At 44.5% G+C, this 144,179-nt stretch overlaps 1 protein-coding gene across 1 annotated transcript; it reads left to right on the top strand.

Annotated features, from left to right (window-relative positions):
- The first annotated feature begins 63,177 nt into the window (after positions 1-63,177).
- Positions 63,178-126,472, top strand: LRIG2 (leucine rich repeats and immunoglobulin like domains 2). Its single transcript, XM_044283489.1, has 19 exons — positions 63,178-63,494; positions 81,285-81,356; positions 83,998-84,072; positions 84,370-84,504; positions 89,064-89,207; positions 90,344-90,487; positions 91,687-91,830; positions 93,902-94,045; positions 96,990-97,070; positions 97,486-97,557; positions 104,047-104,115; positions 104,392-104,555; positions 106,272-106,592; positions 108,707-108,988; positions 111,328-111,777; positions 116,551-116,700; positions 118,188-118,337; positions 118,988-119,221; positions 120,985-126,472. Exons 1-19 carry the CDS (start codon positions 63,319-63,321, stop codon positions 121,218-121,220), a joined length of 3,243 nt encoding a protein of 1,080 aa, XP_044139424.1. The 5' UTR covers positions 63,178-63,318; the 3' UTR covers positions 121,221-126,472.
- The last annotated feature ends 17,707 nt before the right edge of the window (positions 126,473-144,179 follow it).

Here is a 144,179-nt window from a genome sequence, read left to right as displayed (position 1 = left end):
AATTCTCCCTTATGTCCTTCACCATTTTTTCATGTTTCCTGCACACTTTTGTTCATCTTAGGAGATCTGGACTGATTTAGCCTTTCTAGAAAAAATAAAAGTACTGTATTTAAAAAAAATAAACAACTCCCCTCCTTCGCTCTGGCCCCTCCTGGGCTTGCTGCAAAGGACATGCAATCTGATAACTAGTTTGAGGTCAGGTCAGGCATCTATGGTTCAGAACCATGATCAGGCAGAGGTCAGGTCAGGAAGCAAATGATCAAATCAGGAAAACAGACAGAAGTCAGGACATGTGCAGACAAACATAGACACATCACACATTTGCAGGACACTGGCAATCTATAAACTATCGCTCAGGCACATTTCCACTAGTATTGATTGTGAATATTCTATTCTAAATTTTTATTGCGAATATCAGCACTTCGAGAATTTGAGAAGATGTAGAATATAGTGCTATATATTTGTAATTGTGAATATTCTTGATATTGTTTTTTTTTTTTCATCAGTACCCTCCCTGCTTCTTGCTTGTGGGCCAATAAGAAGGCTGCAATATCTTTGTCAGAGCTTAGCAACATCCCTAGCAACCAAAAGGAAACTTGCATACCCCTTTACTATAAAAGAAACTCCCCAGCAGCAATTTTCTGCTGTTCTTTTGCAGTTCTGAGAGAGAGAGAGCAGTGACATTGCTGTGCTCTGTGCTTTCATCTGGATCCTATTCCTTATACAATTACATTAGATCGTTAGTTAGCTCATATATACAATAGTCAGTGTAGGTTAGATAGTGATATAGTGTAGCTGATAGGAATTACTGTTTCTCTGTACTTAGTGCACCAATCAGTAATATCTACTCAGACCTGATAAATTGTGAAGTTGCATGTATTGCGCAAAAAATATGCGCATCATTGGTGCCGATTTGCGCAGTCACAAAAATAATGACTGGAGATCATGAATTCTAGAATTCGCTAATTTATTGCGAATATTATGCAAAAATTCACAAAATATTGCAAAAACAAATATTGCTTATGCCGCTCATCACTAATTTCCACAGGGGATGGTGTGCTGTGAAGAGGCGAAGGCCTGAGTAGAGGGAAGTTAGCGGCTCTACTCTAGCAGTTAGTCCCAGCAGGAGGGAGGAGGGGAACAGTGGCAGGTCTGAGCCACCAGCATACCATAGTGTTGGAGTGGTTAGAAGATTCAGTGATCATACTTAGAGAGGAGCGAGTCGAAGTTGACAAAGTGGAATTCGATCCGAATTTCAGTAAAAATTTGATTTGCACCGAATAAGAATTTCCTCACACTTCGTAACGAATCACATTTTTTCCTAAAATGGCTGCTGCACGTGTTTGGACATGGAGCAATAAACTCTGGGAGCGAGTGATAACCCACAATGCCATGCATGCAGCCAATTAGCAGCCAGCCAGCCCTATGATGTCACAGCCCTATAAATAGCCTCAGCTATCTTGGATTCAGCCATTTTCCAATGTACTTTGTGCAGGGAGAGACGTCGACAGGCGCTAGGGACAGTGGTAGAAAAGACTTTAAAACTTTTATTTTGCTGTGTAGAAGTTAGGAAAGGATAGGGAGGAATCATTCCACAGTATTGAAACAGAACAGGGTTCAGTAGGGGTGTTTACAGCCTGGGTTATAGGAACAATACTATTACGCCTTGCTGCACTGACTGCGGATCCAAATTGCCATTATACAGCTCTGTAATTTCAGCAAATCGTTCTCGTTATTGGGTTGCACGTGATGTTTTATACAGCCATTAACAAGGTTTATTACAAGAAAATATATATTATTTGCTGTTCAGCGGTGCAGTTATGTTCCAAAGTCTTTTGTGGAGTGTATAATAAAAAAAAAAAAATAAGTAAGGCCCTATTTGCCGTTCAGCTGTGAAGTTATATGTTCTAAAGCCCTTTTTGGAGTGTATTAGTGGCAAAAAAATATTGATTATTTGCCGTTCAGCAGTGTAGTTAAATGTTCTAAAGCCTTTTGTAGAGTGTATAAGTGGAAAAAAGTAAGGACCCATTAGCCGTTCTGCGGTGCAGTTATATGTTCTAAAGCCCTTTTTGGCATGTATTAGGGGCAAAAGATTATATATTTGCCATTCAGTAGTGCAGTTATATGTTATAAAGCATTTTGTGGTGTGCATAAGTGAAAAAAATAAGGGCCTTTTTGCCATTCAGCGGTGCATTTATATGTTCTAAAGCCCTTTTTGGAGTGTATTAGTGCGGGAAAAAAGGGCTTATTAGCCGTTGTGTGAAGTTAGAAAATTACTGACTTTTTGGGGGTGTCTGTCAGACAGAGAAGTGCCAGGCCCTGCACAGGGGAGGGGCAGAGGCCTAAATGTTTTTGGCGCAGGCACAGGTCGCAGCAGAGTAAAGGGGCGTGGCTCAGGAGTCGCAGCGAGAGGCCCCCGGTGTCATCTAGCGGTCGTGTCTTAACCAGCAACCCAGCGGTTGTTAAATGGTTGACTCGTTCATCCACTTCATCCCAAGTGACATCAGACACCTCCAGCCAAGAGTTGGTGGGTTCGTCAGGCACAACCCTTAGTTGGCATGGCCCGGGAGCAAGCCATGTGACCTCACCTGTCCTCAACCTGCTTCTGTCCTTTTCTGTTCCCTCAGCCAGAGAAATATTATATGCTGTGGGCTCAGCTCCACTATACAGCGAGGACGAGCTACTAGAGGACAGTCAGCAGCTACTGGCCAGCCAAGATGTGAAGGAGACATCCGCCGCAAGTAGTGATGAGGAGCATGGTGTGGGAGCTAGTGTTGCGAGCGGCCAGGCTCCTGACCCAGAGACCTTTATGGAGGACATCAGTGACGTGCAGACAGTACTCGATGGTGATGATGTAGCTGATCGCACTTGGGAGCCATCAATAGAAGAGGGTGGCAGCTTGCCCATGAGGCAGTGGCAGAGTCAGCAAGTCGCTAGTGTGGCCGGGAGTGAGCAGGGTGGCAGCAGTGGTAGGTCAGGAGCCAAACTTGGCCAGGTGACGCCGCTTCAGCCTCCACGTTCTCACACTGTTGTTCCTGCGACAATGTCCGCCTCTGCCTCTTCATCCTCCACCGTGTCCTCAGCCTCCACTGCAGGAACAATTCACAGTGCCCCTCCAGCATACCACATGTACAGGGCACAGCGGTGTCACGCTGTTCTGCACCTCATTTGCCTGGGCGAACGGAGTCACACAGGGGAGGAACTGCTCCACGTCCTAAATCAAGAAATCGAATCCTGGCTTTCTCCCCGACAACTCAAAATCGGAACCATGGTGACTGACAACCGGAAGAACATGGTGTCAGCACTGCGTCAAGGAGGGCTGAGCCATGCGCCCTGCATGGCACACATGTTCAATCTGGTTGTCAAGCGGTTCCTGAAGTCTTCCACCCAACTGCAAGACATCCTAAAAATGGTCAGGAAACTTTCCATGCACTTCAGCCACTCGTATACTGCAAAGCACATCCTCCTTGAGCTGCAGCGGCAGAACGGCATCCCCCAACATAGGCTGATATGCAACGTTTCCACCCGTTGGAATTCCACCCTCCATGGACCGACTATATGAACAGAGAAAGTCCATAAACTATTTCTTGATCATCCAAGCGGACAGGAGTACTCCCCTGTGTAACTTCCTTCTAGGTCAGCAAGTGGCAGCTCATGTGTGACACCTGCCATTTGTTCAGGCCCTTTGTTCAGGCCTGTGGGGGCTGAACTGAGGAGGAAAAGGAGGAGGAGGACATTGGAGCACAAGCAATGTGTAGCGAAAGACAAAAATTACTCTTACCGGTAATTTGATTTTCCTTTAGCTTCCACATCGGCACCACCTGGAGGTTGGCCTGCCTTCTCAGGGACAGGAAACAATAATGAGATCAGCAAACAAAGGGCCCCCTCCCTCTTACCTGTCCAGTTATTAACCTAGGACTCAGAATAGAAATGAAACAAAACAATTTTAATAATAAGGTATAAACAAAAAACAATAGAGGTAATGCCACCTGATAAAGTTGCAAGAAAAAGTATGTGAACCCTTTGGAATGATATGGATTTCTGCACAAATTAGTCATAAAATGTGATTTGATCTTCATCTAAGTCACAACAACAGACAATCATAGTCTGCTTAAACTAATAACACACAAATAATTAAATGTTACCATGCTTTTATTGAACACACCATGTAAACATTCACAGTGCAGGTGGAAAAAGTATGTGAACCTTTGGATTTAATAACTGGTTGAACCTCCTTTGGCAGCAATTACTTTAACCAAATGTTTCCTGTAGTTGCAGATCAGACGTGCACAACGGTCAGGAGTAATTATCAACAACTTCTGTTGAGCTTCAGCTGGTGGACATGTGGCCTTAAGTTCTCCTGCAAAATGTCTTGATAAACTTGGGAATTCACATTTCCTTCAATTATAGCAATCCGTCCAGGCCCTGATGCAGCAAAACAGCCGCAAACCTTGATGCCCCCACCACCATACTTCACAGTTGAAACAAGGTTTTGATGTTGGTGTGCTGTTCCTCTTTTTCTCCACACATAGTCTTGTGTTTTTCTTCTAAACAACTCAAGTTTGGTTTCATCTGTCCACAGAATATTTTGCCAGTACTGCTGTGGAACATCTAGGTGCTCTTGTGCAAACTGTAAAAGTGCAGCAATGTTTTTTTTTTTTACAGCAGTGGCTTCCTCTGTGGTATCCTCCCTTGAAATCCATTCTTGTTTAGTGTTTTACGTATCGTAGATTCGCTAACAGGGATGTTAGTACAAACCGGATTCCCAAAAAGTTGGGACACTAAACAAATTGTGAATAAAAACTGAATGCAATGATGTGGAGATGGCAAATGTCAATATTTTATTTGTAATAGAACGTAGGTGACAGATTAAACGTTTAATCCGAGTAAATGTATCATTTTAAAGGAAAAATACGTTGATTCAAATTTTGACGGTGTCAACAAATCCCCAAAAAGTTGGGACAAGTAGCAATAAGAAGCTGGAAAAAGTAAATTTGAGCATAACGAAGAGCTGAAAGACCAATTAACACTAATAAGGTCAATTGGCAACATGATTGGGTATAAAAAGAGCTTCTCAGAGTGGCAGTGTCTCTCAGAAGCCAAGATGGGTAGAGGATCACCAATTCCCACAATGTTGCGCAGAAAGATAATGGAGCAATATCAGAAAGGTGTTACCCAGCGAAAAATTGCAAAGACTTTGCATCTATCATCATCAACTGTGCATAACATCATCCGAAGATTCAGAGAATCTGGAACAATCTCTGTGCGTAAGGGTCAAGGCCGTAAAACCATACTGGATGCCCGTGATCTCCGGGCCCTTAATCGACACTGCACCACAAACAGGAATGCTACTGTAAAGGAAAATCACAGAATGGGCTCAGGAATACTTCCAGAAACCATTGTCAGTGAACACAATCCACCGTGCCATCCGTCGTTGCCAGCTGAAACTCTACATTGCAAAGAAGAAGCCATTTCTAAGCAAGATCCACAAGCTCAGGCGTTTTCACTGGGCCAGGGATCATTTAAAATGGAGTGTGGCAAAATGGAAGACTGTTCTGTGGTCAGACGAGTCACGATTCAAAGTTATTTTTGGAAATTTGGGACGCCATGTCATCCGGACCAAAGAGGACAAGGACAACCCAAGTTGTTATCAACGCTCAGTTCAGAAGCCTGCATCTCTGATGGTATGGGGTTGCATGAGTGCGTGTGGCATGGGCAGCTTGCATGTCTGGAAAGGCACCATCAATGCAAAAAAATATATTCAGGTTCTAGAACAACATATGCTCCCATCCAAATGTCATCTCTTTCAGGGAAGACCCTGCATTTTTCAACAAGATAATGCCAGACCACATTCTGCATCAATCACAACATCATGGCTGCGTAGGAGAAGGATCCGGGTACTGAAATGGCCAGTCTGCAGTCCAGATCTTTCACCTATAGAGAACAATTGGCGCATCATAAAGAGGAAGGTGCAACAAAGAAGGCCCAAGACTATTGAACAGTTAGAGGCCTGTATTAGACAAGAACGGGAGAGCATTCCTATTTCTAAACTTGAGAAACTGGTCTCCTCGGTCCCCAGACGTCTGTTGAGTGTTGTAAGAAGAAAGGGAGATGCCACACAGTGGTGAAAATGGCCTTGTCCCAACTTTTTGGGGATTTGTTGACACCATGAAATTCTGATTCAACATATTTTTCCCTTAATATGGTACATTTTCTCAGTTTAAACTTTTGTTCCGTGATTTATGTTCTATTCTGAATAAAATATTAGAAGTTGGCACCTCCACATCATTGCATTCAGTTTTTATTCACGATTTGTATAGCGTCCCAACTTTTTTGGAATCCGGTTTGTATATGCCAGAGACTTTTATAAGTCTTTAGCTGACACTCTAGGATTCTTCTTCACCTCATTTAGCAGTCTGTGCTGTGATCTTGCAGTCATCTTTACAGGACAGTCACTCCTAGGGAGAGTAGCAGGAGTGCTGAACTTTCTCCATTTATAGACAATTTGTCTTACGTGGACTGATGAACAGCAAGGCTTTTGGAGATACTTTTATAACCCTTTCCAGCTTTATGCAAGTCAACAATTCTTAATCGTAGGTCTTCTGAGAGCTCTTTTGTGCGAGGCATCATTCACATCAGGCAATGCCTCTTGTGAAAAGCAAACCCAGAACTGTGTGGTTTTTTATATGGCAGAGCAGCTGTAACCAACACCTCCAATCTCATCTCATTGATTGGACTCCAGTTGGCTGACACCTCACTCCAATTAGCTATTGGAGATGTCATTAGTCTAGGGGTTCACATACTTTTTCCACCTACACTGTGAATGTTTACATGGTGTGTTCAATAAAAGCATGGTAACATTTATTTATTTGTGTGTTATTAGTTTAAGCAGACTGATTGTCTATTGTTGTGACTTAGATAAAGATCACATCACATTTTATGACCAATTTGTGCAGAAATCCATATCATTCCAAAGGGTTCACATACTTTTTCTTGCAACTGTATATAAAAAAACAAGGTTTTTCAAACTGAAAATCAACAATACGCCACAAAAACGGCTCATAATATATAACCCAAAAAATTTGAATATAAATACATATATATCTTTATATATACATATATAAATATATATTTTTTTGGGTGGGAATCCCTGTGCCGCTGTGGAGGCTAAAGGAAAATCTAAAAACCGGTAAGAGTAATTTTTGTCTTTTCCCCACGCCTCCACAACGGCACCACCTGGAGGAATAACATAGGAGACATGACTAGGGTGGGACCACCGCACATAGGACCCTGCGGCCAAAGGATAAGTCCCTATTGGTAGAAACGTCCAGCTTGTAATGTTTAAAGAAGGTACAAGGGTTGGACCATGTGGCTGCCTGACAAATATTTTCCAGTGAGGCTGAGGCGCCTTCAGCCCAGGATGCTGCAAATGCTCTGGTGGAGTGAGCTTTCTACGAAGGAGGCGGAGCAATTCCCGCAGTCTCCTAGGCTAAAATAATGCAGGCCTTGATCCATCTGGAGATGGAAGTTTTGGTAGTTGCTTTGCCTTGGTGAAGACCCAGATATTGTACGAGTAACTGGTTTGATTTTCTCAGATTATTGGTTGCCTCCAAATACTGCAGAACGCACCTTCTAACATCTAGGTTGTGGAACAACTTTTCCTTATCTGATGTCGCCTGGGAACAAAAAGAGGGAAGAGTGATTTCCTGCTGACAGTGGAACTTTCCTGCTGAACTTGGTAACCACCTTAGGAAGGAATTCAGGAGCATGTTTTAATATAATCCTATCCTCTAAAACAGTAAGATAGGGAGGTAGAATAGAGAGAGCCTGGATTTCTCCTATTCCCCTGGCAGTAGTGATAGCTAATAAAAATACTGTTATAAGTGTCAATGTTCTCAAGGAGATCTTTTCAATGGATTCAAAAGGCGGATTAATTAGTCTGGATAGGACCAGATTTAAGTCCCAAAGGAGGGACTGATGACCTAAGCCTAGGGCAAATTCTACTTGCTCCCTTAAGGAATCTTTTGACAACATTCAAATCTGATAGCTTTTTGTTCAAGAATGCGCTTTAGAGCTGCTACTTGGACTTAAGGTACTTACTGATAGACCTTTATCAAGTCCCGCTTGAAGGAAATCCAGGATTAGGGTCACCTCTGTTTTTTTTTGGAGGGATCCCATCTGCCGTCCCCAAACATAAAGAGGACTCCCAGGCTCTCAAGTAGATTTTGACGTGACTGATTTCCTACTCTGCAATAGAGTGGAGACTACCGCCTCTGAAATACCCTTTTCTCTCAGGATGCGCCTTTTCAGTTTCTAAGCTGTCAAGCGAAGCTGGGTGACTCTGGGATGTACCACTGGTCTCTGGAGAAGTAGATCCGGTCGGGGTGGGAGAATCCAAAATTCTTCTCTTGCAAGGTTTTTTAGTATAGGAAACCATGCTCTCCTGGGCCAGAATGGAGTAATTAGGATAAATTTGGGCTTTCTCTTCCAAGATCTTGGTAATGACCTTTGGTATCAGAGGAAATAACGGGAACGCATAAAGAAGTTCCTGAGGCCAGGATGTTGACAAGGCGTCCACTTTCAGGGGTCTGTCTAGAGGGGAGAGGGAGAAAAAGTCTGGACTTGCCTGTTTTTTCTTGTGGCAAATAGGTTGATCTTTAGAGTGCCCCACCTGGCACAAATCTGTCCAAAGATCTGATGATTCAGACTCAATTCTCCTAGCTTTAGTTGATCCCTGCTCAGGAAGTCCGCCACTTGATTTTCTCTTCCTCTTACGTGGGCTGCCGATAAAGAGCGTAGATTTTTCTCGGCCCAATTTAGGATCTTTCCCGTCACTGAAGATAGGGAGTGGCTTCTTGATCCTCCCGGTTTGTTCAGGTAGGCTACTGTGGTGGAATTGTCAGAGAGGATTTTTACATTTCTCAGATGGATAGAGAGAGAAAAGGCTTTTATGGCTTCCCAGACCGCACTTAGTTCCCTCATGTTTGACGCAGCTTGTTGTAGCTCTTCTCCATAGACCCTGCGTCACCTTCCCCTCTGTGTAGGCTTCCCAGCCCTGCTGACTGTCACCTGTTGTGATGACTACCTGGTCTGTCTGTCTCCATTTCACCCCCTGGAATAGATTTGACTGGTTTGTCCACCAGGATAAGGAATTCTTATTCTTTTGTTTAGGGATGTCTGATTTTTGTCCCAGTTCTTTAGAAGAAAAGCTTGAAGCATTCTTGAGTGGTGCTGGGCCCCCTTTACTGACGGGATTGTTGAAGTCATGAGTCCCCAGATTATCATCATATCCCTGAAGGAGTCAACCTTTTGTCGTTGGAAACTCCTGATGCTGGAAATTAAATTCTGTTGCTTCTGTTCTGGCAGAAAAGAGTCATAAGGCATGAGTCCAACAGAACTCCCCCAAAAAATAGTTTCTGTGAGGGGAGAAAACAACACTTCTGTTGGTTTATTAACCAACCCAGGTTGGCCAGGGTTATAAGGATTGTCTGGAAGTGATGCAGAAGAAGGTTCTCTGACGTGGCTGTGATTTAAAAAATCGTCCAGGTATGGAACGAATGAAATTCCTGCTAGATGAAAAAATGTTGCTACTTCCGTCATGATCTTGGTGAATAATCTTGGGGCTGAGCTGAGGCCAAACTTGGAATTGATAGTGGCATAGAGACCGTTGGAACCATACCATTGTCCTTAGAAACTTCTGGTCTTTCTTCTGAATTGGAATATGATAGTAGGCATCCGCCAGGTCTAATGTTATCATATAAAATCTTTGGGAAGTAGACTGACAACGGATTTTACAGTCTCCATTTTGAATTTCTTGTAAATATATTTGCTTAGGGTCTTCAAATTTATTATCGCCCTGAAAGTACCATTTGGTTTTCTCACCAGAAAGATGGGCGAATAGAATCCCTTTTTCTGTTCCTCTACTGGTTCTGGAATGATGGCTCTCTTTTCTAACAGGAGCAATATTTGTTGGTCCATTGCTTCCTGATTTCTTCCTTTTAGTCTGGAGTTTTCCATGTAATCGTCTGGGGGGGGAGATGTGTGAATTCCAGACTGTAGCCTTCTTTTATCACAGCTAGGAGGCCTGAATATTCTCCCAAGCTGAGTAAAAGTGATTGAGTCTTCCTCTACTGCTTCTCTGGCGTCATTGGGTAGTGGGGCGAGAAGACTTTTCGGGGTTAAATAGGAATCCTTTTCCCTTTCCTCTGGATATTTGCCAAGACGATCCGGATAATTTTTTCTTCTAATCAGGCCTACTACGTCTTTGGGGCCGAAAGGATAGTCTCTGGTGATAAAACTTTGATTCGGTGGGAAAGCCTTTTTTCCTATCTGATGCTTTCTCTAAAAAATCATCAAGCGCTGAGCCAAACACTCTATCCCCTTCGCAAGGCAAGGCACATAATTTATTTTTTGATGCTGTGTCCCCCGACCAGGTTCTCAACCAAATTGCTCTGCGTGAAGCATTAGACAGGGCGGCTGTTCTGGCTAAAAATTTTACTATATCCGCGGAAGCATCTGCCATAAAATTTGCGGCCTGTTTTAACATAGGGATTGAGGCTAGAATATCTTCTCTTAGAGTACCAAACTCGATGTGCTCCTCCAATTGACCTAACCACAAGGACAGGGTCCTGGCTGTGTACGTTGCCGAGATTCCGGGTCTCAAAACTGCGGTGGAGGATTCCCAAGTTTTTTTAAGCAGACTCTCGCATTTTTTATCCATGGGATCTTTGAGTAACCCCAGATCCTCAAAGGGTAATGCAGATTTCTTTGAAATTCTTGCCACTGGGGTGTCCACTCTAGGGATCTTGTCCCATGTGGCCGAATCTTCCTCCGAAAAAGGATATTTTCTCTTAAATATTTTTGATGCTGACTGTCTTCTGTCAAGTTCTTTCCACTCATTAAGAATTAAGACCCTTATACTGCTGTGGACTGGAAAAACCTGCTTGTTCCTGTCTCCCAAACATCTGATCTTGTACTGTAAGCGGATCTTTTGGTTCTTCTAAGTTAATGGAGGCTCAGATGGTTTTGAGTAAGGAATCTGTCTCTTCAATTGAACAAAGAGGTTTCCTATAAACTTCCTCAGAAATAGATGAGTCTGAGTCGGATATGATTTCTCCCTCGTCTATGTCCGAGTTCTGTTCCATAACAGAGGCACTTGATGTAGAGGGTCTAGACGGGATGGTAGAAAACTTTGCTTCTACAGGCGCCCCAACTTCCTCTTTAATCATGGTTCTCAGATTTTCAACCAGGGTAGGGGATTTTCAGAGACCACCTTGTCAAAACACTTCTGACATAGAGGCTTCTTATAGGAGCTAGAGAGTGCCTTTTTGCAGATGGCACATTTCTTTTTGAGGGATGGTTCCCTTTTTGAGACATCTCTCCCCTAGGAGACATAATCCAGAACAAAAAGTTATATATTTTTATTTTTTGGGGAACCACCACCAAAGAGAAGTGCCTGTAGTAACATAAAAAACACCAAAAGTGCCTTCAAAAGATATCCCAATAACACATAGGGAGGAGGATTACCAGCCTGCAGGGACATGCTTATTTCGCACAGTCAGCTGCCTGGGACGCCGGCAGCCCACACTGTTTTTTACTTCCTAGTCTGGCGTGTGACGTCACAGCCCCTCCCCCCGTGCGCCGTGCCGTGCCCACGTCTCAACTCTACATCAGTACGGCGCACGGGGAGTCTCGCGGGAGCGTTCCTGTTGCCCACAGATCCGCCATTCCGTACCCAGGATGCGGGAGGAAAAGCCCGGGGTGACCGGCACCTGCCGGATTTACACCAAGAGGAGGGAAGGACAGGCCTTACTGTGTCCCGCGACACCTCCCCCTGCAACGGCCCTCCGGCAGAGCCGGGACTACAAATCAAAAAAGCCGCACAAGCTGCTGATCCACGATCCCGACCTTCTGAGGGACAGGAAACAACTGGAGAGGCAAGAGGGAGGGGGCCCTTTATTTGCTGATCTCACTATTGTTTCCTGTTCCTGAGAAGGCGGGCCAACCTCCAGGTGGTGCCGTTGTGGAGATGTGGGGAAAATGGGTGGTTTTCCTACACAGGTGACAGAAGAGGAGGAGCAGGAGCAACCAGAGGAGCTACAGGGTGATAAAGATGACAAGGCAGAGGACCCAGACACACCGTGGCAGTATGCAGTGGAGATGGAGGCAGGGAGTCCCCCCAAGTCACTTGCACAAATGGCCTGATGCATGCTCACTTGTTGGCGTAGTGACAGCAGAATTGTCACCATTCGGCAGAGGGATGACTTCTGGCTCTCCGCCTTGTTGGACCCTCACCACCGGTCCAAAATGGGGGCATTTTTTACACCTGCTGAGAGGGAGGACAAACTGAACTACTATCGAGACATCCTATGTAGTCAGTTGGCTGCTGCCTATCTGCACCGTTGTCCATCCTCTCGCAGGTCTGACCGGGGGGGGGCCCTCTGCGCTCTTGTTCCTCTGCCATGGCTTCTGTGGCAGGGTGGGGGTAGGAGCAGTTCCAGCTTTATCAGGAGCAACTTGAGTCTAGAGTCGATGATGAGCAGCTTTCTTCACCCGCCTCGTGAAGAAACTACTCACCACCAGCAGCAGTTAGACTTGGAGCAGGACCTGAACCAGCAGGCATTGACATACTTGGACAGCACCCTGCCACCCCACATTGAAGATTCGCTGGACTACTGCGCAGCCAAACTGGATTTGTGGCAGAAACTGGCAGAGTTTGCTCTGGAAAAGCTGTCCTGCCCGGCCAGTAGTGTGGCATCAGAGTGGGTGTTTAGTGCGGCAGGGCCATAGTTACCTCAAGGAGAACTCGACTAGACACCCTAGATGTGGAGAGAGTGACCTTTGTCAAAATGAATCAGGCGTGAATGAGCCAGGATTTCCACCCACCAATGCCTGATGCATCAGACTAGATCATCCATGGTGCCACACCAACACTTTGACAAAAGAGACTGGTTTCTTCTGGCTACCTGCCTCAGCTACTATTCTGATGCTATCACCCGCCTGATTGTCACGGCTGAGGATGGGGAAAACCCTCAGCCGTGCGATGCCCGATGATGTAGTGGCTGCTCGGCCATGAGAACAGGATAGGGAGCAGGTCACCTCCTCAAGCATCCCTAACCTGACCCTAACTCCTACCTGCATGGGCTGACCTTTAAGGTAGGAGGACCCATGCGCAGGAACCTCGGAGCCCTGACTTACCCTCCGCAGATCCCTGAGCTAGGAGCTGGGTAAGACGACCTATGCCTCCAAGGTACGGAGGAGCAGGAGTCTCAATGGCCAAGCTGCTGGGAAAAAGGGGAACCGAAACAGACTAATAGAAATGGCAGGTGAACTAAGGAGTTGCACCAACCTGCCACAGCCTTGCTGACTGGATCCCTGAGCACACACAGAATCCAGAACCATTAGCTGCACAAACCAAACAAACAAAGGTCCCAACAGTACATCACATGGACATCACATACAACATGACATAAAACATAAAGTGACATTCTCTTTATGACCACAGGGGTGGCTCTCACTGGCAGATAGAAACACAAGAGGCTGCTCCAGCAAGCATGGCTGAAACAACCCACAGACCTGAGCAAACAGTGAGGCTTTATAGGCCAAGAAGCCACACCCCACAGTTGAACACACCCAGTGACACACACACACTGGGAAAGGAGTTAACCCTTCCAGCACCAGAGAAGGGAAACACACATTAAAAGGGGAAGTGCACACAATAAGGCTGCTTTCACACTAGCGTTCGTTGGTTCGCTCGTGAGCTCCGTTTGAAGGGGCTCACGAGCGTACCCGAATGCCTCCGTCCAGCCCTGATGCAGTCTGAATGGATGCGGATCCGCTCAGACTGCATCAGTCTGGCGGCGTTCAGCCTCCGCTCCGCTCGCCTCCGCACGGACAGGCGGACAGCTGAACGCTGCTTGCAGCGTTCGGGTGTCCGCCTGGCCGTGCGGAGGCGTGTGGATCCGTCCAGACTTACAATGTAAGTCAATGGGGACGGATCCGTTTGAAGATGCCACAATATGGCTCAATCTTCAAGCGGATCCGTCCCCCATTGACTTTACATTGAAAGTCTGGACGGATCCGTCCGAGGCTATTTTCACACTTAGCTTTTTTTTGCCATTTTAATGCAGACGGATCCGTTCTGAACGGAGCCTCCGTCTGCATTAATATGATCAGATCCGTTCAGAACGGATCCGATCGAACGCTAGTGTGAAAGTAGCCTAACAAAACCTAGTGCACACATACACACACACCTAACAGAAAGGTGCTAGGTGCAACCGCATGCACAGCATAGAAAGCTGCCACATACATAACGTTGCCAGCGGCAACCACAGGTGAGGCAAATACCACTGCCCTCACCTGTGATTGAAAACCAAACTAAACCGCTGACAACCGCATGCGGTTCAGGAGTCACGGTCATGGCCATGGCCGTGACACTGATGCCTCACATCTGATGCCAAGTGCTCCTTCTTTCACCCACCATCATCAGCTGGTATTTCCATCCACCTCCACACTATGTCACCTTGTCACTCTGTGGTCTCCTCATGCAGTCTAGGCCTAGAAGCTAGTGAGGGAGAGATGGTTACCTCCTAGCAATCCCTGAGTCTCTCCCTTACTCCTGACAGTATGTGCAAGCCCTGATGATAGACGAACACATACACTCGTACCTAGACCCTGCTAATACTGTAGCAAACCCTAGATTAGGGAACGGGGAATAAGACTGCTGGTACCTTCCACAGTGTAGGGGACAGAATCTCCCTGAGACCTAGACTGACACAAACAAACACAGAGCAAAAGCGGAACTTAGCTTGGGAATGGTGAGGAACAAGGGATCCGCAAACAACCAGCAGGAACTCCAGAAGTAAATATCAATCGCACGGTGAGAAGTCAGAGGCAGACTAAAATAGAGCCTCTAACCAGCAAACGAGCCGAACCTGTGGAGAGGTGGGATCCTGCCCACAACAACAAACTGAAAGGAAACCTCTAGAACCTGTCAGATAGACTCACGTGCAGCAAGTCTATCTTATCTCCTCAGATCTCTCACAGGTCCGGCAGTGACAGTTCCCCCCCTTCTACAGGTGACCTCCGGGCACCCAGGCCCGACCTTATCTGGGTGGGCCCTGTGAAAGGCCTTAAGAAGGCGACTGGCACTGAAATCAGTCGCTGGAAACCACATTCTTTCCTCTGGACCGTAACCTTTCCAATGTACGAGGTACTGAAGAGACCCCCCGAAGAACACATGAGTTAATCTGGAGTTTGAAATCTCCAGAATAATTACCATCCACCAAGATGGGAGGATGTGGCAAGGGAGATGGTTCAGCAGGTTCGACAGTTTTTCAACAATGACCTGTGGAACACATTTTGGATCTTCTAAGTCTGCCGAAGTTCGAGACGAAATACAACAGGATTAACAATGACAGAGATTTTGGAAGAACCAATAAATCTTGGGCCCAACTTCCAGAAGGGTACCTTCAACCTAATGTTCTTAGTGGACAACCACACCAAATCACACACACAGGTCCGGACCAGACATACGTTTCTTGTCAGCCATAAGTTTATATCTTTCACCCATTTTTTTCAAATTTGTTTAAATCTTCCACCAGATAGATGACAAAGAGGAAGAGAATCTTTTGTCTTCAGTTATACGAGAGGACTTCGTTTCCGAACAAGTACCAAACTGAGGGTGAAACCCATATGCACCAAAAAATTGTGACTTATCAGTGGACTCCTGTCTACGGTAATTTAAAGTAAACTTGGACAAAGACAAAAATGAAGACCACTCCTCCTGATTCTCGGAGACAAAACACCTCCAGGTTCTGGTAAGTGCGTTCAGTTTGTCTGTTCGACTGGGGATGGAAAGCCGAAGAGAAGAACAACTGAACTCCCAGACGAGAACAGAATGCCCTCCAGAACCTGGAAACAAATTGCATCCCCCTATCCGACACCACATCAGAGGGAATGCCATGTAATTTCACAATGTTATCAATAAAGACTTGTGCGAGAGTTTTGGCATTAGGCAAAGCTGATAAAGGTATAAAATGCGCCATCCTACTGAAACGATCCACGACCACCAAAATCACTGTCTTCCCAGAAGAACTAGGAAGATCAGTGATGAAGCCCATGGACAAATGCGTCCAAGGACGGGATGGGATGGACAAAGGAAGAAAAGATTCTGAAGGCCGAGTATGAGTCACCTTAGCACGTGCACAGGTCTCACAAGCTGCCACATAACCCTCTACACTTTTACGTAACCCTGGGCACTAGAATCTCCGGGAAATAAGATCCACCGTGGATCTACTCCCAGGGTGTCCCACAAGGACGGTGTCATGATGTTCATTGAATACTTTGCGCCGAAGCCCAGAAGGAACAAATAACCTTGAGCATCCAACACCTCAGCCTCAAGTTCAGGATACAGAGCCAACACCACCACTCCATCAGCCAAAATTGGAGAAGGATCCTCCGAATCTCTCCCCAAGGGAAGCAAATGTGAAAGAAATGCAGTCAACTCTCATTAATCTACTCCATAAAAGAACCAAGACATGGTGGAATAAGGCCTTTTTGGAGAGATACATACAGTTGGACATGATACCACGAGGTCTACGAATTTTGATATTGATGATGAAGGCTTTTTGTCTAGTTGGGAAGAAATATGCAAGGAATTAGCTAAGAAATTTATGAAGCTCCTGATTAATCATAACATCCAGACTTTAACATCATTGGATGTAGATATTGACAAGATTCAATTGACTCTCAAACAAGAGTGTAATAAGGAGTCCTTAGCAGCTTTTGATATGACACTCAAGAATAATTTTGAGAAGTCGGAGAACGAGATCCAAGAAGTAAAATCAAATAAATTTGCAAGGGATTGTGAGCATTTCCAGCAGAAACGAGTGTATAAATGGAGACGTAAAGATAATTATCCACAGAGGGTAATCCAGCTTTTCGTAATCGTACATCCTCGATGTTGTCTATATCATCAATCTTAGACAATCAGTAATTTACTGGCAGAATGACACGGTCTGGTTCAGTGCATAAAAGAAAGACACCTCCTGGCCACTCTCTGAGTGGAAAGAGGAGGACGTTACTTGAAAAGGGAGAGAATGGTTATCGAAATGATCTGAAGGTAATTAATTTATCTGAATACACTCTCTCATCAACAGATATATCTTTGCTAGAAAGGGGTCTAACCTTCTCACCATGTGCTGCTTTTGACTCTTTTACAGCAGTAAAAGACTTACACATTTTTGCTCGTTCACTTCTATTAAAGAGATGGGATCACCAGGGCCGGTTCTAGGTGAAATGGGGCCCTGGGGCGAAAAACAGTAAGGGCCCCCCCCCATGACACGATGACTTTTACAGAAGAAACTGTACATTGTGTGGCACAGTGTATGCTATATGTGTATAACATAAACATATTACATATGAAAACTTACAGTTACTTGGCTTGGCCCTTAGGGTCTCGGGCATCACTTCAGCACTTTGGCTGGGGGGGTTCGGCGGAGCTGATGTTGTGCTTTATCCTAATGATAAAGATTTCATAATTAGGATTTCAAGAAGGGGCAGAGAGGTAGCAGAGCAGGGAGAGGCTGGTGCTGCTACTAGGGGGCTCATACCATGGGGGAGTAATAAATCCCACCATAATGCCCCCCCCCCCCCAGTAGAAATAATTCTCCCTATAATGTGACAGTCCAAAAAATACCCCCTTGTAATGCCCCCAGTTGAGCTAATGTTCCCATAGTACCCCCATAATGTGCCAGTATAAAATACCCCTATATAGTGCCCCCAGTAAATGCTGCATAGTGCTCCTCTCCCTCCTTCCTCCTAGTGCCCCCATAATGTACCAGTATAAAATGCTCCTATATAGTGCCCCAGTAGATGCCCTCAGTGTCCCCCATAAATAATTTGCAAGCATAAAATACCCCTTCTTAGTGCCTCCCGTAGATGACCCCATAGTATCTCCCCCCTTCTCCATAGTACCCACCATAATGTGTCCCAGTATAAAATGCCACTGTACAGAGCCCCCCCCCCCCATATAACATACCACTTCTTTGTAGCCCCAGTAGATGCCCAAAAAGTGCCTACCAATAATGTGCCAGCAAGAAGTGCCCCCATAGTGCCACCTAATAATGTGCCACTAAAAAGTGCCCCCAATAATGTGCCAGTAGTAAGTGCCCTCATAGATGCCCCCAATAATGTGCCAGTAAAAAGTGCCCCCATAGTGCAACCTAATAATGTGCCAGTAAAAAGTGCCCCCAATGATGCCCCCCGGGCCTCAATCTCACATTTCTCCCCCTCCATGTCACGTCATCAGCCCCTTCGCGTCACATTATCCCCTCCCTCCATCATGGCAGCACACTTCCCACCCTCCACCCTCCCCCCCCCATGGCACATTTTTCCCACTCCATGGGTCAGTGGCACTTGGCAGTAGCACATCTCTCCTTCCCTCCCCCCCAAATGCACATTTCTCCAGTCCAACTGACTCCAAAGAGAACCAGGACGGGCTAGTACACTGGCACTACTGGGACGGGTGAGATGGTGCCTGGGATGGATCCTTTTAATCAACCAACCTACCAGACTGGGATGGATCCCGATCCAGTTTAATCAACCAACCAGTTACTGGTAGGTTGGTTGATTAAACTGGATCGGATCCATCCCAGGCACCATCTCACCCATACCAGTGCCAGTATACTAGCCCGCCCTGGTTCTGTTTGGACAGTTGGACTGGAGAAATGTGCATTTGGGGGGGGGGGGGGGGCAGTTACTGGTAGTACCAGACCAGTAACTTCCCCCTCCCCCACAATGCACATTTCTCCAGTCCAACTGACTCCAAACACAAACAGAACCAGGGCCGCAGGGCGGGCTAGTAGTACACTGGGACCGCTCGGACGGGTGAGATGGTGCCTGGGACTAAGTAAGTCAGTGAGTGGGAAACTGGGAATGGATGGATCATGGATCCGATCCAGTTTAATTAACAACAATATAACCAACCTACCAGACAGAGACAGTAACTGTAACTGGTCTGTGACTGACTGTGTTCTGTAGACTGTACACTTGGAACTTCAGTGGAACTTGGCTGGCTGCCTTCTGTGGGCCGCGGGCCTTCCCTGGCGCTGGCAGAGTCAGACTGGGCTGTGGCTGGCTGCCAATGGCGCTTGCTCCTTTTTCAAGACCAAGTTCTCTGCTCTGGGCGGGGAGGGGGAGGGCGGAGCCTGTGGCAACGTCAGCCAGACGTGCCTGCCTGTGCCGTGCATGCCGCTCCAGTCTCGAATCTCTTAAAGAGACAAGCAGCGCAGCGCAGGCAGACAGGCCGCTGGCGCCTGGTAGGGGGCCCCTCCACTCCAGTCCAGTTTTAATTACATTCCGCCGTCTCGAGACCGGACCACCCGGGACTCTTGCGGTGTGGGCTGCAGGGTTTTTATTAGCATTGTCTCAGACTGCAGACAGTGCAGCGCTGCCACTCACTCCCACAGACACACAGAATAGAATTATAGATAGTAGTTGCAGCTGGGCGGGTGCTGGGGGCCCCTAAGGAGTTGGGGGCCCGGGGGCAATTGCCCCCCTTGCCTCTATGGAAGTGCCGGCCCTGGGCATCACAATGAGGGTAATTTGGGAGATTTGACCACTCCAGAGGAACTACAAGCAGTCCAGATTTTGGAGGAATTGGAAGGAAAAGGTGAACAGCATATCCTAGAGGAAATCCCTGCATCTATCAAATGTAAGTGAAAAAAATGTCCCCCTTTATCACTTGCAGTGTCCCACTCACGTGACCATGGGCACCGCAAACGTATTTTAATTATGTATTATTGTCATGTGATATGCCTATATTTTGTATTTTATCTCCTGTCATATTCTCCATGTCACAATGTGATTCTACATGCAAATATCATTTACACAGGCCTAGTCAGGGTGCACTACACTTGTTTCTCCACAAGATGGAGCAGTGTCAGTGTGTATAAATAGCTTAGCTCAGCCCTAAGTTAGGCAGTTCAGTTGTTGGCTGGTTGAGGTCAATCCAAACCAGTTCAGATAAACTCAGGTCAATCCAAGTGAGAGTTCAGTTTAAAGCAGTTCTCTCATGAGCCTAAAAGAAAGCAACAGCAATGTAGCTGAATATCTGGAGGGAGGCCCCTTCCTAGCCTCTCTACTCTGTCCCTGTCGGCTCCATAGCCCAGAGTTAAGGCCTGCAAGTATTCTTCCTAGAGGTGAGCAATCCACTCCTATAGATCGCTCTTCCAGGGTGACCAATGTCTAAACTGTATGCAGCCGAGTATATAAGAAATTATCACGTTTATGCAAGACAAAGGATTAGCAAGATAGTAATTGCCTGGGGACTTATTAGGCACCTTTGTAGTAGGTGTAGGAGATAGCTTGAAGCATCTACACCTCCAGTTCAAATCCTGAGGACAGTTAGGCCAACTGTCAAACAACATTGATATAGAAGTTTCAGAATTCAGAAAAGCACCTTTAATCAAGGATTAGGATCAGGCCGGAGTTTTGAACAGTGTAAGACTTTCTTTATTACAAGCCTAGTCTGAGCAGTAGCTTTCTTATGTATTACTAGAGCCTGTACTTCATTGAGGATTTGCATTTCCCTTTCCCCATATGTAAGGGAGATTGTGCTTAATGCCGGATTGTATCAAGAGACTGTTTTAATGCATTGGATGTGTTGTTATCAAGAGTCAACTTCAACAAAGTTCCATTTTGAGTTCCATCCTGCTTGCTTCAGACTCAAGTCCCTCTATTAACATTATAGTAAATGGTTGTACCTCCATACAAAAGGTACTGGCGTCACAACTACAAGGGACCTTGCCACAGGCACATTAATACAGACCACCAAGGGCACCTCAAACCACCATCTGGCCAGTGTCCCTTACATCAGAGTGTGCACCAGAGAATCCTTGTGCCGTTCTCCTCCTTACTTATGCAAGCCTGCCCAGTGACGACATAACCGTGAGTAACCAGAACTGTATTTACCTCGGCCCACCTATTGCTCACACCGTGACCTCACACATAAATCCCCTGCAAGGTCTGGCATACCGCACACTATGTCCAGCAATTGACCTGTTTGTCAAGCTCGTATCTAAAGAGTTTGAAAACATGGCAATGTTTATTCCGAGGGACAATCTGTCTAGGGCTCAGCGTCAAAGTCTGAAACATCTTTCTAGACTTACTGATGCAGTATTTAAACCCTCCGATAAAGGGGGAAATATAGTAGTATGGCCCCACACTCTCTATGAACAAGAGGCCCATAGACAAGTGATAAAGAAGGAATGCTACAAGACATTAACTTACAATCCTCTGCATTCTTTTGAAGGTAGTCTAAATCAGATTTTAGACCAAGCTGTTGCTAATCAGGCGATATCCAAAGCTCTTCATGATGCCTTAATTGTCAAAGAACCCATGTATTCACCTTATACCTCTTACCGAAGATTCACAAAAATGCTAGAACACCCCCCAGCAGGCCCATTATTTTGGGTAGAGGAAGCCTGAATGAAACGGTAGGACGATACTTAGATTCTCAATTTAAGAATATGGTAGCTAATCTTCCCTCGTACATCAAGGATAACACCGATTTACTGCGGAAGATTGAGAGGATTCATCTTGGAGAGGATGTATTGATGGTAACCTGTGATGTTGAATCCCTTTATACGAGTATTAGACATCAGGATGGGATTCAGGTGGTCGACTTTTTTCTCATGCAAGAGAACCTAGATACTGACCGGAGGGGATTTTTGTTGGACCTTTTGTCTTTTGTTCTCATGCACAATTTTTTCACCTTCGGCGGGTCCTTTTACCTACAGCTCCAGGGGACCGCGATGGGGGAGCCTTGTGCGCCCTTATACGCTATTCTGTTCCTAGAGCTGTGGGAGAGGGACCTGTTACTTTCAGATCGGTGCATATCAATGGACCGCACCATTTTTTGGGCGCGGTACATCAACGATGTATTTATGATTTGGCAGGGAAACCCAATGGAGTTACATGGTTTCTTTGAGATATTGAATAAGAACTCAAAGAATATCAAATTGACATACATATTTGACAAGAACTCCATTGAGTTCTTGGACATCCAATTGGAAAGAGGTATGGATGGTTCAATTTTAACAAATGTGTTCAGGAAACCAACAGCTGTGAATAAGTACTTACATGCATCTTCATCCCACCCTCCACAGGTGATCAATTCCATTCCGACCGGACAATTGTTACGAGTTCGGAGAATATGTTCGACGGACCAGATGTTTGAACAACAGGCAAAAGATCTAAAAAGAGATTCACAAACCGTGGTTATAGCCAACGTTCGATCAAAAAAGCATACAGAAGAGCAAAGACATGTTCTCGTTATGACCTTCTATTTTTAGAGGCAAAGGTTGAGTGATGATAAGGCAAGGTTCATCGAGGGCTATCACTGCAGATGGTCCGAGATGAAGGATACTCTGAAAAAGTTTTGGCCGGTTCTCCTAACTGATCCCATTCTTGTGAAATGTTTGTCCTCCGGTCCATTAGTAACAGAAAGACAGTCTAAAAACCTAAGAGATCATCTTGTTCGTAGCTATTTTTTAAAACACATTCCACCAATTTTTCCAGGGGTGAGTAAACAAAGATGGGGTTTTCTCCCTTGTGGAAAATGCATTGCTTGTCCGAACATGGAGAAAGCCACTTCCTTTCATGATTTGACTCAAGAAAAACATTCCAAATCACACAGTTTAACATGTACAAGTACAGCGGTTATCTATTACGGGACATGTCCCTGCCCAAAAATTTATGTGGGCTTGACAACAAGGGAAATAAAAGTCAGGGTACGTGAACACGTGAGAGATATTATGTCAGCAACCAATGAGCGAGATCTGAATAATTTAAGACCTGTGGCCAGACACTTTAAATTACATCATGGTTGCAATCCTGTTTTTGAAGTTTCGGCCAATTGTGTTTTGAAGAATATGCGAGGTGGTGATATATCGAAAAGATTAGCACAGCTCGAATGCAAGTGGATTTGGAAATTGAACACTTTTTGTCCAAATGGTCTCAATGAATCCACCGGTTTTGTGTCATTTCTGTAGGCTCATGAGATGGTGACTGTTTCTGGATCTCCACATCCTTAAGGGCTTTGTTTTTAGTGTCTTAGTAACTGTATGGTTTCACTATCTGATTTTAAGAGTGTATGACAATTTTTTGTGGTCATCTATGGAGCTTCACGTGGTAAATATACACCATGAACAACATATGTAATGCATATATTGGGTAATCTGTGACTCCCGGGACCTGGGAGATGTTCTTGAGTGGGCGGCGATTTGTCTCATGGGATATAGTCAGAGTGTCAAGGATTTGGATGGGAGGCTGTGGTGACCTGGCCGATGTGTTATACAGTATCTGGTTGAAATCTCACAGTATAGGTCTGGTCATTATTTTGGTATAGCACATAGGGTAGTGGGGTAACCAAGTGGTAGGCATTTATATGGTCACATATTTAATAATGTGTGACACATGTACAGTACAGACCAAAAGTTTAGACACACCTTCTCATTCAAAGAGTTTTCTTTATTTTCATGACTATGAAAATTGTAGATTCACACTGAAGGCATCAAAACTATGAATTAACACATGTGGAAATATATACATAACAAAAAAGTGTGAAACAACTGAAAAGATGTCATATTCTAGGTTCTTCAAAGTATCCACCTTTTGCTTTGATTACTGCTTTGCCCACTCTTGGCATTCTCTTGATGTTTCAAGAGGTAGTCACCTGAAATGGTCTTCCAACAGTCTTGAAGGAGTTCCCAGAGATGCTTAGCACTTGTTGGACCTTTTGCCTTGACTCTGCGGTCCAGCTCACCCCAAACCTTCTCGATTGGGTTCAGGTTCGGTGACTGTGGAGGCCAGGTCATCTGGCGTAGCACCCCATCACTCTCCTTCATGGTCAAATAGCCCTTACACAGCCTGGAGGTGTGTTTGGGGTCATTATCATTGGAGGTGTATTTGGGGTCATAAACCGGATGGAATAGCATGCCGCTGCAAGATGCTGTGGTAGCCATGCTGGTTCAGTATGCCTTCAATTTTGAATAAATCCCCAACAGTGTCACCAGCAAAGCACCCCCACACCATCACACCTCCTCCTCCATGCTTCACGGAGGGAACCAGGCATGTAGAGTCCATCCGTTCACCTTTTCTGCGTCGCACAAAGACACGGTGGTTGTAACCAAAGATCTCAAATTTGGACTCATCAGACCAAAGCACAGATTTCCACTGGTTTAATGTCCATTCCTTGTGTTCTTTAGCCCAAAGAAGTCTCTTCTGCTTGTTGCCTATCCTTAGCAGTGGTTTCCTAACAGATATTCTACCATGAAGGCCTGATTCACACAGTCTCCTCTTAACAGTTATTCTAGAGATGTGTCTGCTGCTAGAACTCTGTGTGTCTCTAATCTGAGCTGCTGTTAACCTGCGATTTCTGAGGCTGGTGACTCGGATGAACTTATCCTCCGCAGCAGAGGTGACTCTTGATCTTCCTTTCCTGGGGCGGTCCACATGTGAGCCAGTTTCTTTGTAGCGCTTGATGGTTTTTGTGACTGCACTTGGGGACACTTTCAAAGTTTTCCCAATTTTTCGGACTGACTGACCTTCTTTTTTTAAAGTAATGATGGCCACTCGTTTTTTTCTTTACTTTTTAATGATGACTACAGTTTTTTTCTTGCCATAATACAAATTCTAACAGTCTATTCAGTAGGACTATCAGCTGTGTATCCACCTGACTTCTCTACAACGCAACTGATGGTCCCAACCCCATTTATAAGGCAAGAAATCCCACTTACTAAACCTGACAGGGCACACCTGTGAAGTGAAAACCATTTCAGGTGACTACCTCTTGAAGCTCATCAAGAGAATGCCAAGAGTGTGCAAAGCAGTAATCAAAGCAAAAAGTGGCTACTTTGAAGAACCTAGAATATGACATATTTGCAGTTGTTTCACACTTTTTTCTTATGTATATAATTCCACATGTGTTAATTCATAGTTTTGATGCCTTCAGTGTGAATCTACAATTTTCATAGTCATGAAAATAAAGAAAACTCTTTGAATGAGAAGGTGTGTCCAAACTTTTGGCCTGTACTGTACATGGCTACCTATACACTTGTTTTGATATATGTTTTTGGTGTATTTAGGTAATGTAGTAGTCCTTCACAATCAGTTTTTTCACAATCATGGTTTTATAATGAAGTGTCTTTATATTTGTGCTGGAATCATGTTTTTTATGAATTTTATATTATTTGTGTATTTTTGTATTTGTTTTTTATTTTTTATATTATTATTTGTGTATTTTTTTATTTGTTTTTTTATTTTTTATTTATCACACTACAAATAATTATTATTTTTTTATTCACAAATATAACCTGCATATTCTATATATTTTGCACATATGTATTTATATGGTATAATATACAATTTTTTTTATTTTAATTTGCAGTTTAGTGTGGATGATTTCATGAAATGTAAGTTTTCATCACCTGTATATTAGCTACACATTTGGTCTTTATATAAAAATAAATTATAATTTTTTATAATTTTTATAATTTTTTGCATTTGCATTGAATTCAATTACTGTATTCAATTATGTCTTTCTCTTGGGTGGCCACCCTTCTCTCTTTCCCTTCTTGTTCTTTCTTCTTATCTTGTTTTATTTTCATTTAATTTTTATTAGCATATTTATCTAATATCTAGTCCCCATTCTGTCCCATGATTCCAATAGCATTTACATAGAATGTGCGGCATTTTCAATGACTATCAGGACTGACATACGCAGTGTTTCAAAGTGATGGTAGAGGCACGGACTCTTAATACTATGTGACGCGATCCCGTGCTGACATCATCATCATGTCACCGCAGCCGCGGTCACATGGCATTACGTAGATCACATGACCTTTGAGCGCCACTCGACGCAACTGCGGCTCACTCCTAATTACACACAGATGCCACAGAGTAAGATAATCAATTTTGAAATGGTGATTGGCTGATCGGTATATTTATTCTGTGTCCCCCAGTGATGACGCCACCCCCAGACGAAGGTTCGCCGAAACGCATGTCGGGGTTGGCGCCATCCTGGAGGAGGCACAGCATGGGTAAACGTTCTAAGTCCTTTGATTGTGAATGAATTCGGGTTTGCACCTGCACTTTATGTAAATCATGTGTATACCGATGGGCGATTTGTGGACGTGTTATCCGCTGTGTTTGTCCTCCAGTTAATGTCGCCTTCTTTTCCCTGCATTTATGTATTTTAATCATGTTTGTGAGTTATATGTAATTATGTAATAAAATGATAATGGTTTATAAGCAGTCTGGCAATTATTTGTAGGTTTTTCTCTATTACCAACGTCATAATTTCTTTCAGCAAAAGAGTTTTTTAGAAAAGAAAGCACAAGGGAGCCATTTGCCAGGGGAGGTACCCTGCGACAAAACTGCTCTGACTCGCACTTCTGACGCGTCCACCTCCAATTACTGATCTGTCTTGTTTGCCAATCTATGGTAGGATTATGTCTGGTCAACCATAGTAAACCCAGCACTAGAGGAGCAGGCAGACCCTTCAGAACAAAACAAGAAATGGACTTAAAATGGAAATCACGCACCCTCAAATGAATATCATGCACCATATGAGTCAGACACTTTTGTGATAGGGGGGTGGAATCAATAGCAAAAACAGATATCACCTTGCTTAATGCGCTAGTTTTAAAAACATGATTCTGAACAAACTGATAATCCACAAGGTTCACCCCTGCCCTACCGTCAATAAATACTTCCAAATCAATATTTTTTGAGTCTAGCGCCACCATGGCAGGCAGGCAGGAGAAATCGGGTACTACAGGCAAACAACAAAAATACCTTCTCTGGTTCTCCACCCATACTGCCAAGCGTAAGAGAGCTAAACCCCTTAGTTACAACCCCTTTTTCACCCTGAGGTTTAGTATAAGGACATACATTAACAAAATGTCCTTCTTTACCACAAAAGAAACAAAGTCTTCTCAGGACCTTGAGTTTCCTATTATCCGGCCAAGAAGAGATCTGTCCCAATTGCATAGGTTCATCACCTGACACAAACTCTGATGTCTCTGAACCCCTAGGGACAGAAGAGGCAGTCTCTTCATATGATAATGCATCCCGAGTGAAGGCAACCTTGCGCCTCTCTCTCTCAAGCGTCTATCAATCCGAACGGCCAAGGACAGCGCCGTCTCCAACGAATCAGGGTTTTCGTGGAATGCCAGGGCATCTTTTAGTCTCACAGACAACCCTTGACAGAATTGACTACGGAGTGCTGGATCATTCCACTCCAAATCAATCGCCCATCTCCTAAATTCAGAGCAGTATGACTGCATAACGTTCTCCCTGGCTCAAGCTATGTAGCCAAAGACCTCGATCATCATAAATCAGGCCCAGGGCTCTGAAAAATTCATCCACCGATCGGAAGGATTGAGAGCCAATCAGTAGAGAAAAAGTCCATGACTGAGCATCACCTTTTAGCAGCGACATAATAATCCCCACTCTTTGATTTTCGTTCCCAAAAGAGAATGGACGCAGATGAAAATACAGTTTTCAAAATTCTCTGAACTGAACAAAATTATCACTCCCTCCAAAAAACCTATCTGGGGGGCAATTTTAGGTTCAAGGCTAACTTGGTTCCCACTGACCTAACCAGATGCCAGAGAACTCTGAAACTGAGCAACAGATTCACAGGAGGTCAGCTAACTCCAAAGATAATCCCTGCATGCGAACCACCAGTGCATCAACAGTCTCCATATCTGCACACAGCAAGGAAAATAATGACGGTGTTGGCAGTTGATAATCTCACGGGGTAATGTGGATAACAGGTACACCAGATAAACAGACAGCATAGGATAACAGTCTAGGCCTAGAAGCTAGTGAGGGAGAGATGGTTACCTCCTAGCAATCCCTGAGTCTCTCCCTGACTCCTGACAGTATATGCAAGACCCGATGGTCGACAAACACATACACTCGTACCTAGACCCTGCTAATACTGTAGCAAACCCTAGATTAGGGAACGGGGAATGAGACTGCTGGTACCTTCCACAGTGAAGGGGTCAGCATCTCCCAGAGACCTAGACTGACACAAACAACACAGAGCAAAAGTGGAACTTAGCTTGAGAAGAGTGAGGAACAAGGGATCCACAAACAACCAGCAGGAACTCTAGAAGGAAATATCAACTGCATGGTGAGAAGTCAGAGGCAGACTAAAATCTAACCAGCAAACGAGACAAACCTGTGGAGAGGTGGGATCCCGCCCACAACAAACTGAAAGGAAACACCTAGAACCTGTCAGATAGATTCACATGCAGCAAGTCTATCTGATCTCCTTAGATCTCTCACAGGGCCGGCAGTGACATTCTTCTGATCTGTCAGAAGGAAGGAAAAATGAGATGCACAACGGATCCTGTCTATGTAACAGCTGTAAGGCCTGCATGCCATGGTCCATATTTTGCATCAGAATTGGCTTATATATTGGTATCCAAAAGCAAGAGTGGGTACAAAACACAGAAGACATGAAAATATTCCATTCACGTGTCATCTCTGTTTTGGATCCATTCCTGTTTTGTGGGCATTAGCAATACTGATGGATTACTGACCAAATGCTGACCGATTGAAGGCGGATGCTCCACAGACAGGATCCATTTTTTGGGGGTTGTTGTTCTGATGGATAAGGGGGGGGGGGGCAAAATTATCAGTGACATCAACACAATCTTACTGCTGACACCCTCTCCACTCTGTCGGGGGGCTCTACTTGTATAAGCGTTTAATAGAACAGGTTCTGTAGACATCTATGTGGAATCAGCTGCCAACGGTGTAAAAGGAGTGCACTTCTTCTTGGCCCTAACATTGACTGTAAGGCTGAGTTCACACTTGAGTTATTTGGTCAGTTTTGGCCTCGTAATTGCCCAAATAAGTGAAGTGTGCAGTGATTCTAAGAGCGACGCCTGTCATCTACATGTAATACTGACTCACAGTATTGTTTCACTACCACAGCAGACTCCCTATGCGTGTTGCTGCAAGGCACAGTGTTCTACACCACTATAAAGGCTCTCTGCAGTCAGAAAATAGACTTTTTAATGCGATTTGCCACAAATAAATTTGGATCAAACCAAATTCGTCGAACTGGCCAAATCGAATTTTTGAGAAACTCGCTCATCTCTAGTCGTATCCATGTCTGACCAGGACTTGGTTAGGTGTGAAGGTTGTCTTAACCGTAACCCCTCATAAGCAGCAAAGTCTGATAAGCTGTAGATGCAGGTTACCTTTCTGAGTCCAGTGCTTGGAAGTGACTTTCACAGATATAGGTTAGTCTCTGGATTGTGAGGCCTAAGGAGAAGGAGCACATCAACTTGCTTCCTCCCTCCTCTCTCACTTGACTACTCTCCAAACTTCCCCTCACAGGAAGTAGGACCAACTCACTCCTGCCCAGAGGGGAGGAACGGGGTGGTTAACCCTGTCCCTGCCAACTACATACCAGGCCATAGGCCATGTTGAGTGCACATAACAGTATATAACATTACAAAAAAAAAACATTTGCAGAAACATCCTGTACTGGTATACTGCACAGTCTCTTCACTTGGCACATGTGATATGTACTGTATATTTTTATTCATCTCAAATACAGTATTTGTCTACTCTGAAATGTATCTTCTATATCATAATTATTCCTCTATTCCCAGAAATGTTGCAAAAATAAACCTGTCACTCTCAACTATTCTTCTTGTCCATTCTTCTTCTCTTTCCTACCGTGTGGTTTGAAAATAATTCTTTGAAAAAAAAAAAAAAAAAAAAAGAACTGTCTCATAGGCACCCATGACTGTTAATCCAACAAGAAAATCAAGAAAAAGGTGAAAAAGAACGACACTAAAAATTCCAAAAGAAAAAGAGAGAACATGGATGGCATGTTCACATGCTATGCATTGATTTATTGCTTTTCAGCACAACTCACATAGCTTCTCAGCATAATTAATTGTATACAATGCGATAATCTATATACAAGGCCATTTGATAGGTTTTGATCAAAATTCATAAGTGTTTTGTTATTTTTTTTTGTGCTGTCAGCGCTTTTCCCACTCGGTCTAAGTGTTTTTTTGCAGGAGTCTTAATAAACTCCTACAGGGAGTGCAGAATTATTAGGCAAGTTGTATTTTTGAGGATTAATTTTATTATTGAACAACAACCATGTTCTCAATGAACCCAAAAAACTCATTAATATCAAAGCTGAATATTTTTGGAAGTAGTTTTTAGTTTGTTTTTAGTTCTAGCTATTTTAGGGGGATATCTGTGTGTGCAGGTGACTATTACTGTGCATAATTATTAGGCAACTTAACAAAAAACAAATATACACCCATTTCAATTATTTATTTTTACCAGTGAAACCAATATAACATCTCAACATTCACAAATATGCATTTCTGACATTCAAAAACAAAACAAAAACAAATCAGTGACCAATATAGCCACCTTTCTTTGCAAGGACACTCAAAAGCCTGCCATCCATGGATTCTGTCAGTGTTTTGATCTGTTCACCATCAACATTGCGTGCAGCAGCAACCACAGCCTCCCAGACACTGTTCAGAGAGGTGTACTGTTTTCCCTCCTTGTAAATCTCACATTTGATGATGGACCACAGGTTCTCAATGGGGTTCAGATCAGGTGAACAAGGAGGCCATGTCATTAGATTTTCTTCTTTTATACCCCTTCTTGCCAGCTACGCTGTGGAGTACTTGGACGCGTGTGATGGAGCATTGTCCTGCATGAAAATCATGTTTTTCTTGAAGGATGCAGACTTCTTCCTGTACCACTGCTTGAAGAAGGTGTCTTCCAGAAACTGGCAGTAGGACTGGCAGTTGAGCTTGACTCCATCCTCAACCCGAAAAGGCCCCACAAGCTCATCTTTGATGATACCAGCCCAAACCAGTACTCCACCTCCACCTTGCTGGCGTCTGAGTCGGACTGGAGCTCTCTGCCCTTTACCAATCCAGCCACGGGCCCATCCATCTGGCCCATCAAGACTCACTCTCATTTCATCAGTCCATAAAACCTTAGAAAAATCAGTCTTGAGATATTTCTTGGCCCAGTCTTGACGTTTCAGCTTGTGTGTCTTGTTCAGTGGTGGTCGTCTTTCAGCCTTTCTTACCTTGGCCATGTTTCTGAGTATTGCACACCTTGTGCTTTTGGGCACTCCAGTGATGTTGCAGCTCTGAAATATGGCCAAACTGGTGGCAAGTGGCATCTTGGCAGCTGCACGCTTGACTTTTCTCAGTTCATGGGCAGTTATTTTGCGCCTTGGTTTTTCCACACGCTTCTTGCGACCCTGTTGACTATTTTAAATGAAACGCTTGATTGTTTGATGATCACGCTTCAGAAGCTTTGCAATTTTAAGAGTGCTGCATCCCTCTGCAAGATATCTCACTATTTTTGACTTTTCTGAGCCTGTCAAGTCCTTCTTTTGACCCATTTTGCCAAAGGAAAGGAAGTTGCCTAATAATTATGCACACCTGATATAGGGTGTTGATGTCATTAGACCACACCCCTTCTCATTACAGAGATGCACATCACCTAATATGCTTAATTGGTAGTAGGCTTTCGAGCCTATACAGCTTGGAGTAAGACAACATGCATAAAGAGGATGATGTGGTCAAAATACTCATTTGCCTAATAATTCTGCACTCCCTGTATGTGCTCTCTGATTAGGTTGTGAGACCATAATAGTCTGACCACAGGGATGCTGTTGGACTGCTGGGTCGTGCCTCCTGCAGGAAATGTTTGTGGCGGTGATGGTACCCATGTGGTGCTGTGCCAAATTAGAAGTAGAGACCCATTCGAAAGAGGCAACTTTGACGTAGTGAGTAGGCTTATGCATTTTGATCAAAATGTATACAAGTGGCCGTATATATATGCGCAATATATGTGCAATCCATGTTCTCTCTTTTTCCTTTGTAGTTAGAAAAAAGAAACACTTATGAGTTTTTCTCACCACATTATCCAAAATGGCAAATCAAATGTAATAATGATTCATGTATTCAGCAATAAGCAGTAGCAAACATGACATAACAGGGGACTGTCTGCAGTTTTGTCAGCACAAAACTGCTGACAGACATAGGTAGGGGCAGGGGATATGACATACATACACCCTGCTTTTAATAGTGGTGAGAAACTGAACTTTGAATCCCATGAGCATAGCTTCTGCAACTGCATCGGGGGTGAGTCTGCAGGCTCCAGTGCTTCATGCTCAGTGTACGAGTTACACCATAGCCTCTTTCTTCTTCTAGGACTTATTGTTGTAGTGCCCAACCAGCAGAAATCAATAGCCGTCAGGGGGAGTGGGCTGTGGTGTGGCTCATACACTGAACATGAAGAACTACAGTGTGGAGGCCCAACCCTGAAGCACTTGCAGAAGTAGTGCCCATGGGAAACAAAGTTCATTCTGTCAGCACTATGGTGATTAAAAACAGGAACAGAGATACATATGAATGTGTGTCATGTTTCCTGCCTTTACCCATGTCTGTCAGTCAGCATCAACAAAACTATTGACAGACTCCATTTAAAGAAGTCATATGGGAAGAAATAAAGGCTTATGGAGGAAGTTATCCTAAACCCCTAGCTGTCGTAGATTTCAGTCTTTTACGCCAGAAAACTGGTGTAAAGGAAGATAAATATGCCAGGGCTGCTGTCCCAAATCCCATCCTCGCTACACACCCTTTTCGGGAAAGTGGCGAGGACTGTAGAGAAATGCCACTTTTGGCAAAAAAAAAAATTATGCCAGAAAAATGGTGTGGGGGGAATGATAAATAGTTTTTTTTTCTTTCAGGTGCAGCACCACTCTTGTCCAAGGCATCTGGCTGTATAGCTCTGCCCTATTTTTTTCATCTTGTACAACCCCTTTAAATGCAATGAAAACTAAAGTTCCGACGTTAATGTAATCATAAAGCATAGTTTATATGCAAGTAAAGCTGCAGTCAATAAACTATTTATTTGTACGGTTCAGTAAGCGCCCAATCTTAAGAGGATAAGTCCACACAAAACCATTTACTCCCAACACATTCTTTAAGAAGCAACGTACTTTTTTTGGTTGGTAAAATAGAATCTAGTATCAGGGATTATTCTCCTATGCTTGTCAGTGCAGTATATCCATATACCACATAGCGCTTATCTCTTCTCCCAAATGTATCGCTAAAACCTGCTTATCGTTAGCTGCTGTGAATTGGAAATCTAAAATTAATGAGCTCCATATTCCTGACATGAGTCCCAATGGATTGTTGTCCATCTGGAGCTCACAATGCTCGTCTTCATTTTTTATTTTTTTTTGGTTCCTAATAATAAAACCAAAGCTTGCTGCAGGATCAGTATGTATCTGGATAGCTTTCCTGTTGGTTCTGTCTTGGATTAGATGAGGATCTTCACTCTTATAAACAGTGTAATCTTTATCATTTGACCTACTTTAAAAGCAGTTTCATTCCAATGTGTTTTAAAGCAAATGTGTTTGTTATTTTGGTTTCTAAAGGTATTTTTCAGAGTTCATTCAACATTTTATTTTATTTTATGCATTCTATAGACCTCTAAATAGATCTCAAAATAACTGTCTCTTAGGAACCCCAGCCACAGCATTGAGACCTTTGTGTCTGTAAATGACATGTCTGAGAAGACACTGGTTTGAGGCCTACCTCATAAGGTTATGAATGAGTCAGATGTACTTTCCTGCATTCCTAAAATGTAAAAATTAAAATTGTAGTTCATTAAAATAACTTTGTAAGGCCTCAAGTCTGACTTGTCTAGCCCCCAGTGATTAGCTATTATCTCCGGCAAGCCTCATCTGCTAAGCATTTCAAATGAATTTAATATTTAATGAGTGTATGGGCCATATCTGCCAGAGTTTGAGCTACCCTTACAAAGAGTCTTGGGGTCATTTATTAAACTGGTGTAAAGTAGAAGTGGCTTGATTGCCCATAGCAACCAATCAGATTCCACCTTTCATTTTTGACAGCTCCTTTAGAATTGTATTGGTTGCTATGGGCAACTAAGCCAGTTCTACTTTACATCAGTTTGATAAATGACCCCATTTGTCTGTTTTGGCTCATAAACTGAAGGTCCTGAGTGGGGGACTCTTCTCAATTATGTCCATATGACTTAAAGGGGTTGTTCAGGATTTTGATAGCGTATCCTCAGGATGGGCCATTAAAGGGGTTGTCCCACAAAGAAATATTCTACAGTTTTCAAATCAGCATCTGTATATGAATTATTTTGCAATTGTATGCAATTAAAAGTTTTGCAAAGCCAGTGTCACGGCTGTTTAAGGGTAACAAGAGTATACACAGTAAAAAGAGCTACTGACCGGACCCAAACTAGGGAAGAGAAAGGGTGACCCCTGTCAGACCCTCAACACTCTCCCTATGCTGCTAAAGCACATGCCCGGATCCAAATGGTGGAACGAGGCATGCCCGCGTACCTTAGACTGATGAGCCCTGTAACCCCTACAATAGTGGAAGGGGCACGGCCTCCGATGCCCTGCACAGAATATGGAGGGAACCGGGGCCACCTCAGATCCAGTCAGGAAATCACTAGGTACATAACAAAGTCTGCACACTTAGCTGATGGAGCTGCAGCCGTAGAGAAGACGGATCCAAGGACTGCTGGCAATATCCGGAGTGCTTGCAGCAGCAGAACACAGGTCCAGAGAACTAGTAGCTAAAGGAGTGAAGATACTCAAAGCAGAGCTACAACTGAAAAGAGAAATATAATCCACGCCCTGCAATAGGAGGAGGGGTGATTTAAAGGCAGAGAAATCAAACGCAGGAGAGACAGCTGGGAGTAAGACCTCATCACAGGGGCGGAGAAACAGAACAGTGAGAAAACCTCCAACCCTAAGTGACATCATCACAGGGGTGGAGACACAGAGCTTTGAGAACGTCTCAAAGCTCTGGTAGTGACAGTACCCCCCCTTCTACGGGTGGACTCCGGACACCCAGGACCCACCTTCCCAGGATGAGCCCTATGAAATGCCCTGATAAGGCGAGTGGCTTTAATGTCCGACATCGGAACCCACATCCTCTCCTCAGGACCATAACCCTTCCAATGAACGAGGTACTGAAGAGAACCGCGGACAATGCGAGAGTCCACAATTCTGGAAACCTCAAACTCCAGATTGCCATCAACCAAAATCGGAGGAGGAGGCAAAGAGGAGGGTACCGTGGGCTGGACATATGGTTTTAAGAGAGATCTGTGAAAAACATTATGTATCTTCCAAACCCGTGGAAGATCAAGGCGGAAGGCAACAGGATTGATGACTGACAAAATTTTATAAGGCCCAATAAACTTGGGGCCCAATTTCCAGGAGGGAACCTTCAGTTTAATATTTCTTGTAGACAACCACACCAGATCACCCACATTCAGGTCCGGACCAGGCACACGTCTCTTATCAGCCACACGCTTATACTTCTCACTCATCTTTCTGAGATTACTCTGAATCTTTTGCCAAATGGTAGACAAAGACGAGGAAAATCTCTCCTCCTCAGGTAAACCAGAAAGAGCCCCTCCCGAGAATGTCCCAAACTGCGGATGGAACCCATATGCACCAAAAAATGGTGACTTATCAGAAGATTCCTGACGACGGTTGTTCAAAGCAAACTCAGCAAGAGGGAGAAATGAACACCAATCCTCCTGGTTCTCTGCCACAAAACAGCGCAAATATGTCTCCAGATTCTGATTGAGGCGCTCAGTCTGACCATTCGACTGCGGGTGAAAAGCAGAAGAGAAGGACAGCCGAACCCCCAGGCGAGAACAGAAAGCCTTCCAGAACCTGGACACAAACTGCGTGCCTCTATCGGAAACAATCTCAGAGGGAATGCCGTGCAATTTAACAATATGATCGACAAAAGCTTGCGCCAACGTTTTAGCATTGGGTAAACCAGGGAAAGGAACGAAATGAGCCATCTTGCTAAAACGGTCCACGACCACCAGGATCACCGACTTCCCCGAGGAACGAGGAAGATCCGTGATAAAGTCCATGGACAGGTGTGTCCAAGGACGGGAAGGTATGGGTAACGGGAGAAGGGAACCTGAAGGTCGTGAACGAGGGACCTTAGCGCGAGCGCACGTCTCACAAGCCGCCACAAAACCCTCCACAGACTTACGAAGAGCCGGCCACCAAAATCTCCGAGCAATGAGATCTACCGTGGCTCTACTCCCGGGGTGACCAGCAAGAACTGTATCATGATGTTCCTTAAAGAGTTTGTGACGTAGCTCAGGAGGCACGAACAATTTCCCGGAGGGACAACGGGCAGGTGCCTCAGACTGGGCAGCCTGGACCTCGGCCTCCAAATCGGAATATAGAGCAGAAACAACTACCCCCTCCGCCAAAATGGGACCCGGGTCCTCAGAGTTTCCTCCTCCCGGAAAACAGCGAGAGAGAGCATCAGCCTTCACATTCTTGATCCCAGGGCGGAAAGTAACAACAAAATTAAATCTGGAGAAGAACAGAGACCATCTGGCCTGTCTCGGATTCATACGCCTGGCCGACTCCAGGTACGCCAGATTCTTATGGTCGGTAAAAACGGTGATAGGGTGCCTGGCCCCCTCCAACCAATGGCGCCATTCCTCGAAAGCCAACTTGATGGCCAACAACTCCCTATCTCCCACATCATAGTTTCTCTCTGCCGGGGAGAGTTTTCTAGAGAAAAAGGCACAAGGTCGCCATTTGGCAGGAGAGGGGCCCTGGGACAAAACTGCACCCACACCCACCTCGGAAGCATCCACCTCAACAATAAAAGGTAAGGAAACATCGGGATGCAGCAAGATGGGAGCAGACGCAAAACTCTCTTTAATCTTAGAAAAGGCTGCAAGCGCCTCCTCCGACCAAGAGGAAAAATCCATCCCCTTTTTTGTCATGTCAGTAAGGGGTTTGACAATAGAGGAATAATTCAAAATGAACTTTCTGTAGTAGTTAGCAAAACCCAGAAAGCGCATCAATGCCTTCTGATTTTCAGGAAGCTCCCACTCCAGCACAGCACGGACCTTCTCCGGATCCATGCGAAAACCAGAAGCAGAGAGGAGAAAACCCAGAAATTGAATCTCTGATACCATCAAAAGACATTTCTCCAGCTTGGCATACAGTTTATTTTCCCGCAGTATCTGCAGGACCTGAAAAAGATGATCCTGATGAGTCTGAACATCAGGGGAAAAAATCAAAATATCATCAAGATACACCAATACAAATTTCCCCATTAAATGATAGAAAATACTATTAACAAAATGCTGAAAGACGGCCGGAGCATTCATCAGGCCGAAAGGCATAACGAGATTCTCGAAATGCCCGTTAGGGGTATTAAAGGCCGTTTTCCATTCATCCCCCTCTCTGACCCTGACCAGGTTGTACGCGCCTCTCAGATCCAATTTGGAAAACACCTTGGCCCCAACAATTTGGTTGAAGAGGTCCAGGATCAGAGGAAGGGGATAGGGATCGCGAATCGTGATACGGTTCAGCTCCCTAAAATCTAAGCAAGGTCTCAGAGAGCCATCTTTTTTTTTAACAAAAAAAAAACCCGCGGCAACAGGCGACTTTGAGGGACGAATATGCCCCTTCTCGAGACTCTCAGAGATATAGGTTCGCATTGCGAGTCTCTCCGGTTGTGAGAGATTGTAGAGGCGTGCCTTTGGCAGCTTGGCGCCGGGAATGAGGTTAATGGGACAGTCAAACTCCCGGTGAGGAGGTAGCTCCTGAACACCGCTCTCGGAAAACACATCCGAGAAATCAGAGAGAAATGATGGCAGAGTTTTAGTAGACACCTCTGCAAGAGTGGCTGTGAGACAATTCTCTCTACAAAAGTCACTCCACTCATTTATTTGCCTTCCTTGCCAATCAATAGTGGGGTTATGTCTAGTGAGCCAGGGTAGCCCCAAAACTAGAGGAGAAGGCAATCTGTTAAGGACAAAACAAGATATCTCCTCCACATGAGTGTCACCTACAGCTAGCCGGATATTGTGAACAATGCCTTTCAGAGATCTCTGCGAGAGTGGGGCAGAGTCAATAGCAAAAACAGGTATATCCTTTTCTAATGTACAAACCTGAAACCCATGCAAAGCTACAAATTGAGTGTCAATAAGATTGACGGCCGCTCCACTATCGACAAAAATCTCACAAGGAATGACCTTGCTCTCTAGCGCCACCCTGGCAGACAGGAGAAAACGGGAACTGCAGGTCAGAGGAAAAGCATCAATTCCCACATCAACTTTGCCCAAAGTAGCAGATGAAGCAGAACTTGATGATCTACCTCTTGAGGTTTTTCTCTTATTATCGCTCTTAGTACAGTTCAGGAATCTCCTAGACGGACAAACATTTGCCAAATGACCTATGCCCCCACAACAAAAACACACCATATTCTGGGGACTAAATCCTCTTTTATCAGGGGCAAGTCGGCCTAGCTGCATGGGGTCCTCCTCAGAGGGGAGCGAGACAGGATGAGACCCCTGCATACTGAATGAGTCCGCACCATTGCCCCTAGACTGACAATGGCTGGACGGAGAGGTCTTGTTTCTTTCCCTTAGACGCCTGTCAAGGCGTACCGCCAATGACATGGCAGACTCTAAGGATGTTGGTCTCTCATGGAAAGCAAAGGCATCTTTCAAACCCTCTGAGAGACCATGACAGAACTGACTTCGGAGTGCAGCATCATTCCAGCCTGAATCAGCTGCCCATCTCCGAAATTCAGAACAATAAAGCTCCGCAGACAGTTTGTTCTGGCATAGAACACGTAAGTTCGATTCTGCCAGAGCAACACGATCCGGGTCATCATATATCTGCCCCAGGGCCACAAAAAAGCTCTCCACGGATCGCAGGGAAGGATCCCCTGATGGCAGCGAAAAAGCCCAAGTCTGAGCATTACCTCTGAGCAGGGAGATGACAATCCTCACCCTCTGTTCCTCATTACCAGAGGAGTGGGGACACAAACAAAAATGGAGTTTACATGCCTCTCTGAAGCGAACAAAATTCTCACTGCCCCCGGAGAACGTTTCCGGAAGTGAGACCTTTGGCTCGCAACAGACTCCATGAGCCGGAGCAGAGCCCAATGCTTGTAGCTGAGTCAGAGATTGACGGAGATCCGCTACTTCCAAAGAAAGACCCTGCATGCGGTCAACCAGGTCAGAAAGCGGATCCATGTCAACAAGGACGGTTTTGGTGGATTATAATGTCACGGCTGTTTAAGGGTAACAAGAGTATACACAGTAAAAAGAGCTACTGACCGGACCCAAACTAGGGAAGAGAAAGGGTGACCCCTGTCAGACCCTCAACACTCTCCCTATGCTGCTAAAGCACATGCCCGGATCCAAATGGTGGAACGAGGCATGCCCGCGTACCTTAGACTGATGAGCCCTGTAACCCCTACAATAGTGGAAGGGGCACGGCCTCCGATGCCCTGCACAGAATATGGAGGGAACCGGGGCCACCTCAGATCCAGTCAGGAAATCACTAGGTACATAACAAAGTCTGCACACTTAGCTGATGGAGCTGCAGCCGTAGAGAAGACGGATCCAAGGACTGCTGGCAATATCCGGAGTGCTTGCAGCAGCAGAACACAGGTCCAGAGAACTAGTAGCTAAAGGAGTGAAGATACTCAAGGCAGAGCTACAACTGAAAAGAGAAATATAATCCACGCCCTGCAATAGGAGGAGGGGTGATTTAAAGGCAGAGAAATCAAACGCAGGGGAGACAGCTGGGAGTAAGACCTCATCACAGGGGCGGAGAAACAGAACAGTGAGAAAACCTCCAACCCTAAGTGACATCATCACAGGGGTGGAGACACAGAGCTTTGAGAACGTCTCAAAGCTCTGGTAGTGACAGCCAGTGAGTTGTTCAATAAAATGTTCCTTTATAGCGCCACCTGCTGTTTTTTTTTCTTATTTCTTTGTCCTGCTCACTGAGATGGCCGCACATGCTCAGTTTCATCCTTCAACTGCCTCCTGCGTTATGATAGGGAGAGCATGGACACGCCCCTGAGATATAGCAGAAGAGACACTCCCCTTGAGCTGTCAGCTTGATATAAATCAAGCCAAAGACCTCTTTCTAGAAACGCACTCAAACCTGTACCAATCCACCAGAAACTGTGAGACAGAGATAGAAAAGGGCATTACCCTTTACATATGATCTAATGGATAGTATGGACCATGCATATTAGTGTCCCCCTCCTTGCCATGGGGAAGGCATATAGTCTGTCCATCCCTGGTCTACAGAGATCACCTGATAATTTGCAGACCCCTGTGAATACCTGCCCCTATCTCTACTATCGCTAATACTGCTGCTTTTATTTACAGTCCCTGCCCCAGGTTTCTTTGCAATAGGCTGAATTGGCTTATGTCGCAAATTTAGGTACGTTGCCCAGTTGCAGTCATCTTTTTGGAAGTCATTGTTCACACAATTATATGCCCTATAGTGGAGTACTTAAAGAGGCACCTACAACTAGGGTGGCCGGTTTTAGGCCGGACAGTCCAGTTTTCAGGCTCCCTGTCCTCCTTCCGGCGCCGGGCCTGGATGGACACCACCACGCGCTGCTGCAATACAAGTGAATGGGAGTGCACCACGCATGCGCGGCCCTTGCTCCCATTCATTTCTATGGGAGCTTAGCCATTTTCGGCGGCCCCATAAAAATGAGTGGCGGGCGAGTGGGACTCACACCTATCAGAAAATGGGGGCAAATCCTAGCGATATGCCCCCATTGTCTGTGATGGCAAAACACCTTTAAGTAAGAAGATGTCGTTAAAGGGGTATTTCAATCAAATACAATGGGGCATATCGCTAGGATATGCCCCCATTGTCTCATAGGTGCGGGTTCTACCTCTGGGACTCGCACCTACAAGGAGAACGAAGCAAGGAGAGCTGTGGCTGGAGGACCCCATCCACCACCAAGTGCTGCTCCCATACAAGTGAATAGGAGCGTAGACGTGGCCCCTGCTCCCATTCATTTCTATGGGGCTGACTGATATAGCCAAGCCAGCGCTTAGCTATTTTCGGTGGCCCCATAAAAATGAGTGGTGGGCGAGTGGGACCCACACCTATCAGGAAATGGGGACAAATCCTAGCGATATGCCCCTATTGTCTGTGATGGCAAACACCTTTAAGTTAGAAGATGGTGTTAAAGGGGTATTCCAATCACATACAATTGGGCCATCTTGGAAAATATGTCTACCACTACCCAGATTACGGAACAGCCAGCGGGAGATCTGTGAAAGTCCATAGCAATGTGCAGCCAGGGGACTTCAGGAATGGGTAACGGTAGTAGCAAGCCCGTGGGTTTGGTTTGGGAAGCCTTGTTGAGAGCACAGGAGGTACAGGCAGACACAAACTCCCGGACATCTTTGGGTAGGGTCAGCCACCAATAGTGACGGGACAGCAAATCAAGGGTCTTACGCACCCCAGGGTAACCAGCATACTTGAAGCAATGTCCCCCAAGAAAGAATTTTCCTTCTCTTGGCCTGCGTAATGAAGATCTTCCCCGGAGGAATATCTCTCACACAGACTGGCGCCACAGAAACCAGACAAAACGGTTCTATGATATGTTGTGGTTCTTCAATCTGACCCGCTGGGTCGAAAGAACGGGAAAGTGCATCAGCCTTTACATTTTTATCAGCCGGTCAAAAATGCAGAAGTAAATTGAATCTGGCAGAAAAGTACCCATCGAGCCTGACGTGGATTTAGACGCTGTGCAGACTGTAGATATGTCCGTCAGATTCTTGTGGTCAGTGTATATCACCACAGGATGCAGAGCCCCCTCCAGAAGGTATCTCCATTCTTCCAAGGCCATCTTGATAGCCAGCAGCTTTCTATCGCCCATGGAATAGTTTCATTCCGCAGAAGAGAAGAGCTTGGAGAAGAAACCACACGAGACAAATCTCCCCTTGGAGTTCTTCTGTAGCAGGACGTCACCTGCTCCAATAGAGGAAGCATCCACTTCAAGTAAGAACTGTTTGGAGGTATCTGGATGACGGAAAACAGAAGAAGCGGCAAAACATTCTTTGAGATGCAGGAAAGCAGACTCAGCTTCAGCTGTAAGGGAAGAGAAGTTTGGGATGAACTGTCTATAGAAGTTGGCAAACCCCAGGAACCTTTGAATGGCACAGAGACCTTGAGGACGAGGACAGATCAGGACGGCTGAGACCTTGTCGGGGTCCATTTGCAGACCAGAGCAGGAAACAATGTATCCCAGGAAGGGTAAGCTGGACTGCTCAAAGACACACTTTTCAAGCTTAGCGTACAGACCATTCTCCCTTAATTGCTGCAAAATCAGGCACACTTGCTTCTGGTGAGTGCTCAAGTCGGGGGAATAGATGAGAATATCATCGAGATACACCACTACACAGTTGTACAACAGGTCCCAGAAGATATCGTACAAATTCTTGAAAAACTGCAGGAGCATTGAATTGGCTGAACGGCATGACCAGGTACTCATAGTGGCCATCACGGGTATTGAACGCTGTCTTCCACTCGTCGCCTTCACGGATTCGAATCAGGTTCTACGCACCACGTAGATCTAACTTAAAAAAAATCTGGGCGCCTCAGATACGGTCGAACAGTTCAGAAATCAGAGGCAGAGGGTGCTTGTTCTTGACCGTGATCTTGTTTAGCCCACGTTAATCTATCCACGGACGGAGTGACCCGTCTTTCTTGGCCATGAAGAAGAAACCAGCTCCCACCGGAGAGGTAGACTTTCGGATAAATCCCCTCTTGAGGTTTTCCTTAACACACTCGGCCAAAGCCTGAGTCTCAGGCAGAGATAATAGATAAACCCTTCCGCGAGGTGGAGAAGTCCCAGGTAGAAGATCGATCGGTCAGTCATAAGACCGATGAGGTGGTAAAGTCTCAGCCCTCTTCTTACAGAAAACATCCTCATATGCCACATATTACGGAGGCAGACCTGACGAGGAGACGTTGGACGAACCACAGACAGACACTGAGGACCCCAGCGGAGAATATCCCCCGTATGCCAGTCTAAGACCGGAGAATGCTGCTGTAGCCAGGGCAATCCCAGAAGCACTGGGTCCGTTGAATCTGGCAGGACATAGAAAGATATTTCTTCAGAATGTAGCACCCCGACTTGGAGTTTAACAGGAGCAGTGATGAATTGAATAGGTCTGGGCAGGGGTTGTCCATTTACAATAGTTGCCACCAGAGGCTTCGCCAGACGAATAGTGGATAACTGGCACTGGGACACCAGGGCTTAACAAAATTTCCGGCTGAGCCGGAATCCAGGAAGGCAGGTACAAATATACTGGTTTTCCCAGAGGACAAGACTACAGGACAAGAAGTTTGGGAGAATTGTCTCTTACCTAGGGTCACTTCTCCCATAGAGCCTAGGCGCAGAGGTTTTCCACCTTCTGGGGACAGGTATGAACAACGTAACCCTTTCCGCCACAGTAGAGGGAAAGGTTTTCTGCTTGCTGCCGCTGTCGCTCCTGATCAGAGAGCTTCAGGTGTTCTACCTGCATAGGCTCTTCAGGCGGAACCGCAGGAGTCTGAACAGTCCTCTGGCAGACAGGTGCGAGTCTAGATGTCCGCCTCACCCTTGCGGCTTGAGAGAAACATTCTCGAAATCGCACGTCAATACGTGTGGCCAATGTGACCAAAGCGTCCGAGAGACAGGAAGGTCTGTTCCCATAAGTTCATCTTTAATACGGTCACTAAGACCCTCCCAGAATAAGGCTTGTTGGGCTTAATCATTCCAGGACAGTTCTGCGGACAGAGTACGGAACTGAATTGCGTATTGTCCCACTGTCATTGCGCCTTGACGCAGACGAAGGATCGCAGAGGCTGCAGACGAGGCACGACCTGGTTCCTCAAAACACTGTACGGAAGACAGTTAGGAAGGTCTGGAGGTTTGCAGTCTCAGGTCTGCTTCACTCCCATATAGGATTAGCCCAGGCTAGAGCTTCTCCAGAGAGCAGAGAGACTATGAAAGCTACTTTCGATCGGTCAGACTGGAACTTGTCTCCATATAGCTCAAAGTGGATCAAGCACTGATTCAGGTACCCTCTGAAGGCTTTTGGATCGCCACTGTAGCATGGAGGCAAAGGCAGCTGTACAGCAGTTATGCCATGGTGTATATACGATGGAACAGGATTTGCAAGAGTTGCTGGGACTTGTGGTACAGCACGAACAGGTGTAGATAGCGTGTCCAGACGGGGGGGAATATCATGTTCGGACACTGCAGCAGTCCGACACGATATCCGCCCGTCTGGTCACACTATATATCTTGGCGTTCGCTCTGGCGTTGTAGCTCTTGGTATAATTCTTGCACCACAGGCCTGGACTTGCTAGCGGGGTCCATGGCCTGAGCAAACTGTAACGCTCCAACGGGTGTGGACCCGCTGTGCCACTTACCGGTTTGGCTTTGGGCCAAACTTGGGAGCGGAATCTAAGTGTTCCCTTGGTCTTCACCCTTTATCCCGCTCCAGGATGCAAAAGCTGGTCTTAGCTGCAGGGGAGACACCAGGTCGCTACCGCAAGAATGGTCGAATGGTCCTGGCTAAGTGGCAGCAGAACGCCCCGATGCAAGGACTGGGGATACAGGCAGGTGGAGCGAGCGAGCTGTCGCTGGATGAAAGAAGTGCAGTAGCAGAGTCAGATGAAGCAGAGCTAGAGCTGTTAGAACAGTATTGCTAAATAGCTCAGGTGCAGCAGGTGTAACAAGCTGAACAGCAGACAGAGGGGTGGTCGACAATCCGAAACATACACTTTAGAGCAGCGAGGTACAGGAGGATCAGGCAGGATACAGACACAGGAACAACAAGCTAGAACCTTCGTTGTAGAAAACTACAATATTGCTCAGGCATCACAGGAAGGGGAAAGCACACTTATAAAAGGTGGTACCTGGCCGGGATTGGGGAGAAGGCGGAATCAGGGGCGTGCACGAACCCTTAAAGAAACAGGATGCGTGCGGCTCCTACAAGGTGCAACTGAAGCTGTTGCCGCCTGCGACAGTGCAGGAAAGGGGGTCCGGAGCCTGCAGCAGAGAGGAGGAGGAGCCTTGTGTCCAGTTCGACTGAGGTACATAGCAGGATGCGCTGCACGCTGGTGGCTGCCAACTGCCATTGTTACATTAACTTATCCTACCTTGTAACTTCTACTAGTTCTACCCATCTATAACACTGGTTTTGGCATGTTTTAAAACCACAAAATTAGGAAAATACACCATGTGGATAATCATAAACCCAAGCAGATCACTACTTTGTTATGAATTCTGAGTTGTTTATCTAAAATGTTAACATTGTGAAATTACAGGGCTTCCCATTCCATCTACAAAACGCAGAAGACCCAAAAGGGCTGTTATGAACATGGTGTGTGCGCTACGGTGGAAGTCGAGGAGGAGGAGGCCGGACCTTTACAGCCACCAGAATCCACCCACCCAGCTCCAGAAGAGAAGGAGGAGGAAGAGATGGTCTACACCCCCCACCAGAAGGTTAAATATGTGCACACATCAAAATAATTCGGTATACATAAGATGTTCACATGCATCACATGATCCCCACCACCCACCTTCAACTCAGGAGTAGGGATGAGCGAACCCGAACTGTATAGTTCGGGTTCGTACTGAATTTTGGGGTGTCCGTGACACGGACCCGAACCCGGACATTTTCGTAAAAGTCCGGGTTCGGGTTCGGTGTTTGTCGCTTTCTTGGCGCTTTTTGAAGGGCTGCAAAGCAGCCAATCAACAAGCGTCATACTACTTGCCCCAAGAGGCCGTCACAGCCATGCCTACTATTGGCATGGCTGTGATTGGCCAGAGCACCATGTGACCCAGCCTCTATTTAAGCTGGAGTCACGTAGCGCCGCACGTCACTCTGCTCTGATCAGTGTAGGGAGAGGTTGCAGCCGCGACAGTAGGGCGAGATTAGGCAGATTAACTCCTCCAAAGGACTTCATTCAGAGATCGATCTGCCGCTGTGGATGATTGAACTGCTGATATAGAATTGCTCACTGTTTTTAGGCTGCCCAGAGCGTTTTTCAGTCACTTTTTTCTGGGGTGATCGGCGGCCATTTTGTGTCTTGTGGTGTGCCAGCACAAGCTGCCACCAAGTGCATTTAACCCTCAATGGTGTGGTTGTTTTTTGGCTAAATCCTACATCAGGGTGAAGCTGTCACTCCAAGTGCATTTAACCAGCAATAGTCTGTTTATTTTTTGGCCATATACTACATCAGAGGCAAGCTGCGCCTGTCACCAAGTGCATTTAACCCTCAGTAGTGTGGTTGGTCAAGCTGTCACACCAAGTGCATTTAACCAGCAATAGTCTGTTTATTTTTTGGCCATATACTACATCAGGGGCAAGCTGCGCCTGTCACCAAGTGCATTTTACCCTCAGTAGTGTGATTGGCCAGAGCACCATGTGACCCAGCCTCTATTTAAGCTGGAGTCACATAGCGCCGCCCGTCACTCTGCTCTGATCAGCATAGGGTGAGGTTGCAGCCACGACAGTAGGGCGAGATTAGGCAGATTAACTCCTCCAAAGGACTTCATTCAGAGATCGATCTGCCGCTGTGGATGATTGAACTGCTGATATAGAATTGCTCACTGTTTTTAGGCTGCCCAGAGCGTTTTTCAGTCACTTTTTTCTGGGGTGATCGGCGGCCATTTTGTGTCTTGTGGTGTGCCAGCACAAGCTGCCACCAAGTGCATTTAACCCTCAATGGTGTGGTTGTTTTTTGGCTAAATCCTACATCAGGGTGAAGCTGTCACTCCAAGTGCATTTAACCAGCAATAGTCTGTTTATTTTTTGGCCATATACTACATCAGAGGCAAGCTGCGCCTGTCACCAAGTGCATTTAACCCTCAGTAGTGTGGTTGGTCAAGCTGTCACACCAAGTGCATTTAACCAGCAATAGTCTGTTTATTTTTTGGCCATATACTACATCAGGGGCAAGCTGCGCCTGTCACCAAGTGCATTTTACCCTCAGTAGTGTGGTTGGTCAAGCTGTCACACCAAGTGCATTTAACCATCAATAGTGTGGTTATTTTTTGGCCATATCCCAGTCTAATTCTGTCAGTAAACGTATACCTGTCACCCAGCGCCTAAATACTAGGCCTCAAGTTTATATCCAGCTAAATCAGTTGTTACTGGTGTGGCTGGTCAAGTTATTTAGTGTCCGTCAAAGGACAGTTTTTGTTCTGGGTTGAAATACAATTCCCAATTTAGCAATTTCTGCTGTATCAGAGCTATTTTAAATCTATCCCTAAAAGGGTATATCAGATTCAAGGTGCACATAGGGTCATCCTGAATAACTTCACACACACGCTACTGTGCATTTCCAAGTCTAATTCTGTCAGTAAACCTATACCTGTCACCCAGCGCCTAAATACTAGGCCTCAAATTTATATTCAGCTAAATCTGTGGTTACTGCTGTGCCTGTATTAGTGTAATACGGTACCTAAATAGATAGCCAGATAGTGTTAGGTGTCTGTAAAAAAAGTCCTGAATTTGAATTCAATACATTGGGCCAAATAATATTTTTGTTGTTGTGGTGAACGATAACAATGAGGAAAACATCTAGTAAGGGACGCGGACATGGTCGTGGTGGTGTTAGCGGACCCTCTGGTGCTGGGAGAGGACGTGGCCGTTCTGCCACAGCCACACGTCCTAGTGTACCAACTACCTCAGGTCCCAGTAGCCGCCATAATTTACAGCGATATTTGGTGGGGCCCAATGCCGTTCTAAGGATGGTAAGGCCTGAGCAGGTACAGGCATTAGTCAATTGGGTGGCCGACAGTGGATCCAGCACGTTCACATTATCTCCCACCCAGTCTTCTGCAGAAAGCGCACAGATGGCGCCTGAAAACCAAGCCCATCAGTCTGTCACATCACCCCCATGCATACCAGGGAAACTGTCTGAGCCTCAAGTTATGCAGCAGTCTCTTATGCTGTTTGAAGACTCCGCTGGCAGGGTTTCCCAAGGGCATCCACCCAGCCCTTCCCCAGCGGTGGAAGACATAGAATGCACTGACGCACAACCACTTATGTTTCCTGATGATGAGGACATGGGAATACCACCTCAGCATGTCTCTGATGATGACGAAACACAGGTGCCAACTGCTGCGTCTTTCTGCAGTGTGCAGACTGAACAGGAGGTCAGGGATCAAGACTGGGTGGAAGACAATGCAGGGGACGATGAGGTCCTAGACCCCACATGGAATGAAGGTCGTGCCACTGACTTTCACAGTTCGGAGGAAGAGGCAGTGGTGAGACCGAGCCAACAGCGTAGCAAAAGAGGGAGCAGTGGGCAAAAGCAGAACACCTGCCGCCAAGAGACTCCGCCTGCTACTGACCGCCACCATCTGGGACCGAGCACCCCAAAGGCAGCTTCAAGGAGTTCCCTGGCATGGCACTTCTTCAAACAATGTGCTGACGACAAGACCCGAGTGGTTTGCACGCTGTGCCATCAGAGCCTGAAGCGAGGCATTAACGTTCTGAACCTTAGCATGACCAGGCACCTGCATGACCAGGCACCTGCATGCAAAGCATGAACTGCAGTGGAGTAAACACCTTAAAACCAAGGAAGTCACTCAGGCTCCCCCTGCTACCTCTTCTGCTGCTGCCGCCTCGGCCTCTTCTGCTGCTGCCGCCTCTGCCTCCTCCTCTGCCTCTGGAGGAACGTTGGCACCTGCCGCCCAGCAAACAGGGGATGTACCACCAACACCACCGTCACCAAGCATCTCAACCATGTCACACGGCAGCGTTCAGCTCTCCATCTCACAAACATTTGCGAGAAAGCGTAAATTCCCACCTAACCACCCTCGATCCCTGGCCCTGAATGCCAGCATTTCTAAACTACTGGCCTATGAAATGCTGTCATTTAGGCTGGTGGACACAGACAGTTTCAAACAGCTCATGTCGCTTGCTGTCCCACAGTATGTTGTTCCCAGCCGGCACTACTTCTCCAAGAGAGCCGTGCCTTCCCTGCACAACCAAGTATCCGATAAAATCAAGTATGCACTGCGCAACGCCATCTGTGGCAAGGTCCACCTAACCACAGATACGTGGACCAGTAAGCACGGCCAGGGACGCTATATCTCCCTAACTGCACACTGGGTAAATGTAGTGGCAGCTGGGCCCCAGGCGGAGAGCTGTTTGGCGCACGTCCTTCCGCCGCCAAGGATCGCAGGGCAACATTCTTTGCCTCCTGTTGCCACCTCCTCCTACTCGGCTTCCTCCTCCTCTTCTTCCACCTGCTCATCCAGTCAGCCACACACCTTCAAGACCAACTTCAGCACAGCCCGGGGTAAACGTCAGCAGGCCATTCTGAAACTCATATGTTTGGGGGACAGGCCCCACACCGCACAGGATTTGTGGCGGGGTATAGAACAACAGACCGACGAGTGGTTGCTGCCGGTGAGCCTCAAGCCCGGCCTGGTGGTGTGCGATAATGGGCGAAATCTCGTTGCAGCTCTGGGACTAGCCGGATTGACGCACATCCCTTGCTTGGCGCATGTGCTGAATTTGGTGGTGCAGAACTTCATTCACAACTACCCCGACATGTCAGAGCTGCTGCATAAAGTGCGGGCTTCCGGCGTTCACATCCTGCTGCTGCTCGCCTGTCTGCGCTACAGCGTAACTTCGGCCTTCCCGCTCACCGCCTCATATGCGACGTGCCCACCAGGTGGAACTCCACCTTGCACATGCTGGACAGACTGTGCGAGCAGCAGCAGGCCATAGTGGAGTTTCAGCTGCAGCACGCACGGGTCAGTCGCACTACGGAACAGCACCACTTCACCACCAATGACTGGGCCTCCATGCGAGACCTGTGTGCCCTGTTGCGCTGTTTCGAGTACTCCACCAACATGGCCAGTGGCGATGACACCGTTATCAGCGTTACAATACCACTTCTATGTCTCCTTGAGAAAACACTTAGGGCGATGATGGAAGGGGAGGTGGCACAGGAGGAGGAGGAGGAGGAGGAGGAAGAGGGGTCATTTTTAGCACTTTCAGGCCAGTCTCTTCAAAGTGACTCAGAGGGAGGTTTTTTGCAACAGCAGAGGCTAGGTACAAATGTGGCCAGCCAGGGCCCACTACTGGAGGACGAGGAGGACGAGGATGAGGAGGAGGTGGAGGAGGATGAGGATGAAGCATGGTCACAGCGGGGTGGCACCCAACGCAGCTCGGGCCCATCACTGGTGCGTGGCTGGGGGGAAAGGCAGGCCGATGACGATACGCCTCCCACAGAGGACAGCTTGTCCTTACCCCTGGGCAGCCTGGCACACATGAGCGACTACATGCTGCAGTGCCTGCGCAACGACAGCAGAGTTGCCCACATTTTAACGTGTGCGGACTACTGGGTTGCCACCCTGCTGGATCCACGGTACAAAGACAATGTGCCCACCTTACTTCCTGCACTGGAGCGTGATAGGAAGATGCGCGAGTACAAGCGCACGTTGGTAGACGCGCTACTGAGAGCATTCCCAAATGTCACAGGGGAACAAGTGGAAGCCCAAGGCCAAGGCAGAGGAGGAGCAAGAGGTCGCCAAGGCAGCTGTGTCACGGCCAGCTCCTCTGAGGGCAGGGTTAGCATGGCAGAGATGTGGAAAAGTTTTGTCAACACGCCACAGCTAACACCTGATATGCAACGTGTTAGCAGGAGGCAACATTTCACTAACATGGTGGAACAGTACGTGTGCACACCCCTCCACGTACTGACTGATGGTTCGGCCCCATTCAACTTCTGGGTCTCTAAATTGTCCACGTGGCCAGAGCTAGCCTTTTATGCCTTGGAGGTGCTGGCCTGCCCGGCGGCCAGCGTTTTGTCTGAACGTGTATTCAGCACGGCAGGGGGCGTCATTACAGACAAACGCAGCCGCCTGTCTACAGCCAATGTGGACAAGCTGACGTTCATAAAAATGAACCAGGCATGGATCCCACAGGACCTGTCCATCCCTTGTGCAGATTAGACATTAACTACCTCCCCTTAACCATATATTATTGTACTCCAGGGCACTTCCTCATTCAATCCTATTTTTATTTTCATTTTACCATTATACTGCGAGGCTACCCAAAGTTGAATGAACCTCTCCTCTGTCTGGGTGCCAGGGCCTAAATATATGCCAATGGACTGTTCCAATGTTGGGTGACGTGAAGCCTGATTCTCTGCTATGACATGCAGACTGATTCTCTGCTGACATGAAGCCAGATTGTCTGTTACGGGACCTCTCTCCTCTGCCTGGGTGCTGGGCCTAAATATATGCCAATGGACTGTTGCAGTGGTGGCTGCCGTGAAGCCTGATTCTCTGCTATGACATGCAGACTGATTCTCTGCTGACATGAAGACAGATTCTCTGTTACGGGACCTCTCTCCTCTGCCTGGGTGCTGGGCCTAAATTTATGCCAATGGACTGTTGCAGTGGTGGCTGACGTGAAGCCTGATTCTCTGCTATGACATACAGACTAATTCTCTGCTGACATGAAGACAGATTCTCTGTTACGGGACCTCTCTCCTCTGCCTGGGTGCTGGGCCTAAATATATGACAATGGACTGTTGCACTGGTGGCTGACGTGAAGCCTGATTCTCTGCTATGACATGCAGACTGATTCTCTGCTGACATGAAGACAGATTCTCTGTTACGGGACCTCTCTCCTCTGCCTGGGTGCCTGGGCCTAAATATATGCCAATGGACTGTTCCAATGTTGGGTGACGTGAAGCCTGATTCTCTGCTATGACATGCAGACTGATTCTCTGCTGACATGAAGACAGATTCTCTGTTACGGGACCTCTCTCCTCTGCCTGGGTGCCGGGCCCTAAATATCTGAGAATGGACTGTTCCAGTGGTGGGTGACGTGAAGCCAGATTCTCTGCTATGGGACCTCTCTCCAATTGATATTGGTAAATTTTTATTTATATTTTTATTCATTTCCCTATCCACATTTGTTTGCAGGGGATTTACCTACATGTTGCTGCCTTTTGCAGCCCTCTAGCCCTTTCCTGGGCTGTTTTACAGCCTTTTTAGTGCCGAAAAGTTCGGGTCCCCATTGACTTCAATGGGGTTCGGGTTCGGGACGAAGTTCGGATCGGGTTCGGATCCCGAACCCGAACATTTCCAGGAAGTTCGGCCGAACTTCTCGAACCTTAACATCCAGGTGTCCGCTCAACTCTACTCAGGAGCTAAAATGTACATGTGTAAGACATCAAAACTATAGCAGACCTTATTTAACATGGCTGCCTGTTTAGTAGTGATGAGCGGCAGGGGTCATATTCGAATTTGTGATATTTCGCGAATATTTTTTTGAATATTCGTCGAAAATTCAAAAATTCACGATTTTTTTTCTCTCAAAAAATCGGCAAAGTAATGCTTGTGTAATATGCGAATTTTCGGAATTCGAATTTTTTAACTTACATCTATTAGACAAAGAAGATTATAGCACTATATTAGCTAAATTGCTAATATAGCGAATATTTGAAAAAACTAATATAGAGCAAAACTCGCAAACACTACTACTCCTAAAGTCAAGTATATTGCAGCCTTCTTATTGGCCCACAAGCTAGAAGCAGGGAGGGATCATGTGTACTGATTTAAAAAAAAAGAATATTCGAAATTACGAATATATATAACTATATATTCGAAATATTTGCGAATTTTCGAATTACCTATATTCGCGATAAAAATTCGAAATTCTAATATTCGTGATCAACACTACTGTTTAGCTGAACAGCCTTTGCACCCCGGTTAACAAGCGATTATGCCTGGGGCGCGGGGGTTTGTTGTTCCATAATAGTACGTCCACTCACTTTCCGCTGCGGTGTACCAGTAAATGGGCCGGTTAATTGCTTATAAGTGCCAACAATGAGGGAGTCAACATAATATCAATTACTAGAAAGGAACAAAAATGCACCCTTCCACCCGTTGTTTAGGTTCCGCATCCGAGCCGCAGTTTTTACAGCTTGGATGTGGACCCATTCAATTTCACGGGGCCGAAAAAGATGAGGTCTGCAATCCATGTGCTGTCCGCATTCGTAGCTCTGTTCCGACGTGCCTAGAAAAAAAATATATAACCCGTCCTATTCTTGTCCGTTTTGCGGACAAGAATATGCAGTTATACCAGTGGCTGTCCGGGCAGTTACGCAAATTCCATAACGCACCCGGACGCCTTACGTGTTTTGCAGATACACCATTCACGCGCCATGCAAAACACACAACGGTCATGTGCATTAAGCCTAAGGCCCCTTGCGCACGATCGTATGCGCGTATGAGCATGCCATATGTCCCGGAGCGGCATACATGGTGCGCACAGGAGCCACCCGCGAGACTATTGTCCTGCACTCATAAATACAGGACTAAAGTCCCACGGGGGCAGCCGATGCGGACAGTATCATAGTAACCTCTGATGCTGTGCGCTCCCGTACACACGATGTATGCTGCTCCGGGACATATGGCATGCTCATGGACCGTATGTCTCGGAGGCAAACGGTCGTGTGCAAGGGCCGTAACTGTGTAAAGTAGCTAAAAAATAATTAACTACCCCAAAAAATTAGATTAGACTGTATCCGAACTATCACTAATCCAAAAAACACTATAGTTACAATAAACATGTATAACTACTAAATTTAGATATCAACACTTCCGATTTACACACCTACTCCACACAATGCACTAATTGTCTGCTAAACTAAATTGCATTAATATTTTAAACATACAGTAATCAATAAATGCCATAAAAGGATGGCCAAGTTCCAGCAGTAGCACCAAAAAGATGTAAGGGATCTCCAGAAGCTGCTGTGGCGGGTTACAAAAAAGGTGCAGAAGATGGATCAGAGGAACCGTAAATTTATGAAGGAAATACAGGGAGTGCAGAATTATTAGGCAAGTTGTATTTTTGAGGATTAATTTTATTATTGAACAACAACCATGTTCTCAATGAACCCAAAAAACTCATTAATATCAAAGCTGAATATTTTTGGAAGTAGTTTTTAGTTTGTTTTTAGTTTTAGCTATTTTAGGGGGATATCTGTGTGTGCAGGTGACTATTACTGTACATAATTATTAGGCAACTTAACAAAAAACAAATATATACCCATTTCAATTATTTATTTTTACCAGTGAAACCAATATAACATCTCAACATTCACAAATATACATTTCTGACATTCAAAAACAAAACAAAAACAAATCAGTGACCAATATAGCCACCTTTCTTTGCAAGGACACTCAAAAGCCTGCCATCCATGGATTCTGTCAGTGTTTTGATCTGTTCACCATCAACATTGCGTGCAGCAGCAACCACAGCCTCCCAGACACTGTTCAGAGAGGTGTACTGTTTTCCCTCCTTGTAAATCTCACATTTGATGATGGACCACAGGTTCTCAATGGGGTTCAGATCAGGTGAACAAGGAGGCCATGTCATTAGATTTTCTTCTTTTATACCCTTTCTTGCCAGCCACGTTGTGGAGTACTTGGACGCGTGTGATGGAGCATTGTCCTGCATGAAAATCATGTTTTTCTTACCTTGCAGACTTCTTCCTGTACCACTGCTTGAAAAAGGTGTCTTCCAGAAACTGGCAGTAGGACTGGGAGTTGAGCTTGACTCCATCCTCAACCCAAAAAGGCCCCACAAGCTCATCTTTGATGATACCAGCCCAAACCAGTACTCCACCTCCACCTTGCTGGCGTCTGAGTTGGACTGGAGCTCTCTGCCCTTTACCAATCCAGCCATCTGGCCCATCAAGACTCACTCTCATTTCATCAGTCCATAAAACCTTAGAAAAATCAGTCTTGAGATATTTCTTGGCCCAGTCTTGACGTTTCAGCTTGTGTGTCTTGTTCAGTGGTGGTCGTCTTTCAGCCTTTCTTACCATGGCCATGTCTCTGAGTATTGCACACCTTGTGCTTTTGGGCACTCCAGTGATGTTGCAGCTCTGAAATATGGCCAAACTGGTGGCAAGTGGCATCTTGGCAGCTGCACGCTTGACTTTTCTCAGTTCATGGGCAGTTATTTTGCGCCTTGGTTTTTCCACACGCTTCTTGCGACCCTGTTGACTATTTTGAATGAAACGCTTGATTGTTCGATGATCACGCTTCAGAAGCTTTGCAATTTTAAGAGTGCTGCATCCCTCTGCAAGATATCTCACTATTTTTGACTTTTCTGAGCCTGTCAAGTCCTTCTTTTGACCCATTTTGCCAAAGGAAAGGAAGTTGCCTAATAATTATGCACACCTGATATAGGGTGTTGATGTCATTAGACCACACCCCTACTCATTACAGAGATGCACATCACCTAATATGCTTAATTGGTAGTAGGCTTTCGAGCCTATACAGCTTGGAGTAAGACAACATGCATAAAGAGGATGATGTGGTCAAAATACTCATTTGCCTAATAATTCTGCACGTAGTGTAGTAGATTTCCATGAGCAACTAAAAAAGTAGACCTAAAGGACGGTTATTGTTCAAATTTGGTTAATATTGTTCTGCCACAGACTCGATGTGCCTGATCTGGAGAATTATAGCAGCCGGAGGAATGTGGCGTGTCTAGCTAATTTAGTATTTTTGTTCTTGTGGTTTAAAAAAGAAAAATGTATTTAAACAAACATTTTACAATGTCAAATAGTGTATTTTTTTTGCATGTTAGCTCATTCCTGCTGCACACTTACAACATGCTGCTGTCAGAGGTGTCTTAGTTTATTTTTGGTGTTGCCCTCGTCTGGAGGGGGCCCATTCCTGCAAACACATTATTGCTGCACACTTCGAACCTGCTGCTGTCTGTCGTGCTGAGTTAGGCCGAGCTATGTATAGGCCTTATACTCGACACTTGCCATCTACCTGCTCCTGATGCTGAAGTCTGTCCTGACCCTGATGACTTCTGTGTTGGCCTTATACTCCACCATTACCAATACTTGCTGTTGTAGGTCCTGACACTGCTAAGTTATGTGTTGGCCTGTAGGGAGATCGTCTCTTTTCAGGGGGTCACACTCACAGATATCTTCGCAGACACGATTATAATATGCAAACTCTTGCTTTATTTCAAACACTTTAGCAAAGCACAGGTTAAGAAGTCGCAGCTTCAACTTATCACGTGTGACATCCACACAAAATAAGAAACCCTTGCCCGGCTAGGCTCTAACTAAACACATAAGTGTATCCCTGATTCAGCTAGAGAGCCCCGTTCACACATGGAACAAAAATGCAGCTTTCCTCAGCCATTCAGTCCAGCAACCTCCAGGCTGTGACCCTTCAATACCTTTTGGGGGATTGTGGCCCAGTAGTCCTCCCGACTCTGGCCTCATGATCCTTGTTTCACAGGCGTCACTGCGTCCCCCAAAGCTCAGGCTATCGCCTAACGTCGTGGCCCCTCAGCCCACCCGGCTGAGACCACTTACACAGAGCCTCACCAGGACTCTGCTTCACAAGACACACCCAAGATCCAGTAGCAGGATTAAATAGGATCCCTGGACATGAGCATGCCTCAAGTCCCGGACTGGAACCTGGGGAAACAACATCTCAATGTTCACATTGCCCCATGGCCTTATACTCCACCGTTACCAATACTTGCTGTTGTAGGTCCTGACACTGCTGAGTTATGTGTTGGCCTTATACTCCACCGTTACCAATATTTGCTGTTGTAGGTCCTGACACTGCTGAGTTATGTGTGGGCCATATACTACAGCGTTACCATGTACCTACTGCTGTCTGTTCTGCTGTCTGTCCTGATCCAGATTAGTTTGACCCTGGACTAAAGGGGCCTTACAACTAACTTAGGCCTCTTTCACACTTGCGTTGTCCGGATCCGGCGTGTACTCCACTTGCCGGAATTACATGCCGGATCCGGAAAACCGCAAGTGTACTGAAAGCATTTGAAGACGGATCCGTCTTCAAATGCTTTCAGTGTTACTATGGCAGCCAGGACGCTATTAAAGTCCTGGTTGCCATAGTAGTAGTGGGGAGCGGGGGAGCGGTATACTTACAGTCCGCGCGGCTCCCGGGGCGCTCCAGAGTGACGTCAGAGCGCCCCATGCGCATGGATGACGTGCCATGCGATCACGTCATCCATGCGCGTGGGGCGCCCTGACGTCACTCTGGAGCGCCCCGGGAGCCGCACGAATGGTAAGTATACTGCTCCCCCGCTACACTTTACCATGGCTGCCAGGACTTTAGCGTCCCGGCAGCCATGGTAACCACTCTAAAAAAGCTAAACGTCGGATCCGGCAATGCGCCGGAACGACGTTTAGCTTAAGGCCGGATCCGGATCAATGGCTTTTTAATGGGCATTAATTCCGGATCCGGCCTTGCGGCAAGTCTTCAGGATTTTTGGCCGGAGCAAAAAGCGCAGCATGCTGCGGTATTTTCTCCGGCCAAAAAACGTTCCGTTCCGGAACTGAAGACATCCTGATGCATCCTGAACGGATTTCACTCCATTCAGAATGCATTAGGATAATCCTGATCAGGATTCTTCCGGCATAGAGCCCCGACGACGGAACTCTATGCCGGAAGACAAGAACGCAAGTGTGAAAGAGCCCTTATAAAATTACACTGTAACATAACATTATAAAAAACGAAAGCACGCGTTATCAAACTGAAAAAAGGTATTTATTACCTACATAATAATAAAACACGCCTCTAGGGCAACTTATTGAGCTGAAAAAATAGCTTGTCCATTTTTTGTAGGCCGCGAAGGTGCTTTTGGTCCATGTCACGCACCTTCTTATTTAGTCGATGCTGCTGCTTTTTAATTTCAATCACGTCCTTCTTGTGGTCGGCTTTCATTAGTTCAATGTGCTTTATGCACTTGTTCACTACTGAAAAATATATATTTTTTTTTTCAATTACGGTAACTTACAAGACAATTAGTGCATTGTGTGGAGTATGTGTTTAAACACTGCTGATTTACATCTAAATTCAATAATCTTTACGTTAATTATATTTTGGTTTGCGTAGTGATAGTTCGGATAGAGTATAATGTTATTTCTTTGGTTAGTTAATAGTTTTTCGGTAGTTTTTAGTTTTCTATTACACTAGTTTCTGTTGCCCCCTCATTGTTGCCACTTTTAACCACTTCACGGCCGGCCAGTATGAGTAGGCCTCAGCGGGAAGTGACTTGACGCAGATGAACAGTCTATTACGGACCAACAGACACCCTGCCCCCAGGTATAAACGTTTGTGAACCGTGGTGCAAATGCTGCTCAGCTAAACAGGCAGCCATCTTAACTAAGGGCTGCTATTTTTCAAATTCCTTACATATGTGCATTGCAGCTTCGGAGCTGCAGGGGGGTGGGAGGATCGTGGGATGCTTGTGAATATGTTATGTATACCGAATTATAGTAATATGTGCACATATTTACCCTCCTGGTGGGGGATGTAGACCACCTGTTCCTTCTCCTCTTCTGGAGCTGGGGGGGTCGGAATCCGGTGGTTGGGAGGGTCCGGCTTCCTCCGCCTCGACCTCCACTGTTCCGGCTACATCTTCTGGGGGAGGGGCTGCAACATTTTGTGACGGTCCAGGCAGCTCTGCATCCGCCTGCTACTCTACCACCTCCTCCTCCATGGAAACATCCATCTCTGGTGACGGGGATGCTTGTCTGGGCGGAGTGTGCCGAAGGCGAATAACTGTACTGGGAGAGAAAAAAATAAAAAATATTCTAAAACACGAATATATAGCACTATGTTGAAATGAATATATTCCTTTTTTTGAATATTCAACTTTTTTTCAATATGTACAGTTGTTCAGATCGGCATACTCCTCCCCGACAAGCATCCCCGTCACCATGGAAAGGCCTGTGGTTTAGAATATACTATCGGATCTGAGTTTTTCCTGCGATCGTGAAAACTCAGATCCGATGGTATATTCTAACCCACAGGAGTTCCCATGGTGACGGGTACGCTTGTTGGGGAGGAGTATGCTGAACAACTGTACATATTGAAAAAAAAAAAAAAGACGAATATTCTAAATAAGGAATATATTCGCTATATTGCTATATATTCTTGTTTTAGAATATGACTAATATTCTAAAAAACGAAGTTATAGCAATATAGCGAAAATATTAGTTATTTAGAATATTCGTATTTTTTTTTTTTTCAGTCTGTACTGTTATTCCACTTTGGCATACTCCTCCCCGACAAGCGTCCCCATCACCATGGGAACGCCTGTGGGTTAGAATATACCATCGGATCTGAGTTTTCACGATCGCAGGAAAAACTCAGATCCGATAGTATATTCTAAACCACAGGCGGGGAGGAGTATGCCAAAGTGGATAACAGTACACGTTGAAAAAAAAAACGAATATTCTAAATAACGAATATATTCGCTACATTGCTATATATTTCTTTTTTAGAATATTCGTCATTTTTTTTCCATCTGAAGTCATGATTCCTTCCTGCTTAAGTTGCTTGCGGGCCAATGACTCATTGACTCACAAGAAAGAAGCAGGGAGGAATCATGTTTTCAGATGTAAAAAAATTACGAATATTCGATATAGCAAATATATAGCACTATATTCGAAATATTAGCAAATTTGTGAAGTTGCGATATTCACAATAAATATTCGCTATTCGAATATTCGCGCTCAACACTACTGAGAAGGTCAATGTCAAGGGAGTGGGGTGCTGTGAAACTCACTATTAAAGGGGCGGGCTGCTGCAAAGGTCAAGGTTAAGGGGTTGGGCTGCTGTGGAGGTCCCAAGGATGCGGGCACTATGGGGGGGGGCAGTGTTATGAGGCAGGGTGCTGTAGAGGTCACTGTTATGGGAGATACTGTCGATAACTTTTAACGACACACACAACCATGAATTGAAATAGATGAAATATACCAGGGTCCTTCTGCTAGTATAAATTAAATACACCCTAAAACAGGTTGTATCAGACCGCACTTTCACTACAGAATCACGGATGGATCTACTTATAGATACAAAATTAACACCCCAAAACTATAAAATGTCAGACAACCCCTGCAATAGCCTAAAATAAAAAAAATAAAAATGTTATATCATTGTTTATTTTAGCCTACTGCAGGGCAGGTATCTGCAAATATCTCGGATGACCCCCTGCCTAAATCGAATACTATATTTGCACACAGTTTTTTGTATTTGGGGGTTTGTATTTGCGACTAATGTAGTGTACGGGAGAGTAATACCCCGTCACTACAGAAGGGTCACTTGGGTATTGTCGTTCCCCCTGTATTTAAGGGGAGGTTGGTATAAAACATCTTATAATGTCATGCTATGTATTTTCCTGTTACTGTGAAACGTGCATATGCAGGCCGGCTAGGGTGTCATTCCAGCTCTGAGTCACTAGAGGGAGCTAGGGAACCCTAGGTTATATAAGGCCCAGTCAGGAAGTAGTAGCAGGAGACAGACAGTGGGAGCAGAGGTCAGAAATGATCCTGTGTCTGAGAGAAGGCCAGGCTATGGGCCTGTGAGAGCAGAGCAGGCCCCAAGCCTGCCGACTAGGAGAGGGTAGTAAAGGCCCTGTAACCGGGTTCCGGATCCAAGGAAAAGGTTCCCCTCCTGAGTCATCATCCGTTTAGCTGAAGCAGCATAAGCAAGCCACCAGCCAAGACACAGATTACCACAGAGGCCGATCAGATAAAGCAAGAGGTACTCAAGATAACAGAGGAGGTACTAGATAAGGACAGCTTCAAGGGTACGCCAGATAAAGGGCATTAGACCTTGGAGGGAAAGTCACATGTGTCAGGACCAGTCAGGAATAGTGTGCAAGCCGCCTGTACTGCATCTCCTGCAATCAACACTCTGTATTATACATTGCTAAGACCGGCCATTCTGTAATTCCCAAGAACCACCTGTATCTTTATGGAAAACCAACCGTCTTTCATGGAACTGTGCTCTACCTGTGTCCATGTATTATCCTGACTGATATTCAGTAAAAGTTCCAGTTTTTGTTGGCTATCCTGTGCTTGCTTCATTCTTTTACCATACCCTACACGGCGTGTCACCGTTTAATTGACACTGGCGTCACGAACTTTTAATCACCTGCCTGTTCCAGTATTCGCCCCAATTGAAGACGACAGTGGATCCCAGGTTAGTGGGTCAATCTGCACTACCAAGCCCAGCATACACTACTGACCCCCTGGGGCACTGCACTAAGTCTACTTTCACGCTTGCGTTTTGGGCGGATCCATCATGGATATGCAAAAACTGATCCGTTACAATAATACAACCGCATGCATCCATCATGAATGGATCCGTTTGTATTATCTGTAACATAATCAAGACGAATCCGTCATGAACACCATTGAAAGTCAATGGGAGATGGATCCGTTTTCTATTGTGCCAGATTGTGTCAGAGAAAACGGGTCCGTCCCCATTGACTTACATTGTGTGCCAGAACGGATCCGTTAGGCTCAGTTTCGTCAGACGGACACCAGAACGCTGTAAGCAGAGTTTTGGTGTCCGCCTCCAGAGCGGAATGGAGACTGATCGGAGGCAACCTGATGCATTCTGAGCGGATCCTTATCAATTCAGAATGCATTAGGGCAAAACTGAACGGATCTCAGAAACGGAAAGCCAAAACGCGAGTGTGAAAGTAGCCTTATATTCGCCACAAAAGTGGTGTACATCAGTTCATAAATAAGCCCCCTAGTTCCTCTGACGATCGTCACAGGTCACCCTGCGGCCCCCAGCAGCAGGTAGGATACTGTTACACATTGTGCTGCAGTGCAGGAGCTCCACAGCCTAGCAGTGGGGTGTCTGACCTTATCCTGCCTGCTGCTGGGGACCACCGGCAGCTAAGCGGAATGGTGAAGCAGTAGTGGACGACTCCCTGCTTCATTATTACAATCAGAGAGCGGGGCATACCTCAGCTGTTCCGGGACCACGGGACAGCCACTGAAATCCAAGACTGACCCACCGGATCTGGAACGGTTGGGGGGTATGGGCATATCTTAGTGGTAAGTAGTGATGAAAATACCACTTTAACAGCAGCCACGGGTAGGGTAGGGTAGGGCTCAGGCCGTCCACGGCTCCACTAAGCCACGCCCCAATCTGGTTAGGCCACGCCTCCTCACACTCCGCAGCCGATGGGGATTTAAAAAATTAAGGTACCATTAACTTCGTGTCAGCTGCAGCCCTGCACAGGTGACAGGGAGGGTGACTTTCTCCCTGCAGCTCACGCTCAGACAGCACAGTGCTGTCAAAAGGACATCTCTGTGTCTGTCCAGGCCCTGCGCCAGATGAAGGACAGGGAGTCTGAAAGCCGGACTGTCCGGCCTAAAACCAGAGCTCTGGCCACCCTAGCCACGGGGTCCACACACGGAGGAGCCCCATTCAATAGAGCTAATCTGTCGTGGTGTATACACAGACATTATCTCAGGAAATGTCTGAATGCAGAGTAAAAATCTAGAGAAAAAAATTACAGATTACAGCAGTGAAAATGTGGCAGAATTTGTGTGAAAATACTGATTTGGAGTAAGAGGGTGCACACATTAGGCTACTATTCACACTCGCATTTTGGCTTTCCATTTGTGAGATCCATTCAGGGCTCCCACAAGCGGTCCAAAATGGATCAGTTTTGCACTAATGCATTTTGAATGGAAAAGGAACTGCTCAGAATGCATGAGTTTGCCTCCGATCAGTCTCCATTCCGCTTTGGAGGCGGACACCAAAACGCCGCGTTTTGGTGTCCGCCTGACTATGCAGAGGCAAACGTCCTGACACACAATGTAAGTGAAAGGGGATGGATCCTTTTTCACTGACACAATCTGGCACAATAGAAAACAGATCCGTTCCCCATTGACTTTCAATGGTGTTCAAGATGGATCCCTATTGGCTATGTTACAGATAATACAAACGAATTCGTTCTGAACGGATGCAGACGGTTGTATTATCATGACGGATCCGCACCAAACGCAAGTGTGAAAGTAGCCTTAGTCTGACACTAATACCCTCTACCCCCTCTCATTACAGTCAGCAGAGTGGCTCAGTGGTTAGCATTGGCACCTTGTAGTGCTAGTGTAGGTCCTGGGTTCAAAACTGGCCAAGTTTATGTGTTGTCCTAATAGATACTGCTACAGACTCTAAATAATAAGCTCCACTGATAATGTCTATAAAGCGCTGTGGAACATGCTAGCGATATATACTTGAGTAAAATTAGTAACATCAAGTAGCTTGCCCTTAACTAAGATGGCGCCTGAATCTTCTCTAAGGTCGGTGACGTAATCACGCACAGAACGACGTGACGGAAGGAGCTGGTCTGTGGAGTTGCAGGCGGTACTACGGGAAGACTGGGCGAACTGGCTTATACTGGGCCGCAGCGAACTCCCTACATCTCCTTCTTATTATCCGGCCTGACGACGCTGCTGTGAGGCCTCCGGCCGAGGAGCCGGACCGAGACAAGATGGCGCCTCCTGTGTGGCTCAGGCCGGGAATTCTCCTGCTGCTGACGGTGGCGGCCGCGGCCTCGGACGCTTCTTGCCCGGCTCCTTGTGTGTGTGAGGGGAGAATGCTGGACTGCAGCAGGAGGAGGCTGGGCCGGCTGCCTGCGGCTCCGCTGCCCGAGGGCATCACCAGCCTGTGAGTATTCTGGGGGGTGGGGGTGGCAGTGATGGGCTACCTGCAGGTATAGCAGAGATGCCCTGTGCCCACTGGATGTAAACATTGGCCGCAGGTGACGTGTTGCTGATGTCATGGATCTGGAGATGTAAAGTCTTGTGATGATGTCATCAAAGTGGATGTGAGTGACATCACTATGGTTTCCGTTTATGTCAAGCAGCGCATTTCTTTCCGGTTTCTGATGACCCCTTGGCCGCCCTCTGTCGTGTCTTTTTGTGATTCTAGTGTGTGGTTGTTGGCCGCAGGTTTTGAGCGAGAACCGTCAGAGCTGTCTGTCTGCGCAGTTTTTTCCCCATTCAGAACACATGCACACTCGGCCGAGCATGCATGTGTACGAGATGTGAAATATATGGCCGCCTTCACTCATGAGAACTTGTTTACCTGCTTCACAGAAAATGCTCACGTGCCGAGGAAAGCTCTTAAAGGGGTTGTCCAACGCTTAAAAAAAAACACCCAACAACTTGCCTTTTTAATGTCCCACAGTTCTGATCCCTGCTGGGTCATGTGACCGCGGCGGGGGTGAGAATGGTGGGACATTGGCTTTTTTCTTCACTTCATACATCCTGCCCCCCTGCACTTTGGCACTTTTTACAGAATCTTGGACAACCCCTTTAAGGAACATGCAGTGCCCAGGGATTCTGGTTCCAAGCAGTCGCAGCACCCGGCAGGTTCTATTTTGACGGAGTTGCCTGTTTTAGCGACTTTTCCAATTTTCCAAATGTTGCAGATAATAAACATAGCTCTGCCTTCTTACGGCCTAGCGGCGTCCATGTATGGGGCGTGACGCTGGGCTTTATTCTGGAGGGCACGAAAAAGCCCCGGTTGAGGAGATGACAGGAGTGGGGTGTTACTGTACTCGGTGCATAGCGCCTAATAGGCACTAAAAGGAAGCGGTCATTACTCTTCCGCTATTGGACAAGGCGATCATGTGATCACCGGGTGTCTTGGTTTTCCCTTTGGATGCCCCATTTACAGTGAAAAAGTGCAAAATAACAAAAAAAAAAAAACTGTGTCTCTTGAGGGGACATATTATGTGCCAAAATGAATAAAAAAATAAAATATAATAATGCAAATAAAAAAACAAACACCCACCCACACCAACCAAAACGGTCGCCATAGTTTTCCCTGTTCATGCAACATTCATATTATATATCAAACTGACCGACACAAAATTGGGAGCCCACCTTATTTTGGTGTCATTTTACATATCACAAGGTGGCGCTGGTGAGGTGGTTCTCCTTCCCTGGGAGATACCTTTTTCTTATTGTTTTCCCATGGTGCATTGCCAAAGAAGTCTCCATACAGGACTGGTCTCTTTAAAGCGGTTATCCCATCTTAGACAATAGGGGCATATTGCTAGGATATGCCCCCATTGCCTGATAGGTGCGGGTCCCACCTTTGGGACCTGCACCTACTAGGAGAACGGAGCCAGGGAGAGCTGTGGCTGGAGGACCCCGGGTTTCCCGGGGTCTGTCCTCCACCAGGCGCAGCTCCCCGCCTCTCCCATTGAAGTGAATGGAAGCGCATGCGCAGCCACGGCTCCCATTCATTTCTACGGGGCCAACGGAAATGACCGAGCCAGCAATCGGCTATTTTCGGCGGTTCTATAGAAATGAATGGAGGGCGGCTGCGCATGCGCTCGGCTATTTTCGGCGGCTCCATAGAAATGAATGGAGGGCGGCTGCGCATGCCCCCGTTTTTATTCCCCCCGCACCTATCAGACAATGGGGGGAATATCCTAGCGATATGCCCCCATTGTCTAAGATGGGATAACCCCTTTAAGCCATACTCCAGAACCGAAAGTGGAGCAGAGGTCAAAACGGCGCAAAATTTTGGGAACGGTTTAAAACACATAAGGGAGATTTATCAAACTGGTGTAAAGTAGAACTGGCTTAGTTGCCCATAGCAACCAATCAGATTCCACCTTTCATTTTCCAAAGGGGCTGTGAAAAACGAAAGGTGGAATGTTATTGGCTGCTATGGACAACTAAGCCACTTCTACTTTACACCAGTTTGACCACGGATTCTGCCACATTTAGCTTTGTAAATCTCGCCCCATTGTCTCGTTATTTTCAAGATCTCTGTTTGCTGTCAGCCAGTGTAAGACATTTTGTACAAACATGTACAGACTTCAGCGCTCTGGACGGAGTTGTATCCATTCGAGGCGGTCCTATGTTAGACCTCCACATCAGCCTTTTTTGTCCTCATTGTTCCGGAAGTGCCTGAACCGGCCCAAAACTAAGCCAAACTGAGCCAAACGGATCCGATAATGAGGTCTGCTCGGGAGAACAGTTTTTTTAGTGGAGAAAAAAGCCCTGAGATGAATACACCAGTGGCAATAGAAATCTCCCTCCAGTTCTGGTCTTTTGTTACAGTGTATCAGTCTGGAGTCCATGAGCTGTATATCGCAGTTTCCTAGTATGACGTGCCGCCCTGTCACGTGAAATGTTCTGCGCAGTGATTCACTTTGCAGATAGGCGCAGGGATCTGCTCGCTGTGGGTTTGGAGAACCAGCGCTGGTATTAAGTGTTCATCCAGTAAATTGTCAGCCTGTGAGTAATTCACACCAGAGGAATGAAACAGACTGGGGCCGATGACGTTTGCCTGTAGGGATTTGTTTATAGGACATTTTTTTCTTTTAGTAGTTATGCTGTTTTTGGCGTATCTCCCATTATGTGACGTATGGACATGTGCATGAGATATCTACAGGCAACGTATGAACCAGGGCGAGGGCTCTGTGGTGGACCAAGAGTATATACACTAGCGGAAAAGGAGCAAAGTATAAACCTCTAGTGGTGCTTGGGCAATGATCACACAGCCAAGGTGGTGCACCCGTTATTTTGGGTTCTGCAGCAGGGTATATTGAGGCAGGGTCACTGATACTGGGTGACATCTCCCATCGCTGTGATACAGGCTACCACATGGTAATGGTCATAGAGACGCTGGATGTCCTCCTGTGCTGTGTCATTCCGAGATCTTCCATCTTGGACCCATGGTTCAGCCGCTGTGCACAGTAGATGCATCGCCCCATCCAGTCCCAGAAACTCTGGCCAGGGGAGCTGCTGGATACCCTAGGACCATGTTGTGTAGTGTGGGCAGGAACAAGCATGGTAGCTAATGGCTGCCCACACTATGACACCTGGTGTTGGTCCTGTGGTCTCCGCACTATGCCTATGATGGCTGTAGGACTGGTTCCACAATGCCCTGTACATACTAAAGGCTGGTCAGTGTTCCCTCAAATACCAGACAGGAACAGGCATGGTAGCTAATGGCCGCCCACACCATGACACCTGGTGTTGGTCCTGTGTCTCCACACTATGCCCATGATGGCTGTAGGACTGGTTCCACAATGCCCTGGACATACTGAAGGCTGGTCAGTGTTCCCTCAAATGCCAGACGGGAACAGGGATGGTAGCTAGTGGCGCCCCACACCATGACATCTAGCATTGGTCTTGTGTGTCTTCGCACTATGCATGATGGCAGGAGGTATGCAGATGAGGGCATCATTGGTACCAAGGCAGAACCTGCTTTTACCACTACTGTTTCCCATTCATGCCTCCAGTGGACTCTCCCAGCACCAGCGATGAGGAGAGGTGGTGGAGTTTGTGAAAGCAGTCCTGCCTCAAGTGGACGGTCACTGCAGGGGCTACTGCAGAACCAGTTTGTGGTACTATGGTTCACCGCCGTACAATGGGATTTGGCGGGGATCTGGCTTTTTGGCATAATTGCCTGCTTGTAATAGTTTTCAGTCAGGCTGAAAGCCAACATTACCCCGGAGAGCGTCCGGATCCGGCTTAGTCAATTAAGTCCAGCTGTGAACGGCGGTACTCAGCTATGCTGGAACAGCCTGCCGGATCCGTTTCGCAAATGTGAACCTACCCTAATTGCGGCATAAAGTAGTGACAGACACTGATTTCAGCGGTCGCCCAGAGCCGGCATCATTTTCATCGAGTCAGTTATTCATGAACTCCATTATGGAGAGGTGTAGATGTGTCACGCTCGATGATTTGTGATTAAGGGGGGGGGGGGGTGTTATATATATTTTTTTTTCCATAGGCAATATAGATTTACTTAATATGTCTTGTTATATGTGTAAAAGAAAAAAAAACTTGCAGGCGCTTATAAATGATTTTTTATACTCAATCATGTGTGAAAGAAAAATGTACGTTGGTTTCCCTGTGAGGTACTGCGACATGGAAGGGCGCATTTCTCTATAAGATGCGAAGTGTGTACTGTCCTCCAGATAGTGTTTAGTCTAGCAGTGTGTTCTACCTGCAGAGAAGCTGGAGCTCCACTTGTCATACGTGATGGTGTCTGAATAAGCGTCTTTCCATGCCTAGAAATGTGCTTTTTTCTGTGTAGCGTTGTCACTGCTGTCTAATAGTCTTACCCTTTTACAGGGATTAGCGTTTGTAGAAATGCCCGCTTCCGATAAGTGGCATGTGTAAAAGGTGCCGACAATCCCCCGATGAATGAGCAACCTCTCATTCATGAGGTGATTGTTTCTACAAATGCTCGGTCCCGATAATTGGCCCGAGTTTTTTTTCTCATTTATTCGTCAGAAAAAAGTATTTTTTTTTTGTAGGATGACTGATGGCATTGTGCCTTTCACTTTTACTATCCTTTACTTCATAATAGCTCATAAACGTGTCATGATCAGATTACGTCTTAATTGCTGCTTCTACCTGGTGAAGGAAAAAAGCTCTCTACTTTAGCTTTTATATACAAGCAGTTTTATTGAGTTTTTCACAAAGCCTTGAAGTGTGTAATCACAATTTTGGAGAAAGTACTTTTAATAAAGGGGATCACAAGTGGGTCATATGGATATTGCATGGGGGACAGGGATGCACCTTTGGACCTAAATAGTCCTTTTCCCGTAGGATGTGTCCGCACTTGGGTTTAAATGAGATAAAACAACCTCCATCTCATATGTTGGAACCACAAGGGCATCCGTGTCTGTGGTTGACCGGGACCTCAGAGGTGTTACATAGGAGCTTCTCCTGTGGTCTCAGCAGTTACAGTCCACCTAGTGACCTCAGAGGTGTTACATAGGAGCTTCTCCTGTGGGCTCAGCAGTTACAGTCCACCTAGTGACCTCAGAGGTGTTACATAGGAGCTTCTCCTGTGGTCTCAGCAGTTACAGCCCACCTAGTGACCTCAGAGGTGTTACATAGGAGCTTCTCCTGTGGGCTCAGCAGTTACAGTCCACCTAGTGACCTCAGAGGTGTTACGTAGGAGCTTCTCCTGTGGTCTTGGTATTTACAGTCTACCTAGTGACCTCAGAGGTGTTACGTAGGAGCTTCTCCTGTGGTCTTGGTATTTACAGTCTACCTAGTGACCTCAGAGGTGTTACATAGGAGCTTCTCCTGTGGTCTTGGTATTTACAGTCTACCTAGTGACCTCAGAGGTGTTACATAGGAGCTTCTCCTGTGGTCTCGGCAGTTACAGTCCACCTAGTGACCTTAGAGGTGTTACATAGGACCTTCTCTTGTGGTCTCGACAGTTACAGCCCACCTAGGGACCTTAGAGGTGTTACATAGGAGCTTCTCCTGTGCCTCAGCAGTTACGGACAAGGATAGGACTGTTCTATTAGGGGCTAGCTGTTCCGTTCTGCAAAATACGCAATGTACACAGACGTCATCTGTATTTTTTGAAGATCTGTTTTTTGCGGACTATAAAATACATAGTCCTGTGCATGAGGCCTAATGGAAAGATATTCACCTGTTCTGTGGTTTTGACCTGGTTTTGGCTCCCTATAACTGATGGACATAACTGACCAGATAACAGAAGTGGGAATCAGCCTAAGGCTCCATTCACACTTCCGCAAGTGTGGTCCGCATCCATTCCGCAATTGTGTGGAACGGGTGCGAACCTATTCATTCTCTATGGGGACGGAATGGATGCGGAACGCTCTCCGCATCCACATCTCTGGAGCCCGGCCCCAAACTTTCAGTCCACAGCTCCGCAAGAAAATAGAGCATGTCTGCGGACAAGAACAGGACTTCTCTATTTAGTACCGGCCATGTGCGTCCTGGTGTATTGCAATACACCATTGACGTGTGAATGGACCCTTAAGGTTCATGCACTCGACCGTGGCCTTATTGCGGCCTGCATACAGCGGGTTCACAATACACGGGGCACCGGCCGTGTGCAGCCGCATCACGGACCCAATTACTTCAATGGGTCCGCAATCCGGGAGATGCCGTGCGGAAGCACGGATCGGAAGCACTACGGAGTGCTTCTGTGGTGTCTCTGGCCGTGCCTCCACACAGCAAAAAAGTAGTGCAAGTGAACGGGTCTGCGATGAGCCCTTACTGTTTTACACACTTGGTCAACAATGATGTGTGGCATTTTAAGAAGGGCATGGCCCCACAGGAAAGGGGTGTGGCCTCAATGTGCTGCCATGCCTCAAAAATGCTCTAAAATTTTGGTGCATTTTTGGAGTGACACTAAACCAACTTACAGGTGACATAAACTTTAGACTACACAGTTTTTTGGCTCACAGACAAAATTCTGCCGTATGGACATCTGCCGTAGGTGTTTTGCTGTCCGCCATCTTTTTTTTTTTTTTTTTTTTTTTTTGTGGATCTATTGTAACAATGCCTAAAACTGACAAGAATAGGACATTTTTTATTTTTTTTTGCAGGACTACGGAAAGGACATACGGATGCGGATAGCACACGGTGTGCTGTCCTCATTTTTTGCGGACCCATTGAAATAAATGGGTCCGCATCCTATCTGCAAAACAAACTAAACGGACATGGAAACGGACAACGTTCGTGTGCATGTAGCCTTAATGATACTTCAAATTTATAAAGGTCCATGCACCAGAATAGTAAATTTGTGTGAATTAGTAAATCTGCTTCATTGTTTGTTAAAGACGCCTGAAAAAACCCACAAAAGGCACAGAAAAAATGGCAGATGGACAATAAAAAAATCACATTCTGGTGGTTATTTCAGCATTTTTAAAAAAAAAAAACACCAACAAAATTTGTTGGTATAAGGAAGGACTGTTAAACTGCGCTGCAGGAAGCCTGATATCTCGGACCAGGGACAGTAAAAGATCTGCTGTGAGGACCATAAATCCATTCTGGAGAGGTCCATCTACATTTGGTTGTAGTTAGATGACTGATTCTGCCGAAGACCAGACTGCACTTTATCAGGGTAATGCTTAAAATATGAGGAACCACCATCGCTAAGCTCTGCTAAATCAGGACAAATAATGTGGTGGTGCCTCAAATTAGGAGCAGATGTTCCTTGGCCGATGCTAATGCAGAATGTAACACTGCGTGGTGTGTCCGCCTGCTTTCCAGCGCATGTGTTCTGCTTTACTTCATATAAGGGGATCTTCCAATAGTTGACATTTATCAGCTAACCACACGAATCCTGAGGGAAGAAGCAGCCCTCCAAATTTCTTAAAGGGGTATCCTGGTTATAGAAAGTTATCCCCGAACTATCAGATCGTGGTGGTCCTACCGCTGGGGAACGAGAACTGGGGCCCTGTACCTCATGGAGCGCCCCTGAAATGGATGGAGCAGCTTGTCAGAAAAGCGTGCCGCCGCTCCGTTCATTTTTATCAGAGTAAAGTGCTCAGCTATTTCCGGCACTCCCATAGAAATGAATGGAGTGGTGGCACGCTTTCCGACCAGCAGCTCCTTCCATTTCAGGAGAGGTCCACGGGATACTGGGCCCCCCTTCTCATAATCGGTGTGAGTCCCAGCAGTATGACCCCCACCGATCTCATAGTTATCCCTCTCAATAGGGGATAACTTTCTATAAGGGCTCACGAACGTAAGGGCTCCGTGTCAGTATTGCGGACCCATTGACTTTAATGGGACTGCGATCTGCCTGAAGATAGAACCTCGCCTATCTTTTGTGAAGCGGAGGCAAGGATCGGTTGAACTGCAAAGCTCTCCTGTGGGCTTTTGGGTCCGTGCCCCCGCTCCACAAAAAGATAGAACATGTTCTATCTTTGGCCGTATGTTGCAGATCATAGACCCATTTATGTCAAGGGTCCGCATCTACAAATGGAGTGCACACGGGCACTGAGCTCTTACGCTTGTGTGCATGAGCCCTTACTGAAATACCAGTTTAAGAAAGATCCAGTGTTGCCAGTTGGGGCTGTGTCCCTGCACAGTCTACCCCTGGCAGCTACTGATTGAATAGTGTAAGACACACACCCCAACTGGTAACACCCAGCTGGACCACTTTTGGCAAATCAATCATAAACTTATAGTAGTAATAATAGAGGAATTGATGAGGTCAGTGTTTATTTTATTAGTTTAAATCTCTCACGACCTTTAGCAACAAACATGTTATGTGCTCTTACATATTAGACAAGACCTTTTCTGTTCCGTTTTTCCGTATGCCATATACAGTATACAGTAATTACATAGAAGAAATTGGGGTGGGCATAACATTTTTAATAGATGGTTCCGCAAAAAACGGAATGTATACGGAAGACATACGGATGCATTTCCGTATGCGTTCATTTTTTTATTTTTTTTTTGCAGACCCATTGACTTGAATGGAGCCAAGCATTGTGATTTGCGGACAAGAATAGGACATGTTCTATCTTTTCACGGTACGGAAATACAGAAATACTAAAACGGAATGCACACGGAGACACTTCAGTTTTTTTTCTGAACCATTGAAATGAATGGTTCAGTATATGTACCGCATACTGAACCAAAAAAAAAACGGCCAGTATACTGAACGCAAAATACTGTCGTGTGCATCAGCCCTTGCAGGGAGGGAACTGACAGCAGATAGCAGCAGAAGAAGCTTGTGGCCGCCGCCGGTTCGCCTGGTCCTGTTGTATACATTCTCGCCATTGATTGCGACATACTAATTACTGCTCCTCCCTATCGCCCCAGGTTATCGCTCGGCACGCAGAGTCACTTGAGGTGACAATTCTTTAATGTTGAGACTGATTATTAAGTTCCTTGCAGGAAATTGCTCTGAATTATCCTCAATTTTTGAAGTGTTCATCCACCCTTCCCCCAAGCACAGGGGTGAGCTGTCCCTTCTCCAGTCAGGCTTGTGTTTCTGTAGGGTTCGGAGGCCAAGAGCTCTCGTCTGCTTCCTGCGCAGAGCACTGCCGAGACCGCTCCGTATTTAATACACCGTTCCCAGACATCTGCTTCTGGTTAATCCATAATAAGAAGGCTTTCAGGTATCTGCCAGAAGCTTGACATTGTTCTGGAGAGCCTGTAAGCAGAGCCTTCTGCCCTGGAGCCATTGACCCTATCACTGCCGCACAATGGGCTATTGTGAGCCTGGTCCCGGTCCTTCCACGTCTACCTATAGATGCCAGCACTCCGGTTTGCAGTGGTAAGACCCGTGGCTTAGTAGGCCCCGAGGTCCCGCAATGAATGTTTTATTTGTTCCGTTTGGAAAGTAGCTGGTAATTGAAAATCTCATGAAAGGAGCAGACGGGTACACCGCTCTGGCGGCCGCTGAGGTATCACGTATCCTCTCTTTCTGATCGAATAGAAGACCTTAAGCCCCCTACGACTTGTCTCATGTGACTTTCAGATCAAGTAGCAGGCATAGGAAAGCTGAAGATTTTCACTTTCCACCATGGCTGTTGCTCAAAACGAGACGATGGAAACTTTTTAAAAATTTTGTACAGTTTTGAGTATTTTATTAGTGTTTAGCAATTGACTTTATTAAAGGAGTTTTATCACATCATAAAGTGATGAGTGACTTAATTTGCCTCATCAAAAAGAGTTCTTCACCTGCGAGGGGCTTGTCCCCGATTGACAGGGCCAGAGATCTCGTCCAGCCTTGATAGTCTTGCACGTGCACAGCTGCTCCAAGTTTAAAGGGGTTGTCCGGGTTCAGAGCTGAATCACGCTGGGTAAAGGCATTTTATAGAGTTCTGGTGATGTACCAGGCTCTCCATAGGGACTGCCAGGCAGAGGCTTCCACGCGGCAGTGTGCCCGGTGACGTCAACGGCACTGATGGGCGGGCTTTAGCGCAGCCCTAGCCTGTAAAACAGCTTGGGCAGTACTAACGCCTACCCATCAGAGCCGATGGTGTCACCGGGAACAGTGCTAGGCGGAAGCCTCCTCCTAGCAGTGTGCCAATGTAAGCAAAAAAAGCCTATGCCTTGCGCAATCCAGCGCAGGGCAAGGGAGAGCATCGGTGCATGACAGGGGCCGGAGGGGTGAAAATGTGGGTATGTCCGGGTTCCGCTCTGAACCTGGACAACCCCTTTAAGTGCAAGCACATAGGCTCTGCATGTAGGGGGTAGTAGTGCAGATGTGAGATTGCCGGGGGCGAGAAGTCCAACCTGTCAGTCCATCAGCCGGGGGAGCCCTGAGAGGTTAAGAACTTGCTGATGACCATTTCACTCATCACGGCAAATTCACACAACCGCGCTATGTTCTGCAGTCTACAAATTGCGGATCCGCAAAACACAGGTACCGCGAGTGTGCCTTTGAAAATTTGAGGAATGGAATGGGCAGTCCATTATAGAAACTCTTATTCTTGTCCGTGATTGTGGACAAGAATAGGACATGATCTATATTTTTAGCGAGGCCGCAGAATTGAACAATGGTTCTGCACCCGTTCCGCCAAATTGCAGAATGGATGCAGACCCATTCATGCGGTGGTGTGAACGAGCCCTAAATGTACTGGCATATCGCTGGGACCCCACTAGTCCTGAGAATGATGGGGATGCAGCTGTAGGGTAGCATTGCCTCCTGTTATAGGTTTTCCCTGTATTCCGTCTCTCGGGGCACCCAGCTGGGCAGGAAACCATAGCTGGCCCCATTAACTTGAATGGAGGTGCGCTGATGTTCCCTGCACAGCTGAGTGGCCCGGGGCCACTGTTCAAGCGGGTGGACGTGGCACTACACCAGCACTGGATTGGTGGGGGTCCTCCATGATCATAAAGTGGGGTCCTATCCTACCAATATGCTGTTTTGTTATGAAATGGAAACCCCTCAATGACCGCTGATATCCCTCTTTATGGTGGTCATTAAGGAGCGGACTTTTTATGGCAGTCTAGTCTATGACAGCTGGGCTCCTGCTCCAATCGCCTGGATCAGCACAGCTGCCAATTCCTGCTGTTTAACCCCTCAGATGCCACTGGCAATAGCAACAGCTTCATGTAAGATGTTTTAGAACAAGGGGTCTCCCTCTATCAGCACAGTGGCAAATGAGGTGGGTGCTGATGTCTTCACAGCACAGCCCGGGTGTTTCTGCTGACCGCATAGTATAAGGTGATACATTTTTCATCACCACCGATCACTAGGATGGGGTCTCGAACACCCTTTTCTGCAGTAAGGAGGAGTTTGATTGGAATGGCAGCCAAGCATGTGTCCCTGCTGCTCTATTCAGTGTCTGTGGGGTTGACTAAAACCCCCTTCACTCCTAAAGTCTTTATATGGAGCGGCAGTGTAGTTGCCTGACCGCCACTCCTCCTAGTTAGTATAGTATTCAATACTACTGTATGTGAATCCAGTAGAAAGCTGTCAGTGTCACTGCTTTTAACCCTTTCTCCACTATAGAAGTTGGCGCCTAAGATGAAGCTGCCTCTTCTCTCCATACAGATCAGCAATGTGAAAATCCCTCAGTTTTTATTTTATTCTTGTGAAGGTTCTCGGATCAGGATCTCGGTGGTGGAAATGCATCAGATGTGCAGAAATAAATGTCATTTCCTAATTTCGGTATTGTGCGTACAGGTACATTTACGTGCAACGTTGTAGAGAATGGGATTTTAAAAGTTGTATTGTGTCATTCGGTTTCTTTTCATTGCCACTTGTTTTCATGTGGTTTTGTGGACTTGTTTTTGAGAGGTGATTTTGGGGGCATTTCTTAATACTGCTTCTTTAAACTGAAACCACGATTGTGGCAAAGCTGCATTTATTTATTTTCTTAATGGTCCATTTACACGTCCGCAATTCTGTTCTGCATTTTGCGGCACGGAATTGCGGATCCCTTCATTTCTATGGGGCCGCACGATGTGCTGCCCGGATCGGGAAATGCGGACCCGTACTTCCGGGTCCGCAATTCCGATCCCGAAAAAAATAGAACATGTCCTATTCTTGTCTGCAAGTGTCGGCTATGTGCGATCCGCAAAATGCGGAACGCACATTGCCGGTGTCCGTGATAAACACACGGGCGCGTGAATGGACCCTAAAGGTATTGTCACCTTAGCAAATAGCATTTTTTTTTTTGTGTAGAGGAAGTTAATACAAGGCACTTACTAATGTATTGTTATTGTCCATATCGCTTCTTTTCCTGGCTGGATTCATTTTTTCCATCACATTATACACTGCTCGTTTCTATGGTTACGACCACCCTGCAATCCAGCAGTGGTGGTCGTGCTTGTACACTATAGGAAAAAGCACCAGCCTATGTGCGCTCCCATGGTCCTGGCAACCAAATAGGCTGGCACTTTTTCCTATAGTGTGCAACACGACCACCGCTGCTAGATTGCAGATCGGTCGTAACCATGGAAACGAGCAGTGTATAACGCGATGGAAGAATTAACTTTCTCTACATGATAAATGCCATTTGCTAAAGTGACACAACCCCTTTGAAGGTAAATTTAGACCTTTTTTCTGGCTGTCGATTGGCTCCATGAACTTAGAGCATGATGGATGCCAGCCGATATGCATTTGTCTAGTCACGTGTAGTCAGTAATATTTGGAAAGTCGTTTGCGCGGTTGTGCACAATGGGGTGTGCAGAAAATGAAATATTGCTATGTACAATAGAAACTCTGCTCAAGTCACGTAGCAAGGCATAGGGCAGGCTGGCAACGATTTATCCTACTGAGACTGGATTTCTGCAAGCCCCCTTCACATGTATGGGACAGGTGTTTCTGCAGCAAATACCCGTCCCGAAGCTGCTGTCTGAAAGGGTTGTGTGGGATTAAAGAAGGTCTGCTTTTACTTTACACAGAAATTGCCAATGACTGTGCCTGATATTTTGGTGCATTATGTTCACTGGAGTGGGAATGAGCTGCAGTGCAAAGCATAGCCCAAGGATAAGGCCTTGTTCACACTTCAGTGAATCGTGGACATCCCACGTATCCATTGACGTTTAAAGCCTCATGCACATGTCCGTGGAACACGGACCGTATGATACCGGCCTGGATTTCTTCTGAGTGCAGGAGCGCACGGCGTCATTGGTTGCTATATTCATATCACTTGAATATGCTTTTCAAGCATCCGATTTTTGCAGACAGAGCGATGCAGCTGTGTGCACGCGTCCATCTGGTTACATTGCTGTGTGATGTGATGCAACATGAGGCGTTGCAAATTCTTATGTAGTTAAATTCAGTTTAACCCCTTCCCACCACTCCAGTGTAAAATGGCGTCGGGAGGTTTAAAGATGGCGTCTGCTGGGCTTGCGTTTGCGTTACATTGGACTAATGTATGCGATCGACGATAACGCAGATTACATACTGTTAACCCCTCAGATTCCATTGTCATGTGGTATCTATGAGGTTAAAGACCGAGAGCAAGCGCTCCTGGTCGTTCTCTTGCTCCCCCTAATGGGGATCGGGGGAGATGGATGTAGTATATGGTAGCCTCTGTACTACTGAGTGGTACGAGGCTGCCGCACACTAGTTCCTATGGAGTGCATGCCTGTGATGGTGCCAGTGATTCCCTTTTGGAATCCCAGTTCCCAATACATTTTATGCAACTGTAAATGATGTCATTAGGAAGTACAACTGCAAAAAAGAAGCTCTCCTAAGGCTATGTGAATGGGAAAAATGTAATAGTTATGGCTTTGGGAAGGCTGGGAGTAAAAAAAAAAAAACGTAAAAATGGAAAATTGCTTGGTTCTGAAAGGGTTAAGGGGTTCTCCAGGACTGGGAACGAATGGTGAAGGGACTGGGTTTAAATAAGAATTAAAGGGGTTATCCGGGAATGAAGAAAATGAAAATACCTAAATTTTTTTATTATAAATATATTCCCAAATACCTTTCATTAGTTATAGTGGCTCGTTTTGTCTGGGGAGCAATGATTAGGAAAAACAAATGGCTTCCGTCATTTTAGGACAAGTTACTTCACAATACTAAGGTAAAGAGCTGCCTTATCCTCCTCTCTGCTCTGCTTGTTAGGGAATGGAGTTCATGAGGAGACATGAAGTACAGAGCGGAGGGTGGGGGTAATGCAAAGCTCTTGTATGCAGTTTACATTACCTGTCCTGTGCATCCTCTCTGTACTTCATGTCTTGTCATGGACTCCATTCCTACAGAGATTCAGCTGAAGATCATATTAAACTGTATTCAGGACTATATTTCCTGACAAGCAGAGCAGAGAGGAGGATGAAGCGGCTCTTTAGCTAAGTGTTGTGAAGTAAGTTGTCCTGCTTTGTGATTAGGACACGTTTTGTGTGTACTAAAAGGAGAGCAGCCATTTTATTTCTCCTACTGATTGCTCCTCAGACAAAACGAGCTAATAGAACTAATGAAAGGTTTTTAGGAATATATTTCTAATAAAGTAATATTTAAGTATTTTAATTTTCTTAATTCCCAGAGAACCCTTGGTTTGGCAGTGGCAGAGACGGAAGGTGAAATTTTTTTAACTGATTATTTATTACATTTTTTTAATTACATTTTTACAATTACATGCCCCTGACCGTTGGTTCCCAGTCTCAGAGAACCCCTTTAATACAGTGTGACTGCATGCTGGAATAGCAGAGTTTGTGATGAGGCATTGGAGTGTGTATGAGGCAGTCATGGTACATGGATGCCTGGGTCGGCGAATGCCAAGGAAGGTTTAAATGGGTTTGATATTTCGTTAGGAGAAAATCTCGGCTGGGAATAGGGGGATGTGGCATAGATACAGCACCGATTTCATGACATCATTCCTGCTGTCCTGCTGGTGAAATATTAATGAAGTCACTTCAGTTCCAGCAAGTCCATAGAGGATGATGCTAACCAGGATCAATTAGCTGCTCTTGCACACACTTAGCAGTGGCATTTCATCTCCTCACCATATACACAGACCACATGTGCATTAGTTATGCGGGAAAGCAGGAAACGGAGTGATGAGGACGAGTGAAATCCCAGGTCGGAGGAGTGTGACTCACACATTCTCATTGCTGGAGTGCTGAAAATGAAGCCATTACATCAGGAGTCAAAATGGCTGCAGGAAAATAGTACTGAGCTTATGAACGCTGCTGATATGATCGTGTTATAGCTTCAGTATTATGGGGGCTGGGGTCACTTTGCCCTCTTTGGTGCTGCAGAAACAGCAAAAATTATTTCATATGTTAATCATTTATAAAATAAGGTTCAACATCTGTTTGAAATGATGAAGAGAAATAAAGTTTGAAATTCATTTTTTATTTGTGATCGAGGTTCGTTTGGTCAGGTTCAATGTAGGGTTAAAATATCCTAATGGGAAGGAGCAATACAGAAATACTAGATCAGCCAGCCTCTAACCCCCTAGATGATTCCAGTTTTATTTTAGGGATGTTGAGTTTTTGTTTTTCCTGTCAAATTCTGCACAAATATAATAACAAAATAGGACACGCTCCATTCATTGCATTCTCGAGAAGAAAATGGTCCCATTTACAGTGCCGTTTAGAACTTCATGCATTTTCTCGAGGATAATATCTCCCATTTACAGTGCCGCCTAGACCTTCATATGTTGTACTCTGGAGGAGAATATCTCCCATTTACAGTGGTGCTTAGACCTTCATGTGTTGTATTTTTGAGGAGAATATCTCCCATTTACAATGCTGCTTAGACCTTCATATGTTGTACTCTGGAGGAGAATATCTCCCATTTACAGTGGTGCTTAGACCTTTATGTGTTGTATTTTTGAGGAGAATATCTCCCATTTACAGTGGTGCTTAGACCTTCATGTGTTGTATTTTTGAGGAGAATATCTCCCATTTACAGTGGTGCTTAGACCTTCATGTGTTGTATTTTTGAGAAGAATATCTCCCATTTACAGTGCTGCTTAGACCTTCATATGCTGTACTCTGGAGGAGAATATTTCCCATTTACAATGCTGCTTAGACCTTCATATGTTGCACTCTTGAGAAGCATATCTCCCATTTATAGTGCCGCTTAGACCTTCAAGCGTTGTATTCTCAAGTAGAACACCTCCCATTTACAGTGCCGCCTAGACCTTCATATGTTGTACTCTGGAGGAGAATATCTCCCATTTACAGTGCCGCTTAGACTCTCACGCATTGCATTCTTGAGTAGAATATCTCTCGTTTTTGGTGCTGTTTAGGGCTCCGTACAATGCAGATCTGTACAGTTTAGTATGTGTTATTCATTAGCAATAGAATATCAGGTCCTTTCTTAGGGTGGCCATAGACATTAGTCTAAAGTTAATCATAATGGAGGATTTTATCCTGTATTGGGTCAAAGTCATTTTAGCCAACCCAGTGGCACACACTCATCTGGAAAGATGCCAGCCATGCCTGAATTGTTGTTTAATAGTCACTAATCCACACATGATTTATCTATGAAATAAAGCTCATTTATCCTTCACCTGATGTTGGCCATGTATGACCAATATGGGCTACAATTTGTATGGCTGCTTCAGCTGAATGTTACATCTCTGGTTGTTCAACACTACTTTTCTGTAATGTGTATGGCCACTATTAAGTATATTGTATACCATACCTAAGGCCAGTGAACATTACAAGACTGCAATCATTAACATATTTACCTCCAGCTAAAGGGGTTTTCTAAGAAATGTATTTTTTTTTACAAAAAGGACCTTAAATAGCATTTTCAGCTCTTCACTTCCTACTCCCTGCTTTATATGTGGAAATGCCAGGAGAAGTGCGCCCATTCAGTCACAGGCTTAAAGAGAATTGTCTCCATGGAAGGCAATGCAATCTGCAGGCAGCATGTTATGGAGCAGGAGGAGCTGAGCAGATTGGCGTATAGTTTTATGGGAAACGGGTCAGTAAAACTTATTTTTAATTAATATCTCTGCTCTTTCTGACTTCATTGTACATGGGGGAGGTGTTATCAGTGACTGACAGCTATCTCTGTATACACGCTAAATGCCCTATTACATGGGCAGATTATTGAGATGATCGCTAAAGAGTGTTTACATGAATGCTCGTTAGCAATCATCTGGCAGTGTAATACTGCCGCTGATTCCCCGCTCATTTATCGGGTAATCAGGATCTTTTAACATGTTAAAAAATCCTGGTTTGCCAGAGGCAGGTCGCACAGTGTAATAGGCGCTCTGCTGTCGGCAGACAATGAGACAGTGTAGGGACGAGTGATTCATTAATGATCGCTCCTCCTTATACTAAGGAGGAAATTGCTGCATGATATAGCAGCAGTCTCCTTCTCTAGCAAGCAGGCAATTGCCTGATCTATCTGCCCTTGCACAGGGAATGATATCAATCACCGATAACACCTTTCCCCTGTATAATGAGCGCAGAAAGAGGAGATTTTTAAGTTTTACTGAATCTTTTCCTCCCAAAGTACTGTATACATCAGTCTGCTCAGCTCCTCCTGCGCTATAAGCTACTACCTGCAGATTGCGCTGCATTTTGTGGTGACAGGTTCTGTTTAAGTGCGTTACGGCCAGTGCGATTGGCTACTGAACTGAGCCTGCATTTCCATTGTGTTGCGCCGGGACCAGGAAGGGTAGAGCAGTAGGAAACTGTTGAAGCAGGAGAGGGTGAGTGAGTATTTTTATTACTACGTAATCATGTATATGTCTGTTCCCCCAGAGAACCCCTTAAGCTTGTTCCCTAGCACAGATAACTGATTTGCAACTTTCTGTCTTGCCTTTAGGGAGATCAGCCACAACTGGTTGACTTTATCCAACAGCAGCCTGGTGCCCGAACTGTACTCCCTGCAGGAAGTGTAAGTGCCATATCCATTTATTTTTCAGCACCTTTGGTCATTTAGCACCATAGATCCTTTGACTTTGGGTCAGTTAATTCTGTGTTCAGAGCGCACATGTATAAAACATCATGGACATGTTCTTGTGAATGGCCCCTGATGACTACTTAAAGGGGTTATCAGAGACTAACAAATGCTCCCCCATATGCCGGGCCGTCTCACATTGAATCTACTTACCTGGCTCCCTGCGTCGCTCCTGTTCCCCGCACCGCCGCAGCTGCTTCTCCCCATGCACATCCCCATCACCGCCTGCCATTGTTCTTCTTGAAGAACCTTCGCTGGCGTCATCGGACCTTCTATCTTCATTCAGCAGGACCTGCGCTGACGTCACCGCGCTCACCAGGTGGTCGGCACGATGACGTCAGCGAAGGTCCTTTTGCAGGTCCTTCAAGAAGAACAAAAAAAGAGGATCCTGGCTGCGCGATCAAGTGGATGAGGTGAGTAATGTTTTTATTATTTTTTAACCCTCAATTGACCTTTGATTTTGCATTCTGTATTAAAGAATGCTATTATTTTCCATTATAACCATGTTATAATGGAAAATAATAAAGTAAATGGGGTCCCAGGTCGCGCATCCCTAGTCTCCTTAGCAACTATCGGTGAAAATCGCATCCGCACTTGCGGTCGCTATGCAATTTTTCACGCAGCCCCATTCATTTTTTATGGGGCCTGCATTACGTGAAAAACGCTGAATATAGAACATGCTGTGATTTTCACGCAACACACAAGTGATGCGTGAAAAATATCGCTCATGTACACAACCCCATTGAAATTAATGGGTCAGTATTCAGTGCGGGTACAATGCGTTCACCTCATGCATCGCACCCACGTGGAATACTCGCCCATGTGAAAGGGGCCTTAGAAGATGACAGTCACTTTCCAACAAAGCTAGACCCAGCCTTGTACCTCACTTGAATCCAGAGATCTCCCATTAATTGCTCCAGTTTCTCAGTTAGGCCGGGTTCACATCACTGTTTATTTTTGCATTCTTCTGATCCATCATAAGAACAGAAAAATGAAGGAAAAAAACTGATCCTCTATTTAAAGCATCTGTTGGCATTTGGCATCCGTTTTAGCCATTTGTGCCTGAGATCTGTTATTTCCTACTTGCATGGAGCTGAGCATGTGCGACCTCCTCAGTAGGTGGACATGCAAGTTACAATACAAATTAAACACATCACATAATGAAGAGACTGTCTCGCAAAATTTCTGTAACAGAAAATAAATTACAAACTACATTTTCACACTGAATTATACAGTATTAAAAAAAAACGTTTAGCGGTGGCACAACCCCCTTTAAAACTACATTAAATGATGGTTTCAACCCCTGTGATTCGTTCACACAGTTATGTTTTGTTTGGTTTTTTTTATGCAGTTTTTGAAGCCAAAACCAGGAGTAGATTTAAAAAGAGAGGCTATAGTACCTGTCCTTTATACATTTTGGCTTTGAAAACGGAATAAAACCCGATCACGTCCATATGGATTCACTGCATCCCTTTAAGCGACAATATATTTCAGACATTAAACTATATAACACACACGTGTGGTGTGTATGTTCTAATACATAACATATTTAACCATATTGTATCTGGACAAGCCTTTCTCAAAATAGTGCAAACCCAAAGGCACAGAAAAAAAAAAACTGCAAATACTGGAAAAACATATTAAGGGCTTATTCACATGACCGTATGTATTTTGCGAAGTGGAACAGCTGGCCCCTAATAGAACAGTCCTATCCTTGTCTGTAATACCGACAATAATAGGGCAAGACTCAAAATGTTGCAGAACGGAAATACGGACATATGGAAACGGAATGCTCACAAAGTACATTCCGTTTTTTTTTTTTTTTTAGGACCCATTGAAATGAATGGTTCTGCATGCAGTCCGCAAAAAAAAAGTAACAGAAACTGAAAAAAATATACCGTCGTTTGAATGAGCCCTAATATAAATTCCTAACTGCCTTATGAATTATAATGGCTCGTTTTGTCTAGGGGGCGATCAGTAGAGAAAATAAGATGGCTGCTATCAGATTCCTTCACAAAGATTCCATCTTAGTGACGGCAGGATGGCCTGGGTTGGAATGCGGAGCTGGAGCAGTATGAAAGCTCCGGTCTCTGCTTTATCAGGCCTGTAAAACACCATATCATCTACAACTTACATATGTCGTCTTTTTGCTAATGACACATGTCCCCAACAGCAGCGTATGTCTGGTCCTTCATTCCAGTGGATACAGGTGAGAGGTGAGCTCCAAGGCTGGCACAGGCGACGGCTGTAATCTGTAGATGATACAATGTTTTACAGGGCTGATAAAGCAGAGACTGGAGCTTTCATACATCTCCTGCTCCGCATTCCAACTCAGGCCTTCCTGCTGTCACTAGGACGGAATTTGACAGCAGCCATTTTCATTTTTCTTTGTTATTCATATTAACATTGTTGCTGATGGGAGGCTATAGGTGAAATGTGGTATTGCATACAGTGGCCCTTGTGAACCCCTCAGAATTTTATATGAAGTCAATTACCTTTGCATTTTTTTCCACATGTGGATATACCTGTATTTCACGCATAACATTCAAACATATTAACGTTACTGCTTTCCCCTTAGGAAAATGAATTACAATGAGTTAACAGCAATCCCTCACCTTGGAGAACCAACAGCTAACATCACTCTTCTCTCACTGTAAGTCTACTTTGGACCCAGTATGAATTCAGCACACCCTCAAATCCACACCACATAAACCCTATTCACACTGTAATTTGTAACCTGCACTGAAGATCCGCCCGCTCTCATCAGTCAGTGAGCGTTACGTCAAGGCACTTCCTGAATAGTATATAAAATGCTTGTTGTAACCTGCTTGCCTGTCTTTTCCTTGGGCTAGGCAAATATTAGCTCTGTGCGAGCTCGTGCAGGTTTGTGTGTATAATTGACTTGCATTAAGCTGTGATTGTTTATATTGTTTTTTTTCTTTCCTGACAGGGTACATAATAAAATTTCTGAACTGAATGGAGATCTGCTGCAGCAATTCCTGTCGCTGGAAACCTTGGATTTGAGCTCCAATCTTCTCACTGAAATAAAAAGCACATTCTTCCCCAGGATTCCTTTGAAGCACTTGTAAGATATATTTTTTTGTATCCTTTTTTGCAGCAGAGTTTATTTTTTTAATTGTTGTTTTGTTCACACTTGAAATATAATTTAAAGAGGACCTTTCATCATTTTTGATATAGGCTAATTATGGTATTTCTGATGGCCCCCCTGATGATTTGGCACGCTGAATTATAATGAGCATTAAACTCGCAACGGAGAGGAGACGCAGTCTTCTGCTGTGGGCATCTCCTTCTCCCTGGCTGTGAGCACGATCCAATCAGAGCGGACCGCACACAGCCAGGGAGAAGGAGACGCCCACAGCAGAAGACTGCGTCTCCTCCCCGTTGCGAGTTTAATGCTTATTATAATACAGTGCTCCAAATCATGGGGGGGGGGGGGGGGGCCATAGCGGACGAACAGGGGGAAGGGGGGGTGGTTGAAAAAAATTTCACCCATGGCATCAGTGGGGGCCGCCCTACAAGGTAATACCATAATTAGCCTATGTCAAAAATGATGAAAAGTCCTCTTTAAATGCTGGAACAAAGAAGATCATAAATTATTAAAATAGAAAGAAAAATTTAATGTAGAAAAGAAAACGTAGTAGTCTGATGCCTTGATTTTTTAACAGCGTAGTCCAATTGGTGGTAAACAAGTAAACTAAAATCTTGTAAAAGGACAAGTACATCTTGTGATCCACTTGAAGGGAATGTCACCTCTTAAGATATGTCACCACCCCTGCTGGTCCCACACCTATCTCTAGAATGGAGCCCGCAAAGTGAAGGGGAGCAAACTGAGCGTGCGCGGCTGCTCTCCATTGATTTCTGTGGGAGTGACAAAACTAGCTGAGCAACATGCTCGGCTAATGTCAGAAGTCCCGTTAAAATTAATGGGAAAGGCACCACGCAAGCCTGGCCCCCACTCCATTTACTTCTATGGAACTGATGAAAATAGCCGAGCCAGCTCTCGGCTGTTTTTTCGGCACTCCCATAGAAATGGATGAAGAGTACACGCGGTCTGCTCACCTTCACTTTGCAGGCTCCTTTCTAGAGATAGGGGCGAGTCACAGAGAAGGGACCCTCACCTTTCAGACAGTGGTGGCCTTTCCTAGCGATTTGCCACCAATGCTTGAGATCACACAACCCCTTTGAAAGGGGTTTCCTGGCCTAATTAAAAAATGAATGACAGGCAGCAGCATGTTAAAAAAACAAAACAAAAAAAAACTCACCTTTTAAAATGCCCTCCATTCTAGCGCTATGGCTCCTGGTAGTCTCCGCCGGAGGTGATAGGGACCCGTCCTTGGTCATAAGACCGCAGCAGTCACATGTTTAAGAATGGCTCCTCACTGCTGAGGAATATCTCACGCATGATTTTGTTGTCATATTGCTATTTTGATGCTGAGAGACTGTAGTGTGTGAATGCACCCTAAATTGAGGTAGTAGAGCGAGCTGTAGCTTTTCTGTATTCGTAACATGGCAGACAATGACAAAAGTTATTTTTGGTGAACTAGAAAGGAGATGTCTGCAGCACAACGAGCTCAGTTTAAAAAAAAAAAAAAAAAAAAAAAGTACTTGACCTGAGGATCTAAACTCGGTCCGAAGCCTGGCGAGCGCTCTGACTCTTGCTGGTAATCCTGCCCAATGCCTCCCCCTTGGCATTGATTGATGACACCTGCCGTTGACAACCTCACTCAATTGATATCATACACATGCGCCTTTTGTTGCCCATTCAGTGCAGCTAACAACATCGCTAAAGTTGGGTGATATCAATCAGGGCCAAGGAGCCGGCTAATGGCAAGACCAGGAGTGTCTGCTAGGCTTGGGACTGCCCTCGGGCACCTACAACGTGATTTCTGTACTGGATTAAACTTCTTTTTCTGTGCAGTCAAACTGCTATGAGCTGCAAAAAAGGTAGGAGCCCACAGGCTTCTAAGTGCTCTACGAATGTGATTTGCTTGATGGGCATCATTCACCTCACATACTCTTTAAACTACTTATAAAGAAGTGAACGGAGTTTCAACCAATCTGCCCAATATTGCTAGGACTATGTAATGATAAGCCGTACCATACTTCTAAATATAGTTTTAAAAAAAAGGGCAGTAACCAGCCTTAATGGGCTTCATGTGGCCATCCAGCCACAAAGACTGTCCACAAATGGATCTATGCTGATTATGCATGGTCCAAATCGTAATCTCTAGTTTGTTACTCCTCCTTTAGGCAGAGCAGGTGGAAGGTCAGGCCAGAAACATCTGTAAACGATGAATTCATGATTTTGCAGCTGTGATTCTTGAGTTAACATTGCTATTTTTTATTTGTTTAAAGGGACTGGCCAATAGCAATATGCCACCAATGTGGGACCTGCACCTGTGTCTAGAACAGGGCCCCCAAAGTGAACAAGGATACACAGCGCAAGTGCGTACACCTCTCCATTCACCTTTATGGGAGTTTGAAGGGTGGCCGTGCTTGCACAGTTCACCCTCGTTCACTTGGAGGGTCCCGTTCTAGAGGTGGGTCCCAAACCTATCTGACGTTGGTGGCTTATCCTAGCGATATGCCACCAATGTGTGTAATGGGACATCCCCCTTGAAGACAGATAAACTGAATCGTTGCAAACTCATATTTGCAGGACTTTTTATTCAGGGCATAATTGGTGTCTGTAAAGTTTTCATCATGCTGTATGTGTGCAAAAGGAGTTAATAAAAAGGGTTGTGTGCCCTTGGTTTTTCCTTTCCCTTAGTGAATTGTAGTCATTCCAACTTAATCAGGAAAATAGGTGCTCGTCCATTGTCTCTTGCGTCACTGAAGCACGTCTAAACATTTAGCAAAGTTCATGCAGCTTTATAAAAGGATTATCAATGATTTGGGTTTCTAAAGAAAAAGAAACACATGTTCCTCATCTTTCTTGTTCCCGGGCTCCAGTCCTAAAGAAGATTGACATGATAATTCCTTGCTCCTAGAAGACACAACAAGGTTGTCACGCCCTACGACAGTGTGGGCCTGCTCTGAATCTTCGTAAAGACCTTCACTGCAGTCACTTTAGTCCTAATCCTTCTTTTCTTCTAAACAAAGCCTTTCCGTGTCAGCGAAGCATTGGGGGGAGATCTTGATAGTATTTGTTTGACCGCATCTGTCAACTAGTTGGGGAGAAAAGCTAGGTTGTTGTCTTGGCAGTGTTTTATTAGAAAGTTTGATTCTGCCAGTTAGACACAGCAATAAAAACTGATCAAATTTCAGGTTGAGAGGATACATAGATGAACCTCATCTAGAAAATATTTTTGCCACTACATATCCATTTTCCTTTGCTCAATATCGAGTACAATTAAACGTGCATTTCCCATCCTGGACATCGATATCGTATCCACAGGATGATTGAAGAGGTGGCAGTGAATGTGCCTGGCTCTCCTTTCATTTCTATGGGAGTTATAGAAGCCGTGGAGCACCTTTGTGGACGCTTTTTCTCCATTGTGGTGCAGGTCCCAGAGGTGGGACTTGCATTGATTGGATATGTATGGTACAGTGGTGATGGTGCTGTACCTTCAGAATTTTCTATATTTCTGCATAAATTTGACCTAAAAACTACATTTTCACACGACCAAGGCTTGTTAAAAAGTCGGACTTTGACTCCTAGAGATCCACTTCCAGAAGGTTGCATTTGCTAGATCGTTCTCTTTCCCTTGGAGATACCTCTTTGCATATTATTTTCCCATGGAGCATTGCCACTAAGTCTCCAAACACATCTGGTCTCTTTTTAAGAAGATCGAGGAGGTGAATTATACCATCCAATGGAAAATGTCAGGACATCTGTCCTTGATCTGAATCACAAGAGAATGTGGGTCGTACAGCAACACCATAGCCATAAGCACACAAGTCTTTCTGTCAAAGAATGGTTAAAGAAGGCTAAAGTTAAAATTTTGGAATGGCTAAATCAAAGTCCACACCTTAAGGCCTCATGCACACGACCCTTTTTGTGGCCCGCATCCGAGCCGCATTTTTTGCGGCTCGTGTGCAGACCCATTCACTTCAATGGGGCCGCAAAAGATGCGGACAGCACTCCATGTGCTGTCCGCATCCGTTGCACCGTTCCGTGGCCCCAAAAAAATTGCATGTCCTATTCTTGTCCGTTTTGCGGACAATAATAGGCATTTCTACATTGGGCCATCCGTTTCGTTCCGCAAATTTCGGAAGGCACACAGGCGGCTTCCGTTATTTAAGTTGTGGTTAATGCCGCACAAGGGGGTCACACAAGATACTGACAGGGTTCACATACTTTTGCGGCTCACAGACATGCAATATTGGATAATTTTGTAAATAAATTTCCAAGTCTAATATTTTTTGACTCATATCTTTATCTACTTTTAGGACTTGTGTGAAAATCTGATGTAGTTTTAGGCCAAGTTTATGCAGAAATATAGAAAGTTCTGAAGGGTTCACAATCTTTCAAGCTCCACTGTAAATCCTGTGGAAATGTCTACAGATGGGATAAATCAGTTTTTTTTTTTTTTTTTTTTTTTTTTTTTGTCATTCATTTCTAGGTAAATTGTTTATAGCTTCATGGACCCCAGCTAATTCTTACCTTTTCTTCCTGTATAGGAACCTGAGCAACAATAGAATTACAACTTTGGAAGTTGGTTCATTTGACAATTTATCTGGATCATTAATAGTTTTGAAACTGAACCGGAACAAACTAAGTGCGATTACGCCTAAAAGTTTGAAGCTCCCAAATTTGCAACACCTGTAAGTTCTGTGTCTTTAATTGTTTTATGTATGGACAGTTGTAGTGCCCCACATAGTGGCCTCAGTATGGCTGTGACGTGGCCAAAAATCCTGTGTGCAGACATTTCGCTAACGAAAAAGATCTAACTGGTTGCTGATCATTAGTGGCTGCGCCGTTTGCCTATAACACACGGGGGAGGATAAAGGGGTTCTGTGGGAGGATTTAAAATGTCTGCAGGACTGGTTGCCTCCAGAACTAGCGAGGGGACTTGCATATATTACACGTTGGTGAGTATTCCTGTTGCTCAGCCATGATGGCATATTATAGGCAAGCTGGCATCATTACCATCAATTGTAGAGCAGTGTAATGTGTGGTGACCTCACACCCCTAGGTAGCGCTGCAAGTGGATGCAGACAGTCCTCAGTTTCTAGGACTGGTTGCTTACAGCTATTTTTAATCATTCCTGGAGACCCTCTTAAGTGCTCAGCTGCAGAAGGAGCGAGCTGGCTGTCAAAGGCAACCCGCTAAGAAGGCAGAGGTGTCTACTCCAGTCTCTACCTTGCTTTCTGTCCACCTTATGAGCCCTGTGTATACACTGCAGTAAGCTGCAATGATGCTTAACAAGACCCAACAAGCACAGGAAAAATTACTAGAGGTGCAGGAGTCGGTGGAGACTAGCAGATGCTACATGTATAGTTCAACATTTTCTTGACAAATATATAACAATCCCCAGCGTGGCCAGTTGAGTTCTATTTAAAGGGTATGAAAACCTTTTTGGGCTATTTTTTCTGAATCCTTTTTTTTTTTTTTTCTTCACACTGAGCTATCGTGTTGCTCCTCTGATAACTCAATATCTCTGAACTCCTGACAGCTTATAAACACTCATTTAAGAATATGTCTTATCAGGTTGGTAAGAAATTAGCTATAATGAGTGTTTGAGCTGTCAGGAGTTCAGAGATGAGGGCTATACATGCAGCTATCAGAGCAGCGACATGACGGCTCAGTGTGAAACTGGAAGTAAGAGACTACAGAAACTATAAACTAACCATGTAGGCTGAGTTTATATATAGGAAAAGAAAGGAAAGTTTAAATCTTCTGATTATGAAATTCTTTTTGATACCGAGATGATCTGTAAATAATTATTCTTCTTTGGCAGTGAATTAAGGCGGAATCGAATTCAAATAGTGGAAAGCCTGACTTTTCAAGGTCTGGACTCGCTAAAATCTTTAAAAATGCAGAGGAACGGAATTGGCAAACTAATGGATGGTGCATTTTTTGGATTGGACAGTATGGAGCAGCTGTAAGTAGTTTATTTATATATAGAGTGTCATAAACAGTGTTCATGGGTCGTCCCATGTGGACATTTGTAGCATAATGATAGGATATGTCCTCAAAATCCGATAGGAGCGGGTCCCATCTTTGGAACCCACTATCACTTGTCTATTTTCAGAAGTCCCATCGCAGTGAATGAAGAAAGTGGTGTATGCATGGCATTGTCTCCTTTCACTACAGAATCCTGTTCTTGAGATGGGAGCAGGTTTCAGAGATGGGACTGGATCAGAATTTGGCTTCAGTGAGCAGAGGAGAGAAGACATAGTCCAAGAGCCCTTTGGCGGAATAGACTGCCAACAGCGTCAAGCAGCTTTAAGTGTTGTAGTACGTGCAAGCTGCAGATGCAAAATGGTGCATATTTTTTATAACTGCCAATTACAAAAGTTCCTGAACATCCCACCGATTGCTTCTGCAGCTACCAAAGGAGATATGCTGCATATATGGTGGACGTGTCCAATAGTGGTTGGCCTTTAGGTCCGTGTTTTCAATCTTACATGCTGCCATGTAGGCAAATCAGTGGTGCAAGATTGTAAATCCCTATTGCACTTTGGACCTGCAAACATAACCCAGCGCCCAATCTAACCCAATCTAAACTTGCCATCTGCTCCGATTTGTTTGGTGTACCTGGATCACTTATACTCCTACTAATCTCAGACTAACATGCCTAGTCTATCCTTAGATGATGGGAGCCCTCCCCCCAGAGTTTTTTTAGAAGTACACTCCAGTAATGGTTCTCCCATTCCCCTCTCCCCATTTTTTCTCCTTTATCTATGAAACTAGGTAATAATAATAACTGGCCGACCTGTTACATGTGCACTTGGAAGCTGAAGGCATCTGTGTTGGTCCCATGTTCATATGTGCCCGTATTGCTAATAAAAATGTTGTTTTAATATATGCAAATGAGCCTCAAGGTGTAAGGACAACTCTTCAGTTGCTCAAAGAGGCTCATTTGCATGTATTCAAACTTTATTTTTCTCAGTATTGTGGGCACATTGGACATTGGACCAACATAGATGTCTTCAGCTGCCAAGTGCACATGTAACAGGTCAGCCATTTTCATAGGTACAAATCTGCTGACTTGCCCTTGTTGGCTGAAGACGGGTCATCATCTGCCTTCTCTCTCTTGCCCTCTGTTTAAAAAGAACTGTCTGACTTTATCTCTTGCAGGGAGTTGGAATATAACAATGTCACGGACATTAACAAAGGCTGGCTATATGGACTGCGATCACTGCAGCAGTTGTACATGAGTCAAAATGCAATCAACAGGATCAGTCCAGATGCTTGGGAGTTCTGCCAGAATCTCTTGGATCTGTAAGTACCGAAGTGCATTCCTCTTTATATGTGTTAGTTGTGGGCTATTATGCAAAATGCTGGCACTGGTACTTTTTTTTTTTTTTTACTGCATCTAGGTACCATCTATGCCCAATAAAAACATCTGCTTTATTATATCACTGGGTGATTTTTAGGGAATGACCTCCCTGGATTCTCACACCGTTAGGCCTCATGCACACGACAGTTGTTTTTTGCGTCTGCAAATTGTGTGTCCGCCCCAAAAAACGGATGCGGCATCCGTTTTTTTTTTTTTTGGGAGGATCCCTTTTTTCCCACAGATCCCTTGTAATAAATGCCTATCCCTGTCCGCAAATGAGAAAAAAGTAGGACATGCACTAATTTTTTTGCTGAAGGGAACCACGGACAACGGACGCAGAACACAAACGGCTAAACTATCAGCATTTTTTTGCTGACCCATTGAAATGAATGGGTCCCCATCCTATCCGCAAAAAAACCCCAAAAAAAACGGAACGGAGGCCGAGAAAAACAACTGTCGTGTGCATGAGGCCTAAGTCATATATGTATATAAACTCATTGACAAAAATAACACACTCAGAAATGTCAGATTGGTGCAAAACTGGGCCAGCAGTTATGTCTCAGGCAGATATGTAAATGATTGCAGGTGTGGTCTGGCCACAAAAGATGTCGTAAAAGTGCTTCCTCTCCCTGCCCTTTTAAAAAGGCTTTTAGAGGCTACTTTAGGATAGTGTACCTCAAGGTGAGAGATCACTGATAGACAGACATATCTCTACAATGCACTTGAAGACATTTTGCCCAGTTGCAAAACTTTGAGAGGGGGCACATCATTGGACTGAGAGAGGCACCTAGCTGTTAGGAGGTGTTGATGGCAGTGGTTACGTGAGGGTATGCACATGGCACACAGGCTCAGGGTGGCCCAGACAGACCACCAGTAGAGAAGATTGTTTGATTTCCCGACAAACATGAACAGCTTCCACAGTTTCATTATTCACCATGCTGACACAGTTGCCAGCTTTATTACCCACCCTTGTCTCTACCCATTTCCAGGCACTAAGTAGAAGCAAATTTGGTGTGATGGTGCCCATTATGTGTCCTACTAGTGACAGCCAGCCACCATCACCTTCATTTGCAGTGGTGCCGTGAATGAGAAATCTGGACTGCTACGGACTAGAACCGTATAATAATTAGCGACTAATCCAGGTTCTATTTGGGATCTGGGTTAGAGTATGTAGGCCTTGTGGTGAGTCCTTCAATCCGGCCTGTGGAACGACACACTGCCCTGCCTGCTGATGGGAAGATTTGGGGAGCCATCACATAGGACAGTCGGTCGGTCACCCCTAGTAGTGATACGAGAGGCACTTAACTGCTCAGTGATATTTGAAGGACATCCTGGAGCCACATATGTTGCCTCTCATGGCAGGGCTTCCAACTGGCATTTTCCCGCAGGATAATGCTCAACCACATGCAGCAAGGGTTTCCCAGAATTGTCTCCACCAGATTTTAACACTTCTTAGCCTAACTAGTTGGCAGTTTCCTCTTGGTGCGTTATTATTATTTTTTTTGTCAATGAGAGTATATAGAATATATTAGTGTCTTTTTTATGTAACTACCCTGTAACTTTGCATGGGCAGACAAGGGAGGTTCTGCAGCTTGTATCCCCATGCCCGCTTTCATTGCTTGCAGCTAGGGGAGGCAGTCACATGGGTAAATCACGTTACCTCTGCCATTTTGGAAGCTATGGATGCACTGTCTGCTACATCCAGTTTTTACACACTATTCCCATGAGCAGCTGCTGCAGTATGGAGTGAAGCTCGCTATGTCAGTATATTGATGTCATTTCTTCAGAACGTGATCAACCCCTTTAAGAGAATTACTCCTAGATATAACACGCTTGGAATTAAGAAATTGCATTTTGAGTAACTCGTCTCCAAATCAGAACTTTCTTTTAAATCTGAGAGCTTTGTGTGTGAGTATAGGTGCGGTGCACTTGTGTTTGGTGCGGTAGATGTGCCAGCATTGTTTCAGCTTATTCCGTCCATCTCATGGTCTGTATGTTATTTTCCTCCCCCAGAGACCTGTCGTACAACCAGATAAACCGTTTGGATGAGTTTGCATTTGTTGGACTTGCCTCACTGGAAAAACTGAACCTAGGGGATAACCGAATAAATCATATCGCGGAAGGTGTATTTAAGGGACTTGCAACTCTTCTGACATTGTAAGTGAATGAATGGTTTTTAGCCATAGTTAAGAATTTATTTGCTATTATGAGGCAAATGGTTTTCCAGAGTGGAGTAGCAAGCGCTTTAGGGTTTTGTCAAGGATATGTCAAAAATGTGTATTTCCCCTTCAAGTTGAAAAATCCCCCTACCCCTGTAATCAGAATAGAATTCCTCTAATTAGTTGGAATGGGGCACCCCCGTGGTTGTAAAAATTGTCCTCACAGTCGTCAGAGAGGGCCCCAATTTTTTGGTATGCTTGACGGTCCAATCATCCCAGTAGTCACATTAGGCTGTCAATGACCGCTTCCGCATCACGTGTTTGGAACCTGAAATTGAAGAGCAAAACTCATTATCAAAGCTTCTTTTTCACTTTTTGCATTACAAAGGACACTGCCTGTAGGGTTAACTGCTAATTCAAAGGTTTATGACGTGATATTTTTTTATGGGGTTACCTTCCCTGACAAGAAAGCACTAAAAAAAAAATCTAATTCATTAAAACAGAGCAAACAATTAGCTTGACCCCATTCAGGCGAGGCAGTATCAGGGTGTCGGTGTGTATATATTTATCATATCTCTACCCCAGTGTTACAGGAACACCCTGATACCCAGGGACCTTCTGCCTCGCCTGAGGGGGCAAGCTAACTGTTTGCTCTGTTTTAATGAATATTAGCAATAAAGTGATTTTTTTTTTTTTTAGCACTTTCCTGTCAGGCAAGTTAACCCCACTGTCAGTAGGGGACACCCATGGGTCTCCATGCTCTTGTGGAGTTCTGGTGCTGTCACTTTTTCCATTTTCCTACAATCACTCTGTGGTCCTGGTTGCCAAAAAAGCATGATAATTGATCTCCTTAGAACGGGGTAATTTTTGGGGAATCGAAATTGGTTAAGGCCACTTTACACTGGCCGAGCATCAGCCAGATAATTGCTGACAACGCTCTTTAGCGATAAACTGCCGATGTAAAGGGGCCGCCGATTACCTGACTATCGAGGTAATATGATCCTTTGTGCGTTCACCTAAATCATTGTTTGCCGACAGCAGATTGTGCCATCTACACAGCGATCACTCCTGCCCGTACCGCAAATGCAGCCGTCTCCTTCACTGATGAGCAGGCGATTGACGGGAAGGAATAATTCCTAAATTGTGCAGTGTGAGGGGGGCTTTTAGATATTTACCATTGCTTATTCATGTTCTGTTTGCTCAGACTTGGATAATTGCGTAGGAAACTGTTTTCCTATTCCCCAATTCTTCATCCGGAGTTTCACCCTTTTGTCTTTCCACTTCAGCTGAGAAATGACTGTCTGAACGCGGTCATATTCTGTTAACCTTTCTGCAACCTCTCTAATGCAGTAATTAAAACCAATCTGGGAAAGTTCAAGCCTCATGAAAGGGAACAAGAACACATTAATTAGGAGCTTTTTTTTCGTGGTTCAGGAAGGGTGTAACGACAAATGACAGGCAGACTATGCAGTTCAGGGTCATCTGATGTTCACAAGCAGGAGGGCCGTGCTGATTAACAGGGCGCCAATCACTGATGCTCAACCAAGCATGAACCAGAGAACCTTCACACTAGGAAGAGGATTTTGTGTTCCCTCCACACACAGTCATTTAGTTAATCATAACAAAACTAGAAAGAAATGCAATTTAAACTTCATGTGCAACAAATCTTAAAGTGGAGGAATTTACCAAGCCTTGCACTCCAGAATTCTGGCTTAAGAAAGTCACAGAGTACAGCTTTGTGACTTTTTGGGCTTAGTTGCACAAAAATGTAGCTTTTTTTTTTTTTTTTTTTTTTTTTTTTTTTTTTTTTGCATTTTTACACCGTTCACTCTAGTTTTAAAAAGTGCTTGGGTATTGTTACCCCGTTGAGCTGGTTTAAATTAACCCTCCGGTTCAAGAAAAATAATTCACATTAACTGGGGAGTGAACAGAACTGCACATGGACGTCATCCGTATTTTATGCGGACTGCAAAAAACTGAAAAAGCCATACAAGTTGTGTGCAAGAGGCCTTATTCTGTTTCCCGATATCACAAGGTCCCTTTTCCAATTTTCTCAGGCAATTTCCAGGAAAGAACGAATTCCTTCCTGACAAGCCGCTGCTTGTCAGTAAAGGAGACCGCTGCATTTACATACATTGATCTCCTCCCCAGTATGGGGAGGAGCGATCGCTAATGCCATGCAGACTGGTTGTTTGCCAGCAGCTGTTCTTTACTCAGCACGATCTGCTGCCATCAAACGGCGATTTTTGTGACTGCATGAATGATTTGATTACCTGATGAACAAGCTTTTCGCTCGTTCATTGGGTGATCGGCAGCAACTTTAAGCCCCTTTCACACGAGAGAGTTTTCTGCACGGGTGCAATGCGTGATGCGAACGCATTGCGCCCGCACTGAATCCGGACCCATTAATTTCAATGGGGCTGTGTACATGAGTGTTTTTCACTCATCACTTGTGCGTTGCGTGAAAAAGCAGCAAGCTCTATATTGTGCGTTTTTCACGCAGCCCTGGCCCCATAGAAGCGAATGGGGCTTCAGTGAAAAACGCATTGCATCCGGAAGCAAGTGCAGACGCAATGCGTTTTTCACTGATGGTTGCTAAGAGATGTTGTTTGTAAACCTTCAGCTTTTTATCACGCGTGTGAAAAACGCATCAAAATGCATTGCACCCGCGCGGAAAAAACTGAACAACTGAACGCAATCGCAGACAAAACTGACTGAACTTCCTTGCAAAGTGGTGCAAGTTTCAATGAAAGAATTCGGACCTAATCCTTATTGCTCGTGTAAAAGAGGCCTTACACTGCCAGATAATTGCTAATGAGCGTTGCTATGAGCGCTTGTTAGCAGAGAATCGGTCAGTGTAAGGGACCCTTTAGGCTCTGTTCGCACTTGTGCATGTTCCTTTTCCACGGTTTCTATATTGAATAAGTATCTGCTTAATATAGGGATCTGCGAAACAATGAAATCTCCTGGGCTATTGAAGATTCCACTGAAGCATTTGCTGGACTTTCCAAGCTACATACACTGTAAGTGGCAAATACCCCATGAGGCAGCTTACTGTCCCAGTAACACACCAGTAAGTAATCCGCCATTCAGTCATCTGATTCTAGGCTGCTTTCTTCTGTAACCTGATTCCCTGCAGTAGTGATCTATCTTTTTATTATACCATTATCGGCCTCTCCCCTGCATACTGAGCTGGCGGATAAATGAGTGCCTTCAGTGTTATCTTGTTTTCGCGTATTAATTAATTCTAGGCTAATTTCCTAAGAACCTCCTTGTTTTTCTAGTTCAACTTCATTACCAAACATACATTGGAATAGTAAATGTATTGCTAATTTGGTGGTTTAAGTACTGTAGGTTTCTATTGGTCAATGCATTACAGAGCAGTATATTTAGAGGACAAGCTCATTTTACTTTTTTCTTTTTCTTTTCCCCTCTCAGTGTTTTGCAAGGAAACAAGATTAAATCTATCACGAAAAAAGCTTTCACTGGTTTGGATTCGCTGCAGAACCTGTAAGTATTTGCAGTAGCCGATGAAACAAAAAATACACTAAAAGAGTTCAAGAGGGGCCTGGACGTATTTCTGGAGCGTAATAATATTACCGGCTATAGCTACTAGAGAGGGGTCGTTGATCCAGGGAGTTATTCTGATTGCCTGATTGGAGTCGGGGAGGAATTTTTTATTCCCCTAAAGTGGGGAAAATTGGCTCACAGTTTTGTTTTTTTGTTTTTTAAATAACCTCCTCTCAATCAACTTGCAGGAAACAGGCTGAACTGGATGGACAAATGTCTTTTTTCAGCCTTATAAACTGTTACTAATGGAGGAAAACCAGAAATATTGTTCAGATGAACTAAAGCCTGTATTACACCTGCCAGTTTTTCAGCAGATGATCGCTAATGAACGTTTGTAGTAACACTCGTTAGCGATCATCTGGCAGTCTAATACTGCCACCGATTGCCTAATGAATGAGTGTTTACTCCACATCTTTTGACAGGTTAAAAAAATCATTGTTTGCAGGCGTCAGATTGTGGTGTCTAACCATGATCTGCTGGCAGACATGATTCAGTGTAGGGAGGAGCGAAGGCATAATGATCCCTCCTTCCTATACTGAGGAGGAGATTGCTGCATGTAATAGCAGCAGTCTCCTCTACTAGCGAGCAGGCGATTGATGGGAGGGAACGCTTCCTTCCCGACAATCGGCTGTTAAACCAGACTGTAATACAGCCTTGAAAACATTAAGCGCATCATCATTTACGTGTTACATCCAAATCGTAACTCTCTGTACATTTGATACGTTGTTACTAGTGGTTTGCGAAATAAACTGTCCTTGAGATTGCACAGATGCATGCTTTTATCTGTAATGATGGTTACAGATAATGTATACAGCTACTAATAAGCCTGTATCTCTGCAACCACAAGGGCCATTTACTACTTCAAACAATGGTAAGAATATGTCAGTGTAGAGATTGCCAACCATTGGTAATGGGAATGGGGCTGCATATCATTCAGTATTAGGTAGGTGGTTTGAAAGTGTGGTTTGTGTAGGGATAGTTATTTTATTTTTAATTTTTGTAATATATATTTTATTAGGGAAATTTGTGTATTTTTATTAGAAAGCAGTGTATAAAGTATCTCTTTAGCAACACTCTGACTGAGCTTTGCTAAGAGAGAGCCTGTCTTCAGGACACTAAAGTTAAACACTGTATGTTTAACATACAGAAGCAGGCTTCTTAGCATGCCTCTTATCTCCCTACCCTAACCCTGCCTCTTTACATGTGCCCTACGAAAGTCCTGCACTGTCCCTGCCTCTCTGACTGACTGCTGGCAGTTCTGCCCATTTCAATTTTCCCTGCACTTCCTTGCTATTTACTGAGTGCAGATAAAAGTGAAAACTACGCTGCAGCCATCAGCACTTACAGTAGATAGACAGCATAGTACATGGTAGATAAAAGAGCATAGTGCACTTACTGTCAGCGCTGATTACTGCAGTCCTTCAGCAACACAGTGGGAAGATGGAGAGTAGCAGGGTTGCAACGCCATCGCTGATTGCTGCAGTCCTGCACTTACTGAGGCTAGTTTCAGACTAGCGGCAAGGAACTCCCGACAGGCTGTTCCTGTGGGTGAACAGCCTGTCGGATCTTTGCTGCCTCTAGTGCAGGCATGCCCCCGAGCTACCACTCCTGCCCCATTGACTATAATGGGGGAGGGCCTGAATTTGGGAGGCAACACAGCAAACATGCAGAGAGGCGGCCGGAATAAAACTACAACATGTAGTCAATGGGGCCAGAGCTTTAGTCCGGGGGCACGCATGCACTAGCGGCAGCATGGATCCGACAGGCTGTTCACTTGCTGGAACAGCCTGCCAGAGTTCCTTGCCGCTAGTGTGAAAGTAGCCTAAAAGAAGCACAAATTAGCAGAGCTGCCATCAGCCAATGCTGTCAACAAATGAGATGGGCATGGTCAGTTCAGAATTTTGATAGGGGCACGAGTAGTGAGGCAGGGGCTGAGTAGGTAAATAGGAGGCATGTTGGGAAGCCATCCTCTGTGTGTCGGCTTGGCCATCTTCAGTGTACAGTATACATTGAAGATAGGCTCTCCTTAGCAATACTCAGAGAAATGTTAAGGAGACACTACAATACTACTACTACTACTACAATACTGCAGACACGAAAGTGTATGTGTTTGTTACTCACATGTAGTTTCCGTGTCAGAGAGATGAGGGTGACACAAAGCTCAGCAGCAGGGATACACAAATACTTATGCTGACTGTGCAGCTGTCTTTGCATCCCAATATATCAGGAGAGTTGGATCATTTGACCCATTTGGTACTCCAAAAAGTAGAAGAGTTAGAGAGGTGACCATCTATGCGTGTGGCTCTTTCCATTGAAGTTTATCAGAGATGTAAACTGGTAAGACTCATAACCTTCAATGGGGAGAGCCACGTGCGTGCTTGGTCTTTGGAGTGGTGAGGTGGGAGTTCTGGAAGTGGAATATACCGTGAATGTGTCAGCTGCTAATACCCCTTTAGGCTTTATTGTGGCCCCAAGAGTTGATAGAAAGGTTGTATACCCTGCTTGACAGGCATTTTTTAAATAAATAATACAAAGATTTCTCTAGTAAAGTATTAAAATCTTTGTCCCTATGCAATATTAAGAAATACATGATTTGACAGTTACATTTAATGTTATTGCTGATGGGTGTTGTTGAAGCGTGTCTGATAAGTGTTCTGAACGAATGAGCAGAATTGTTTAGATAAAGATCATTAGACTATCATACAATCTGTGCGCCAAATTATTGATAATGAACTCCATCTGGTCCTGGTCATCCATAATGTTAAAACCATCCGCCTAATATTGTGTATTCTGACACTTTTCCGTCATTCTTTTTTGATAATTAATGCCATAATTCGTTCCCTTCCTGATCCTTTGGTGCCTATAAGGGTGCCTTCACACACTGCGGATTTTGTTGCAGAAAATTCTGTTTCCAAAAATCGGTCCCATTCACCTGTATGGGGCTTGCAGAAATCCATGTGCTGGCTACGCCATTGAAGTGAATTGAACTGATTTTGAGTCTCGAAAAATTCTACCACATTATCCACCACGTGTGAAGGCGCCCTAAGGCCTCTTTCACACGGGCGTCATATTTTTGGCCCGGATAAGAGGCGTGTGCGTTGCGGGAAAATGCGCGATTTTTCTGCGCGAGTGCAAAACATTGTCATGCGTTGCACTCGCGTGAGAAAAATCGCGCATGTTTGGTACCCAAACCCGAACTTCTTCACAGAAGTTCGGGCTTGAGATTGATGTTCTGAAGATTGTATTATTTTCCCTTATAACATGGTTATAAGGGAAAATAATAGCATTCTGAATACAGAATGCATAGTAAAACAGCGCTAGAGGGGTTAAAAAAATAAAATAAAAATTATTTAACTCACCTTAGTCCACTTGATCGCAAAGCCGGCATCTCCTTGTGTCTCCTCTGCGCTGAACAGGACCTGGGGTGAGCATTAAATAGAGGTTAAGGACCTTTGATGACGTCACTCCGGTCATCACATGGTACGTCACATGATCTTTTACCATGGTGATTCACCATGGTAAAAGACCATGTGATGACCGGAGTGACGTCATCAAAGGTCCTTAACCTCTATTTAATGCTCACCCCAGGTCCTGTTCAGCGCAGAGGAGACACAAGGAGATGCCGGCTTTGCGATCAAGTGGACTAAGGTGAGTTAAATAATTTTTTATTTATTTTTTTTTAACCCCTCTAGCGCTGTTTTACTATGCATTCTGTATTCAGAATGCTATTATTTTCCCTTATAACCATGTTATAAGGGAAAATAATAATGATCGGGTCTCCAGCCCGATCGTCTCCTAGCAACCGTGCGTGAAAATCGCAGCGCATCCGTACTTGCTTGCGGATGCTATGCGATTTTCACGCTTCCCATTCACTTCTATGGGGCCTGCGTCGCGTGAAAATCGGACAATATAGAGCATGCTGCGATTTTCACTCAACGCACAAGTGATGCGTGAAAATCACCGCTCATGTGCACAGCCCCATACAAATGAATGGGTCAGGATTCAGTGCGGGTGCAATACGTTCACCGCACGCATCGCACCCGCACGGAAAACTCGCCCGTGTGAAAGGGGCCTAACACTGTTGCCAATTCACCAGTCGTCTTTGGTTCACTTTTTGGATGCTCTGACCCAGTGATCTAGCGGTCACCTATTTGGCCTCTGTCAGTCATCCAGGTTCTTTACGGTTGATTTTTCCTGAATCCAGCACATCAACTTAAAGAAGTGACTGTTCAATTGCTGCCTAATACTGTATATGCTACCCTATCACAAGATCATCATTATTACTCACTTTACCACACGGTGTCACTCTGTTCACCTATTAGCAGATGTGCAGGGGTTTTGGCGATTTTTACCTTTAGGGCTCATGCACACAAACCTTTTTTTTTTTTTTTTTTTTTCGCATCCGATCCGCATTTTGTGTGGATTGGATGCGGACCCATTCACTTTAAAGGGGTGGCAAAAGATGCATACCGCAAATCAGATTCCGGTCGTGTGCATGAGCCCCTAATGTGATGGTTGATTGGTGTATATATTTAATTATTCACAGATGATCTATGGTCTCCGTGGCATATTGTGTTTTCATACCACGTTTTATAAGTAAGGTGTTTATTACATTTGGCAGCTAAAGTGTAGTTCTTTTTCTATACTGCGCATAATAGAAGGCAGATGGAAATGATAAAAATCTACCATGTTATTTGGCAGTCGAGGGAGCCCCAGTGTTACTGTCTTGTGTATTAGACTCCTGCCATGCATCATTACAGGCTGACAATGTGAAATCTCTATGAAATACACTAGGGTCAACAAGCCTTTCACTTAATCATGTGCCTTTGGCTTGTACAGATCATTTGGAAAAAAAACATAAGGGGAAATCTCGTATAAATTCCATGCTGCTATCACGTTGGGCAAAGGCCAAATTCCATTGATATAGTGATGGCGAGTCCACAAACTGGACCGTATTTTACACACCTTGGTAGTACTGCTTGCTAAGGCCTAAGCTGCTCAGTGACATAGAAGGGCTGTCTCTTCTTAGATAACCCCTTTTAATATGGGAGCTGTCTGATGGGAAGCTGGAGCCTTTGCCCTACTAGTGAAATGAAGTATTAGGAATGAATGGCCGTCCATGTGATATGTGAACTCTTCATGTCTGCCTCATTGAGAGAGGTCCGTAGCAAATCCTATTGTTACTTCTTGCATATGACTTTGGAAGCACTTCCACAAATAATTTTATTCTCTGACTGGTTAGAAAGGTACATGTTGTAAACTGTAGTGAAGGAAATCTTTTTACCAGTGACTGTATTTGTGAGTTATAACCTCCCTTCTGATCCTTAGCTCTGCCTCTCTGACAGCATCTTATGGGTGGACAGAAAGACAGTTTCTGTATGTATTCCTATGAGAACCTCAATGTCAGTCTCATAGCAATGAATAGAGAAGTAACTGATTTAAAGGGGTTATCCCATCATAATGATCACTGTTAAATCTGTTAATGATTTGACAGTGATCATTTTTGTAAATATATTTGATTAACAAATTCCCACCGTTTAGGATAAAATTCATCCCAACTTACCTCATTGTTGTCATTCGGTCTCCCCTGGTTACGGCCGCCGCTCTCCTCCGGAATCCCGGTGGCCGCGCTTGCGCAGAAGACTCCTTCTTTTCTCCCGGCCGGGCCGCTTACTGTCCTGAACACGCACGCTGCCGCGCATGCGCAATAGTGACTTCTTCCTGGCCAGAATAGTACAGAGCCACTAATGCCGAAGTAAGTCACCATGGCGCATGCGCGGCGGCGTGCGCGTTCAGTCCAGTGCGCTGCCCGGCCGGGAGAAGACTTCAATCAAGATGAAGCCCGCCCCCAGCCAGAGAAGTGACTTGCGCGCTGGCAGCAGGTAAGTATGAAAAGGTGAAGTGGGATAACCCCTTTAATGTCCTGTGTCAGTAGCAGAGGCAGAGTATTGGTCACATGACACAGATAAGCATCAGAAGGAAGGTTATAACTCACAAATACAGTCACTGGGAAGAAGATTTCCTTCACTTCAATTTCCATCATACCTTTCTAACAGGTTAGAGAATACAATTTTCTTCCAAGTTTGCTATGTGGAATAAGTGAAGAAGCCTTACCATAAAGCTTACGGCTTCATGCACGCTGCGTCAGAGCCCTTTGTTTAGTCTGTACATGTGTAAACATATCCATAAGGATCTGTTCACCAGATGAGGCCTAAAGATTGTCCTTTTGGCCTTCATCAGGGTGATATGCCTGCTGTGCACTGAGCCATAGCTTGGTAGCAGAGGTCACCTTTTCATTGACTTCTGAAGTGATGCTGCACCAGACGGTAATATTCCTGCATGCTGTTCTGTTCCAGTCATACATAATTAATGGCTTAATAAACACAGATATGGATTTTCTGTTTGACATTTGCTCATTTCTCTTCACAGGGACTTGAGCAATAATGGGGTTATGTCTTTGCAAGATGACGCCTTTGCTCATATTAATCTCCAAGAGTTGTAAGTATTACAAGTTACATTGCTTGTTCTGCATGTGCACGCCGCAGATATAGTCAATATTAGGCTGAACATTTTATTTTTAAGACACTTGTAGTATCCACACTTATTCCAACCATAACCTGCACTTAGTTTTGTGGGCTCCATGGAATGATTTTCCCTTCAGTTTATCTCTGTGTGCGGGATTTTTCTTTTGAAGATATTTGTCCTGATGACTATGACAAAATAAGCTGCCAATTTGTGTCCCGTCTGATAACCTACTGTGTGACTTTTCTACAGAATCCTAAACACAAGCAATTTGCTTTGTGACTGTCAGCTAAAGTGGTTTCCCCAGTGGCTAATTGACCACGGATTGCAGAATTCTGTAAATGTGAGCTGTGCCCACCCTGATTGGCTGTCCGGCCGTTCTCTGCTCAGCGTGGATTCTGGAGACTTTGTCTGCGGTTTGTATCTCATTTCACTACTTTTATCACTGGAACTTTAGAAATGGCGCCACTCCACTTCTACGAACTTGTAGAATTTTATGCTTGTGTTGTAGTTCTTTCTTGGCCATCTTTTTGCTGCATTTGTGAAACGGATACAGCTTTATGTTACAGCTTCTAAGTGAAAACTGTACTGGTCTTTATTGGCTATATACTGTATTCACAAAAAGAATGAGAATTTGTCTCAAGTACAATATATTTACATGCACGAGCCAACCACTAACCTATGGGCTATTGGAACAATGCAGGAACGAACGGCAGTGACATACAGAGCTTTTCCAGTTAGTATGGTGTGTGTCTACTATCAGGGATTGATTTGTATATCCATCTTATTTGGGGCTCAGTATTCAAATTGTCAGCACTGCAAGATTTTATCCTTTGGAAAGACTTTTTAAAACTGCTTGGTCTGATCTGACAGTGACTTGCCAACAACATTTTAAACTAGAAAAAGATGCTTTAAAGTTTGCCTTTTGGTCTCTGTTGGGTTGAATGTAGGCGTGTGGATATGTCTGATTTGGGCATCCCGAAAACAGACACTGCAAAATACAGCGTGCTGACAGCCCTGGCAAGAGAACAAGTATTGCTGCTGCTATTAACGGGTCCATGCAACTTTAAACATTTTTTAACAGACCTCACAGAGTGGCCGGACCAGCGGTGGTGATCATACTTACCTGGTCCCTGCCACTGAGTTTCCTGCTCCATGGCCGCCTCCACAGGTCCTACGTCTCAGAGTCAACATGCTGTTGATGTAGTTCACATGACCTCTGCAGCCAATCACTAGCCACAGCGCAGTGACTTTTCACCCATGCAGCATGTGACCCAGTGACATACCACATGGGTGACAGGTCACCGTTGCAGCCATTGATTGGCTGCAGTTGTCACGTGACCTCCTTTGAAAGGATGTTTGTTGAAACTTGAGACTTGAGACCCAGGGAGGTGGCCGTAGAGCAATGGAGCCTAGCAGCGGGGACCAGGTAAGTATAATCTCCACCGTAGGTCCAGCTACTCTGAGGTCTGTTAAAAATAGTTTAAAGTTATATAACTCCTTTTTAAATGTGTTGTCTGATCAACAAAAAAAGGCTGGGAAACTGTTTAAAAGAAAGAGGAAAAAAAAAATAACTCTCCTATTGAATGCTTCTCCGTTCCAGCGCTAAAGCTCCCGTTCCCGGTGGATTGGAAGTGATGGCATCCCATCCATGGTCGCATGCACTTCTACAGGCAGTCACTTTGTCCCTGCACGGCACATGACTACAGAGCCTCTGGGGTCACATGCTGCTTGGGGACATATCACACAGAGGCCAGTGAATGGCTGCAGCAGTCCACATTACCACGGACAGGACACCATGGCTTCCACTCCGCCAGGGTCAAGAGCCTTTACACTAGAATGGATTCAATAGATTTATTTTTCTTCTTAATTTCAATAGTTTCCCTGCCATTTCAAAATGTTTTGGGTGGTTGGGCAACCCCCTTAGATACAATAATTCATAAGGAATTGAGAGAAGTTTATTGACCGCTCCTGTCTTTTTTAAATAAAATACGACGGAAAGGTTACACATACAGTTTACATCCACTGAAATGGACACCTGACATTACTGTCTGTCTAAACAAAGTATATAAACAGTGCTTTGAGTGTTACCTCTGTTAATTTGTACTTAAAGTAACTTTTTTTTTTTTAAGATAATTATCCGAAACCACAAATCAAAGTTCACCCGGAAACAACCGTGGCACTGAAAGGAATGAATGTGACTCTCACATGTGCCGCAGTCAGTAGCAGTGACACTCCCATGTCTACAGCGTGGAGGAAAGACAGTGAAATCTTGTACGATGGAAAGGTGGAAACCTTTGCCAGATATCAGAAACATGGGGCTGAGCTAGTGGAGTATACAACAGTTTTGCACCTCTTCAATGTGAACTTTACAGATGAAGGAAAATACCAATGCGTCATCACCAACCACTTTGGCTCCAATTATTCCAGTAAAGCTAAACTCACGGTTAATGGTAAGCACTGGGTTAATACAATGAACAATTACTGTAAAATAATTTCAATGAACAATGCATTTCAGACTTTATTTTTTCCTATACAGAAGTCTGTGTTAAAATATCTGGGAAAAACCCCACACCCAGATCATGCTGTGATTTAAAAAAAAAAAACGCCCAGGGAGCAAAAAATGCAAAAGAATTGTAATCAAAAGTCTGTCAACCCTATAGTTGCTTAGAATAAAAAATTATATACCTTTTTTCGCCCATTTCTCCAGTTCCGTTCTCTGTGGCACTGGTCCAGTACCCCTGCTGCTGTTTGTTTACAGACAGGAGCAGTGATGTTTGGCACAAGTGATCGCTGAAGCCAATCACTGCCATAATAGTAATGGGTGAATATAAAATTTTTAAAGCAGTTTTAGGGGTTCAAAATTTTTAAAGCATACCTAACCTGTCAACAAAATTTGCACTAATCAATAGTACATTGTGTGTACATGAGGAATGACTTATAGGAGAATCTACTTCCTAATTTTATCACCCTTAGGGCTCATGCACACGACAGTATTTTGCGTTCAGTATACTGGACGTTTTTTTAGTTCAGTATGCGGAACATATACTGAACCATTCATTTCAATGGTTCAGCAAAAAATACTGAAGTGTCTCCGTGTGCATTCCGTTTCAGTATTTCCGTGCCGTGAAAAGATAGAACATGTCCTATTCTTGTCCGCAAATCACGGTGCTTGGCTCCATTCAAGTCAATGGGTCCGCAAAAAAAACGGAACACATACGGAAATGCATCCATATGTCTTCCGTATCTGTTCGGTTTTTGCTGAACCATCTATTGAAAATGTTATGGCCAGCCCAATTTTTTCTATGTAATTACTGTATATGGCATACGGAAAGGAAACGGAACAGCGGATCTGTAAAAAACGGACCGCAAAACACTGAAAAAGCAATACTATCGTGTGCATGAGCCCTTACTCAGAAGCAGCCCCAGGACTATGGAGCACATTACAGAGAAGTACTGACCTGTATGGTTGTGAATATAGCACTTGGCATGAGAAAGAAACTGTCTAGCTGTGCGTTCTGTCTGTGTGTCACTCCTGCCAACTCATCCCCGTAACCCCTCTCCATAGACTTGTATGGGATGATGTAATCTGATCGGTCAGTAAGCAGCAGCCATCCAAGATGGATTTCTAATGATTTTGAAAGACAAAGTCATTTTAAAAAAGGGTGGGAGGGGGGAGGCTGATAACCCGAGAATATGCCATATTTCTTTGATAACATATATTAAAAAATTTCTTATGGTAGTGTGTACTATTGATTTGTGCAAAGTTGTGTGGCTTTAAATTGCAGTGGAGGACAGTAATGACGCTCATCATGCCATGACTGATTTACTATGGTAAAGACTATTTTCTTCAGTTTCATCGGTTATTGGAAAGACATAAAAAAAAAGTCCATTTACATAAAAAATCATTTGTAGCCATCACATTGCATTATGTAAAAAGTAGATGTTCAGCTGACGATTTATTTTTTCAGACTATAAGACGCACTTAACCATAAGACAACAGGAAATTAGAAAATAAATATGTTCTAATTAAAACTTCCCTGGCAGTCTAATGAAGTGTCAATGTCACTAACTTTAACAGTCCAGGGTAGAGTGGGTTAATAGTTTACAGTCACCTCCTGTTAATCCTAATGTCATCTTTACACTATTGAAACAAACAGCAATATAATGGGAGTATCAACATCAGAAGTTAGAGTACAGTACAATACAGTACGGTGTAGTCCTATTTTGTGATCGCTCTGTCTCCTCTCATGCTTACACCGATCACACAGATCAGTGCTGAGCGGGGAGAGAGAGAGAGGTGTGCACACAGCTCTTTCATTGATGATCATTAAGGAAGCAGTCAGGGAGGTCTGGCACTGCTGGAGCACCTTGACTGCGGACTTTAAGACATGGGCACTTTTCATCAAGCTCCTCCTGCTCTATAACTTGCTGCCTGACATTCATTTGCATAAAATCTAGATTTGAGCTATGCTGAGGGGTCAGAGTTAGAATTTTGTAAGTACAAGTCATACTTCTTAATTCCCATTAATTCTGTAATTTTTTTTTCTCATGTTCTTTTTAACAGAAATGCCCTCCTTTCTTAAAACTCCAATGGACTTGACAATCCGCACTGGTGCCATGGCACGTCTAGAGTGTGCAGCAGAAGGTCACCCAACTCCACAAATTGCGTGGCAGAAAGATGGAGGAACAGATTTTCCTGCAGCCCGAGAGCGTCGCATGCATGTTATGCCAGAAGATGAGGTCCTGTTCATTGTCAATGTCAAAATTGAGGATATGGGGCTCTATAGCTGCTCAGCACAAAATGCGGCAGGCAGCATATCGACCAATGTCACACTGACTGTATTAGGTACTGTTTTATGTTTTCTTTAATTGTTACTCGTAGAGATGGGCAAATCAGTTTGGTTTTGCCAGTTTACATGGTTCCTGGCCAATAAAATACAAATAATTGACTAACCTTTTAACTGAGATTATTAGAAATCAAATTTCAAACCTGGTATATTGATTTACAGTTGCATCTTAATGGCCTGAGCCTCTGATTATAGTATCTCTAGGTCTCTTCGGACCTTCTCTCTATAAATGAACAGACACCTTAAAGGGGTTGTCCGAGTTATGAAAAAAAAATAATATAGCACTGAAAATCTGATATATAACTGAGCTAAGCAAGTTTTATGCAAAAGAATAATAATAAAAAAAATATATAATTTCCCTGGTTCTTTTATGGCCCTTTGTTTACATGCAATAAAAACAATCTCTGCCCCCCCCCCCCCCCCCCCCCCCACTCCCCCTCCTCTGCTAAGGGAGTGAATAAAAGAGCTGCCCTGAGTGACAGGTCTGCCTGCTGGGAGAATCAGCAGCATGTTGTATGTGTAGAACTACAAGTCCCAGCTGTATAATGATACTGCTAAGGGAGTGGATACAAGAGCTGCCCTGAGTGACATGTCTGCCTGCTGGGAGACTCTGCAGTGTGTTGTATGTGTAGAACTACAAGTCCCAGCTGTATAATGACACTGCTAATACACATAGGATCTTCCCTCTACCTTCTTGTGCAATGCTCTCTCTAGTACGTCGGCTCCAGTGCGCAGCATTGTCTCCTCACTGCCTGCAGAGCTGTGCAGCTGAAGGGGTTAAGAATCCTAGCAGAGAGTAGACGGCAGTGAAGAGGGGGCGTGGCCAGCACAGTGACGTCTGGTTTACAGGCTTTTAAACGACCTTTATCAGAGCAGGGAGAGAAGCTGACATCACAGGTCATGTGACCCTCAGTCAAATCTGAGAAACCAGCCACTGGCGATAAAGTGAGTGAATTGGAAAGCTGTTACATTTGCTTAGTTAGGAACATAGAAAGAACAAAAAAATAACTCGGATAACCCCTTTAAGGCTGTATTAGACAGCACAATATGGCAGACGATTATCCTCCCTGCAATCACCTGCTTGCTAGCGGAGGAGACCGCTGCTATTACATGCAGCGATCTCTGCAGCTGGACGTGCTGTACAGTTGTTTGCTGGCGGCAGATCGTAATTAGACACCACAATCTGCCGCCTGCAAACAATAGTTTTTTTTTTTTTACTTTTCAAAAGAGTTGAATTGCCTAATGAACGATCGTTTGCTCATTTTCCGGTGGCAGTATTACACTGCAAGAAGATTTTAACAGAATATCTATTTATATATTACTTGTCAGCATCATCCATTAAGCCCCTTTCTGGGATCAGGATATTGATACGTCATCAATATCCATTCAGTGGTAGTCCAACTCTCAGCATCTTCGCCAGTCAGCTTTTTGAAGAGGCCGCAACTCTTTATTAATAACATCGGACTGTCTACCCGCCCACCGTCTACTTAGTAGTAGCAGTGCAAGACATTGCATCTTCACTGCATTCAAGTGAGCGGGACGAAGCTCTGCTCTCCTGCACCGTCGCTGCTAAGTATTAACCTAAACCCAGTCCTTTTTTGTGCTCCTTCCTGGTCTAATAGACATACCTTTTACTTTACAATTCGTACCCGCATCTTTGAGGGAAAAAGAGCTCTCTAATTCGGAATGCAGATTAGTGCACAGAGGGTAGAACTGTGTCCGTTGGTGCACCATCACATTCTCCTCCCAGCACCTCCCAGTTATTGGATTGGCTGGGCCAGGTTCCCCTGCATCTTTAAGCATGACACTGACAATCCGACAACTGTGGGAGGCGCCGTCAGGAAAATGCAGTAGCGCTCTGGTGCTCCAAAGGACACATCCCTGCCCTCAGTACATTGAATATTGCTAGCAGGGTTTTTTTTCCCTTCTGCTTCTCACAGTAGACCCGAAACTGTAATATGCTAGCCTAAAAAGATTTTGCTAATACTAAGAAAACCTTTTTCAGTCTGAGGCTACTCTTCTGGTGTTGCCGTGTGTGAATGATGTACTGAGTTAGGAGAGGCTTGTAGACAACCTGCAGTACTTTCATCATCTTCCCAGAGCATATATGAATGATGAGGACTGACTTGCAGGCTGTCACGCTACAGTTCCTCCTTTGTACACACTGGCATCTCTTTTATGTTCATGTTTATGTGCTTGATTCTTGTACAGCTACATTAAAGATTTGGCTGCTGTTGTATATTGTTAAGTCATTTTGCTCATTTTATATGCCCCCTTTAGCTGTAAATGTCTAACCAGTGATGCTGATTAGAATTATGCGATGTGTTCTGTCTTTCAGAAACTCCTACTTTTATGAGACCCTTGGAGGACCGAACAGTTGCCCGTGGGGAGACTGCTGTATTGCAGTGTATAGCAGGAGGAAGCCCAGCTCCTCGCTTGAACTGGACTAAAGATGATGGACCACTGATGGTAACAGAGCGGCACTTCTTTGCTGCTGCAAATCAGCTTCTCATTATTGTTGATGCAGGCCCTGAGGATGCTGGAAAATACACATGCAGCATGTCTAACACACTTGGAACTGAGCGGGGTCACATCAACCTGTATGTCTTGTCTTCACCAAACTGTGATTCCTCACAAACAATCATGGGCTATGACGAAGATGGCTGGACTACTGTTGGCATTGTCATCATTGTGGTTGTCTGCTGTGTCGTGGGGACGTCATTGGTCTGGGTGATTGTTATATACCACATGAGAAGAAAAAGTGAGGATTACAGCATAACCAATACTGGTAAGTCTTCAATGGTTTAACCTTTACTTTGGTTCATAGCTTATTGACGCAAGCTGTGGTGTGCATTGGTACCTCACTGGTTTCCAGGATTGACCAGCAGGGTTCTCATTAATTCATAAGTTGTTTCTTAAAGGAGGATGAACAACATAGATGGGAACTAAGAGTGATTAGGGCCAGTAACTGCTTCTGCTAGGAATCATGTCAGAATCTGCCCATTAGGCCTCATGCACACGACTGCTCAGTTTTTTTGCGGTCTGAAAATCGCGAATCCTCAAAAAACTGAAGTCGTCTGTGTGCCTTCCGCAATTTCGCGGAACAGAACGTGCAGCTAATTGTAGCAATGCCTATTCTTGTCCGCCAAACGGACAAGAATAGGACATGTTATATTTTTTTGCGGGGCAACGGATGCGGACAGCACACAGAGTGCTGTCCGCATCTTTTGCGGCCCTATTGAAGTGAATGGGTCCGCATCCGAGCCGCAAAAACTGCGGCTCGGATGCGGACCAAAACGGTCGTGTGCATGAGGCCTAATGGAGACATTTTCATGCATACTAATGGAAAAGTCAATTTTGCCATGTTGTAAGTACCATACTTTAAAGCTGAGTACTATTCCTTCTCATAAAGATAGAAAGAAAATTGAAAATGATAAAAAACACACTTCATGCCTCAGACTGCTTTACACCTTTAAATTATGTACACTGGGAAGCTGATGTGATGAATTGATTTGTACAGCTAACCACAAAGCACGCTGCCAAGTAAGACTAGGGAATACTCAAAAACATTATCTTGAAAAGTAAAATTCAGATACGATTTTGCGGTGAAATCTTTTTAGTCTGATATGTTCAGTTCATCGCTGTGAACATGCACACATGATTTCCCAGAGGTCCCACGTCTAGGTCACAGGGTCCGACTGATTACACAGGTTTTATCATTTGCCAAAAATAGATATTATTGAATGATTCTTTCCATAAACGAACGTGTAGAGTTTCATGTATGAAAAATATGGGGCAATTTTTTTATGAGGGGAAGCCAGTTGTTTTTGAATCTCTGTTGCCATAATTTGTGCTAAATGTATCAAGTGTTGCATTTGTTTGGTACATTTGCACATATGTAAAGCTGCACCAAGCTTTCAACAAAATGTGCATTAATCAGTAGTACAGTTTGTACGTGAGGAATAACATGAATTCTGGCCATTATATAACTTGTGTCTGTCATTTGTATTGCTCTGTGCTTGCTGAATATTTGGTTTGCAGTTCTCTCAGACATGGTAGCTGGAAAATAGCTGCCATTCACTGCACACACAGAAAGTAGAGGGAAGTCTCCTACTTAACTGTCTTACAGTCACGCAGGAGCAGCTGGATAATAGAAGTCATTACAGAGAAGTACTGACCTGTATTTTTGTGTATGAAGCACTTGTAATGGAGCTATAAGCTGCCTATGTAGCTGTGCAGTCCTGCTGGTCTGTGTTTGCCTCCTCAGCTCCCGCTAACTCCTCCCCCACCTCTCTCCATAGAGTTGCATAGTCTGCTGCACAGATGATTCATTCTGGAGTGGAAAAACACATATTTCAAAGTGAAAAGTAATTGGAGGAGGGGGGAGCTTATAAACAGCTGATAACAGGAGAACTAGACATTTCTCCCTGATAAAACATATTGCAAAGTTTTGTGCTGTTGCTTGTACTATTGATTTATGCACATTTAGTCACTATTTAAACCCCTTTTTATTTTTTATTTTTCTAGAGATGTTACGCCAGTTTTTGTACTCCATTCTACTACTTTAGTAACTTTTTTTTGTAGCTTTCACCCAATTACTGTAGTTAACCCTGCCCATTCGTGCACCCTGTTTGGCTGGCAGCAAACATTCTTTGTTCTGTCAGAATTCTGGGGCAAATAAAATTATAAATTCTCACTACAACAGTAAAAGGTAACTTTGGTAACCACTTGATTTGGGTCCATTTATGAAGCAATCTAGTAAATGTTTTTTGCATATTGCAACATAAATTTCTTTGTAACATTGCTAATTTTTGTTTGGGCATTTCCACTACAATTACCCACAAATTGGTAAATCAGAGGTGAGAGCAATGGCCAAAGACTGATCATTATATTTATTTTACTTACAGAGATATTTCCATTATTGGCAGCCATTTTTGTAAAAGTGACATTAGGAAGTGCAGCCACATTTGTTGTGAATTGAAGTGTCTTCTTAGAAATGAAAAATTGGTTGTCATTTTGTCAAGTTTAATAACAGAGACAATTTTACCATCAACCACTGATGAGACAATATGGCTGCACTACATGTTGTTACCTGCAAATGACCACCGAAAGTTTCACACTGACCTAAAGGTTCCTTGTCCACAGCCTTCTGCCTAGTGGATCTAATTATAAGTCAGTCATATCTGTCCTGAATTCTTTAGAAACTGTAATCGTGAACGGAGAAAACTGGATCATTATGTCTGTCCTAACTCCAACCCTAAAGGGGGTTTGTCGGAGACTGGACAAAAATTTGCAGGGGAGTGGACAATGGAGAAAAAGTTAAATGCTTTGTGACAGCGTCCACTGATTCCCGACCTTTTACACAATGTATTGGCCCTTGTGAATTTTTCTCCAGTCTCAGGCAACTCCTTTAAAGGGAACCTGTGGATATTTGATTATAATTTAACTAATTATATACAATCATTAACTACTAAAAAGTGCCTTAGATGTATTCACTTACTGGTGTGACAGATGGTTACCTCATAATATACATACAAAGATGCCGCATGCCTAATGAGCTGATTTGAGTCCAGCGTGATGTCATTGAGTCAAGCGTATATTTAATTCAGAGCTATAGCCACTCCCCTGCCCACCTGCTGCTAATTCATATGGAAAATAACTGTCAATCAGCAGTAGGTGGGCTGGGAGAGTCAGGCGCTCATGAATGTTCAGGACTCATCATTATGAGCTGGAGCTTTTCAATACAAGATGTTGGCAGATTGACTGGGTCGATTAAAGAAATTGACCCAGCATTTTGCTAAGAGAATCGGTCACTTATTTATGTTGCCCTTAGTTAGGACACCATAAAACTGGTGACAGGTTCCCTTTAAGAGATACAGATCCTACAAAGGGATAATGATCCACATGCAAGTAAGAAGAAACACCTGCTCAAGATTTGACTTTACTGCCATTTGTATGGGTTTACAACAGCTTGGGGTCCACTGGCAGGGGGATGGTTGTCTAACGTGATTTATTAATACACGGGGCATTTTACGTTTTGATTGGGGATCCTTTTTCAGTGGTATATTTACAACTGGAGCCTTCACTTTTAGAATTTACAAACAATGGCTGACCAATTATTGATCCTTAAGGTGCCCTATTTATATTCGGTACATGTTGGCTGGAGGGGGCCTGCTGGGGGAAGAGGGATCAGACACATTTGGTTTCAGGTGTTGGAGGTGTCTGGCATTGGCTTATTCCCTTTGAGCTGAGCTGACCGTACAAGTCTGTGGGGTGAGGATGGGGAATAGCTAAAGTGTATGGGCAGCTTAACAGGGTATTCTGGTTGTTAGACGTTATGCCCTATCCACAGGATAGGGGATGACTATCAGATCGGTGGGGGTCCTGCCGCTGGGATCCCCACCGATCACAAGAATGGAGGCCCTGCAGCCCCCTGAAATGAACAGAGCGGCCCGTGGCTGCTCCATTAATTTCTATGGGAGTTCTGGAGATAGTCGAGCACGGCACTCTGCTGTCTCTGGAATTCCCGTAGAAATTGAGTGGCTGCACACATGCTCGACCAGCTGCTCAGTTCATGTCAGAGGGGCTGCAGGGATACAAGGCCCCCGTTCTCGTGATCGGTGGTTGTCCAGCGGTAGGATCCTTGCCAATCTAATAGCTATCTCCTATCCTGTGTATAGGGGATAACAACCAGAATACACATTTAAAGGGAACCTGTCACCAGTTTTATGGTGTCCTAACTAAGGGCAACATAAATAAGTGACTGATTCTCTTAGCAAAATGCTAACACTTTCTTTAATTGACCCAGTCAATCTGGCAACATCTTGTATTGAAAAGCTCCAGCTCATAATGATGAGTAATGAATATTCACGAGCTCCTGACTCTCCCTGCCTACCTGCTGCTGATTGACAGTTATTTTCCATATGAATCAGCAGCTGGTGGGCAGGGGAGTGGCTATAGCTCTGAATTAAAAAAACGCTGGACTCACTGACATCACGCTGGACTCAAATCGGCTCATTAGCATGTGGCATCTTTGTGTATATATTATGAGGTAACCATCTGTCACACCAGTAAGTGAATACAACTAAGGCACTTTTTAGTAGTTAATGATTGTATATAATAAGTTAGATTATAATCAAATATCCACATGACAGGTTCCCTTCAAGCTAGCTTAAGAAAGGTGACCAATCTGATTAGAATTTAAACATTGGTGTACTTCTGTGGAAGGTCTTTACTACTCTACATCCCATTGATCTAATTGGCCAATCTTTGGATGATTTGTTAGTTTTTCTATTCTAGTCTTTTTTTACTTCCTGTATGTTAAAGGGGGTCTCTGGGCAGTTTTTTTTTATTATCCGGAGCAGTGTGAATATTAACTTTTATTCTGTCAGATTTTGCTCCTGCAAATGCACAGGAGGCGGAGCTTCAATGTGAAGTGCACTCTGCTTTGAGCTGCTTCATAACCCCTCCCCTCTGCTCATAGTGACAGCTGTAGCATCCATCCAGGAGACCACTACAGTTGTCACACGTTTCCTTTAATTGTCTCATTTCTTCTCTGCAGAGGACATGAATCTGCCTGCGGACATCCCCAGCTACCTGTCCTCCCAAGGAACCCTGTCTGAGCCTCCAGAGGGATATAGTAACTCCGAGGCGGGCAGCCATCAGCAACTCATGCCGCCTGCCAGTAGCTGTGTTCATAAGGGGACAGATGGTAAGTACATTGTACCCCAAAAACTGCTTCATTTGCACCTTTTAAAACTAAATATGTTTCCTTTGGTCTGCCAGGCTTAATATATGTTAAACGTGAAAAGCTTTTGATTTTATGTGGGATTGGAAAGCTTTATGAAGACTTGAGAAGAAAAAAAAAAGGTTATTTGAATGGCCCCCGGGGCTGTAAATTTCCATGGTGATTTACCTGTTATAACTCAAGCACTGCTTTTCCCTGCACGGTCGCCCTGACCACCTGCTGTGCAGGGGAATGCAACATGGCCCCAATGAAATACACTATATCTGGGGCCCCGTTAATCTCAGGATTTTGGGTTCCCAGAGGTTGGACTCCCATCGGTCATTGTTATGGCCTATCCTAGCAATGTGCTGTCACTTTATAGGATGTGTATACTCTTTAAAGGGTTGGAACACGTGCAACCTACCCACAAGATCAGGGATAAGTGATTGATTGGTGCCCTCCACTGGGACCCACAGTGATCAGGAGACTGGGGATCCACAGATGCCAGTGGAGTGCCCTGTGATATGCATGCGTGACCACCGCTGCATTCCCTTCCATTGGACTGCTGCAAGTGCTGTCCTTAGCAGTCCCATAGAAGTGAATGGGGCAGTGGTCACACATACACCCCCCAAATCTATTCTCATGGGGCAGTTCTCCCTTCTCATGATCCCGTAGTTGGACCACCAGGGATCTGACGCTTATGCCCTATCCTAAGTGTTATTAGTGAGATAACCAATAATTTCCACTACACACTTATTATGATGGTCTATTGAGTTCATCTTGCTTTCTGTCCTGCGTCAAAGAAAGAGAACCGGCTATAAGCGAGCACTTCTCTCCGCTCATCCTAGAGATCGGTGGGGGTCTTAGCGCTCAGAACCCCAATGATCCAAACTTTTGATATGTCCCTATGACATCAAAAGTTTATTGAAAGTACAGTCCCCCTTTAATAACTAACTTTAGACATGGACATGAAGTGCACATTTTCATTAATTAAGAACATTTTAATAAAAAGCCTTAATGCATACATTTCTACTAACTAATAGACATTCATGTTTTGTTTTAGGCCTATTGCACACGACCGTAGGAGTCCCTTGCCCATGCTGCAGACCGCATATGCGGATCCGCAATACACGTGCACTGTTCCGTGTGCATTCTGCATCACTGATGCGGACCTATTCACTTCAATGGGTCCACAAATCTGGAGATGCGGGATGGTGCAGAACGGAACAGTGCTTCCGTGGGGTTTCATCCCGTACTTCCGTTCCGCAAAAAGATAGAACATGTCCTATCTTTTTGCGGAACAGGCGGATCGTGAACCTACTAAAGTGAATGGGTCTGTGATCTGCTGCGGCTGCCCCACGGTCGGTGTTTGTGCATTGCGGCCGCAGCACGGCCACGGGGCGCACATCTTCGTGTACAGGGGGCCTTACCCTTACACTAATATACTGTGCATATATATTATTTTCCATAAGGATTGTATGTTGATACCGGTAGCGAGGCAGACGCAGAAATCCTGAATTTGCAGTATGCATCCAATCTGCAGAACGGTAGAATACAGCAATTATATGGTCGCGGTAACAGCTCACATCCGGTAGACAGAAGGGACAGCCTTCCTGTTCCAGGTAAGAACACTGCTGCTTGTAAATTCATTGGATGGTTGGGCAGGTGGGTGGACGGACAGAAGTGGAGGTGGATAGATATTTTTGTTCTGCAATAGCTGCTGTTTTATTGAAATAAAAAATAATGGATTATAATATTCTTGCCTATAAAAAGTTACCTGGTGCCCTGCCAGTGGCCTCAGCCTCTGGTGTCTACTTTCTGATGCGATGACATGCCTCTCATAATGACATCACAGGACCATGGCTACCATGTGATTTCGTGCCACAGTCCTGTGACGAGACATCATTGCCCCAGAGGCACATAGACAGACGGAGGCTGTACCTGATCTCACAGCGTATCTCCAGCCAAGACTGAAGACGTCACTGCACTGTAATCTGTGTATGGCCGTGCGCATTACATTAATGGCAGCAGGACCAGTCCACCATCTAACCTACCCCCAGTGGCAGCAGTTATTGGAAAGAAGGGACCTAGGTGTTCAGGGGAGATAAGATGCTGTCAGGGGTATCTGACAGTATCTTACCCCCCCACTGGAGAATGAATGCACACTCTGCTGAGCAAAGTATGCTTGCGTATGGGGGGCAATTCTCAGTTGCCAACACCAGAAATTCCGTTTCTTGATAATGCAGTGATGAGAGCTTCTTTACTCTTGTAGGCGCTGGTCAGCTTATGATCTGCTCTGATTGTTACGACAATGCTAACATCTACTCGAGGACCAGGGAATTCTGTCCATATACATACATTACCGAGGAGGACCCAATGGACCACACTTTGGCTAATCTCATAGCTCTGATTCCAAAGGATATATTTCCACATCATTCACATGACATGGCCACATCTGCTGCGGACATGTCTGCATTCCTCACCAGCTACGATAGGAAGGACTGTGGTAAGCAACTTCACTCCTCACATCTGGCCCTGGAAATATCATTATTTTATTATTTTCTGAGAAAAGAGATCTTTTTTTGCATCCACTTATTCTTGCTGTCCTTTAATACAATGGCATTATATTCTGCTGATATGACTGCTACAGCTGCGTATCCTTACATGCTCCATGTCTCTAAAGGACTATTGCTCTTAAAGTAGATGAAAATGAGCTTCTTGTGGGTTCCTTAGACAAAATAAATGCATGTATCCTTGTCGTCATGCTGTTGTGGAACACTTTAGGCATTGAGTCTGAAAAAATGGTGCAATGAAGTGTACACCAATTTCATGTTGATTTTATATTCATTTTGTTAATTGCATGCAAATGGTTATGTAATCTTCGGAGCCTTGATGCTACGTTGTAACGGATCATCCAAAGGGTATATTCTTCAGCTGGTTAACGGTATATTTTCAGGTGTGGTGTTTGTATCTACTGCTTTACACATTATTGAAGCTTTGTTCTCCCTGTATTCGCCGTTACAATATGGACTGCCCACTTAAAGGAACTCTAAACCTAGAAATAAATGACAAAATGAACTAGATGAAACTCTTGCCCCCACCGTTTGCAGCATATTTTTCATGTTTGTGAGACCGACAGAAGGACCGGACTTGGGCTACTTTTACACCTGCGATTTTCTTTCCCGTTTTTTGAGATCTGGCAGAGGAAAAACTCTTCAGTTTTGTCTCCATTCATCCAAAACTGAACAAACCGGAACGGAGTGCACCAGAATGCATTCTGTTCCGGTTTGTTGTGTTCCCATGCCGGAGACTATATCGCTACAGGAAGCGTTTTTGTGAGCAGTATGGGAAACTGAACATGCCGGATCTCAAAACCGGACAGCAAAAATGCATATGTGATAGTAGTTACTGATCTTTTTGCCCTACTACATACAGGGTATAGAAGGGAGGCTGCTGCTCCAGCCAGTTGTTTTACTGTCAGACAGCAGATTCAGGACATGACAGTAGAGAGATGACTGAGCATCTGGGAAAGGTGTTGATTAAAGTGAGCAATTGCTGAGATATTCTTTGTGCATTTGCATTAATTGTTTGTGTTCCTTTACACCAAACATTCAGTCATATGTTAATTGGCTTTCCCTACTTATATTGTGCTCCACTGCTCTCTGTAGATATAAAAACTTCTTTTAGGCTGAAAATAATATTTTTGATAGACTGCATAGTCAATATGGAAAGTATTAGGGTCCATTCACACATCCGTGTGTGTTTTGCGGATCCGCAAAACACTGACATAAGGTAATGTGCGTTCCATTTGTTGTGGACCGCACATCTCCAGCGCTTAATAGAAAATGCCTATTCTTGTCCGATATTGCGGACAAGAATAGGAAATGTTCTATTTCGGGATCGGAATTGCGGACCTTTTCCGGATCCAGGCAGCACATTGTGCGGCCCCATAGAAATGAATGGGTCCGCAATTCCGTTCCGCAAAATGTGAAACGGAATTGCGGACGTGTGAATGGAGCCTTAGGGAGAGTTCACATCTGCACTGGCAGAATCATTTGGGGTATCTGGTGCCGATTCCATCAAAAAAGTCCTCCATGCAAGACTTTTTTGTCTGGGGTAAAAAAATAAATGGATTCTGAATGGAAACTGAACAGACCCCATGGTAGTCAATTGAAAAAATTTAATTTTTGTGATGTTAACCTAGCCTTATCTGTACAATTATATACTGTTTAATATAATGTGATTGTCACTAGTTGTTTGTCATTTTAGAATCATTTCCCTGTCCATCTTGGAGCATAAAGAAAGATGACGGCCTTCCAGCAGCACATCCTCACTTCTGCCACCATCCTGTACCCGTCCATGAGAATAGCCTACTCAGAAATGAAGTGGCCTCTTCAGTCAAGGCAGAAGAGCGCCCCCGTCCCAGACCTTGCACGAGGTCTTGTGACCAGGACTACGACTTGGGCAGGACTCCTAATATTGGTGATTACAAGGAGACCACTTAATGAGACCAAAGGAATCTGCAAGTCAGCTGACTTTGTATTGACTACCTCAGAATTGAATTCATGGCCAAAAAGTGCTAGAAAGGGTTTGTTTACAAGCATATCACACGGACCAATGCAAAAATCCTCTGCGTCAGACCGCAGCGGGATCAACGCTATGTAGCTTGGACCGGTCGTTATTTAAGCACTTCAACAATCTGCATCAGGATGAGTTGACGGACAGAAGCTTCAGTGTAAAACGGATCCTGAAATCTGAAAAAACTAAAGAGCAAAGCCATTTTTAAGTTTTGTTGCAGCTGGATCCCTTTTTTAGGTGTTTTGTGACTGCGCATAGATGCAAGCTTGTACCCATACACAGTTACCGAAATGTCGGCTTATACCGCTATGTACTGTGATTATCAATGCCTTAGAAAGTTCCATCTGTGAGTAAAGCCAAACCTTGTTAGGGCCTCCTTTAACTTATAGACCACCCAAGAGTCAGACATTCCAGGGGGCTTTTATTTTCCAAACTGAATTCTGAACCTGACAGGAGGAGTAAATCTGGGCAGTATTCTGTAGCTATGTGACCACGGATAGCTAGGAAATGTCCACTGGCAGGAAGAAAACGCTCGGATGCCGCCCATCTTACAAAATATCAGTCATCCAACAAAGCATGCTTTACTTACCACTGCAAAGAGAATATGCATTCATTAATAAGGCAGATTTCTTTGTAAAGTCACTTATTTTGTTGATTTCTTCTGTCTCTGCCATTCCATCTGAACTATGTCCGTCCCAGCTCGTCCTTCCTCCCTTTTTCTATTTGTCGCTCTTACTAGAACATTTGTCATTTTTGCTTTCTTGTTGGGTATAGATGTCATCGGGCATCTAGTGACGGCACTGTACGACATTGCGCTGTGCAGTCATACATATAGATCCGTAAAACGTTCTGCAAGCAGATTATTCAGATTTTACATTCCAACTGGTTACGGTTTCCTGCAGTTTTTTTGTATTTCTTTGTGTACGTGTAGTTCCATGTATTAGACCCAGTTATTCTCAAAATGGCATCAACGGAAGATTTCGATAGCCACCAAAGCCAGCAGCACCTTGGAAATGCAGTTTGAGTAGTTTTGAGACCTTTTCATTTTTTTCTGAGCACTTTTTTTCTTCATTTGTTTGGCAATCACAGGCGTCATAGTACCATTCTTTTAGGAAGGCAGAAACGGGCATTAAACCTCATACTCCGCTTACAAAGATGTCTGACATAAAGGGGTTGTCTGGACCCCACAAACCAAAAGTAATTGTGTGTAAAATAAAAACCACACTTCCCTCTTGAAAGCAGGCTCCACTCCAGTGTCAAGGGGTCCTGTTCCTGCTGCTTCCAATCCTTAGATGTGTGGCTCCCCATCTGTGGTCACATGCGCTGCTGCAGCCATTCACTGGCCTCAGCAGTGATGTGTCTCCGAGGGAAACATGCCAGCAGATGCTGAGTGAGTTGATTAATATATGTTATTAGAGGAACGCTAAACCTAGCAAATAAAACCCAAATGTTCCTCCTTCAATCTCCTCATCTCATTTGATCCTATCTTTGTCTGTGAGAAAGAGCAGGGATACCACGCTCACCTTTTGGACATGTGTGGTGCTGTTTCTGGATCTAGTTTTACTTTAACGGTAGGTCCACTTTAGGATGTTTTTTTCCTCGTCAGATTAATCTTTCCAAACTCCACATTCACCTCTTCCTTAGGGCTCATAAACACAAACATATATTTTTTTCCGTGTGTGGTCCGTTTCTTTTGCGTCCTATATGCGGAACCATTTACTTCTCTGGGGCCACAAAAAAACAGAAATGACTCTGTGAGGATTCTGTGTCCGCATGGCCATTCTGCAAAAAAATAGAACATGTGCTACTATTGTTTGCGTTCTAAGAGGGGCCGACAAAGTGCGGAATGCAAGCGGTCAGTATAGGATCGCAGAACATCCAACGGTTGTGTGCATGAGTCCTTAAAGGGGTTTTCTGGAAATGGCTAACTTTTAAGTGATGCCCGCAGCCTACCTCTGCTATTGAATGTGACACACCACCACTGAAGCCAGTTGTTGGCTGCAGCAGAGCAGGTGATCATGAAGCCAGGGAACGGAAGTTGGACACACAGAACTGGAGCATTGAGGAGCAGTTAAGTATAAATCTTTTGATAGCGGAGGCAGTCTGTGGGCATCACTTTATCACAATCATTCCCAGAAAGGCCCTGTAAAGAGTATTTTCACCGTTGCAACAATATTTTGTGCATTTCAGTGCATAAAAACAAATAAATCAAATAGCTATTCTTGATGAAAAATATCTTACAATGTTATGTGTTCATCGCTGCAGACCTATGGGTTTCCATGGTTACCGACTACAACAAACCTTGTGTAACTTCTAACTTCAGTTATGCTCTAATATGTCCTGCACAAAACATTGGTGACATGGAAGTGTGCAGGATCAGATGACGCTTAGGTTTACAGAGGAGATGTGTATAGAAAATGGGAGGGGAATTTTAGTCAAGACTAATTGTACCAAAACCGGAAAAAATAAGGAAAAATTACAATCAGATGTTTGCACAGGCAGTAGCTTTTACCTACTTCATAATAGTCCTCATATTGACTTTAGCCCTGCAGTAGTTGTTCCCTTGCTGGCTACTATTATAGCATTTTTTTCAACACACTTTGAATAATCGCACAATCTATAGATCACCATAAATCCTTATACTGATGCCGCATCCCCCAACAATGATTAAAGTGGTTATACCATGAGTAATAAAAAAAAATAGAAATCGGGCACCATGTAATGCATGCCATTGTCTTTCTACTCTTTCTAACAAAGCTACATTCAGCCCTGAACCTCACATGGATCAAGAGACCTATTAATTGCTCCATTTGCGCTGCTAGATTTATATCAAGTGGACATCTCAGGGGGCATGTCCTTTCTGCTGAAGCTTTCTCCCTGTAGCTGTCACAACTTCTAACAGTAGATATAACTGATGACATTTGAAGGATGGAACAAATCAGGTATGACCTCTCAGTGATATTACAGAGGTGGATAGAAAAATAGGAAAAGAATAAACAGCAGGTGGCGCTATACAGATACATTTTATTGACTAACTCAGTAGTTACATTAAATTTTTAAGTACGTGCATTTTACAAAAGGTAATCGGATCCAGGTACTGGTTTTTTTTAAATGTAGAATATTTTTTGTGGGACAACCCCTTTAAGGGACAATGACAATACTGGTAGGCTTAATGAAAGGCACCTATTTTTGTATGTGACTTTCAGCATCCTTGGACATGATATTCTCAGTAATGATATATGCTGCTCCTTACCTTGAGTATGCTTTACGTACCCCACATATCTCCATATTTTTTTATGCATGTTTATGTTCTGTACTTGCACAGACCTATTATTCTGTATAGTTTTGACTAGTTGCGTACGTCCTAATTTTGGTGCTCATGGTTTACGTCCAAAGGTATATTTGTGAGCACCACACATTGCGATCCACATTTAACATGTCTATCCTTTGAAATTTACCTTTGCCTATAAACAGAAGTTATATTTGCAGCCAAGCTAAAGTGGGAATGATGACCTACCAACTAAGCTGTTTTACAGTATACTTTTAAACTCACTTAGTGCTGTAAGACTCTGTTTTGTTCTGTTGTCTTGGTGACAGACTACAAAGAAACCCCGTGTAGTCTGTTCCTGTAGTCATGTTTAACTTTTTTGAGTCCTCTTCTGTCTGGGAGTAAGTTTAGTAGTAAAGTTGTTGCGTTTCCTGACTACACGAGGTTTGTTTGTTTGTAGTCTGTTACCATAGAGACATATCGAAGCTGTGAACACAGAACAGTAGAATTTTTTTTGAGATCAGTGCTATTTGCAAATTTGCTCCATTTTTTGTGTTGAGCAAACTTGTGTTTTCAAGTCCGGCGTACAAGGTTCGGGTTATCTAAGAATTCCGTTATGGAAATCCATAACGGAATTCTTAGATAACCCTAACTTTGTACTCCAAACTTGAATACACAAGTTCGCTCATCCCTATTCATTTTGGATTTTACAGCAATTAAAATGGTTCCATAAGTGCACAAACTAAAGCCTCATGCAGACGTCCGTGAGATACCAGACTGGCATTGCATACGCTCCTGTAATGCCAGTCTGGTATCTCACGGACCGCGTTCCACGGACGTCTGCATGAGGCTTAAGAAGTTTTCGCCTGAGCAATTTAGACAAGGTCACTGTAGGCAAAGTTGATCCAAAGTGGAGTTCTTCCAGAAGAACCAAGCCTTTGGCAAAGGGAGTTACTGCCTTAGTTCATTGATTCAGTATTTTTTTCATTGGCTTTGTAAAGTTGACCGAAACCGTACCTAATATCTTATTTTTTTTATTTTTTATTCTATACTTTACTTTTGTTGAATAATTTCCCAAACATGGCAACCAAAGATTTTAGGCGTTTGAGCTTATTGTTATATATGTAAATATACTTGTGATTAGATATTTTTGTACACATTGCACATACCTGTTCGTTGGATAATTTTTTTGTTTTTGTTAGTTTTTATTTTTTAATATGCCAAAACTGTTTTATTATGTTAGTCAGGCAGCGTGTCAGCCTACTATGAAATGACATTTTATGAAAAGCATCCTCAATGCAGATCTGTGTGGGTGAACTGTAGATAAAAATGTATTTCAATCTTATTGCCTCAACACTAAGCTTTGAAATAGCTCCTTAATGGTTAATCTTCCATGAAATGAATACACATAAATTGTTTAGAGATGGCAGAGGACAAAGGCTTTTTTTATGGCCTCCACGAATGTTGGGAATGGTGATGAATAGCTGAGATGAGTATGTAGCCACTTGCCCTGATGCCTTTTATATTGCACCTTTTTTTGGATGAGGTGGCTAAGGTAATATGTGCTGCTACAATGAATTTATATGGCTTCTGGCAGAAGTGGAACTATTTTATGACTGGCTCGGTGGGTTGCGTGATATCTGCAAATGTAAGCTATGACCTTCAAAATGAGCAGTTTTCTAGGTATCCACCATAAAACTGTAGTCTGCTTTAGAGATAGAATTTAAAATATGCTATACGTGCAAAATGTTTGACTGTAACTTCTACAGTGACTTATAAAAAGTGCCGGCATTGTATTGCAGAGTGAATGTCCTCTCTCCACACTCCATGTAACTAGTATTGTCTTGTCTATGCCCTAGAATGTATGTACTGGGGGAGATTTACTAATAAAAACATGTCAGAATTCAAAAAGTAGCGGATATGCATCACATTTATTATTTAAGCCTCTTCTTTTCAGGTCTCCAAACAAAAAGCATGGCTTAGCGGGAAAGGAACCTGGCCTACTGGAAATGGGACCTGGCTTAAAGTGGTCGTCTAACTTCAGCAAGTGGCATTTATCACGTAGAGAAAGTTAATACAAGGCACTTATTTATTGTGATTCTCCATATTGCCTCCTTTGCAGGCTGGATTCATTTTTCCATCCTATTATACAGTGCTGATTTCCATGGTTACGACCACCCTGCAATCTGTGGTCGTGCTTGCACACTATAGGAAATTGCACCTGCCTCTCTAGTGGCCAGGACCATGGGAGCTCACATAGACTGGTACTTTTTCCTATATTGTGCAAGCACGGCCACCACTGATGGATTGTAGGGTGGTAGTAAACATGGAAAAGAGCAGTGTATAATGTGATGGTAAAATTAAACAATCCAGCAAAGGAAGCGATATGGAAAATCACAATACATTAGTAAGTGCCTTGAATTAACTTTCTCTACATGATAAATGCAATTTGCTGAAGGGACACAACCCCTTTAAGATGTGGCAATGTGCGCCTAAAAATGCAGCAAATGTTTAACACCAAACTCTAGTGTAAATGTATACCACCTATTAGTTTGCTTACTTTACTCTAGACAGTCTAAGGGTCCATTCACACGTCCGTTTTTTCTTTCCTGATCTGTTCCGTTTTTTCAGGAACAGATCAGGACCAGATCTGGACCCATTCATTTTCAATGGGTCCTGGAAAAAATCGGACAGCACAATGTGTGCTGTCCGTTTCCGTTGTTCCGTTCCGCATGTCCGTTTAAATATAAAACATGTCCTATTCTTGTCCTGAAAAATCGGATCCTGGTACAATACAAAGTCAATGGATCCGCAAAAAACGGATGACTTTCGGATGTCATTCCGTATGTCATCCGTTTTTTGCGGATTCCGTTCCTGGAAACACATAACAATTTTTTTTTTTTTTTTTTTTTTCAATTTTTTTTCAAAGAAATCCAAACAACTTTATTTGATTATTGAAATGTATACATGCTCCCGTTTTTTGCGGATCCGCAAAAAACGGATGACATACGGAAACATTTTCAGGAACAACGGATCCGCAAAAAACGGACCGTTTTTCAGGATGAAAAAAAACAGGACGTGTGAATGGACCCTAAAGGTGTGCCAAATATATCATCCAGTCTCAGCCACCGTTTATAAATCTGCCGCATCTTTAGACTGTTTAGTCTCCGTTTATACGGTCTAAAAACTAGACTGGATTAGTAAATCTGCCCAATTTTTATGCATTTTGACCTAATTATAGTGGCATACTAGTGGCAGTGATATACCAGATAAATGTGACAATCTGCTTTTTATAATGTGACTATCTAGTAGGTTGGATACTGCGCTTTTCTGTTTTCTACTACGTGTCTGAAGATGAGTAAGGGGGGGGGCGGCATTCATCTTTCATGACTCGGATAGCTTGAGTTTGATGTGACTATTACCTGCTTAATATAATTGTATACACTCCTAACAAGTACGGTTTTAAGCTATTATATTTTGCCTGTGTTTTGTATGTAAGAAATATACTAAAGTGAAAAAAAAATCTTAAGGATTTGGTCTTACAAAAAGAGAAGATATATTATTTAAGATAAAAATTTAATGTACAGTAGATACCTTTGATACAACATTACATAATTACAGTATGCCATTACATTACTGGCCTTTCTATTAAAAAAAATAAACATTGTGTGTGTGTATGTACAAATATATTTTTCTACAAAAATCTGATCAATATTTCACACTGGGATCGGGGAATCGCATGCAGTGACTGCTGTCAATTTGTTCTTTATCAGCACAATACCGATCCAGCTTTGAGCGGAGACCAACTGGTTGCTATGGAAACACTAAGTGGCCTGATTCCTGGCTATGAAGATGGCCGATTAACAAACCAGTAGATCGGTGCTTGTTTAAAAGGCCTTTACACAGGCTGATGAGGAGTGCATAAGGGGTGAATGTTTGTTACTAAAATCATTCAACCACCATCCTTTTATTTTACATTATGTCAGAAGTACACCCCCTGTTTATACATGGAGATGTGATTCTGACCAGCGATCATTTTCATGCTCGCATAAACGATTAAACCAGTTGAAAAGACACTTTTGCTTGTTGGATGGCTGATCGCCATCACTTTTACACGGGTAAAATATCGGGAACACATGTTTGTATACATTTTTGTTCCTGATAATTGGCGGCTAGTGTAAAAGGGCCCTAATATCTGAGCTAAGTATGGTTGTCAGACAAAGCATCGTTATCAACCAGTCTTTCTCAGACTACTTAGGTCTTCAGCCCAGAACTTATGGAAGTAAAGGAGTAAGAAGGATTGGCAGGGCACAATCTCTTCTACTACTATATTAATCTGAATTTTGTAAAGGTACAGCATCTCTTATATGGTCCAAATCTTCAATCATCTTAAAAGCAGTTGAACACTTTTTTGTTATTGTGTTTGTGAGATGATTATATGGCACTTACTAAAAATTCTGCACCATTTTCAGAAGGTGTGCCCCTTGTGTGCAAAGTCTTTTGTGCTGTCCACACAGGTTCTGACCATAGGTTGGCCTTTGATGGAGGCTCTCTGCACTTGTTCTGTTGGGAGTTTAGTGCAGTGTACTTAAATGGAGGAGGCCTCACGTGGAGGTGATTTTCTTGGTCACCTGATCCTCTATCAGTGGCCATCTTATGGACAAGAACTCTGTGTAGACAGCACAAAAGACTTCATAAACAAGGGGACATAGCTTATGAAATATAGAAACGGGGTAGAATTTCAACAAAGACTATTAGTAAGTGCCTAATAATCATCTCATAAACACATTGGTCAATAGTAACCAGAAAGTGGCCAACCCCTGTAATATTATCAAAAGATGATTAGTATGGATTATTTTCAAAGAATGAGTCCTCTTAACAGACACTCTTACAGTCTCATGTATGGTGATGGCTAGATGTTGATCATAATCTACCACTCCTCTATCGGCTTACAGCACAGATTATCAATCAATGCATGTCCTTTTCAGCATTGATGGGGCTAAATAGGAGGAAGTTGTATTCTTGCAGCTGAGTGATTGGAAGCAAATGTTCTGGTACTGTTATGTATTCACACAATATAATCTGTTCGGAAACATCTTGTGCGTGTCTGGTTTTCTTTGAATAATTAAAGACCCCATACTGAAGCCTTTGGGTGGTGGTAGCAAAATGTATTTCACTGCCAAGTGCAGTGTACAAGGGGATAGAATAACACATCAATTTTACATTGCGCTTGGCAAAACTAGCTCTTTGATCTCTTGAAAAACTCCCCTACAATTATACTGTTGGGAAATGTGGGGTTTCTCTGCTTATCTGGCAGAGATGCCATGCTGGGGGTTTTCATCCAGGTTCTGAGTTTTAAAGAGTGATTAAACCCAACCTATGTTTAATAAAGACAAGGCTGTTAATGGTGTCAATGGTACCGAGGGGAGACTTGATTTTAAAGGGAATCTGTCACCAATTTTTACTGCATCTGAAGGCAACATAAACTGGTGACAGCTGCTGTAGCCTTGGCAGAATGCTGAGTACCTTACTTGAATTGACCCAACAATATTGGTAAAATGTGCACTGAACATGTCTACCATGAGCTGGAGAGTCCTGATGTTCATGAGCTCCTAGCTCTTCCTGCCTCCCATTCTCTCAGATTGCAGTTAAAAAAAAAAAAAGTTTGGGGCCGGAGAGGCAGGAGCTCATGAATATGAGGACAAAGCATGTTGAAGTCCAACAAGCCAGATCATTCTTCCCCCTGCAGACCTGTCTCTTAGTTCCTCTTTGTTGCCTTGCACAATATTTGTCACTCAGGAGATGCTTTCAGACTGAGCTCATTTTATACACAGTTGAGACACATTATTATGATCACTAGCTAATATCCAATATAACCACCGCGTGCAGCACAGATATCTGCTAGACGGGCTGGGAGTGACTCAATAAAAGGTTGTGGTAGGTTGTCACCGGTACCTGGAGCCACGCTGACAGCAGTGCATGCCACAGCTGAACATCCATAGTGCAAACTTGAGGTGGTCCCACAGATGCTCAATTAGGTTCAAGTCTGAGGGTACTACTGAAGTCTTGGTCATGCTCTTCCAACCAATGGTCACTTCTAGCAGTGTGACTTGTCACATTTTCTTGCTGGAAGGTCCCATCTTCCCCAGGGAAGACAATCGGCATGTATGGATTCATACTCATATCTGTTGAGAGTTCCTTCCACATGGATTAATGGGTTGAGAGAATGCCACAAAAAGATTCTGCAGACCATAACACCATCAGCTTGTGTTCTTCCAGCAACGGTTGCATTGTCTCCTGATGTTTTTCGCCTGACACGCCAACGTCTGTGCGTATGATGAAGCAGAAAATGTGACTCATCAGAGAAGGCAAACATTAGCTAATCAGTGGAGGTCCAGTTCTGATCCTGCTGCAGAAATTGAAGCCTTTTCTGCTGATGCAACTTTGTTAGCAGCGATCTAGTGACCATCCTTCTGCTTCCAAAACCCATATGCAGTAGAGTTTGCTAAACTGTTGTTTTAGACATACGTCTGGTGGCCCCCTTTGTTCATTTTGGCAGGGAGCTGCTGCACTGTGGATCCACCCTCGAGCACATTTGTAGCTGACGTTCACCTCACATGAATAGCACGTGGTACTCCAGAGTTGGTGCAATTTTTCCACTCTCGATACTCTTACCACAGCAGCATGCGAATAGTACATAATCTGTGCAGTTGCAGAAATACTGCCACCCTTATTTGAAAGCCAATTATGCCTTTTTGCAATAAATTGCCATTTTATCTATGACAGCAACAAGGCGTATGTGTGCATACAGCCTATCATGCACCATATACAGTACAGACCAAAAGTTTGGACACACCTTCTCATTCAAAGAGTTTTCTTTATTTTCATGACTATGAAAATTGTAGATTCACCCGAAAGGCATCAAAACTATGAATTAAGACATGTGGAATTATATACATAACAAAAGTGTGAACCAACTGAAAATGTCATATTCTAGGTTCTTCAAAGTAGCCACCTTTTGCTTTGATTACTGCTTTGCACACTCTTGGCATTCTCTTGATGAGCTTCAAGAGTCAGTCACCTGAAATGGTCTTCCAAAAGTCTTGAAGGAGTACCCAGAGATGCTTAGCACTTGTTGGCCCTTTTGCCTTTACTCTGCGGTCCAGCTCACCCCAAACCATCTCGATTGGGTTCAGGTACGATAACTGTGGAGGCCAGGTCATCTGGCGCAGCACCCCATCACTCTCCTTCATGGTCAAATGGCCCTTACACAGCCTGGAGGTGTGTTTGGGGTCATTGTCCTGTTGAAAAATAAATGATGGTCCAACTAAACGCAAACCGGATGGAATAGCATGCTGTGGTAGCCATGCTGGTTCAATATGCCTTCCATTTTGAATAAATCCCCAACAGCGTCACCAGCAAAGCACCATCACACCTCCTCCTCCATGCTTCATGGTGGGAACCAGGCATGTAGAGTCCATCTGTTCACCTTTTCTGCGTCGCACAAAGACACGGTGGTTGGAACCAAAGATCTCAAATTTGGACTAATCAGACCAAAGCACAGATTTCCACTGGTCTAATGTCCATTCCTTGTGTTCTTTAGCCCAAACAAGTCTCTTCTGCTTGTTGCCTGTCCTTAGCAGTGGTTTCCTAGCAGATATTCTACCATGAAGGCCTGATTCACACAGTCTCCTCTTAACAGCTGTTCTAGAGATGTGTCTGCTGCTAGAACTCTGTGTGGCATTGACCTGGTCTCTAATCTGAGCTGCTGTTAACCTGCGATTTCTGAGGCTGGTGACTCGGATGAACGTATCCTCCGCAGCAGAGGTGACTCTTGGTCTTCCTTTCCTGGGGCAGTCCGCATGTGAGCCAGTTTCTTTGTAGCGCTTGATGGTTTTTGTGACTGCACATGGGGACACTTTTTCAAAGTTTTCCCAATTTTTCGGACTGACTGACCTTCATTTCTTAAAGTAATGATGGCCACTCGTTTTTCTTTACTTAGCTGGTTTTTCTTGCCATAATACAAATTCTAACAGTCTATTCAGTAGGACTATCAGCTGTGTATCCACCTGACTTCTCCACAACGCAACTGATGGTCCCAACCCCATTTATAAGGCAAGAAATCCCACTTATTAAACCTGACAGGGCACACCTGTGAAGTGAAAACCATTTCAGGTGACTACCTCTTGAATCTCATCAAGAGAATGCCAAGAGTGTGCCGAGCAGTAATCAAAGCAAAAGGTGGCTACTTTGAAGAACCTAGAATGACATATTTTCAGTTGTTTCACACTTTTTTGTTATGTATATAATCCCACATGTGTTAATTCATAGTTTATATGCCTTCAGTGTGAATCTACAATTTTCATAGTCATGAAAATAAAGAAAACTCTTTGAATGAGAAGGTGTGTCCAAACTTTTGGTCTGTACTGTACATCCACCAATCCAGCTCACAACACGTGACTTCCTTCATGAGCTACACACTGCCGACCTCGAAAGTAGGAAGTGGTCATGATATTGTAACTTGACTGTGTATAATAAAGCTCTAAAGAGTTTGTTAAAAGGGGCATTAAACCTAGAAAAAAAAATATTTTTCTCCCCTGTGCTGTGTTCCCTTCTCATTTGTGTATGTCCAAGCAGTTGTTATATGCACCAGTTTAAGTTGTGGTATAGTATCTCATGGTGGGTTTTACCTTGATCCACCCTGGAAATGAAATGTGCAAGAAAAGTTCCAAGGTACCATCAATTAAAATGCACTACAAATCTTATACATTCAATTCCGAATCAAGAAAATAAAATTTGTTCTGTTTGTGTTAATCCTTTACAGAAAGTAAAGAAAAATAGCACTGCCAGCTTTGTTCTTTAATGTCTTCCCAGTTGCCCACTGACCTATATTTTTGCTATATGCATGTACCCCGTGCAGGTAGCACTTATATAAAGTGTTAGGCAACTCTTTAATCCCAGCGCTGATCAGCAATTTAGCAGGAGCAGGTGGGGTCCTGGCTCTCAGACACAGCAGGGACCCTGACACAATAGCTGTGGAAGGTCTGCCGTATTAAATCGCTACTTAGTTCCCCCTACCATCCCCAGACTAACGGCCTCTGTGAGCGCTTCAATGGAACCTTGAAGCAAATGCTCACGATTTTCACCAGCGAATACAGAGACTAGGAGCGATTCCTACCACACCTCCTATTTGCCTATAGGGAGATACCACAGGAATCAACTGGGTTCTCCCCCTTCGAGCTTCTATATGGGAGAAAGGTGCGAGGGCCCCTTGATCTCATCAGGGAGAACTGAGAGGGGGAAACGGAGAATGAAGGGACCCCAACTTATCATACGCACTGGAGCTTCGGGACCGCATGGAGCAGGTGACACGGCCAGTCAAAGACAACCTCCAGGCGGCCCAAGGGTGACAGAAGGTGTGGTATGATAGGGGTGCCCGATAACGCAATGTCTTTATAGGTCAAAAGGTCTCAGTATTGAAGCCAGTTAAGCATGATAAACTGCAGGCCTCCTGGCGGGGACCCTATAAGGTGATAGAGAAGCTGTGCGATACAACTTATGTAATCGCCAGTTGTAAGGATAAGAGGCTAAAAAGAGCCTTTCATATTAATATGTTGAAAGAATACTTAACCCCTTAGTGACCAAGCCTGTTTGGGCCTTTATGACCAAGCGTTTTTCTTCCTTTTTTCATGGTCTCGTTCCAAGAGCTATAACTTTTTTATTTTTTCGTCTATATAGCTTTATGAGGGCTTGTTTTTTACGGGACAAGTTGTAGTTTTTAATGGAACCATTTTGGGGTACACATAACTTTCTGATTAACTTTTATTAACTCTTTCTGGGAGGGAGATGGGGGAAAATAGCAATACTGCCACTGCGTTTTTACATTATAAATTTTACGGCGTTCATTTTTCGGTACAAATAACATAATATCTTTATTCTCTGGGTCAGTACGATTACAGTGATACTAAATACTTATAATTTTTTTTTAAGTTTTACTACTTTTTTTCCAATAAAACCCCTTTTTATTAACCAAAAAAATGATTTTGCATTGCCACTTCACAAGACCCATAACTTTTTTTTACTTTTTCTATGGAGTTGTGTGAGGGCTTGATTTTTGAGGGACAACTTGTATTTTTCATTGGTATCATTTTGGAGTAAATGGCGCTTTTTGATCGCTTGTTATTACGTTTTTTCGGTGGAAACTAAGAATAAATTAGAAATTCTGTCTTTTTTTTATTTTTATTTTTTACGGCGTTCACGATAGGGGATAATTTATGTAATATTTATGTAGTCCGGGTCGTTACGGATGCGGCAATACCAAACATATGGGGGATATTTTCTTTTTGCAATTTTTTTCATTGAAAAGCGTATTTTCAATGAAAAAAAAAGCATATTTTTTTATTTTATGGAATTTTGTTTATTTAATAAATGTGTATTTTTTTTTTTTTTTTTTTTTACTACTTAAAAGTCCCACAAGGGGACTATAATATACAGTATTTTGATTGCTTTTAAAATGTAATGCATTATCTCTATAAGGCATTACATTTCAATAGCATTTCAATAGCAATGCTATTCAAACCTTTACCAGCAGGTGGCACCAGAGAGGCACAGCCTGCTGGAAATAACTGAAGACAGGCTCGGGGCCCTGAACGGAAGCAAGGTAAGCTTCCGAACACATCAGCACCCCGCGATCTTATTTTCGGGGTGCTGATGGGAGACAGAGGGAGTCCGCTCCCTCTGTCACCACTTTACATGCAGCGGACGCCATTGCGCCCGGCATGTAAAGGGTTAAACAGCCCGGATCGGCACTCCTGCCGGTCCGGGCTGTTAGAGCAGGGTCCCGGCTCTCATGTGAGAGCCGGGTCCGCGCTCCCCGCTGCACGGGGGACCCGTGCAGCGCTTAGACCGGGCCGCCGTAAAAACGCGGCGGCCCAGCCTAAGGCCCCTTAGTGACCGCCGTAAAAACACGTATGGGTGGTCACTAAGGGGTTAAAAGAGACCGAAGAATATGTCGGCGGTATGCAGCCCTGCTACCGAGGACCCTGACAAACTCCCTTTACCTGACCTCTTAGAAAAGGGGTCACCCGCTGATTTCCTTAGCCAGGTTCAGTTAGGAGACAAACTCACTCCCACTGAGAGGGAACAGTTGCACAACCTACTGGCTAAGAACCTTACTTTTTCCCAAGAGCCTGGGTACACCACGGTCATGACTCAGAGTAGAAACCCCGGGACAAGCCCCACTCCAACAGCCCCCTTTCCACATCCCTGAAGCAGTCAGAGAGGGGATACGGAAGAGATTTATGAGATGCTGAGGTTAGGGGTAATTGAACCCTCTCACAAAACCCCTGGGCATCTCCTGTAGTATTAGTGCCCAAGACAGATGGTACCACCAGATTCTGTGTGGACTACCGCAAGTTAAATCACAGGACGGTGGCTGATGCCTACCCAATGCCCCGAGTAGAGGAGCTTTTGGATCACATAGCCAGGGGACACTATCTAACCACCATTGACCTCTGTACGGGTTATTGGCAAATTCCCCTGGCCAAGGAGGCGATCCCCAAGTCGGCCTTTGTCACCCCGTTTGGCCTATACCAGTTTAAAGTCATGCCATTCGGGATGAAATATGCCCCAGCTACGTTCCAGTGCTTGCTGGATAGGCTCCTTGATGGCTTCCAGGATTTTGCTTGTGCGTACCTGGATGACATAGCGATATATAGTCCTGGGAGGAACACTTGGCTCATGTAGGAACGGTGCTGGATGAGATTCGGGCCACTGGCCTGAATCTGAAACCAGACAAATGCCAGTGGGGTGTGGGAAACAGCGACCTGAGCCTGCTAAGATTGAGGCTGTCGCTAACTGGCCCACACCTCGCACCAAGACCCAAGTACTGGCCTTCCTGGGTACAACCTGGTATTTCAGACGCTTCATACCAGACTAGCACCATTGCCAAACCCCTATCTGACCTGACCAAGAAAAATTTACCCCGACAGGTCCTGTGGTCTCCGAACTGTGAAACTGCGTTCCAAGCCCTTAAGACTACATTAGTTCATGCTCCCATCTTTGCTGCCCCAGTCCCTAACAAACGCTTTATGGTCCATACAGATGCTTCAATGTTCGGACTGGGGGCAGTTCTGAGCCAGGTGGGAGAAGATTGAGGAGAGCACTCTGTCGCCTACCTTAGTAGAAAGCTTCTTCCCCGAGAGGTCAGCTATGCGGCGGTGGAGAAGGAGTGCTTAGCCCTGGTGTGGGCCTTAATAAAATTGACTCCATATTTATATGGACAGGAGTTCACACTTGTTACAGACCATAACCCGCTTGTGTGGCTAAACCGTGTTGCAGGGGACAATGGCCAGCTACTGAGTTGGAGTCTGGCATTCCAACCCTACAACTTTACCATCCAGTACCGGCACGGAAAACAGAATGGCAATGTGGATGGGTTATCCCGGGAGACTGATCTCAACCCCACATAACAGAGACTGGAGAGCCCCAAGTCGCCCTGAAAAGGAGTCAAACCGGGTCTGCCAGCGTGTTCCACTAGGAGGGAGCCATGTAACAGGTTGTCTTTTGGAATATTGTCGATTTTGGGGTACTTTTAATGTATAAAAAGAAAATTTGGTTTTCCTGTCTGGAGTTGATTAGGTTACTACAGTGTCTAACTTGATTATCTCCCAGTCACGGGGGAGACATTGTACGTCCTGTATGGGGGTCTTTATACACAGCGTGGTTTTCCTGTCTGGAGATAATTAGGTTACCTACAGTGTCTAACCTGATTATCTCCCAGGCAGAGGGGAGACATTGTGTGGGACTCTCCCGGATTGTGTGATTATTTCCATTGGTTTGTGTGGTTCTCACACAGTTCTCAATCAGGTCCACAGGGGAGGGTCCCTTCCATGGAGACTTGTATATAAGGCCAAGGGTGGCACCAATAAATGTTGTTCTTCTTACCCTCAACTCGCAGCCTCGTCTCGTGTTGTAGGGAACAGCTATATCACTACTAGCTTTTGTAAGAGCTGCAAGTCAGGATGGACCCGTTTGGCTTTACATCGTCAGCCAGACACCAAAACGCTGCAAGCTGCGTTTTAGTGACCTCCTAAAAAACGCAACGAAGACCAAACTGCTGCATTCTGAACGGATCCTTATCCATTCAGAATGCATTGGGGCTGAACTGATGCGTTTTGGGCCGCTTGTGAGAGCCCTGAAACGGATCTCACAAGCGGACCAAGAAACGCCAGTGTGAAAGTAGCCTAATGTATGCAAACAATTTTTTGGGGACTATTAAACTAATATGTAGTGGCATAACCATTGTTTCTGAGTGTTTCTTGATATCTGTGTTCATGGAGTCAACAAACTTCTGACACCTCTTAACAGGTATACTAGTCCTTGACAATTGGACTACATTCCACAATTCTTAAGCATTTGGGGATTTTTGCCTCTTTTGCCACATTTTTATGTCACCCTACAAATTCTCTATGGGATTGAGGTCACAGGATTGGGCTGGCCACTCAATTACCTCAATCCTGTTTGTCTGTAACCAAGGTTTTATTTGATTACTGGTGTGTTTTGGGTCATTGTCGTGTTGGAAATCCCATTTTAAGGGCATTTCTTCTTCGACATAGGGCAACATGATCTCCTGAAGTATTTTGATATATTAAAACTGATCCATGATCCCTCTATGCGATTAATGGGCCTTTTTGGGACCCAAAAAGAATTTTGCTTTCATTATTCCACAAATGTTGCACCATTTATCTTTGGGCCATACAATGTATTTCTTGGCAAATTTTAACCTAATTAGGAAATATCTTTTTTTCAATGGGACTTTGCAGGGAGTTCTTGATGGTAACTTCACTTACTCGTCTTCTGATTTTAATAGTACTCAGTGGTAATTTAAGATCTTCTTTGATGTTTCTGGAGGTGATCATTGGCTGAGCATTTGTCATTTTGGCTATTGTTTGATCTATTTAGACAGTAGTTCCCCACTTCCTTTCAAGTTTTGGTTGCCACTTCAAGGCATATGAGATCATTTTAGCTGAGCAGCCTATAATTTGCTGCACTTCTCTATGTGTTTCTCCCTCTTCAATCAACTGTCTAAGGCTACTTTCACACTTGCGGCAGTGTGATCCGGCGGGCAGTTCCGACGACGGAACTGCCCGCCGGATCTGCCGCTAACTGAAAGCATTTGTGAGACGGATCCGGATGCGGATCCGTCTCACAAATGCATTGCAAGGACGGATCCGTCTCTCTGCTTGTCATGCGGACAGACAGATCCGTCTTGTATCTTTTTTTCATATTTTTACCGGTCTGCGCATACGCAGGCCGGAAGGACGGATCCGTCACTAATACATTCCTATGGGAAAAAATGCCGGATCCGGCATTCAGGCATGTCTTCAGTTTTTTTCGCCGGAGATAAAACCGTAGCATGCTACGGTTTTATCTTTTGCCTGATCAGTCAAAACAACTGAACTGAAGACATCCTGATGTATCCTGAACGGATTTCTCTCCTTTCAGAATGCATTGGGATATGCCTGATCAGTTCTTTTCCGGTATTGAGCCCCTGTGACGGAACTCTATGCCAGAAAAGAAAAACGCAAGTGTGAAAGTACCCTTATCAAAGTATGTTCTTCATCAGAACAATGTCTGGAATTACCCATTTCCCCCAGAAAATGCACTATAACCAACATGTGCAACATTTGCCACCCTCCTACTTTAAATAAGGTCTAAAATTAACATCAAGCCAACCAGTTTTCTTTACCAGAGCCCAGATGACTGCCCATATCTGCGCCATTTGAAATCATGGGCGAATAAGGGTTTGCTGCGTCACCCCATGTGATTCAGGCCTTCCCAAGGCCGCAATTTTACAGGAGGTGCATCTTTAGCTACTGGTTGACCAGAGTCCTTCAGAATGCTTTTTCTGAATATTTTCCTACAAATGGATGTCATCCATACAGATAGTTCCGGATAATGTGTCTCTTATGATTTAACCTCTATGGTCTAATTCCTCTAGGATCCACAGTGCTTCCTTGGGTCGTGATCTGAACCAATATGTCCAATATTACCTCACTGACCGCTTTCAACCTCAACCTGCTGAACAACCTGGAATGTCAGGACTAGCTATCTGGGGACTTTATGCAGACCACTCCATCAGCCCTTAAGAAACAATTTGTTCACCAACAAACTTTATTATATTTTATTACAATATTTTGGGGCTATGACAAGTGACCAGAAGAAGCTGGGAAGATTTGTGACCCAAATTCTGGGGGGTGACAAAGGACGACCAAGAAGGAAGTTGTGGACCCCACAACCTCTGACTGGTGACCAGAAATGCTATTCCGTATACTTTATTATTGCTTGCCATAGCACTCATGGCTAGTGGGGAAGGTACTGTAAATGGAATTATAGTTAATAATTGGCTGAAAAATAATATAAAAGTCACGGTGGGCCATATGAGATCTCACAGGCATGTAAACATTCATGGGATGAGATGAAATGTTTTCTGGATCAGGAGGCTTTTGATAAGAAAATTAAAGAGGAAACGGGGAAAAGGAAAGGTGGTGCAGAGTTTGTTGTCCTGTTGTGTTAAATTGATGGAGCTTGTTGCGTAAAAAGATGAGGAACTTAACCAACAGGTAGAAAAACACAAAATTGTCCATAAAGAGTGGGATGATAAATTAGCTGAACTTAGATTGCATGCAGTGACAACAGGGGAGGCTCTTATTGAGAAAGCTAAACTTTGTGAACTCTTATCTGATGTTAATGAGGAATTGCCAGTAGAAATACAGAGGGTAGAAAAGGAGCTGTAGATTAAAATAGCGTAATTGATCAGGGTTGAAAGACAAGCCAGCTGGCATCTATCTTGCTCCATGCAGTAAAGTTCCTATGGTTTGTTAGGACCAGAAAAGAGATCTTCGATATTGTGGCACATGGCATAGATTGGGTGTCAGACTTCAAAGAAATATGTCCTCCAGAACTTCCTCATACAGGTTGCAGCAAAGATGGCACACAGGCCATTTCAAACTAGGATATCATCCTCACATACTGGGGCTTTAGCTTTAGGGGAGGCCCACATGATTACATTTTGGCGACGGGACGGAAATTAATTATAGTGGTTAGGGGGGTGTTCACAGGGGATGGGTTAAGGATTTCTAAGTGAGGGCAGTTGGTGGGACGGACACCATGTTAGGTATATACCTTTCAGACAAGCTGGGGTACTTATGGAGTCCGTGGACGCGATGCTCAGGAGGTTGAGGGCGGCAGCAGAGTCCCGTGGTCCAGAGTGGCTGCGGGAGCAAATGGCAGGCATGCTGCAAGGGGAGGCGGCGGGCGAGTCAGGGCCGCAGCCAGAGGTGAGACGGCCGCGGCAGGTATGTCCACTGGCGCGCCTTAGCCCTAGTGAGGCCCCCACGGCTCGGCGCCAGATAGAGAGCCCCTCCATGGATCCTCCACAAAAGGGGGAAGGCAGGCAGCCAAGACATGCGACCTCCCAGCATGGGAGGAAAATCCTTGTGCGGCAGAGCCCAGAGCCGGGTAGGGGACCACCCCCCTGTCCTCACCAGCAATCAGCATGGGATCAGGAGTGGGAACTGCGGGCTCCTCCCCCTTTCGGGTGGCTGGTAAAGCATGCTCAGCGTGGGAGAAAAGGCAACAGCAGGAGGACCGAGGTTGTGCAGCTAGGGGTCAGCAGTGTGCACAAACCTCATCATAGAGACATTTTTCAAGTGGATACCCCTACACATATGGAAGAAGAGGATGAGTCAAGGTAGACACACAGCACACCCTGTATGGACGAAGCTGGGGTGCAGTCTCCCAGCGGCGGGTCATCAAGACGAAGAGAAGATACGCCTGGGCAGGATGGGATGGATGTCAGGAGCCAGGACTATCGGCTGCCTGGTTCACAGCGCCTGGGCAGCCAGGTGAGACACTATGGGGATCCCTGCATTCACTTGTTAGCAGCCCGGGGAGGGTCGGGGCTGGATGAAGTCATGGGGAGTTAGTTGGGTGCCTGGGGCAGCTTTTGAGCAGCCTTGCAGGTTACCAGCTTGGGGATAGGTGTTGGGGCGAGCAGGGCAGTGGGGAGTCTGCCGTCTTGGGCTGGGGGATCAGTGTCTGTGCAGACTCAGGCCGGGGAGAAGACGATAGGCTTAACCCCTTCAGGACACTAGACGTACCGGTACGGCATGTTGTCCTAATACTTAAGGACACGTGCCATATGTATTTCCGATCACCGCCGCCCGGCGGGCGGTGATCGGAACCCGGTGCCTGCTCAAATCATTGAGCAGGCACCTCGGCTAAATGCGCGGGGGGGTCCCGCGATCGCCGCAAACCGCAGGTCAATTCAGAACTGCAGTTTGCAGCTTTTACCTGGTGCGGCGGCGGTGGTGCTATTGTGTCCACATGAGGCTGTAGGGGGGACCCGATGGCATGAAGGCAGCGCGATGCCTTCCTGAGGCATCGCCGCTGCCTTCCTGTGACATGCCTGTGAGATCCACCCCCCTGGATCTCACAGGTCAGTAGCTGTATGAGTAATACTCACTGTATTACTCATACAGCCAATGCATTCCAATACAGAAGTATTGGAATGCATTGTAAAGGATTAGACCCCCAAAAGTTCAAGTCCCAAAGTGGGATAAAAAGTTAAGTGAAAAAAAAGTTGAAAAATAAAGTTTTCCCCCAAAAAGTCAAAAGTTTCAAGTAAAAATAAAAACGTCATTTTCCGCAAATAAAGTAAAACAAAATTGGTAAAAAATAGGGGGGGGGGGGGAGTATACATATTAGGTATCGCCGTTTCCATATCGACCGACTCTATAAACATTTTACATGACCTAACTCCTCAGATGAACACCGTAAAAAATAAAAAATAAAAACTGTGCTAAATAAACAATTTTTTTGTCACCTTACATCACAAAAGGTACAACAGCAAGCGATTAAAAAGGCATTTGCCCACCAAAATAGTACCAATCTAACGGTCACCTCATCCCGTAAAAAATTAGCCCCTACCTGAGACAATCGCCTAATAAATAAAAAAAATATGGCTCAGAATATGGAGACATTAAAACATATTTTTTTTGTTTTAAAAAAAAGCTGTTATTGTGTAAAACTTTAATTAAAAAAAGTATACATATTAGGTATCGCCGCGTCCGTATCGACCCACTCTATAAAAATATTACATGACCTAACACCTCAGATGAACACCGTAAAAAATTCTAAAATAAAAACTGTGCTAAATAAACAATTTTTTGTCACCTTACATCACAAAAAGTGTAATAGCAAGCGATCAAAAAGTCATATGCACCCCAAAATAGTGCCAATAAAACCGTCATCTCATCCCGCAAAAATCATACCCTACCCAAGGTAATCGCCCAAAAACTGAAAAAGTTATGGCTTTGACTATGGAAACACTAAAACATGATTTTTTTTGTTTAAAAAAAGAAATCATTGTGTAAAACTTACGTAAATAAAAAAAAAGCATACATATTAGGTATTGTCTCGTCCGTGACAACCTGGTCTATTGGTCTATAAAAATACCACATGATCTAACCTGTCAGATGAATGTTGTAAATAACAAAAAATAAAAACGGTGCCAAAACAGCTATTTTTTGTTACCTTGCCTCACAAAAAGTGTAATATAGAGCAACCAAAAATCATATGTTCCCTAAACTAGTACCAACAAAACTTCCACCCTATCCCGTAGTTCCTAAATAGGGTCACTTTTTTGGAGTTTCTACTCTAGGGGTGCATCAGGGGGCTTCAAATGGGACATGGTGTCAAAAAAAACAGTCCAGCAAAATCTGCCTTCCAAAAACCGTATGGCATTCCTGTCCTTCTGCGTCCTGCCGTGTGCCCATACAGCAGGGTGTTTCTGTAAACTATAGAATCAGGGCCATAAATATTGAGTTTTGTTTGGCTGTTAACCATTGCTTTGTAAAAGTTAAAAAAATATTAAAATGGAAAATCTGCCAAAAAAGAGAAATTTTGAAATTGTATCTCTATTTTCCATTAATTCTTGTGGAACACCTAAAGGGTTAACAACGTTTGTAAAAATCAGTTTTTAATACCTTGAGGGGTGTAGTTTCTAGAATGGGGTCATTTTTTTGGGTGGGTTCTATCATGTAAGCCTCGCAAAAGTCCTTCAGACCTGAACTGGTCCCTTGAAAATTTCTGAAGTGTTTCAAGATTTTCTTCTAAACTTCTAAGCCTTGTAACATCTTTAAAAAATTAAATATCATTCCCAAAATGATCCAAACCTGAAGTAGACATATGGGGAATGTAAAGTAATAACTATTTTTGGAGGTATTACTATGTATTATAGAAGTAGAGAAATTGAAATTTGGAAATTTGAAATTTTTTACCAATTTCTGGTAAATTTGATATTTTATTATAAATAAAAATTTCATTTTTTAAACTTAATTTTACCAGTGTCATGAAGTACAATATGTGACGAAAAAAGAATCTCAGTATGGCCTGGATAAGTCAAAGCATTTTAAAGTTATCACCACTTAAAGTGACACTGGTCAGATTTGCAAAAAATGGCCTGGTCCTTAAGGTGAAATAAGGCTGAGTCCTTAAGGGGTTAAGGTGGATGATGGGGCAAAAGGTGAGGTATACGTATGCTTTGAAGGCCCGT

The sequence above is a fragment of the Bufo gargarizans genome, chromosome 3, assembly GCF_014858855.1.
Source record: "Bufo gargarizans isolate SCDJY-AF-19 chromosome 3, ASM1485885v1, whole genome shotgun sequence".
Taxonomy (NCBI): domain Eukaryota; kingdom Metazoa; phylum Chordata; class Amphibia; order Anura; family Bufonidae; genus Bufo; species Bufo gargarizans.
This window is presented reverse-complemented; position numbering and strand designations above follow the sequence as displayed.

Excerpts from the sequence above, each read along its gene's own strand:
- LRIG2 (XM_044283489.1), top strand. The coding sequence starts at position 63,319 with ATGGCGCCTCCTGTGTGGCTCAGGCCGGGAATTCTCCTGCTGCTGACG. Across the intron at positions 81,357-83,997 it reads CTGTACTCCCTGCAGGAAGT|GAAAATGAATTACAATGAGT; the intron begins GTAAGTGCCATA and ends CTTTCCCCTTAG. Across the intron at positions 116,701-118,187 it reads TGTTCATAAGGGGACAGATG|GATTGTATGTTGATACCGGT; the intron begins GTAAGTACATTG and ends ATTTTCCATAAG.